This window comes from Lycium barbarum, chromosome 2 (assembly GCF_019175385.1).
Source record: "Lycium barbarum isolate Lr01 chromosome 2, ASM1917538v2, whole genome shotgun sequence".
Lineage (NCBI taxonomy): Eukaryota > Viridiplantae > Streptophyta > Magnoliopsida > Solanales > Solanaceae > Lycium > Lycium barbarum.
In genome coordinates, this window is record NC_083338.1 from 141,452,449 (window position 1) to 141,572,921 (window position 120,473).

Consider the following 120,473-nt stretch of genomic DNA (forward strand, 5'->3'; position numbering starts at 1 on the left):
TAAGAATTTGAAGCTTGTGGGTGTGGAATTTTAGTCCTTTTAAGTTATTGGGTTCTAAATTAATAAATTATGTATATTCTCTTAAGATAAATATAGGGTTTAGACCAAAGTTGTTAGGCTGAACAGTAAGCTATACTCTCCGTCCATGCTTATACACAACGTCGAGTAAAACTACGTCACATAAATTGAAACAGAATAAATATTACTAAATAAATATTACTCCTTTGGTTTCTAAATAGTGTTTTAGGCTTTTCATTTTGTTTCAAAATAAGTGGTGTTTTATCTTTTGTTTGGATGGTTGTTTCCCGTGGTTTATTAATGTACGATATGGTACAGTATGGTGTCGTATTGTATTGTACTGTATTAATGAACACAATGTTTGGATAGACTGTATCGTTTGTTGTGATTTAATAACATTTGTATTGTTTGGTTTGACTGTATGGTACTGTATAATAACTTGTAAGTTTACTAAAATACCCTTAACTCTTAATTAGAAATTAATTTATATATATTAATAAAACAAAAAAAATAAGTAGGTAGTGAGTGGGGGTGGGGGTGGTGGAGGGGTGGGTGGTAGGGTGGGGTTGGGCGATGGTGAGGGATAGTGGGTGGTGATTGGGGTGGTGGGGATAGGTGACAGAGGAGTGGGGTAGCTGGGGTGGGGGTGCGGTGGGGGTGAGTGGTAGGGTAGGGGTGGGTGGGGTGGATGGTGTAGGGTGGAGAGGGTTGGAGTGGGGTGGATAGTGAAGGGTGAGGCAGGGGTGGGTGGGGTGGATGGTGGAGGGTGGGGCAGGGGTGGGATGGATGGTAGAGGGTGGGGTATAATAGGGAAATAAAATATGTAACCACGGAAAAGCCACCAAATCCGTGGTTACAAAAATTGGGACTTTTCATGGTTATATAACCATGGGATGAACCACCAACACTATACCACATAATTTTAAGAACAATAGAAAAAAACATAGTTTCATACAAAATCATACATTAATGAACCACGGCAAAACCACCATCCAAACGGGGGGTTAGGATTTCAAGGAGAAATTGATCTTATTCTTTCAAAATTACCTTTATTTAATAATCAAGAATCATTAAGTAACTTTTTTTTAGGCATTTGATTAGGGATAAGTTAGTAAAACACTCCTAATTTTCTAGGAGTGAACAATTTCTTAAGGATGTGCATAAGCTAAAAGCACCACTTATTATGAAACAGAGGGAGTATTTATTTCTCCTATCTATTTTGCTCACTTTTTGTTTTGGTATAACTAGAACAAATGTTGTATAACTAATTAAGGTAACGGCTTTCTGGCTAACTTAGAGGACTCCAAGGCAAATCCAGAACCTTTTTTGGAAATATCAACTGATTGTAACTTCATTCCTATCTTTTAAGTAAGTCCAAGACATCAGGAACGTAACCTTAATATGAATCTATACAAGAAACTCTTTTTCCGCCACTTACATATTGATATACACTTAAATAGTACATAAGTTGACTGTGGTTAGCCACACTAAGGGGTCGTCTGGTTCAAAGGCAAGTTATACATGGATTAATAACGCAGGGATTAGTAATGTACGGATTAGTAATACAAGGATTGTTTTTATTGGGTTTTTGGTTCATTGCACTAAAATTGGACACAAAGATACCATTTGAATATTTATTTATTTTTAAAATTTAAGAAATAATTTGTTCCAATTTGTTACGTCTCGGAATTTCAAGTTGTTTGCATTATGAGTAGACTAACGTAAGCCTAAAGTGGACATGAAGTCCTTGTGAGGTTAAGGAGAGTAATTGATAACTTTAAGCGCATACCATAACATTTTGAAGTCATATGAGTCGGTGGAATCAAGTTCGTTGAAGGAAGTAGTATGTGAGTCATGTTTGGGGAGATTTCGCAACAATTGAGTTATACTTTGTTTAGTAATGACTTGAGGAGGAGCTATGGGGCCCCTTAGATGGTTAAGGAAGTGTTACATAAGTGCCAAGAAGGTTCCATAAGGATTGAAAGTCAAACGAATTGAAACGAGCAACTTATCGGATGGGGACACTTTGATGGACCATTTGACGGACCATAGAACATTTGACGGCCCATCAAATGGTGGTGCTCCACTGTGAAATAGTCACAGTGAGCCATGCTTGGTTGGGCAGTTTGATGGTGCATTTTGACGGACCGTAGGAATTTTGACGATTTGTCAAAGTGAGCGTGGAATTGCCCGACCGGATTTTAAGTTACGCTTTATATATTTCATTTCACCTCTTTTGGATTCATTATTTCCCCAAAAATAGATCCTAGGGCTCTCCAAAACCCTCTCTCCAAGTCCATAAACTAATCTAAGCCAAATCTAAGGGAATCAAGAGATTCAGGTGCCAAAAAGCTTGCTAGGGTTTGTGGAACTCAAGATTTCCTATGGTGTCGATGTTGGAGACTTCACTTCAGTGGAGAAAGTTGATCCAAGACTTGTTCTTTTCCCCAAGACTTGATCCAAGACTTGTTCTTCACCGCCCGTTATGAGGCCTTCCCCTCCTTTTCCCCAACGATTGGCAAAGAAGGCGGAAGATGGAAAATTCCTCAAGTTCATCGAACGATTAAAGGAGCTCTCAATAAATATCCCATTGGTTGAGGCACTTGAACAAATGCCCGGTTATACGAAGTTCATGAAAGATCTCATGACCAAAAGAAGGATTCTGGGCATTGAAACATTGGGGGGCACTCATCATTGTAGTGCAATCGTCACCAAAGCTTTGGTGCACAAAAAAAAAGACCCCGGAGCATTCACAATTCCATACACCATCGGTAAATACAAGTTTGCAAAGGCTTTATGTGATCTTGGAGCAAGCATCAATTTGATGCCGCTTTCTATATTCAACAAGTTGGGATTGGGCATCCCCCGTCCTACCACGATGAAATTGCTTATGGCGGATAGAACTGTAAAGAGGCCTATTGGTATTCTTTATGATGTGCTTGTGAGAGTGGATCAATTTATTTTTCCAGCCGATTTTGTGATCTTGGATTGTGAAGTTTACTTTGAAGTTCCCATAATCTTGGGAAGACCATTCTTAGCGACGGGGAGTGCCCTAGAGGATGTGGAGAGAGGTGATCTAAAATTTAGAATGAATGATGAAAAGCTCACTTTCCATATCTGTAAGTCAATGAAACAACCGGCGGATATGAGTGTTGTGTTGGTTATTGACACGATTGATGAAGCAATGGAGACAACCATAGAACATGTGCATTTAGGTGATATGTTGGCTGCGGTGATATTGAACTATGAAGGGGACGACGAAAAATAATTTGAGGAGATGGTCAATGCATTGATTGGAATGGGGTCCTACCACCTTAATCCAAAGAGACTCGATCTTGACCTGGAAAACCGAGCAACTCCTCCTGCAAAACCTTCAATTATTGAACCTCCTACTTTGGAACTCAAACCTCTTCCTTCATATTTGAGGTATAAGTTTCTCGGACCCAACAACACATTGCCCGTGATTATATCTGCCCGGTTGACGGATGAGCAAAGAGAGAGGTTGATGGTGATCTTGAGAAGATACAAAAAAGCTATTGGGTGGAGTATTGCGGATATTCAAGGGATTCCACCCGGTATTTGTACTCATAAAATTCATCTTGATGAAGACTGTGAGCCAAGCATTGAACATCAAAGGAGGTTAAATCCTCCTATGCAAGAGGTTGTAAAGGTTGAAATAATCAAGTGGTTAGATGCCGGAGTTGTGTACCCCATTTCGGATAGCTCATGGGTGAGTCCGGTTCAATGCGTACCTAAAAAGGGTGGAATCACCGTGGTTGCGAATGATAAAAATGAGTTGATTCCCACTTGCAAGGTTACCGGATGGCGTGTTTGCATGGATTATCGGAAGCTGAATAAGTGGACCAAAAAGGATCACTTCTCAATGCCATTCATGGATCAAATGCTTGATAGGCTTGCGGGCAGAGATTATTATTGCTTCCTTGATGGGTATTCCGGGTACAACCAAATCACCATTGCTCCCGAGGATCAAGAGAAAACCACCTTCACTTGTCCTTATGGGACCTTTGCTTTCAAGAGAATGCCTTTTGGGTTATGTAATGCACCTGCAACATTTCAACGTTGCATGATATCTATTTTCTCCGATATGGTTGAGGAGTCCATTGAAATCTTCATGGATGACTTTTCCGTGGTTGTGGATTCCTTTGATGAATGCTTGCAGCATCTTGCCCAAGTATTGAAATGATGTGAAGAGACAAATTTGGTTCTAAACTGGGAGGAGTGCCTCTTCATGGTTAGAGAAGGCATCGTCTTAGGACACAAGATTTCGGAAAAGGGGCTTGAGCTTGATCAGGTCAAAATTGAGGTTATTGTTAAGCTTCCCCCTCCAATTTCCGTTAAAGGTGTTCGTAGCTTCCTCGGGCATGCTGGGTTTTATAGAAGATTCGTTAAGGATTTCTCGAAAATAGCCAACCCTCTATGCAAATTGTTAGAGAAGGAGTCGAAGTTTGTATTTGATGAGGCTTGTTTGAAGGCATTTGAGGTTTTGAAAGAGAGACTCACATCGGCTCCTATCATCATTGCCCCGGATTGGTCTCAACCCTTTGAGTTGATGTGTGATGCAAGCGGATTTGCCATGGGGGCTATTCTTGGCCAAAAGCGTGATAAGATCTTCCACCCAATTTACTACACAAGCAAGACTCTGAACGGTGCCCAAATAAATTACACTGTCACCGAACAAGAGTTACTCGCTATTGTGTTTGCTTTCGAGAAGTTCCGGGCTTATTTGTTAGGCACCCATGTGATTGTTCACACCGATCATGCAGCCCTACGTTACCTTATGACAAAGAAAGATGCAAACCGAGGTTGATACGTTGGGTCCTTCTCTTGCAAGAGTTTGACTTTGAAGTTAAAGATAGAAAGGGGTGTGAAAATCAAGTGGCGGATCACTTGTCTCGTCTTGAAGAGGGTGGGCGTTCATTGGATGGCCTAGAAATCAATGAGTCATTTTCGGATGAGCAAGTAATGGCTGGGTCACATGACATAATCCCTTGGTATGCCGATTTTGCTAACTTCCATGCCAGTGATATCATGCCGGAGGATTTTAACTCCAACCAAAAGAAGAAGTTTTTGAGTGATGCCCGGAAATTCTATTGGGACGAGCTGTATCTATTCAGGTTTTGCGCCGACAACATCATAAGGAGGTGCATACCCGAAGCAGAAATGATGCCCATCATCGAAGCTTGTCACTCATCACCGGTTGGTGGACACCATAGTAGTGCAAGAACGGCGGCTAAGGTTCTGCAAAGTGGCTTTTATTGGCCTACAATCTATCAAGATGCACATGATTTTGTGAAAGCTTGTGATCAATGTCAAAGGCATGGAGGCATCTCGAGGAGGCATGAGCTACCGATGACCCCGATTCTTGAGGTCGAATTGTTTGATGTATGGGGCATTGATTTTATGGGTCCATTTGTAAGCTCCTACAGCAACAAGTACATTCTGGTGGCAGTAGACTACGTGTCCAAATGGGTGGAAGCCATCGCGCTCCCCAACAATGAAGGAAGAAGTGTCACTGCATTCTTGAAAAGGTATGTTTTCTCAAGGTTCGGAACTCCAAGGGCAATCATTAGTGACGGGGGCTCTCATTTCTGCAATCGATTATTCAAAACTCTTCTTGAGAAGTATGGGGTCAAGCATAAAGTTGCCACCCCGTATCATCCCCAAACAAGTGGCCAAGTTGAGGTTTCAAATAGAGAGATCAAGAGCATACTTTCCAAAATAGTGAATGCTAACCGGACTGATTGGTCAAAGAAATTGGATGATGCTCTATGGGCATACCGAACAGCCTACAAGACCCCAATTGGCATGTCTTCATATCAATTGGTATTTGGAAAAGCTTGTCATCTTCCGGTGGAACTCGAACATAAGGCATTGTGGGTCTTGAAAAAGTTGAATCTAGAATGGGGTGATGCCTCAAACTTGAGGTTGGAGCAGATTAACGAGCTCGATGAATTTCGACTTAAAGCATATGCGAGCTCTGCACTCTACAAGGCCCGCATTAAACACTTCCATGATAAAAAGATCTTGTCAAGAGAATTTAGCCCCGGGGATCGTGTATTGTTATTTAATTCAAGGCTCAGGTTGTTTCCTGGAAAATTGAAATCCAAATGGTCCGGGCCCTTTGAAGTGACACAAGTGTACCCGCATGGAGCGATCGAAATCGCTTGTCCGAATGGATATCGTATCAAGGTGAATGGACAGCGGGTTAAGCAGTATTTGGGCCTCCCGAATGAGTTGGAGACAAAGAGTATTGAGGAGATCTACTTCAATGAACCATGAAGGAAAAGTCACCACGTCGTGCCGCGACGTAAAAATCAAGCGCTTCTTGGGAGGCAACCCAAGCTGGTATTTTTATGTTTTTATTGTTTTTGTTTTGTGGTATACATGTACGTTGTTTTGTGTTTGTTTTGTTGTTTCAGTGATCGGGACGATATGGGATTTATACAAGGACTGATCAAGGGAGCATGCCCAAGTTTTAAAAAAAAAACACTTTGCGGCGTCACTGCATCTTCGCATGTTCAACATGCGACACCGCAGGTGAAGTCGCAACTGCTGCCACTAGAATTGTGGAATTAGTCACGCTCTGACACACAATGCGATTATACTGCAGTCCCGCAAGTTCAACATGCGGGACGCATAATTGGCCGCATAGTGTGCCAAAGGTAAGTGAGGCGCGGGTCAACCGACCCAACCCGACCCTTTTCATTTCTTTTAAAATTAATCGATTCCCACATTTTCCATCAGTTTCAATTCTCCCTCTCCACCGTTTCATCTCCTTCTTTCTCTCTTCCATCTGCTCTTATTGTAAATCAACAACTGAAATCCCCTTTGATTGTGTGCCTCTAAAGATCGACTGTGGAACAAAGCACTCTATATTTGACAACGATCGCTTACTCCTGATAAAAAGAGTGTAATTTGGGCGTATCAAAGGAATTCCTTAAAGTTTTAATCCTGAAGGAAGAAAGGTACATTCTATCCGTATTAAGCTCTCTTCTTACTTCCTTAGGGAGATGTTGTTTTTGCAAAATCCAAGTAACTTCACTGCAGTCAATCCCAATTGACTAGTTTGTCTATGACTTTAGTAGGCGTTTGGACATGCGATTTCCTCTCATGAGATGAAATCAGCGTTTGGACATGAGATTTCATCTCATGAGATGAAATTCCAAATCATCCAAAAAAGTATGATTTGGGATTTGAAATCATAATTTCAAAATATATAAATGTAAAATTTGACTCATACGTTTATATTTTGTAAAAAAAATCACCCATAAGTTGGTAGATATATTTACCAATCATGTTTACCAACTATAAGTTAGTAGATATATTGTTCGTACCATGTGGGAGGATTATATTAAAGAGTAGTTACATTACTATTCATGTTAAATTTTCCTTTTTATTGAACTAAAGTTTGATCAATTGATGTTGTATTTTTTAGAAAGGCCTTCTAGTAGCGTATTAATTTTATTATGAACTATGATTTACTCATTTAATAAGATTGTATAAGAATTGAGAAAATTATGATAGTTTTCACAACTTGTGGGGTTTTTATGTTTATAAAAAAAAAACTGCAACTTAAGAATTCTATATTGCATGTCCAAACTAGATTTCATCTCACGATTTCATCTCATGACATGAGATGAAATCATGTCCAAACGGCTTATTGTCTTCCCTAAAGCAATGTTGTATCTTCCATTCATCATGCTGGTCCAGCATTCTTCTTAATTTCTTGATTGTATCCCAAACATTTCACGGAGAATCTGAGGTGTTGAGTAGCCAATCTACTAATAGCTTAGAGTCTACCTCAATTTCAATTCTTCTAAGACTTTTTCTAAACACCATTCAATGTCAATCTCCAATGCCATAGAATGTCAATCTCCAATGCCATAGATGTTGGGAAATAATAATCACACCCAAGAATAATATCCACGTTAAGTAGCAAGAATAAGAGAATAACAAGGACAATAAATCTTTTAACGGGATAAAAAATACAATATACGAGAGGAGCAATATAATAACACTTATTACAACTTGGTAGGGTCAAGAGACTACTACACCTTCAAAAGAAGGACCCGGCACTTTTGTAACCCAAAAAAAAAAAAAAATGGAACCAAACTAGGCTTCACGCACAAATTCTGTGTGTGAAACCCCTACCAAAAACTCCCGACCCCAACCTTTATTCTTTGGGAATCAAACTCAAAATTAAGGTTTTTTTTGGTACTTTGACCGAAGATTAGTCACGTTTCAAAACACCGGAATATAAATATTTTATATATAGCTTAATTTTTTTAGGGGTTGTAAAGTGCTCCGAAATACGTTTGAAAACTTGTTATATTTAGGTTTAAGTGTCATATTTTATAGGGTTTTGATTAATCTCTTTTGTTTTACTCCCAAAGCTATGAAAGTACTCTTTTGGTTCAAGAAAGGTAGAAAAGAAAAAATTACTCTGCTTTTTATAAGGTTTTTCTTTCTTTTATGTCTTTTTTATTTTGTTATTGTATTGTGTAATCCGCACCTTTTGAATGTGCAAAAATAAATATAATAATTAAAAATAATTCATCCAATACGAGAGGTTCATAATAATTGAAAAATATTTCATTCCATTAGCAACGAAATACATCATTAAATTACAATAGACTTAAAAAAAAACAAGTTCTAGACACTCTTCTACTTCCAGATGTGCTGCCACCACGGGAGTTTTGCCCACATAAACATTTATCATGCCCAAATTGCTTACATGTCGAGCACTTGCGAGAGTAAGTCTTTTCGCTAACATCTATTTGATTGTGATAACGGGTTAGCTTATTTTTTTCCAATTTACGGATATGGTTCTTGTTCACAATCATAGAAAACAGCGCGGCTGGTCGATAAGCTTGATCACCAAGGGGACGGAAGTAGTCGGAATATGCTTTAAGGTATTTTACGACCTTATATTCCTCCGCCACATAAGCAGTTACATTTCTGGCCATTCTCTCAAAGCACTTGACTGCATGAGAACATGGCATGTGGTACGTTTGCCACTTACCACAAGTGCATGATTTTGTACGCTCAGTAACGATATATTTGTTTCCTCTTTTGCTGTCGCAATAACCCGTTCTAACTTCATACACTCGTTGAGCGATATCATACTCGGTCATTTGGTGACCCTCTACCTTTCTTCTATGGTGCTCTATCTTTCTGTAGGGCTTTGGCATTCATGTTCCTTCCTCGGCTAATATAGCTCTGACCTGCCTTGTCCTATCCACAAATCGCTCCACGACCTGCCTGAAAGTTAGTCTTACCATTGTGGTGACAGGTAGTTCTCAAGTAGATTTGAGGAGTCCATTGAAAGACTGTGAGCTGTTCATTGTGAGCATGCCCCATCTCCTTCCTCCATTAGCATAAAGCGTCCATTTTTCAACTTCTAATTTCATCAACCAAACATATGCCTCTTCACTCACTTCCCTTAGCAGCTTGATTTTTGCAGCCCATTTTCTTTGTTGATGCTGCATCACAGCCCCCCACATCAATTTGTTTACAGTGCCATTTCCAAACTTTATTTGCAAATTAGCCTTTAAGTGCCTTAAACAATATCGATGGTAAGCATGTGGAGGCTACCACCCTTCCAGAGTACGCATATTGTGCAATATGCCTTTATGACGATCCGATAGGACACATATGCCCTGACGACCCTTAATAACCTGAGTTTGATATGAGTCAAGAACATCCCCCATGTCTCGTTGCTCTCGTTGGCGGCAATTGCAAAAGCAAGAGGGAATATTGACCCATTGGCATCCATACCTACTGCAATTAGGAGCTTAATGTCATATTGGCCATATACATGCGTCCCATCTATCGATATCACATTCCTGCAGTGAGCAAAACCATCAATACTTGGTTTGAATGCCCAAAAGAGGAAATCGCAAATTCTACCCTCTAAAAGCCGCCATTGTACAACAGTGCCAGGATTAGCATGTTTTAGAGCCGCCATATACCCCGGCAACGCCTGAAAAAAGGATTCCCAAGTTCCAAATATCATCTCAAAAGCACGTTTACGCCCGAGAAATCCTTTTCTCTTGCTTATGATTTTACCATATTTTGAGTGGACCATGCTAATACAAGTTTTGATAGGCATCCTGCATAAGTTTAAACAAACAACATTTAGCAATGATATTTTAATTGCTATAAGATATATAATGTAAACTGTCAAATAAGTTACCTTGGAGTTTCCTCAGTGTATTTAAGTAACACATGAGTAATCATGTTTATATCTAAATTAAAATGATCTGCTCGACTTTTTCCAATATCACAAGTGTGCATCGGGTGAAATTTTGTGATTTCCTACTGACCATCAGGCTTAGCAATTCCCAAAAGCAACCACCGACAGCCTTGAGTATGTCGCTTACAAATCAGCCTCCATACCGATTTGTTTGAGTCATCAACCTTAAACACCATCATATCCTTTACACAATACATTCTGACAGCCCGTTGCAACATCTTTTTTGATGTGAACTGCACTCCCTTTACAAGGATGCATTCATCAGTCATGAGATTTTTTTGTTCAATCCACTTTTTTTGGCGACTTTGATCATCATCTCTTGTGAATACAAATGCATCCTCACGACCTTAGAGACTGTCAAGATATGGAATATAGTCAGAATGCCACTGCATTGGGCTATCAGGAATTGGGTTTTCCACCATTGGAGGTGGTACGTGGTGGTGAGTTGGTTCTGGTTGCTTCTGGGGACTAAAATGCATATCTTCTTCATCCCCTTCACTATCTTCATCATCAGTTACCTCTGCATTATTAGCTAGTTCATCGCTATCACTCTCTGATGTATCCACATAACTTGGACAATCAGCGCCATCTAAGAAAGGTCTCCTTCAACACAATAAAAAGCATATGTTAAATTACAAATTCAAATATATATATATATATATATATATATATATATATATATATATATATATATATATATATATATATATTAATTATTTAACGTCAAGGTGATGAACCTACACATATTGATAATGAGCATGGTGTGGAGAATGATCAACTCCACCAAACTGAGAGGACTGCCTTTCATCCACAGTTGGTACCACTGGCGAGTTTTGATAATAATCAGCTGCACCGAACTGAGAATTATTATAATAATCAGCTCCACTGAACTGAGAATTAATATAATAATCAGCTCCACTGAATTGAGAGTTCTGATAATAATGAGTTGCTCAACTAAATTGAGATGATTGCCCAATATTACTCGTATTCGTATCAAGTCTATAACCCCTATAAAGATTTAAAAATGGTTATTTACCAATACATATAATAAACACGTGCTACGACACAAAATAATAATATAAGAATTCATATTTACCAAGTTTGATTTAATTGTTGGGTAAGATTTTCCAGCGGCACCTGGCCACTCAAAATACCCCCGTAAGAACTAAAATTTTCATACGTGTTAGCTTGACTGGGCTATTCTTGCGGTACCTCTCGGGGTATCTGTTCAACATATATCTCAAGAACATTAAGGGCGACTAAATGTTTTAATTCTTCTGGCACATTCAAATAATCCCTCAAAGAATCATCATCATTGATATAATGCCTACCATAAAGCACTATACCATTGGAAACTGATTGTGGATATCTGCTTGTTATAGAGATTTCATACTTACCTGTACTAACCTTCATTTTTTCATATATGTAAGTGATTAGTGATTCATAAGATATTTCAAGTGGACATTTAACATGAACGTTTGGTCTTTTATTGTAATGAACTGTACTATTGTCATCAAGGATAATACCATCCCAATGTATTGAAACCTTAACTGGTGGAATATCTTGAGCCACTTTTTTGTAGGAACTTTGATTTTTATTTTTATTTTGAATGACTTAAGAGAGATTTTTTTGAATGACTTAAGAGACTTAAACTTATGAAATTGATGAGTTTTTAGCTCGTCCAACATTATTCTTAAAGAGATTTATATTGATCCCTATTACGCATTGAAACATTGTGTAATATGAATTAAATTCAAATAAACGGTCAAAAATGTAGCATTGTATTGTCAAATCGGTCCTTTACGTGTCATAAAAAAGCTCAAATTGGCATGCATGATGTGTTGTCAAATCATGTTCTATTGTGCATTGAAACATTGCGTAATATGAATTAATTTCAAATAAACGATCAAAAATGCAGCATTGTATTGTCAAATCGGTCCTTTACGTTTCATAAAAAAGCTGAAATTGGCATGCATGATGTGTTGTCAAATCATGTTCTATTGCGCATTGAAACATTGCGTAATATGAATTAAATTCAAATAAACGGTCAAAAAATGCAGCATTGTATTATCAAATCGGTCTTTTACGTGTCATAAAAAAACTGAAATTGGCATGCATGATGTGTTGTCAAATCATGTTCTATTGCGCATTGAAACATTGCGTAATATGAATTAAATTCAAATAAACGGTCAAAAAATGCAGCATTGTATTGTCAAATCGGTCCTTTACGTGTCATAAAAAAGCTGAAATTGGCATGCATGATGTGTTGTCAAATCATGTTCTATTGCGCATTGAAACATTGCGTAATATGAATTAATTTCAAATAAACGGTCAAAAAATGCAGCATTGTATTGTCAAATCGGTCCTTTACGTGTCACAAAAAAACTGAAATTGGCATGCATGATGTGTTGTCAAATCATGTTCTATTGCACATTGAAACATTGCGTAATATGAATTAAATTCAAATAAACGGTCAAAAAATGCAGTACTATATATAACATGATTGACAAACAACTAGTATTCACTTTAAAACGAGTTATCATGACATTCTACACCCAATTTGGTAATCTTGATTCTATTACATGTTTTACCCCCAGCAAACATATTTGAAGCAATGGGTAGGACATGAGAACTAGATGATGATGATTTTCATTACTCAAATAACCCTAACAAAAGATTCAGTCAAGAATACAATAAAACAATGAGAGAGGAGTGGAATTGGTGTGTTAGGGGGGCTGAAGCACTGGAGCAAAAGTTAGCTTCAGTAGGGCTTAAACGCCCAAAAAAACGTGCTATGTCAACGCCTCGCGGAACTCCACAAGAGTTTAATTTTGTTCTTAATCCTTTTCGCGAAGAGAACAATTGAATGCAAATACGTTACCATAGGGTAGAATATGGTATACATAGTAGCATAAGATTTAGATCCAAGTCGGATTCAGACTGTGAAATGTCTGATGAAGATTAATATTTTTCTTATAATAAGGTAATTAAGTAGGTGGGGGCATAAAGACCCCCCCCCCCCCCCCCGAGGGTATTTGGGGGTTTGCAACTATATAAGTAGCCTTTTCTTTTGTTATTAGACTACAATGTATTCAATGTCGAGTAGTAGAAAATTAGCTTGGTCTTTACTCCTTCCAAAAGAACCAAATAGGAGTGATGATGAGACTTCAAATCATAGCAGTTTTTCGAGTGATACCAGTGATTTCAAACTAGACGAGCTAAATCCCCACCTTCTTATAGAGCGTAATGATGATTTCTGTAGTGTGAAATATTCAGATCTGCAAGAATATTATTGCGGTTTACGCCAAGAATGGTCACATTGGATTGCCGAATCAGAACGTCTTGTTCGTGACTTGGAAAATATCAACGCTCCAATCCCAACAAGATACTCAATAACCATGCCTCGAGTGGGTCCAACAACTTGCGAGCTTGCCGTACAAAGGATTAGAAAAGAAAACAATAGAATGCTGGCAAGACGTTATAGATTTTACATGCTAAAGTTGGCCGAAAAACAAGCATCATCAACAGATAGAGAACTAACATCTCCTGAAAAAAGATGTGTGTTAAGAGACCACCAATATCGTTCTGATGACGATATTGAGGACTTCTGTTCTGATGACGATTAGGGTCTATTTAGGCTCACTATCTTAGATTATGGGTCATTTAAGTTTCGGACTAAGGCTGTTAATCTGTATTTTTATTTTATAATGAAGTCATAAATTTGAATTAGTTTGGCATGTTTTTAATTCTTCAAAGTTTATTGTTAATGTCTATTATTAATTGACAATTTAACAAAGAAACACAAATAAATTAGTACATAAAGGGTGCGGATTACATTATAGGGGAAAAGGTACAACTAGTAAAAAAACATAATTCATACAAATATTAAACTTAATAAACAAAATACATATAAATAATGAACAACAACAAGATGGCACAAATAATCTTCCACAATTTAAGTTTTTTCTTTCAAAGCAATTTTCTCGTGTTGAGACTCTCTAAGTTTAGCCTTCAGCAAAATTAATTTTTTTTCGGAATCGGTGAGCAAGACCTCCAAAAGTTCAATTTTTTCTTCAGCTTCCACAAGCTTAAATTGCGAGTCCAACTTAGCGGTATCTCTAGAGATATGTGAAGTCGCGGTATCTCTATCAAAAAGTGAATTTTTAAACTTCGCCGCCACCGTTTTATCCACGTGAACGCTATCTTCCCACTGAAAGTGTTTGCAACCGCCCATATCCTATAAACATTACAAGAAAATCAATTTTTTAAAGTAAAATGTATGGATAACGTGAAAAAAAAAACACTAAAAAAATGTAAAAACACTTACTTCGGGCACTTTACAACGCCGAAAATGGCGACCCGTATTATCTTGGGTCTTTGATGTTTTTAGTTTACAGTAATAACTGCATTCACAAATATCGGGTTGTATAACAAGCATTGAAGTTTCAAAACTTTGAGACATGTTTTTGAAAGTGCAAAAGTGTGTTGAAAGGGTGAAAATGGAGGAAATGAAAGAGAAAAGCATGCATGTGTTGGGGTCAGGGGTTTTTGGTAGGGGTTTCATGCAAAGATTCTGTGCGTGAAAGGGCGAAAGTGTAAATGTACACTTTGGCCCTTTCACCCACAGAATCTGTGCGTGAAGCCTAGTTTGGTTCTTTTTTTTTAATGGGTTAGTTTGGTTCCAATTTTTTTATTTTTTTTGGGTTACAAAAGTGTCGGGCTTTCAAAAGAAACAACATTCTTTATTTCACACAATTCACTATAATATTACTCCTACTCTCTATTTTCTCACAGACTATTTTCCTCAATCGTATGTGTTACTCTCTCTACACTCAATAACTCTCTCTGATTTTGGTGTACATAAAATGAGGGACCGACTCCTCCATTTATAGGAAAAACTTGCCTCAATCTCAGCCAATTAGAACAAAGTATGCATCGCAATTCGCAAATTGCAAATTGGTTGTTAGCAACTTGTTTCCATCGCAACTTGCCGCCCATAATTGCAATCAGCCAATCACCTTTCTTTTCTTTTTCCTTTTTTTTTTCTTATTTTATTTCAATGTATTTAATTATTTAGGCCCCACAGCCATGGCGTCCATTGGAAAACTTGTTGACAATTTATATGAACAAAAGTGTTTGGCTGGTAAGTTTAGGAAAGAAAAGAGAAAAAGAAATTGGATTTGGTTGGTGAGGTGCATGCGATATGATATTTATTTTATTAAAATATTAATGTCATGTGAAATTGGGTTTCACTTTGTCACTTTGTATATGTTTGTATATTTTGGGTTATTTTTTGTAATGTAAGTTTTGGGCTATTTTTTTACAATATAAGTGACCAACTTGTATATTTCTGAAATTTTCCCTAAAAATATTTGTTGCCATTTCTTTTTATATTTTATCTTTATTATATTACCCCTTAAGTATGGCAACAAAAATCTAATCTGTTTGGTAACAAAAAGAAAAAAAAAATTGTGGTTAAAAGTTTTATAATATAGCAACGATTGAATCAATTTGTTGCCATTTATTAAATTTACAAAAAGTTGTTGCGCTTTTATATATATTTAGTGTATTTAATTTATTATATTAACTATAAAATATGGCAACAAAATTAATATGTTTGCCACTAAGAAAACTTTTGTGGTGAAAAGTTCTACTAATAATATAGCAACAACTAAATAAAGTTGTTGCCATTTATTTATATTAGGAACAATATTATTGTTGTTAACGAATTGTTGCCGATCCTATATATATGATGTGGTTTATCCTATATTATTTCCTAATTATAAGAGAAGAGAATTTTTCACCTGAATATCGAATTACTCTACAAGAATTTTCACCACTGTTTCGAGGAGTCGAATAAGAATTTCTCTCTTTTATTATCCAGTTCATCGATTGTTGTCTGCTGCTTCATTTATTATTTTGATTATTACCTGTTTCTTCAATCGCTTAAATCAGAGGTTTTATATAATTTAGAATTTTAGATTATACATACGCTGCTAAAGACTTCTTTCAAATAATCCAATTGATGCTTTTCCAATAAACGGGTTTTAGGCTAAACAGTTTGGCGCCCATCATATTTATATGGATGCATGCATGCACGTATGACTGTATATATGCATGTCAGCTAGTCATGTGTGTGTATGTATGAAATGTTTTGGAAAAAAAAAATCTATTGCTATGTTTTGAAAACTTAATAATATCACCATAGTTTGTTATTAGAGGCATAAATAGTGCTATTTATGAAAATCCCTATAAGAATACCCATTTAACCCATCTATCAAAAGCTTACTTCGACAAAAATAACAAATCCCTTGCCTTTGCTTGTAGCCTTTAGCTACAAGTCTTGCCTTGTGTCTTTCCACCTCTCCATGGGCATTCTTCTTTGCCTTGTATGCCCATTTGACTCCAATTGCTTGATGACCCTTGGGAAGAGTTGTTAATTTCCAAGTGTTGTTCTTCTCTATTGCCTTGATCTCCTCCTCCACGGCTTGTCTCCACCTTTTGTCTGTAACAGCTTCATCAAAATTCATTGGTTCACTATCAGTAAAGAGACAATACAAAAAATCAAAATTAGTAACTTCTTATGTATCATCATAGATCCCTTGCATGCTCCTCATTCTCTGTGCCTTTTCACTTGAACCTTCTTGAGAAGAAGGATATGCAACATTTACTAGAGAAGGAGGTGAGGTTGCATCCTGTGCAGGTGACATCGTCTCCTGTTCTTCGTCATCTCCAAAGTATGGAAGAAAATCATGTCTTTTCTTCCTAAGCCTCCCAATTCCATGTCGCTTCTTCATCAAATTCAACATCACGACTCACAACCACTTTGTTGCTGCTTGGGTTGTATAACTTGTAGCTTTTGAATTTGTGTCATAGCCAACAAACAAATGCTTGACACTCCGATCGTCAAGTTTCGCTCTCCCTTGATGTGGCACATGAGCATAGGCTATGCTCCCAAATATTCTCACGTGTTTAATAGTTTGCTTTCTTCCGCTCCATGCTTCTTAAGGGGTTTGATCTATAACATTTCTTGTTGGAGATCTGTTGCTCAAATACACTGCACAAGAAACAGCCTCGGCCTAAAATTCTTTTGGCATATTTTTTAGCTTTCAACATACATCTTGCCATATTAAGAAATGTCCTGCTCTTCTTCTCCACAACTCCATCTTGTTGGGGTGAGTAAGGTACCGTTGGAGGGAGACGAATCCCATGAGACTGACAAAAGTCATTAAATTCTTTTGAAGTGAATTCGCCTCCTTTATCAAATGAAGAGATATGGTGAAGAGTTGAATGATGATAGGGTCGTTGCAAAAATACTATGATCCCTAGATTCAAAGTTTAATTATATTATTGTTGCCATTGAAGAGTCCAAGGACTTGGACACCCTGACCATAGAAGAACTCACGGATTCTTTATAAGCACATGAAGAAAAGTTGAAAAAACCGAAACAAGAGTTAGTTGAACAAGCTTTGCAAGCAAAACTTTCTTTGAAGGAGAAAGATGAAAGGCGTGGCTCACAACAAAGAGGCCGTGAGAGGGGAAGAGGCCGTGGTAGAGGAGGAAGAGGTGGTAGTCAACCTCCGATCAAAGAAAATAGAAGTCAAGACTACAATTAAGGAAGAGGCCGCGGAAGAGGTAGAGGATGGAGGTCAAATCAAGGAAGGTATGACAAATCAAATATTGAATGCTAAATAATTTGGAGGAGATAAATAATTTTGTGGAGAGCAAAAATGAAGATGAAGATGACACTTTACTCATGGCATGTAAAGAAGAAAGTATAGAAAGAAATAAATGGTACCTTGATTCCGGTGCAAGCAGCCATATTTGCGGGAAGAAGCATTTATTTGAGGAGTTTGAGGAATTTAATGGTGGCAACATCACTCTTGGAGATTCTTCAAAAGTTCAAATCAAAGGAAAAGGTACGATTTTAATTCATTTGAATGATGGAAGTCATCAATTTATCTCCAAGTTCAAATCAATTTATGACAATCATTTGAAAGATAAAAAGTTGACTATGAAAGATGAAAATGGGAGATTGTTACCCAAAGTTCCTATGGCTAAAAATAAAATGTTTATTTTGAATCTTCAAAGTGATGTACCGAGGTGCTTATTTTCATGTATCAAAGATTCATCTTGGCTTTGGCATATGAGATTTGGCCATTTGAATTTTGATAGTCTAAGATTGATGAAAAAGGAAAGTATGGTGAAAGGGCTACCAACAATTAACCATCCTAATTAACTTTGCGAAGGATGTCTTTTTGGAAAGCAATCAAGAAAAAGCTTTCCTAAAGAGTCATTGACAAGAGCACGATGCCCTTTGGAGTTGATTCATATGGATGTGTGCGGACCTATCAAGCCAGCCTCACTTGGTAAAAGTAATTATTTCCTTCTCTTTATTGATGATTATTTTTGGAAAAATTGGGTTTATTTTTTGAAGGAAAAATCTGAGATTTTTGAAAACTTCAAGAATATTAAGAGCATGGTGAAGAAACAAAGTGGCTACCAAATTGGCTACCAAATTAAGTCACTTCGGTCCGATAATGGTGGAGAATTCACTTCAAATGAATTCAAGGCTTTTTGTGTAAAAAATGGAATTCGTCATTTATTGACTGTTCCAAGATGGCCTCAACAAAATGGCGTGGTGGAGAGGAAGAATTGGACTATTCTCAACATGCAAGAAGTATGTTGAAGAGCAAAAATATGCCAAAGGAGTTTTGGGCTGAAGTAGTTGCTTGTGCGGTATATTTATCAAATCGTCGTCACACCAAAAGTGTTCGTGGCAAAACACCGCAAGAGGCTTGGAGTGGTTTCAAACCAAAAGTTGCTCACTTGCGAGTGTTTGGAAGTATTGCTTATGCACATGTGCCGGATGAAAAGAGATCTAAGCTTGATGACAAAAGTGAGAGGTATGTTTTCGTTGGTTATGCTCAAAGATCTAAAGGTTATAAGTTATATAACCCACGAAATGGCAAGGTTACCACAAGCAGAGATGTTGAAGTTGATGAAGATAGTGCTAGGGAATGGAAATCTAAAGAGCAAGATTACTCTTTTAGTCACATTCCTTGATGGTGAAGAAGCTATGGATCAAACTACTACACCACCTATAACACCTCCACCTCAAGTTCAAGAAGTTAGGGAATCAAATTCAAGCAGCGTACCTCAAAATTAAGACTAAAAGTCTTCGCGAATTGTATGATACAACAGAAGAGGTAACAACAAATTTAACTAATTTAACTCACTTTTGTTTATTGGTGGACAGTGAGTCTTTAAGTTATGAAGATGCTGCCCGTAATCCAAAATGGAGAGATGCGGTGGATGAAGAAATCAAGGAAATCAAGAAGAATAACACTTGGGAGTTGGTGAAACTTCCAAAAAGAAAAAGCTCCATTGGAGTCAAATTGTTACACCTCTCACTTTCATACGTTGAGTTTCACCAAATGCTAATTGTCCTAGCCTTGGGAAGTAGGATAAATTTTTTCGAGGTCATAGGGATAGATATGTCCATCTTGAGTATATAATGGAGTAAAATCATGTTTAGTAAGCCTCGGGAAGGTTTAAGACTCGTCGGATCATCGGAGTTAAGTTTCGGTGGAAGTTTGGTAAAATGTCACATTCTGGCGCACTTTGTGGCACAACATGCGAGCAGCAAAGCGCGCTTTATGGCCACGCAGTTGCGCAGCAAAGTGTGACAGTGAAATTTGGTAATGTTGCAAGGTCTACGACACAACATGCGGCTAGCAAAGCACGCTTTGCGTCTAGCAAAGCTTGCAGCATGTTGTGCCGGTCCAGAATTTTCGGGACCACTATAAACAGACCAAATTCGACCCCAACTCATTATTTTAGCATTTTGGACATAGAAACCTCTAGAAACTCTCTCAACAACTCTTCTTATGAGCTAAGACCAAAATCAAGAGCAAATCCAAGAGAGATCAAAGATCAAACACCAAGAATCAAGAGACTCAAGTGCAAAGAGGCTCACTAGGGTTAGTGGAAGTTAAGAAAATCCTTTGGTATTGGAGTTGGGGGTTTTTCTCAAGCAAAGTATCTTCATCCAAATATCATTCCTACACTATCTAAGGTAAGTTTATGGTATTTTTATGTTGTTTGAGGTATTGAGAAGTTGAAACATTTGGATTGTAGAAGAATATAGAAAATGGGTCATAAATGTGGGAATACTGTCATTGTTGAGTCATAACTTGGATTGAGTCATGACTATTGATATGTTGTGATTGTAAGTATGTTATGAATGACATTTAGAACATGGGATAAGTATTATGTGTGAGAAAACATAATAGTGAACTATGGCCATGATTGTGGAGAAATTGAAGTGAAATTGTGAAATGTGGATAATGTAGATGAATGATGATTGTTTCCTATAATATTGTGATTGTTGTTGTGAATGTTTGGGAGTTGATATGGAATACGGAGGAAGTTGTATAAACAAAGGAAATGCTGCCCAATTTTCTCTAGCATTAGTAAGCACGTTCGTATAATCGATTAGCTAATGTTAATGCGAATTCTTTTGAAGGTAGAAACGTGGGCAATGAAGGAAAATGAGCAAGCGATAGAATAGTTAAACGAAAAAGGTATGTGAGGCTAGTCCTTTCTTTCTAAGGCATGAATCTTATGGCATGAATTTCCTCCTTCTTCATGAATCTCCTATCTTCAAGAAAACTAAGAGTCTGTATTCAAAGATAGTCATATGAGATAAGAGATACACTATGAGTACGATAATGACGATGATAAGCTTAGGTCTAAAGATTCTAGAGTCCATGATATGATGTTCCTATAAAGCTAATGATGCTATCTATAATCCATTGATGTTATCTGTCATATACACTCACCTTATATGCTAAATTCCTTCAAGGTGAGGCAGAATGCTTATGAATACTCCATAATGTAATCGGGGGTTCACGACCTTATGTCACCCTGATAAAGTGTAGTTGTCCTTGAGTTTTCATGCATGCATTATGATGAGCACATGATGATGACATTACACCGCGCCTATATGGCCAGGCAGACACCGCTAAGGCGGGCAGCGTATACACCATGGCCAGATGGCATGGGCAGACACCACTAGTGGGCGGCATGATATGGTACCCCGGACGCGGGAGGCCTGGACGCAAGCTAATGCTAATGATTATCACACCGTACCTATATGATCGGGCAGCTTATACATATATGCATACGTGATATGATGATGATTATGAAAGTAAGCCAGCATGCATTATTTCTTTTATGATTCACAGTCAGTTACAGATTGCTCCTCATTTGATGCTTCCCTATTTCAGTGATGTATTATTATTGTTGATGCCTTACATACTCAGTACAATGTTCGTACTGACGTCCGTTTTCTTTGGACGCTGTGTTCATGCCCACAGGTAGACAGGGAGGCGATCCAGACTCGTAGGAGCTATTAGCTGATTTGAGAGCACTCTATTTTTCCGGAGGTGCCATTTATTATTATTTTGGTATATATGTATGTGTATGTTTTGGGCATGACGGAGTCCTGTCCCGTCCCTATGTCTAGAACTCCAGTAGAGACTCGTAGATGCGTAGTGTGGGTGTTATGGTCTCACAGTTTCTCATTGTGTATATATATATATATATATTATATTGATAGCCGAAGGGCTTATGCATATAAAGGTGAATATGTTTCAAATGAAAATAGTTTTCTATGATCATGAGCATAAGAAATATGACTGGACGCAGGATGAGTAGTAGAATGAGTGGTGCTAGGTGATTAGCCCCGGGTGCCCGTCATGGCCCTAGTCGGGTCGTGACACAAATGGATTTACAAGCTAAAGAAAAATTCCAAAGGAGATATGGAGAGGTACAAAGCAAGATTGGTAGCAAAGGGGTACAAGCAAAAGGCTGGTATTGATTATGATGAGGTGTTTGCACTAGTTGCTCATTTGGAGACAATCTTCTTGATTATTTCTTTGGCAACTCAAAACCAATGAAAAATCCATCAAATGGATATGAAGTCAGCTCTTGAATGGGGTTTTGGAGGAAGAAGTTTACATTGATCAACCTTTGGGCTATAAGGTTGAAGGACATGAAGATAAAGTGTTGAAATTGAAGAAGGCTCTCTATGGCTTGAAACAAGCTCCACGGGCTTGGAATTGTAGAATTGACAAATACTTCCAAGCAAATGGTTTTTCAAAGTGTCCACATGAGCATCCACTTTATGTAAATAGTAATGAAAATGGTGACATATTACTTGTTTGTTTGTAAGTGGATGATTTGATCTTGACATAATTTAAAGATGTTTGAAGAATTCAAGAAAGCAATGACGAGAATTTGAGATGACGGACATTGGCCTAATGTCATACTATCTTGGAATTAAAGTGGAGCAAAAGAAGGATGGCATTTTATATCTCAAGGAGAATATGCAAAGTAGATTCTCAAGAAATTTGAGATAGAGAATTGCAAGCTTGTTAGCACCCCCGTGGACTGTGGAGTTAAATTGCCAAGGCATGAAGATGGAGAAAATATCAATCCCACATATTTCAAGAGTCTTGTTGGAAGCTTAAGGCACTTAACTTGTACGAGACGAGATATCCTTTTTGGTGTTGGACTTGTCAGTCGCTTTATGTAAACTCCAGTAGCTTCTTATTTAAAAGCAGCCAAAAGAATACTCCGATACATCAAAAGTACACTGGATTATGGAATTTTTTATTCATCTTCCAATGATTTCAAGCTCGTTGGCTATTGTGATAGTGATTGGGCTGGTGATGTTAATGATCGGAAAATTACTACCAGGTTTGTTTTCTATATCGGTAATTCTGCATTTACATGGAATTCCAAGAAACAACCAATTGTGACTTTGCCAACTTGTGAAGCGGAGTATGTAGCAGTTTCTTCTTGTGTTTGTCATGCAATTTGGCTAAGGAATTTGTTGGAAGAACTTCACCAACCACAAGAAGATGCAACTAAGATTTGGCCAAGAACCCGCTGTTTCATGAAAGGAGCAAGCATATTGATACTGAGTATCATTTCATTAGAGATTGCATATCGAAGAAGGAGGTAGAGCTTGAGTTTGTGAAATCTCAAGACCAAGTTGCGGACATTTTCACCAAGCCGTTGAAGATTGATATTTTTCAGAAGTTGCGGATGGCTCTTGGAGTAGGGAATCAAGTTTAAGGGGGGATGTTGAAAATAAAAAATTTCACATTATTTTATTTGTTCACATTATATTTAATTTTGTTCATGAACTAGTAGATTAATGTATTAGAAGATACCCAAATTGGTGGAAAATTCTAGATTAGTCTAGTGAGTTCATTCACGTACTTTGGGAGATGAAGTCTATCATGCATGTACTTTGGGAAAAGGAGAAGTCTAGACTTAAATGAAAATGCATGTACACATTAGCTAGATACATGGTGTAGTTCACCAATAAATATCCATGTATGCTAGCCATTTTGTTGAAGTCAAGTTGAATAGTAATTTATCTTTCCTCCATTTCTCTTCTAGTGAGTTTTTGAGTGTTGTTTGTATTGTCTTGCTCTCCCAAATTTCCAACAAGGAGATCCACTAGGACTGCATTTAGGACATCGATTTTTTATTTTTATTTTTAAAAAAAAAAAAACTTAGTATATGTTAATTATAGTTTTACATTTTTCCAATGTTTCAATTTCTTTAATTAATTTATTTTGCAAACTTTTAGATGATATCTAGACATATTCCATGGCTTATAAATACAACTGTCTCAAAATGAGATGTTTGTTCTATTTTCACCAATTATTGATAAAACTCAAATTTCAAGTCTCCGTTTTTATGTATGAATATAATGGTTCTCTAGTAATAAAGTTAAATTGCAAAGAAGCATGCTAGCTTTATTCTTGCTTCTTGAGTTATTTTTCTAATAAATTTGCCTAACGTTTTCTACATATGACTTCTTTTTTCATATTGCTTCCTCTATGGTATATATGTGGATGTAGACGCGTGACCAATTAGAAAATTCACAATTTTGGTGAAATAACATCAAGTATTTCTTTTTCTTGGATAGGAAAACCACTATACTCCCATTAGCATTCTTCTATCAACTCAAATTTTTCTAAGTAGTAAGTGGTTTGAATTGTTAAATAATTTTCTCTTAAAAAGCTCGTTGAGTATCAAAATAAGAATGCTAGAGCCGATCTAGAAGACATGCGATATCTCAAATTGGACACATTTTCATATTTTATTTTTTATTTTTCTTAAAAAGGACTTAATTTTAAAAAATTATATATTTTTCTTTTATAACTCAAATATTTTTTAGTAGAATTATATGATAGTTTTCCAAGTAGTTAAACTAGACATGCTACCCACTTTGATCAATTAGTCGAAAATTGGCAGGATTTGAAATCATTATAATTTGCTAATTTATTGTTCCGCTTTCAATTATTTTAAGTTGATGAGCGCTTCTTTGATTAGGAAATATTTTTATTATGTAAAAGGCTTAATGTTCTTAAAAAGATACTACTATAAGGATAACATGAAATATTTGTGTAAGATTTTCAAGTGTAACTATTTGATTTTAAAATAAAATCAGGGAGTTTATCTAGAATTGAGATATTACAGGGATGCTTAAAGTAATTTACTCGGATATCTTTACACCGAATTTGTACAGGATTAGAATTAACAATCCCTTATTAGAAAGAGAAACAATTCAACAAGTCCCAAGTGGACTTATTATAGGACTCCTCATGCATGCAGAACTCTTATCTACCTGCATTAACTACTGCACTATAAATACACACCCTTTAAGCCTCTCCAAATTCAGTTGGTACGATCAAATTAAAGTGCAGCTCAAAAGTCAACCTAGAAACCAATTAATCCTTCTTTAGTTTTCGGCCTTTCTTCAATGGCCGTAAACATGCAAGAAAAAATCCAACAAAACGATCCAGAAAAAGTACTTGTTCCTCAAGAAGATGATGACGAAGAATCGCCAATTGAACAAGTTCGTTTAACAGTATCGAACGATGACGATCCATCTCTTCCAGTATGGACTTTTCGTATGTGGTTTTTAGGACTTTTGTCGTGTGCATTGCTTTCGTTTCTCAATACTTTTTTCAGTTACAGATCAGAGCCATTGGTGATTACTATGATTACTGTCCAGGTGGCGACATTGCCACTTGGTCGTATAATGGCTAGGGTTTTACCAACGAGGAAGTTTAAGATTATGTCATGGGAGTTTACGTTGAATCCAGGGCCGTTTAATATGAAAGAACATGTTTTGATTTCTATTTTTGCGAATGCTGGATCTGCTTTTGGGAATGGACCTGCTTATGCTGTTGGGATTGTTGATATTATTAAAGCTTTTTATTTTAGGAATATCTCCTTCTTGGCTGGTTGGATTCTTGTGATTGCCACTCAGGTATTGAACCTCTTCTAGTTAATAACTCTCTTTCTGAATGTCTCGACTTTCTTTCTCAAACCACGGGTGCGGAAATAGCTTCTTCCGTGATGACATGTTGGCACCAGTCCTACATTTTGCCTCTGTGGACCGAGGATAATTTTTAATTGCATAGACATACATGCAGGGGCGGATATGGACTTTTGATGCAAAAAATAAGTTTACGTGTAAAAATCTATTAACATTGAAACAAATAGTTGGTTTGAACCCAAAATTTTAAAATATAATGGATTTTATGCTTAAAATTTTAGAGGTTGAACCCATAAAGATTAAATCTTGAATTCGCCTTTGCATATATGCTAGTAGTCATAAGTCAAATCACTCATACTTGGATTTTGAGTTTCGACCATGATAATTCCATGAGAATGTCGCAAAATTATATGTACCTGATGTGGAAAACATTATTGTAATTGATAAAAATAGTAACAACATAATAAACATGGCTCTTCATGTTAATAAAGCGATGGGAGTATCTATTTAATTTGCTACGCCTGAACGGATTACATCTTGAAGATGTTGTGAGCCCCACTATGTATTTGTATTTCATTCTAGTTTATTCAGACCTATTAGTTTATGTTGTTATCTTTGAACTTCAATTTCATTTCTTTTTCAACTCTTTAGTACTCCTACTTGTTAGTTAGTCCTTCTCTAAATTTTTATAAGATCAAGCAAAGATTAAAGTAAAATTTCCAAGTGCACGCCTCATGCTTTAGAGGGTGGGGATTTTTATAATTCTAATATAACGTTTGGTACGTATCAGGTTCTGGGATATGGTTGGGCAGGAATTATGAGGAAGTATGTGGTAGACCCTGCAGAGATGTGGTGGCCAAGTAGTCTGGTTCAAGTTTCTCTATTCAGGTAATTTCCTCAAAATTTAACTTGCATATTAGCTTCTTTTTGAATTGGCTTGCTCATCGTGGGATGATAAATTTTTCTTTCTTCGTTTTCGTTTTCATTTTTTTCCCAGCATAATCAATATAGGATATTGTCTCAATTTGAGAATTTCCTAATATTTCTGATGGTTCTTTGATTAGGACTTGCAAGAAACAAGAATTGAACTAAATTGTCCTCACTATCTTGCTGCATAGTTATAATCTAAAGTAACAAGTATAGTTTCTCTTGAATTTGGCAGGGCTCTCCATGAAAAAGAAGGAGAAGGGAAAAGCTCAAGAGGGAAATTTTTCTTAGTTGTACTAGCTTGCAGCTTCATATGGTACATTGTCCCTGGTTTTCTCTTCCCAACATTGTCAAACTTATCTTTGCTCTGCTTGGCCTATCCCAAATCAGTGTTAGCCCAGCAACTTGGTTCAGGCATGCAAGGACTTGGAATTTTTTCCTTCACTTTTGATTGGGCAGTTATAGCATCATACCTTGGTAGCCCTCTAGTTTACCCCTTCTTTTCCATTGTCAATGTCATAGTGGGTTATATTGGAGTAGTGTATATACTAATTCCAATTTCCTATTGGGGGTTGAACATCTACAATGCCAAGAACTTCCCCCTATTCTCCTCACAGCTGTTTGATGCTCGGGGGCAGATATATAATGTTACATCCATTGTTAATGATAAGTTTGAGATAGACAAGGTATCATATGCACAACACGGACGCATACATCTCAGCATGTTCTTTGCTGTTACTTATGGCCTGAATTTCGCAGCTGTTGTGGCTACTATCACTCATGTTGCTCTATTCAATGGAAAGTAAGTGCTTGTTAATTATCTTTTTCCCTCCCCCACCCATTATCGACTCTTTAGTCACTTATTCGCCGTGATGGATCTAGACTAGAAAGCACTGCATCTAGCTTGGACTTTATGTGTATAAAATGTATGTGTGTGAGTGTGAGAAGAAAAAAATTGGCATATATATAAAGAAGAGAACCTGTACCTCTAAATAATGGAATGAGTAAGGGGTTTATACTGCTTGAACACTTAGCTATTTTCAGATAGTTTCCTGTGCTGATAAGGCTTTCATAATTAGTTAACCAACTAGAATAGAACCAATACATGAACTGAAAAAAGAAACTCTCTCACACACATGCAGAGAACCCCCTCCATCTCTTTACAAGGCCAAATATTAATCAACTTAGACATTGTTTCTATTGGTTTAACTAATGAAATAACTAGTGCTGCAAAGAAAACTATACTGATAAGTTCACTGAACAGGGAAATATGTCAGCGATTCCGAGCCTCATACAAAGGAAAGCCTGATATTCACACAAGACTTATGATGAAATATAAGGACATACCTAGCTGGTGGTTTCACCTCATGCTTGCACTTTCAATGGTTTTGTCTCTCGTCCTATGTATCTTCATGAACGATCAAGTTCAGCTTCCGTGGTGGGGGCTTCTCTCTGCAGCCTGTATGGCTTTGATATTTACCCTACCGATAAGCATAATAACAGCCACCACAAACATGGTTAGTCTTGCAAGTTGAAATTATGTTTATTACCTTTTGTGGATGCATTCATTCTCCCTTATTAAACAAATTTTTGCTTCTGATGACAGTCACCAGGACTAAACGTGATCACAGAATATTTTATTGGTCTGTTATACCCGGGGAGACCAATAGCCAATGTTTGCTTCAAGACTTTTGGTTACATGAGTATGAGCCAAGCTGTTTCCTTTCTCCAAGATTTTAAGCTCGGTCATTACATGAAGGTTCCTCCAAGATCAATGTTCATCGTTCAGGTATGACTTTCTTGTTTTCTTCCTCTTCATTTGTTTCCATTAATAGTATTATCTCTTATCCTATTAATTAGTATTGTAGTAGTTATTATTGGACGCATAAGGAGTCAAATCTATTGATTGTATGGAAAAAAAAAAACTATAGCAATTATACTGTTTCTTGGTTCTACGGAAGATGGACTAAAACTTCTATTATTCTGAACCAGCTAATTGGAACCATACTTGGTGGTACAATCAATATGTGTGTAGCATGGTGGCTACTTAACAGCATTGAACACATATGCCAACCTAACTTGCTTCCTCCCAACAGTCCATGGACCTGTCAGAGTGATCGAGTCTTTTTTGATGCATCAGTTATCTGGGGATTAGTAGGACCGTGGAGAATATTCGGACCCCTTGGAGAATATAGTGTCCTCAATTGGTTCTTTATTGGAGGTGCAGTGGCTCCATTTTTGGTGTGGGTGCTATACAAATCATTCCCAAGCCAAAGTTGGATTAAATTGATCAACCTTCCAGTACTTTTTGCAGCTACAGCCAGTATGCCTCCAGCAACATCATTGAATTTCAACAGCTGGATTCTCATTGGAACAGTGTTCAATTTCTTCATTTTCAGATACAGAAAGAAATGGTGGCAGAGGTACAATTATGTCCTATCAGCAGCACTAGATGCTGGAGTGGCTTTAATGGGAGTGGCTCTGTTTTTCTGCATTACTCTTTGGAATGTTAACTTCTCTTGGTGGGGAACTGGTGGAGAGTATTGTGATTTGGCTTCTTGTCCCACTGGCAAAGGCATTTCTGTTGATGGATGTCCCTTGACCTGATTCTATTAGGTTTTTATTTTTAGTAGTATTGTTAGGCTCCATACTTAATTGTCTTTTTTCTTTTGTGGTTATTTTTCGTTAGTAGTTAGCTCATAGTTTTTGTAAATATAAGCATTCTAAAGTAATACTAGTAGTGTGTGTTTTTGGTACATAATACAAGTAGTTTCTCACTAGCACAAAAAAATGATCTTGTGCAATCCAAATACTTTACTTTCCTTTTTCTTTATTAATTGAATTGATTTAATAAAAGTACTGCTAAATCAACTGAATAATTCAAATCAATAGGCCCTTACTAAGATATCGTTGCGAATTATGTTGTTTGAAATAATCAGTTATGAATTACGGTGTATGGTCGGGTTATTCCATTATCAATTCCATTGTTAGGCTCTTATCGCAATTAGAGCTGTTCTTTCTCTGTGTGCGCGCGTGTATCCTTTTTGGATCTTCAAAATATAATCAAATTACTTGGATGTGTTTGGAAAAGTTCCATATGTAAATCATACATGAAATCACCCAATAACCTTGAAAATGGGTGGTCTTGAATTTTAACCTTGCTTGTTAGTGGAAAATATTAGTATGCAAATACACCGTCACTCTGTAAATTAATAATCTACACAAGCTCTTGGGTTAAGAAGCCCTTTTCTCTTGTTGGTTTTGCTCTCTCAAGTCTGCAGTCTAAATAGTGATCACATAAGTAAAAATCTATATATATGTTGCCGCCTCTAGACTGGCGAAATGCTTTTCCCGTTTGATATACTGATAAGTCAAGTAATTAAACAGTATGAAAATGACAATTGGAATTAAGAGAACAAACTGAAAATCAGTGAGAACCTAATCAATCACTTTGGGGAAATGGAGAGGAAAGAACAGCACTAGTATAAATTGACAAGAGGCAGTGACCATTGAAAGTTTAAAATTCAGTTACACCCAGCCTCAATGTTCCATCAAAAAGGCATAAGAAACATGATTCATCCTAGTACTCCCTATATGTTGGCTTCATTAATCATAAGGTATTTGAATATAAGCTGCATCACACACAAATGGAATGTCAGCATACATCCCAGCAAGTGCGCATCTCATGGACTCTAAAACTGTGAACAGATAGGCAAATGCGACAGCGGTCCAAAAATGCATGCCCACCTTGCCCCAGTATACCGCAAGTGGCATCCAACGGCTTATAGTCCCAATAACCTGCAGGGCAATCTCAAGTAGCATCCCCATCACCACATGAAACCTAAAGAAATGAGGCCATTCCTTTCTCCTCACTACGCCAAGATAAGCAACAAAGAAGTATGCCATTAAAAACCAGCTCGGTAATCTCCCAATAGCTCCCAGGAAAGGGTATGTCAGAAACTCAAAATCTTCCAAGAAAGGGTGGAGATGATATGCTGTCTCAGCATACATCCAAGTCTCGTGAAGAGGCATCAAGTAAGGGAGGCATGCTAAAGATCTCCACCACCACCTTGGCTTTTTGGTCATCGGAGGGAATCTGTAACTATAGGGGACATCCTTCGATGCTCTAGGGGCAAAGGACAATTGGCTTCGCCTTGGTAACCAGGGCATAGCATTTGGAAGACCACCATATTCACCACGTAAAAGAAGTGATGATGCAGAAGAAAGATCAAGGAAGCTAAATCCTGCACTGACAACTCAACTTTAATAGGTTTGTTACCTTTCTCAAAAGAAGAACTCAACTTTAATAGGGACAATAGCTTTAAATCTTTCAACTAATAGAGCCAACAGAAACTATTATACCATATGCTTGTAGAGATAAGATATAGATGACTTTCTTCCCTCTATCATCCTTCTTATTTTTTTATTTTTTTGAGATTGCTCTATCATCCTTCTTATAACAAACACCGAATCCTCTAAAAGAGCTACATATGACATACTGTACTCCCTTAAACCTCTATTTTTAAAGTAGCCGCCTTTGCACATTTGTCTATTTGAAGTGTGTGAGAACAGTAGAAAAAGGGAATGGAAGGATATACATCTCTAATAAGCAACATCCACTAAACATGGGTGCATAAGAACTCGAGCCATTTCAGTTTTTTAGTTTAAGCCTTTGAGGAAAGAAGAGATATATTACTCCTTCAAGAAAAGGAAAAAACAGGGCTAATGAGAACTAACATAAGAATCAGATCTATGCTTCGGTAAAACACAGCTTTCTCAAGCTAAAGGCCAATAGCCTGCTGGCCCCATTAAGAAACCAAATATCAATCTAGTTAAGTTGCAGTCATGCGTATGATGCAACAACAAACACCATTTCAATAATGCGTTTATTTTTAACTCAGAAGTATAGATTGAAAATGACATGCAAAAGGATAACCATCAAGAATTCATACACACCATTAGAGCAGGATTTTGAATACCGATGAGGTGCCGGTGAACGTCTAGCACATGCGACTATAACCTTGGAAGGCAGCAGCGGGATGTGTGACGATGCAGATGCATAGGATTTCAAGCTACATGCTTTGTAAGGATTACAAATACCCCCAGAACTCAATAAGCATCCATTTAGGATCATATTCAATCCCTTCGAGAAGATCTACAAAGAACAAAAACACATAGCACCGGAATGCGGGTTAGAGACCAAGTGGAAGAAAATGGAAGTATCTCCATAAACTCTGCAAAGAACTATCTGAACCAAACATTTCAATGTAAATTTTAAACGAAGAAAATGCAGATAAACATGACTGACTATCAAATCCAAAAGCTGGAAGTTTTACCATCAATAATTACATAATATGGAGAGTCCCCAATACAATAGGAAGTTTGTCGTTATTCACAAGAAGAAATTTATGTATCCCTGTAGTACAACTTTATAAACTGATGAGCAACACAAACCTTTCGTAATGTTTTCACTAACAGAAAGCTCGAGGTTTTAAACTATATAAACTGCAGTTATTTGCAAGTTTGAGTAAAAATACTAATATCGTTCCAACTAATGATCTAATACTACTCATTGTCCACAAAAAGGGAGTGGTTTTACATTCAAACTTGTCCCTATGATCATAAAGAAAAAGGTGAAATTGTCCTAGGCCTTTCACCAATGTTCAGGGAAGAATTATTCTAAGAAATGCAGGATTAACACTATAATTCTAAAATCACTTTCTTCAACCAGCAAGTGAGAGACTTCCGGTCGTAGTCTAATTATTGTTCCATATCACTCACAATCTAAAAGGGAATAAATGGTTATGTTACTGTCAAGAAAAACTCAGTTTATTTGTCAGGTGAACGGTATTTCAAATGTCTAAAAAAAAGGGTACTTGCTATAGAAGAAAAACAAACAACAACAACATACCAAGTGTAACCCCACAAGCGCGGTTTGGAAGGAAAACATTACAATTTTTTATTTTTTTTGGTACAAAGAAAAGACATTATATTGTGATGCACAAAACCAACAAGAAGCAATACCAACAACCAGATCCAAGTTATAACCAACAGCAACGAGCCCTACGAATGTTATGTGAAAATAATTGAATTTTTCCAACGGAAGAAATCAAAATATGAACTTTTCTTATTCAAATTAAGAAGAAACTTAAATTTAACCCTATATATGTTCGATTCAACTAAACATTACTACTTTACAACTATCAATTTTTACATGACTGCCATCTCATCATTAAAACTCCTATATTCCAGAGTTACAAGATAATGGCGACAACCATAAAATCATCAAATAATATTGTAAAGACGATGTTATTGAGGAACAAAATTCAATAATAACCAAGCACTGATACTGTGCCCATTTATGCTTAAAAAAACCCTAGTAACACAAAGGACATTCTTCATTTAACAGAAAAAAGGATTAGGTACCTAATTGAAAGGCATAGAGAATGTAACAGCGTTAGGTAGAAGTGCAGAGTGTGAGTGAGTAGAGGAGTTCTTTCTTATCTGCTCGGCTAAGGTTTTGGCGAGGTGGAAATGGTGGAAAGACAAAGAGCGAGCTATCATGGGCCGTCTTGTGGTGTATGGGCTTGTGGGCTCATGTAAATTTGAGTCGCGGGTGTCTTTAATTTTTTCCGATTCGTTTAATACTCCGAGATTCTGAATTCGAATCCCAATTTAGTAAAAAAAAAATCACAAGGCAGAGTTTCGTAATAAAATTAAGTCTATTCGGGCAAAAATTAGGAGGCAAACCTTTTCCTTAAGGCCTAAATTTTGTCCAAATAGATCTAATTTTTGGGGAAATGTTAGGCCTTAAGGCAGAGGTTTCGTGAAAGTCTTGCCTTGTGAAATTCTTTTTTTTTTTTTTTAATTTAACGAGGATTCAAACCCAGAACCTCGGGGTATTTTCGGTCACTTTTTTAAGCGAAGAACAAAAATTAAAGACCAGCAATTTGAGGGGCAAAAATTAAAGATCTATGCGTTTGAAGGACAATCCACACAAAAAAAAAATGATTTATACCCAATGACGTTGTGTTGACAGGAAATTACACCCAATGACCTTGGAATGGAAATGAGTAGTCTTGAACTTACGTCCTAGGCTTGCCTTATAGATAAATCTTCCAGATCAAAAGTCAAAATTCGTTAAACGTGATGTTTTGTGCATGAGGAAAGCGAAGTTAAAAGTTCAAGATCATCCACCTCTAAAATCATTTTTGTAAGTCACTCATAATTGAAATGGTAAAAAGAGCATGGGTGACTACTTTTTGAACCTATAAGTGCAAAATAGTCGGTGTTCGTAAAGTAGTTGAAAATTGATTTTTAATGCAAATGTAATTTTAAAAAAAAAAAAAATACCTCTAGCTAAAGAGCCCGTTTGGATTGGCTTATAAGTTGCTTATAAGCTGTTTTCAGCTTTTTTGAGTGTTTGGCTGGCCAGCTTAAAGTCATTTTGTGCTTAAAATAAGCTCAAAAAAATAATTAAGCCCATTTGACTTAGCTTATCTAAAACAGTTTATAAGCCAAAAAAAAAAAGTTAGACTACCTCAACTTATTTTTTTTAGCTTATAAACTGTTTGCAGCTTATAAGTTGCTTATAAGCTGTTTTCAGCTTTTTTAAGTGTTTGGCTGGCCAGCTTAAAGTCATTTTGTGCTTAAAATAAGCTCAAAAAAATAATTGGGCCCATTTGACTTAGCTTATCTAAAGCAGCTTATAAGCTGAAAATAAGCTAAGAAAAATAAGTTAGACTACCTCAACTTATTTTTTTTAGCTTATAAGCTGCAAACAGCTTATAGGCATAAGCTCATCCAAACATGCTCAAAGTATGGAAAGAGTTCAACACATAAACTCTTGCATGTTAACTCTAGTGCAATGTACTGAAATTTGGAATATTTACAAGTGAGAGTTTTGGGATTCAAAATCATATTCACTTTTTTATCATGTGCTTTCTACAATTAATTAAATTTCAATACTAGTGAATATATTCGTGTGTCGCTAGGATAGCATCCAATAAGTTAAGGTGTGTGTGTGTGGGGATGTGGGGGGGTTCAACTAACACGAAAATATTTCTTATTAACTTATAAAAGTTAGGTCTTAAACACCCATAATTATAACCATAGCAAGAAAGTGAGGTAAACCATATAAAAAAGAATATTTCATTTCAGTAACAGTTGAATCTTACAAGAATATCGTACATTGGATCTTTTACAGAAAGTATAACAGAAAGATGAATTAATAAATGAGGTAAATAACCATAAAATCCTGTATTTTCTATATCTAGCCAAAAAAGAGAAAGAAAAAAAAAAAGGAAAAAGAGGTTGTAAGCTATGCTAATCTACTGCTCCTTTCAGCCATTTTTTAAAACTGCTCATTCCTTGGTTTAGTGACCAGGTCCTCTAGGGCTAGGTCCTGAAGGTAGTCTCTCAAGCAAAAATGACAAGTTGTTCTTCGCCTTCTCATATATCGATGGGAATGTTGCGAGATTAATTGTTTCACCAGAAAAATCTTGTGACAATAATCTAGCTGCCTCAACATGGTTTTGACTCGTTAGAGCAACAAAGATGGCGAAAATTATCAACAAAGTAAATATTCTTCGACAAGTCATCCTCGAACGCAACAAATCAGAGATTAGAGCAGAACTATCGGAGAACACTTTAACTGTGACGTAGGGTTACAACTCTAAATATTCCACCAATTTCTCTCTTCTTTCAAATATCTCTAAGTCAGTAATTCACAAAAAATTTGGTGCTCTTGAGAAAAAAAGAGAGGGTTGTAGTTGTACTCTACTTTTGGCTAATGAATGTGGATGAAGAAAGTCATTCACGGGCTTTGGTATTTATAGCAATTTGACTGAGGTGTCTTTTGTTTAACTTTGAATAGATAATAGTATTTGTTGAATTGAAATTCATGTAGTAAGGGGGACGTGTTGAACAAGTAAACAAGAAAAGGTCTTGCATGTAACAATGTCTCGAATTCCAAAAAAATGCCCTGTCGTGTGTGTTTTTGATGCTTCAGAAAGAGGGTAAGATTGGGATTTAATTTTGAAGGGTGGTATGGGAACAACGTAAGAAGTTCAAAATAGTCCACAGGTTTGAAAGTTTTGTAGTTTGACTTTGACCAACTGTCCTTTATTGACGGAGTAAAAGTAATGAATGAGCCTGAAATTCCGCTATTGCCCTTTTACGTAAGAACTTGTCTGCAACCTCATGGCTAGACTTCACAAAAGGGTGTTCATGCATTTGGGTTATCAAGAAAATTCAAGGAGCATTACAAAATATAAAAAGTGAGAAATAAACAACTGCATAAATCTTATTTCTTAACTACTAATTATCATACAAATATAAACACTGAAATGAAGTATAAACGTTTTGATTAGTAACAAAAAGTCGTTTCTTAGGCTTTACCGGTTCATCATTCTTCTTCATAGCTAATTGAGTAATATTGTAGATTCATCGGAATAATTTTGTTGGCAATTACAACTCTTATAATTGTTCATCATAAATTAAATTTATTAAACACATTGTAGAAATTATATTCATGCATATGTCAGAATTTGCAGATCACACCTATAAAGATGTTTAATACTCCCTCCAATTCATTCATAATAAGTGGTGTTATTAGCTTAGGCACGCCTCTTAAGAAAATTATTCACTTCTAGTAAGTAAGAAGTGTTTTTACTACTTTCCCCTTAATCAAATGTCTTGAAAAAGAAGTAGCTTTTTAATAATTTCTTGGTTATGTAAAACTCCATTCATTCAGATAAGGGTAAAATTGGAAGAACAAATTAATCTCTTCTTGATTTTGTGAAACACCACTTATTTTGAAACAAAATGAAAAGATAAAAACACCACTTATAATGAAATGAAGAGAGTACTGAGTTCAACGAAAGATGTCAATCAAAAAGGAAATTAATTTGAACTTATTTTAGGGGCGGCTCGACTATAAGGCCAATAAAGCAATCGATTGGGGTCCCAATTTTTTAAGAGCCCCATTTTTTCCTTAAAGATGTATTATATATATATAACTCTTGTCTCGATCGAACGAAGTTTTTCAAAATTAAAACAGATAAAATCTTATCTAAGATCAACAATATCTTAAGAGAGATTGAAAGGATTAGCTATATTATCAATTGAAAAGTAATTGTTAGAACAAATCGATTATAGAATAGTAATTAATGACTTTGCATCTAAAAAAGCTAGAAAAGTAAACTTTAAATAAAAATATATATGATGATCTTTCCTTTAAAAAAAAAAAATTGGGGCCTCTCTCTAAAGTGTGGCTTTAGGCCCCCAATGATGTTGAGACGGTCTTGACTTATTAGTCTGTCCGAATAGTTTATAATGAAGTCATGTCCAAACAATTCCTTTAAAATTTGAGTTTATCTCATAATAAAGGAAATTATTCAAGTCAAAAAGTGTTATCGAGATGCTGAAAAAGGACACTAGGCCTCGTACAACGACATAGGCCGCTGCCAATGACATAGGCCGATGTCCAGCAACATAGGCCATCAAAATAGACCGGCGTTCAACGACATAGGCCGACGTCCAGCATCGCTGGGGCAATGACATAGGCCGATGCTAGGCATACGCCCAACGACACTAACACGACGCATAGTGACCTGTCACACAATTAAAGATTTTTTGGGTTGTCAAGTGTGAGGCTGACAATTAGCAACATCCCAAGGGCAAGGTCGCGACACTAAGACGACACATAGTGACATGTCACAATTAAAGGTTTTTTTGGGTTGTCAAGTGCAAGACCGACACATAGTGACATGCCAAGGGCAAGGCCCATGCCGAACGACACTAAGACGAAGTCCAGCGACATAGCCCAACGCACGGTGGATTGCAAGTTGCCTCTGTTGGGGAGCACTTTACCCCAATGTGAGATTTTTCGGCACAAAGTCGAATTTAATTGGGGCCAAATGTGTGTTAAACCTCGAACAATTTCGCACTATTTGAGTCGTAAGTAAACTAACGTAAGCCTAGAGAGGTCATGTAACCCTTATAACGTTAAGGAATACTCTTAACAAGTGCTAAGCAAGTGTCTAAAGGTTCCAGGATCGAGCGAATCGAAGAAATTAAGTTTGTTAGCAATAATCTAGATGAAAGTGTAACTACTACGATAAGAACGAAACAAGTAATGCAAGAATGCAAATTAGCTATAAGGATAAAAGACAAAGAATTAAAAAAATAAAAATAAAAATAAAAAACCGGAGGTACCAGAAAAAGAAAAAAGGAATCTTCAACAGCTATAATTTAGGAATTATCCTACTTTGCATTGTTTTTCTTTATTTTGTCCAAAATTGTGTCAAAATAAAATTTTAAAAAGAAGGTATGGACAGATTTCACGTCGTAAATGTCATCAAAGGAAACAAACCGGTTCAAAGAAAGAAACAAATTTATTTGATCTGCATGAAGATATTACTTTATTTGCTTAAGCATCTATAGCTGGCAATGGGTGCAAAAAATAAATTAAATTGCATGTATCCATGACAATATATAGCAGGCAATTATGCATTTGAAACTTTGAATCCATCCCATTTTCACGTCAAGAAACAGAATCATAACCATTTTTGGGCAAACATTAATGAACTCCATAGAGATTTCTTAAATCCCTCTAATACAGTCTATATATAAAAAGTATATCTTCTCATAACACCATACAACCATTCAAATTTCCAAAGAAAAAAAAATACAAAATTTTCTCCATGGAAAATAATCATAAAGATTTAGCATACATTGAAAAAGGAGAAATATGGGAGAAATTTGATGGTGAAGTAGAGGAACAGTCCCCTGTTGAAGAAGTTCGTTTAACAGTACCAACAAATGATGATCCTAGTGTCCCAGTATGGACATTTCGAATGTGGTTTTTAGGGATTATTTCTTGTGCACTTTTATCATTTATCAACATTTTCTTCAGTTACAGGCAGAATCCACTTATTATCACCATGATAACTGCACAAGTCGCGTCGTTACCATTAGGTAGACTCATGGCAAAGGTACTTCCATCGAGGAAGTTCCGTTTGCCAGGATTTGGATTAAGCGAATTTTCGCTTAATCCAGGTCCTTTTAGCGTGAAAGAACATGTATTGATTTCAATTTTTGCTAATGCTGGTGCTGGATTTGGTGGTGGAACTGCTTATGCTATTGGTATTGTGGATATTATTAAGGTCTTTTATCACAGGAAAATCTCCTTCTTGGCTGGTTGGATCCTTGTCATCACTACTCAGGTTCATTTCTTCATCCGTTATGTGTCTTGATTTGTTTGGCACAATTAGACTTGACATGGAATTCACGAAAGTTAATTAAAAAGAATTTTGGACCAATAAGCTGACAATATTGTCGTATGTGACTCCTGGCATGTGTCGTGTGGCAAAATATGAATTTAGAAGTTCTTTAATTTTTTTATTTTTTTTTTAAAATATATGTAAAAGAGTGTTAGTACCAAACAAATTGGAATTAGCGATGGATAATTTCTACCACTAAATAGCAAATATCCATTGTTAATTCAATTTAGGGACGAATTAAAAAAAAAAAAAAAAAACTTGTTAGTTACGGGGATATTTACCGATAGAATTCGTAACTAATTCTTGTTTTTTATGTAGTGATTTTATTTGTATTGATGACATTTTACAATCGTTCAGGTTCTCGGATATGGTTGGGCTGGTATCATGAGGAAGTATGTGGTAGAGCCTGCCGAAATGTGGTGGCCATCTACCCTTGTTCAAGTCTCTATTTTCAGGTAATTAAGAACTAGTAAAAAAAAAAAATTGCACCCTCTAGTGAAAGAGTCCTTAAATTTTAATTTTAAGTGGGTCTAAGTATTTTTATCAACTCCAATATTCTTATTTCACTTTTCAAAAATGAAATAGTAGACACTGTCTTAGAATCTGTAAAACATGATAGGAAAAGTGTTTTACCTGCCCCTTTATTTAGACATGAGTTTGAATACTCATACCAGAGGCGGAGGTAGAGTATTACTTGTGAGTTCAGATAAATCCACTAGCTTTTGCATAGAAGCTTCCATTAAGTATGTACAAATACTTAATTGCGAACCCAATACCTAAACAATCAAGTTTTGAGCACATAAATTTCAAACTCTGTCCCCCGCCTTTGCTCGTTACTTTGCTTCTATTTTCTTTTTGTCATTCAATAATCTATACATATCAGAACAAATTATGGTTCTTGATGACATTTTGCAGGGCATTACATGAGAAAGACAACAGTGGCAATTACTCTAGAGGAAAGTTCTTTTTAATAGCAATGATTTGTAGTTTCACTTGGTACATCATTCCTGGATACCTCTTCAAAACTTTGTCAACAATCTCTGTGCTCTGTTTGGCATTTCCCAAATCAGTTTTAGCCCAACAACTCGGGTCAGGCCAATATGGGCTTGGCATTTTATCTTTCACTTTTGATTGGTCAGTCATTGTGTACTTAACCAGTCCACTCGTCACTCCATTTTTTGCCATTCTCAACATTTGGGCTGGCTATGTTATAATAGTCTACATGATGATTCCTGTAGCCTACTGGGGTTTTAACCTCTACAATGCCAAAAATTTCCCGCTTTTTTCGACTGATTTATTCGATGCCCATGGGCAGATATACAATGTATCAGCCATTGTCAATAACAAGTTTGAGTTAGACAGTGTTGCATATGAGAAGCAAGGACGAATAAATCTCAGCATCATGTTTGCTCTTTCATATGGGCTCAGTTTTGCAACAATCGTCGCTACCCTTACACATGTCATCTTGTTCAATGGGAAGTAAGTGAAAATTGTATTTGGTTGCACTTACCTGATTGTATCAAGTTACTATAAGATGTATGATCACAAGTTATGTTGCATGCATCGTTCAATGCCATTGCATAAGTGTCAAATTCTTTAGAAATGCATTATTTTTTCAAGGATCCGAGCAACATAGATAACAAGTATAAAAGATCACATTTACTAGACTAATGTTGAAATTTTTATAATTGAATAGGGAAATATATAGCCGATTTCGTGCTTCATACAAAGGGAAAATAGATATTCATACAAGGCTTATGAGGAAGTATGATGATATTCCTTCATGGTGGTTCCACACGATCCTTGCTCTTTCATTTGCTCTGTCCCTCCTACTCTGCACTGTCTTGAAATCAGAGGTTCAGCTACCATGGTGGGCACTCATTTTCGCTTGCGCGATTGCCCTTATTTTCACTCTACCAATAAGTATCATTCAAGCCACAACAAACAATGTAAATGAATTATTTGTTTAATTTGCCCCTTTTCCCACTCGCTTCACTAACCAAAATTTAATTTTCCCAATATCTCAACCGTAGTATGTCCATTTTATGACAGGCACCAGGACTAAATGTCATCACAGAGTATATTATGGGACTAATATACCCAGGGAAACCAATAGCCAATGTTTGCTTCAAAACATATGGTTATATTAGCATGTCTCAGGCTGTTTCTTTTCTCCAAGATTTTAAGCTTGGTCATTATATGAAGATTCCTCCGAGATCAATGTTTATGGTTCAGGTATTACTTTAGTAAAAATGAACAATTCTTGACTTCTTTTTTCTTTTAGAACCAATTTATAGCCTGTTGGGCAAAATTTCCAAAATCGGCTTCTTATGTAAAGTGGTTTTTGACAAAAATGCTTGAAAAAGTATTTTTAAAGAGTAACAATTTGTGTTTGACTTTTACCAATATTAGAACAACCATTTGTGCTTGAACAACATCTTCTACCTATTGTCTCCTTAAATCTTGGTCAAATACCTCAATTCTCTAAAATAAACATATTAAAAGAGAATAAGCACTTTTAGCTTACCAGAAGCTTGGTCAAACAGACTAGTGATCCTTTTTCTTTGATTTCATTTTTCAAATTTGCTCTCTGACATCTGATTTTACTATCCATTTTCAGCTAGTTGGAACCTTCATTGCTTCAACAATCAACATGGCAACGGCGTGGAATATGCTAACACAAGTCCCGTACATATGTCAATTGGATTCACTCCCTAAAGGCAGTCCATGGACTTGTAGAGGTGACCATGTTTTCTATGATGCATCAGTTATCTGGGGTTTAGTAGGACCAAAGCGATTTTTCGGCCCTCTAGGAAACTATGGTGCATTAAATTGGTTCTTCTTTGGAGGCGCAATAGCTCCAACATTAGTGTGGCTACTGCACAAATCATTCCCAAAACATAGTTGGATCAAACTTATAAATATCCCTGTATTACTTGGAGCAACAGCGGCAATGCCACCAGCTAACACTTTGAATTTCAATAGTTGGATTGTGGTTGGATTTGTGTTCAATTTCTTCATTTTTCGATACAGAAAGAAGTGGTGGCAGAGATACAATTATGTTCTTTCTGCAGCATTGGATGCTGGATTGGCTTTTATGGGAGTTTTCATATATCTGTTTTTTGGACTTACAAATCATGATAACATCAGTTGGTGGGGAAATGTTGGAGAATACTGTGATTTGGCTAATTGTCCAACTGCCAAAGGAATTCAAGTTGATGGTTGTCCATTGCTTTGATCATTAATCTCTACTTATAGTATTGTTAAAGTTAAATTTCGGCTAATGTTTTTAGAAGTATTATTTGGTCTTTGGCCATGTATATATGATGTGACAACAATGGGTTTGATATTTCAACTATTGTGTGTATTTTTAATTTTAATTATGCTGTTATATATATATTTTGTCTTCTGAAAACATATTACTCCTATTTGGGTACGAGAAGACAATCACATTGGAACAAACAACCTAAATTAAGTGATTCATTTCTCCCAATTTTCATAAAGAAATCAGACAATCAGTCCAGAAATCAAAGTGTAGTAGCACTTTACTTCCCAGTCTGCAAAACTTCAAATTGATACACCATACAAGAATGACAAGTTATATACAAGTTCATACGGGAGAATTCAACAATTAAGATAAGTGGCTTCGCCTTTCTTTATCGATTTCACAGGGCAATTTCCCTACATTTTGTAAACCAAAATAGGTAAAAGAAAAAAAAAAGAAAAAAAACAAGAAACTAAAAAGTTGGACAACCATCAATAGATATGCCCTTTGCTGTAGGGCAAGATGCTACATCACAATGCTCAGGGTCATTATTTCCCCACCAATTTATGCTTCTATTCTCCATCCCCACACTAAAATAGAGCATCACAGCCATAAATGCAACTCCGGCATCTAAGGCCGCTGAAAGTATATAATTATACCTCTGCCACCATTTCTTCCTGTACCTGAAAACAAAAAAGTTGAAAATCGTCCCGACTAAAATCCAAGAATTGTAGTTTAGTGCAGTTGCTGGTGGCATCAAAGCTGTTGCTCCAAGAAGCACAGGAAGGTTAATGAGGGGTATCCACATCTGTTTAGGGAACGATTTGTGTAGTAACCATACTATAACTGGCCCAAGCATTCCTCCAAGAAAGAACCAGTTTAGTGCTGAGTAATTGCCAAGATGGCCAAATATCCGCTTAGGACTCACGAGACCCCAAATGACTGATGCATCAAAGAAGACGTGATCACTGGGGCAAGTCCAAGGGCTGTTGGAAAATTTATCCTGGTGACATATGTTGTCAATAGATCCCAAGAGCCACCATGCGACGCCTAGGTTAACTGTTCCTGCAATTATGGTTCCAATAAACTGGAACAGAGAGAACGTCAAGTGGTGATTCTAAAAGTAAGGAACCACGCTAGTGAAAAGGTACGAGTTAAAATCCATCTTGATATCTGTTGGAAATAGCTATTGCGTCGGGTCCATCCATAAGGGGTGCTAATTAACCCGTTAGCCCATTCACTTGTCCTATAACATATAAATACACCATTATGGGTGTTGGAAAAGATGGTTTTTCACATTAATATGACGGTTGCGATTAGTTTTACAAAGAAAACGCTCTACATCTTTTGAGGGTTCTTAAACTGTGGAAGCAAGGGAACCCATCCGCTTCGTGAGGATGGACACGAGTCATGGTTGTTGCAGATTCGCTTCCACTAAGGAGAAACCCGTAGGTCTCCCAACTAGCATCTAATCGATTTACTACAATATCCAATTACACGTTCCGGTTCTGACAGTATTTTTGTGTCTTCCGAACTTTTGCATCATCTGATTTAATTTTCACATTTTTGAGCTTTTGCACTCTCTACCATAAATTAGTAACTTTAACACTTTAGAATTTGGAAGGTTGTGGCAGATTTACAAGCTAGGTTGAAGTATTTAGCATGTCTAGAACTATGCATAACTGATCATGGATAAAATTGTACCTGAACTAAAAACATTGACCGCGGAGGTATCTTCATATAATGACCAAGCTTGAAATCACTGAGAAAGGAGATTGCTTGTGTCATGCTCATATAGCCATAGGTCTTGAAGCACACATTCGCAATAGGTCTTCCAGGATATATCACCCCCATGATGTATTCAGAGATTATGTTTAGTCCTGGAGTCTAATGTAACGAATCAATACACAAAAACAATCAGTCGTTTGGAACTTTTCGGCCATATCAGATAATCAAAGAGAAGGCTATATCAGCATTTCGATCAATTACCTGATTAGTGGTTGCAGTAATGATGCTGATGGGAAGGGTGAATATGAAAGCAAGTGCAGCTGCGAGGAGGAGTCCCCAGAAAGGCATCTGAACTTCATTCTTCAGGAAGATGGTAAGGGCGAGCGATACCAGAATTGTCACGAGAAGAAGCAAGTAAAACCACCACTGGGGTATGTCTTTGTATCTTCTCATCAGCCTCGTGTGGACATCAACCTTTCCCTCTGAGGAAGCTCGATAGCGTTGGTAAATCTCTCTTCATGAGATACAGGTTCATACATACACAAATTCATCAGTCGACTTAAAATAGGAGGCAAAATACAATCTAATTCCAACAAAACTACCACGACAAGACTAATGTGCATACTAACAATAAATGTGAAATGTTGGGCTTGGACCATATAAAAAAGGGCTTTGTTTTTCATTTTTGGCCCGTCAGCTGAAATTAATTAGGGGCGCTAGCTGAAATATACAAAACATATACACTAATTATATATTTATATATAAATAATATATGTATATAAGATGTATATTATATAAATTTATCTTAAATATACAATGCATATACGTTTATCAGCTATTATTTTTTTGGAAGGTCCAAAAAGGTAATTATCCAAGGAAAGCTCACAAATTTAAACCAAGTAGAATTGCTTATGGAAAGGAAAATGAGGAGAATATTACCTTCCATAAAACAAGGCGACGTGAGTAAGAGTCGATGCAATGGTGGCAAATCCAAATCCATAAGTGAGAGTAAAGAAAAGGCTCAGGTTTATTCTCCCTTGCTTCTTGTACTCGGCTAGATCTATATTAAATTGGTTATTCACAATCCGTGTTATGTTATACTCCTGACCTTGTGCAGTGAACAAGTCAGAGGAATATAAAGGGAAGTTTTTGGCATTGTAGACATTGAACCCCCAGTAGGATATAGGAATCACTACATACATTATCAAGGCATAGCCAACAAAGACATTGGCTATTGCAAAGAATGGACAAATAAGAGGACTGAATAAGAATGAAGCTACAGTGGCCCAGTCTAACGTAAACGCCCCGACTCCTAGGCCATTTAGACCTGATCCGATTTGTTGAGCTGTGACGGAGTTTGGATATGCCCAACATACCCATGAAATACTTGATAGGGCTTGGAATATATAACCGGGGAATATGTACCATGAAAAACTGCATACTAATGCTATCACAAAGAACTTTGCACGGGACATAGGCCGCTTTTTTCCATTGCCATTCACAATTTCATTGTCATCTTCCTCTTTTTCATGTAGTGCCCTGTAAAATTAATCACTTTGTCAAGAGTGCTTGTTAGCTAAATAACTACTCAAAAATATTACTGTACTATATAAACACTGCATACCCTTTCATACATCATCGACTTGCTTATTATTTTCATTTTACAAATTTTTCCAAATTCAAAGCAGAGATTTTATCCATATGTTGATCGGTGATGCAAAATCAGCATGAGTTTCATTTATTTATGAATGACATGGTGGTAACATGAGTTAGTAAATACCATTTACTTTTCTAATCTGGTCCTTAATGATGTAAACTTGATAAATAAACTAAATCACCATCTAAACTCTTGTATATGAGTTATGACGCGTATTATATATGTGTATATAATAAATTTTTATATTTTATATGTGTCTTACAATTTTTTCTTGAATAAAACAACCAATACAAGGAACCTTAGAAGACAAAAAGAAAAATAATTTAAAATTAGATGACACTATATATGATTGTGTCCATAAGTCATGTATGGCAAGGAGAAAAGTTCATAGGCCTTATGGTATTTTCTTTTTGGTTTGTTTTTCGAATCGCATGCAAAAGTGTAGACAACTTATCAGTTATCATAATTCATGGCCCAGTTAGTGATTGTCAGCATCTTGTTTTTTTCTTTATTTTCAAGTGATTGTCAATATCTAATAATTGGAAAGAGATAGTTCACCATAAAGACACAGACAACATTGAAAACTAAGTTTTGTATTACTATATCACGCTTTTTCGCCCTTTTTCGCCCTTTTTTCACCACTCCATTTAAGAAAATACAATACAATTGGACTCAACAACAAGCTACATATCCTGATAAGCTATGAAATTAAATTAATCAGTAAGGTGCATTGGTTTAGGGTACAAACTTTTTAATTTCTTCTTTAATTTTCCCTCTAGCTTTTCTGTTTTTTTTTGTGGGAATTCTTTTCTCCGAAGATATTCGTGTTCGATTAAACCGAAGACAATTGGCTAACTATTCAAAATAATAATAATAATAATAATAATTTTAGAAAACAACGATTATATGAAAAAGGTTTCAGAATAAGATTCTCAATCCACAATAATTTTCAACTAAGAAGAAATAAAAGTGTGACATTATCATATTGCAATTTGCAGCTTGTAATTATTTTATTGGATAAGTATAAATTATTAAAAAAAAAAAAAAGTATGTAAAGAAAGAAAAACGCACCGAAAAAGTGAGATCTGAACAAGTGTACTGGGCCACCACATATGTGCCGGCTCAACTACGTATTTCCTTAAAAGCCCAGCCCAACCGTATCCCAAAACCTGCCAAAATCCACAATTACGTGCACATGAGTCATCAATATTTAGTACTCCATTTACCGAAGGAATACGAAAAGCCAAGTTATGTAAACACTTGTATAAATTGGACCGATACAACTATCAATATTTTGCTTTTAAAATGACAAATGAATAAAAAGATAAAGGGTAAATATATTTGGCACAATCACAAATGGCATAACTTGGCACAATTCCACTTTTTTAGGGGTATTAATGTAATTTCACATGGCATTTGAGAGTGTACCAGTAAATTTCTCTTTTTTCTATTCCATTGATACTCTTCCTAAAAAGTTAGAGGGAAAATTCAAAATAATTCAAATTTTACTCTCTCTTTCTTGAAGACCATAATTAATTACTTTTTCTTCCCAATAACATTTAACAAGAAAAATGTGGAATACACCTATTCCAAGTACATAATTATAGTAATAAAAAGTAAGAGGAATCAAAAAAAAAAAGTACATATTTACATGCCTATTTTTTTTTTTAAATACGACTCGAAAAATATCTTCATTGGATAAATCATATAATTATCATATGCAACATATTGTTGACATGTTGAAAAAATTCAAGCTCAATCCAATGGCTAAGGGATTTTTTCTTCCTTCTTATAATAATCGTGGCGGTAATCAGATTTTTCTCACTAACTTTGTACCGGCTAATAAGACTGATGGTTTTCAATATAATAGAAGGGTATCGATTTCGCTTTTTTTTTTATTCTGATTAAAATTGTTTGTTTTTTTTTTTGGGGGGGAAATTGATGTTTTTGCCTGTTTTGTTTTATGGGTCGATTCAAAATTGAATTAGTGCAAATTAACTAAGATTAGATTAGGATTGAGTAAAAAAAAATTGCTAAGAGTTGATTTAATTTCGTCAATTTAAAAAAAAAATGTATGTAACAAGTAGTCAACACTATGGTTGGGACGAAAAAATGAATCAACTAGAACATAATCTAATCTAAAACCTAACATTCTCTTCTCTCTCTACACGGAGGCTTGAGGCGTAGCCATTGCTGCCACAGCTAGTTGACTTTAACTAAAACATTAAATTATCGCAATTTAGCTAAAATTAGCTATAATTGAGTAATAATTAGGAAGTTTTGATTTAATTCAATAACTTTAAAAAAAATGTGGATGTAATAAGTGTTCAAACACTATGGTTGACTTTAATTGAAATATAGGATTGATTCAATTTAGCTAAGTATTATATAAGATTACGTAAAACAAGTTGATAACTATTGATTCAATTTCATCAAAAAAAAAAACAAAAAAAATGGATGTAAGAGTTTGTCAAAATTATGGTTGACTTTAATTGAAACATTAAATTATCTCAACTTACCTAAGTATTAGATATAATTAAGTAGCAATTAGTAAATTTAGATCTAATTTAATCAATAAAGCAATGGATGTAACAAGTACTCAACACTATGATTGACTTTGATTGGAATATTGAATTGCTTCAATTCACCTAAGTATTATATAAGATTGACTAACAATTAGCAGCTTTTGATTTAATTCTATCAATTTTAAAAGAAAAAAGAAAATGTAATTAGTAGTCAGTACTATGATTGACTTTAACTGAAACATTGAATTATCTCGATTAGTTATGTATTAAATGGAAAAAAGTAACAATGAGCAACTTTAGATCTAATTCAATCAATTTTTTTTTTCAAAGAGTGGATGTAAAAAGTAGTCAACACTACGGTTGACTTTAATTGAAACAATGAATTATCGTAATTTAGCTGAGTCTTATATAGAATTGACTAGCAATTAGTAAGTTTATATCTAATTCAATCAATAAAATAGTGGATGTAACAGGTAGTCAATATTATGATTAACTTTAATTGAAATATTGAATTGCTTCAATTTAGCTAAGTATTATATAAGATTGAATAACAATTAGCAACTTTTGATTTAATTCAATCATTTTTTAAAAGTAGATATAGCAAGTAGTCAATACTATGACTGACTTTAATTGAAACATAGAATTATCTCAATTAGTTAAGTATTAAATAGAACTGAGTAGAAATTAACAAGTTTAGATCTAAATCAATTAACTTAAACAAAAATAAAGGATGTAACAAGTAGTCAACACTATGGTCTACTTTCATTAAAACATTGAATTCCTTCAATTTAGCTAAGTATTATATAGGATTGAATAACAATTTGCAACTTCTAATTTAATTCAATCAATTTTTTTTCTTAAAAGTAGATGTAACAAATAGTCAATATTATAATTGACTTTAATTGGAACATTGAATTATCTCAATTAGATAAGTATAAAATAGAATTGAGTAACAGTGACCAAGTTTAGATCTAATTCAATCAATTTAAACAAAAAATGTAGTTGTAGCAAGTAGTCAACACTATGGTTGGTTTTAATTGAAATATTGGATTACTTCAATTTAGCTAAGCATTATATAGGATTGAGTAACAATTAGCAACTCTTAGTTTAATTCAATCAATTTTTTTAATAAAAAAGTAGACGCAACAAGTAGTCAATATATGGTTGACTTTAATTGAAAAATTGAGTTATCTCAATTAGTCAAGTATTAAATAAAATTGAGTAACAATTGACAAGTTTTGATCTAATTTAATCACTCTAAAAAATAATGAATGTAACAAGTCATCAACAATATGATTAACTTTAATTAAAACATAAAAATTATCTCAATTTAACTAAGTTCGATAGAATTGAGTAGCAATTAGTAAGTTTAGATCCAATTCAATCAATAAAATGGTGTATGTAACAAGTAGTCAACACTATGATTGATTTTAATTGAACAATTGAATTACTTCAATTTAGCTAAGTACAGGATTGAGTAACAATTAGCAACTTTTGATTTAATTCAATCAATTAAAAAAAAGTAGATGTAATAAGTAGTAAATACTATCGTTGACTTTAATTGAAATATGAATTATCTCAATTAGTTAATTATTAAATAGAATTGAGTGACAATTAGCAAGTTCATATCTAATTCATTCAATTTAAACAAAAATAGTGGATGTTACGAGAGTTAACACTATGATAATGGTTGACTTTGATTGGAATATTTAATTATCTCAATTTAGGAAAGTATTAGATATGATTGAGTAACAATTAACAAGTTTTGATTTAAGTCAATTATTTTTTAAAAATATGGATGTAACAAGTAGTCAACACTATGGTTGACTTTAATTGCAATATTAAATTATCTCAGTTTAGTTAAGCATTAGATAGGATTGACTAACAATTAGCAAGTTTTGATTTAATTCAATTTTTTTTAATAGACGATGTAACAAGTGGTGTCTCTTCGTAGACATTCGATAAAACTGAAACGATACAAAGAGACGTAACAAGTAGTCAACACTATGATTGACTTTAATTGAAGTTGAATTTTCTCAATTTAGCTAAGCATTAACCATTGTTAAGTAAAAGTTTTCCCAAATGTTGATTCAATTCAATCATTTTTTATTTTATATAAAATAAGTGGATATGACAAGTAGTCAAACACTATGATTGACTTTAACTGAAATGTTGAATTATCTTAGTTTTTCTAAGAGTTAGATAAATTTGAGTACCAATTAGCGAGTTTTGATTTAATTCCATCATTTTTTTAAAAAGGATGTAACAAGTAGTCAACACTATGGTTGACTCTAATTGAAATATTAAATTATCTCAAATTAGCTAAGTATTAGATATGATTAAGTAATAGTTATCGGCTTTTAATTTAATTCAATCAACTTTAAAAAAAAAAAATGAATGTAACAAGTAGTTGACATTGTGATTGGCTTTAATTAAAACATTGAATTATCTCAATTTGTTGAGCATTAGATAGGATTGGATCGAATAAATATTTTGTAAGTGCTGATTTAATTAAATTAATTTAAGAAAATAAAAAAAATAGTGAATGTAACAATTAGTCAACACCGAGTTGACGTTAATGGAAACATTGAATTATCTCAATTTAGCTAAGTATTAGATAGAATTGAATAACAATTAGCAAATTTCGATTTACTTCAATCATTTTTTTTTTAAATAGTGGGTTTAACAAGTAGTCACACTATTGTTGACTTTGGATTAAAGATTTATTCTAGCAAGAATTTAGATAAGTATTACATATAATTGAGGAACAATTAGCAAGTTTTAATTTAATTCAATCAATTTAAAAAAAAATGACAAAAATTGGATGAAACAAGCAATCAACACTATGATTGACTGTAATTGAAATGTTGAATTACTTCAATTTAGCTAAATATTATATAGGATTGAGTAAATATTTTTACTAAATTTTGATTCAATTCAATCATTTATTATATAAAATAAATGCAATTTCGTCAAAAAATTAGACAATTTTTGTATGTAATTTAGGACTTTTTTTTTAATATTGTTTAAACGATATTTATAGGGTACATTAACTTGTAGTTTGTATTGATAGACCGTATATATAAGTTGACCAAATAACTAAATTAGGTGTATGTATAATTTTTTTCTTTTTTTTAAACAAACCACTAAGTAGACTTAGTGGATATTTTATTAGAAATCAAACAAAAAGAAACGTAAAACAAAAGAGTCTTAAAACAACAAACAAAAACAAATGATAGCTAAGAAGCCTACCAAAAAAGCTTTCTAGGTCCATGCTATGTATGTATAAAATATATAAAAACACTAGAGGGAGATAAATTTATGGATTCTAGGTATTGGAAGAATGAAAAGCTTAAGCATGTTACGTGTAATAATTGTTTTGTCTTGAAGGGAAAAACTTTAGAGGGAAATAGCACTTATTGGAGCCAAATCTTCATTAAGAGTAACTAGGACTTTTTAATAGGGTTGTACCAAGTTATGCCATTTTGGGTTGTGCCAAATAGCAGCACCCAAAGATAAAACATCTCAATATATAAAGTGTTACCCCCTCTAGATCAAAAAAAAGTCCACTAAGCCATTTGTACACCACTTAAAAAATTACTAACTCCAAAAAATAAATATGTAAATTGACTAAACTACCCTTAATTAAATATGCATTGTGATTTGATCACATAACACTTAATATGGAAAAATATGAAAAGATAAGGTTAATTGTTTCTTAATTTAATAAGTGTACATTTTTTTTACCCAAGAAAAAAGGCTATGTGGACATTTTTTTTTATCAGGAGGAATTACTTATCATAGTCCTCTGAAAAGGAGGAGGTTTGACCTCTTTTAATAAAATGAAAAAAGTTCATAAGAATAATGATAGAAGAAATTAGGGAGAATTTGACAAAAGATTTTAATTAAAAATGAGTGAAGTTTGAAATTTATAAAGAAGGAAGAAAGGAATCTAGCATGTCAAAATTCACGCTATCGGTTATAGCTACAATAAAATAGTACTATATTCAATCATACTTGACAAGATACAATAAACCAAAACGTAATTAAATAGGCATTTGGACATAGATTTGGTCGAGATTTGAAAAAATTAAATTAAATTAAAGTTGAAAAATAATACATTATTTAAAAGTTAAAGTGGTGTTTGAACATATATATAACAACTTGAAAAACAGTTGTATGTGAGTGAAGTTTTACGAGGGAAAATCTTTTTTTTGCTGAAAAACTAGTTATGACTCGTCTTCAAAAATTAATCGAAAAATCAATAGACTGTATAATCAATAATATTTTTAATTTTATTTTAAAAAATCTATGGGCCTAACGGCTTCCAAGTTATGCTCAATAATGAGCCTGTTTGGATGGATTTATGCCTATAAACTGTTTGCAGCTTATAAGCTAAAAAAAAATAAGTTGGGTAGTCTAATTTATTTTTTTTGGCTTATAAGCTGTTTTCAGCTTATAAAATGCTTTAGATAAGCTAAGTCAAATGGGCCCAATTATTTTTTTGAGCTTATTTTAAGCACAAAATGACTTTAAGCTGGCCAATCAAACACTCAAAAAAACTGAAAACAACTTATAAGCCAATCCAAACGGGCTCAATATTCCCTCGTCTGTGGACCCACCCTCCAGCACCACTCTCTCTCTCTCCACGCCCCTATTCTCTTCTCTACTTTCTTTTCTTGTTTTACTTCTCTCTCTCTCCCTCTGTACTCTCCTTCCCCAAGTACTCTTATCATATCTCTTTCTTTTTTTTCCCTCCCTGAAAAGAAAATTGAATTTTTCTCCTCTTCAATTCTTTATTTCCCTTCTACTAAGAAAATGAAAACCTGTTAGATTTATAAGGGTGCTTGATTCAAATATATATATATATATATAAGGGTGTCTCCCAAACCTTCATGAGTCAGCATTAAGGGTGTTTACAATTTGGTTAAAATTAAATTGATCCAGATCGCAAATCAATTAAATAAATTGATAATTATTTAGAGTTGATTTATTGTGGTTTTAAATTCTTAAAAACCTGATATTATTTGGTTTAGGTGGTAATCTATTGATGTAGTAGACTTTTTTCATGGGTTGGTTTAAGTCGATTTTTGATTAAAACAAAAATCAAATTGATGTAGTCAAATTTTTAATTATTAAATCAAATTAAATCAAATATAATGCATATCCATCTGTATGGTTTTTATCGGTTTGGCTCAGTGTTTTAAGAAATCTAATGATATTTCTCTTTTTCATTTTTGTTTTCCTACTATTAGGGAAGACTTTTTCATTTCTTTGGTTAAGCACCTTATAAATTAACAGGTTCTCATTTTCTAAATTAGAAGGGAAATAAATAATTGAAGAGGAGAAAAATTCAATTTTCTTTTCACGGAGGAAAACAATGAAAGAGAAATGATAAGAGTATTTTGGGGAAGGAGATTAGAAAGAGAAAGAGAGAAAGAAGTAAATTAAAAAAAAAAAAAAAAAAAGTAGAGAAGAGAATAGGGGCGTGGAGAGAGAGTGTAGTGCGGGAGGGTGGGGTCCACAGCTCCATGTGTCAAACAACAGCTTGACGTGGTTTGCCTCTCCGGCAATAAAAAATTTCAGTGCCAGTGTCTCCTCAACAAGACAACAACGTTCATTTTTTGCTGTCATGACCCAAATTACCTAACTAAATTTTCATCTTTTACTACATTTCTTCTAATTATGTCGTTAGTTTTTCATTTACTTAGCAGAAAAACAGAGTACATAATATGAAATTAAAGTAGATAATACAGAAAGAAGAAAATTATTAAACCTGTGTAGTAATGATCAGAAGCCAACTAGCACCAAAAGAAATACTCCTTCCATAAAAAGCTTTAATAATATTAACAATTCCAACAGCATAAGCAGACCCATTTCCAAAAGCATACCCAGCATTTGCAAAAATAGTAATAAGTACATGTTCCTTCATGTTAAACGGACCCGGGTTAAGTGAAAACTCTCTTGACCCGAACCCAAGGATCCGAAACTTAGTAGTAGGTAATACAGCTGCCATGAACTGACCAATGGGTAGAGTAGCAACTTGAACGGTTATTTGTGTAATAATAAGCGGTTCTTTTCTGTAAGAGAAGAATTGGTTAAGAAATGAAAGGAGAATGCAAGAGAGTAAACCAAGGATCCACATTCGAAAAGTCCATACGGGTAGGGTCGGGTCATCTGTGTTGGGTACGGTTAAACGGACTTCTTCTATAGGTGAGAGTTCATCTTCGTTTATATCTTCTTGTTTTTGCTGTAATTTGGTTGTTGGGGATTCTATTTCCACTGTTCCCATTTTGGGAAAAATGGAGAAAAATAGAGAGGAAAAGAAAAGAGTGTAGGGAGGGAATTGTATGTGGATTGTGGATAGAAGTAGGCAAGAATGAGGGAAATGGGATGTTACTTTATAGAGGGTACATACAAAAATTTGGTATTGGTTATTTTTTGCAATTTGCAACTTGCAAGATTGGGTAATGATTAAATTGGTGCTAGTTGATTGATGACCTTCCATCGTTAGCTTTAACATACCGTATTATTTATCCGTCTTGATTATTATGTCATTTTTTATTTTTTGAGAGATTATTTGATTAATGTTTGAAGTTAAGTTGTATGATCAGCTTATTAATATTTTAAAATTAAATTTAAATATTTAAAATTTATATGAGAACTCCAAAAATGCTATATTTCATGCAATTTTTTTCATGGAGAATATCTTGTTGGGTGCATAATCCAAAGAACGAAACTTATACAACTTCTCCCAATATTATATATTTTGTACTATTCCTCTTTAGAGCAATCGAAAAAGTCAAAATATGGTTAAACTCTAGGGGTAACTTTATTGGTCAATGCTCCAAAAGAGTAACCAGCTTGGCAAATAAAAGATATTTTTAAAAAAAGAAAAGAACCTAAGATGATGTTCAACAGTTGACACCTTTTTTGGAATCTTTTTCACTAAAAGTGCCTTTAAACACTGGACTAAATTATTTTTTTGAAACAAAATAGTATCACTTCTTAATAATACAGTAGGAGTAATATTTATCGACACATTTATTGTTCTTGCAGAAAACTGATTCTGAGTTTTTGCATTGAATCCACTCGTTGAAAGCAGGGGCAAAACCTAGGCTTAATTTTGAATTTATGGGCTCTATTACTAAAAATAAATAAGTTATTAGCTAGGTTCTTGATAAATTATTTTGCACATATTGAGTTACTAATATTAATACAAGGTCTATATTTAAGCTACTGAGTTATGCTGAATTAATAATGTTGTATTGCCAATTTGGGTTTGGGGGTGGCACGGATGCTGAGTTTGTGCGCTTTTTTTTCACGACTACACATAAATAAAGAAAAGAATTCTTAATACTATGTTTTACGTAGTTGCATGAAACATGCATGTCACTAATTGTTATCGAACTTAGTGAACTCCGAGTAGCAGGCTCTTTGTGGAAGATGGTTGAGAATAAAAAAGAAACAGGGAAATGGAATGACAGAAAGGTTATTAACAACCTCTTGGCCAAAGGTAGGGAAGAAATGTGTCCAAAATAGGCGTTGATTTAGAGGGAAATTGTGACGTATTCGTTCAGCCTTAGCTCTTTTGTCAATCTTGTTCCTTTCAATTGTGTGGTATGATATTTTCTAGGCGATATATTAATTAAATTATGGAGATCAAATGACATGATCTTTCCTTAAGTGAAACGATCGACTAGGTATATATCACCTTATCAATTAAGAGAATGACATTTTTTAAGTTAATTTTTTTAAACACTAAAGATTTAGCTGATTAAAGAAAATAAATGTGGCCATGTAAAACTATACTACAAGAAAGAATAAAGTCCATACGATTCGTAATACCTTTAACTTTTTCCAAAACAGGTCAGAGTCAAATAATATTTGACTCAAGGACTCAATATTATGAATATGTAAAATACAAGATTTTCCAATTAGCCATGTATAAGAAGGAATAAAGTAATGAGGGATCGTTTGGTTAGTGAACAACGAGATTAAATGATGACACAATTATTTAGTAGATATACTTCCATTGGTAAATATTTTGGTTTATGTTAACATTAAAATTGCTATATGGGGTGTAATATCAATCATGTATTTGTTTTAAACTAGATTAGTTAGGATAAACTTTTATTTTCAAATTTAGTCTTGACCTTCTTAAAGGACATTGGAACTAGAAAATCTTTGTCGCTTCAAATAACTGTCTGACTTTGTGTAAGATGGCAAAGTTCCTCGTAAGAAACCAACAGATTTTGCGGTGCAATAATACTAAGCCCTTTGTTCATCAGCCAATTGCTTACATCCCGTACTGGTTTATATTTCAAAGTCAAATGAACAGTTGGTCCAACAAAGCATCTCTTATTTTCCGCGGTCATTATGAGGCATTAATTCAACTTTTCTTTATAACCCACTCTCGACTAAGACCTCATTTATTTTCATTAAGATTAAGACGTCTGAATCTGAATGCACATCTAAATGATTAAGGTGTTGTCTTTAAGTCTGAACATTGAATGATTAAGACTGTTTGTTTTTCAACATCTGAATGTGCATAATATATTTATTTACCCACAATAAATATATAATTCAAATAAAAAAGTAACTAATAATTTAATAAAATAAAATATTATTTGATAAAAAAAATGAAATAGTTATTTGTGCTAATAATGGTGGAGATGTGTTGTAGTGGGGATGGGTGAGTGGTTTTGGGGGGGGGGGGGGAGTAGAGGGTTGGAGGGTTAGGGAGTAGAGGTGGAAAGGGGGGGGGGGGGGTTGAAGGTAGGGGTGGTGATGGGGTAGTGGGTAGTGATGGAGGGTTGGGGTGTGGGGGTGGAGGTGGGGTGGGTGATGGGTAGTGAGGGGTGGGGTGGGGGTGGGGGTGGGTGGTTTGGGTAAAGGTGGGGCGGTGGGGTGGGTGGTGAGGAGTGGCGGTGAGTGGGATTGAGAGTGGGGTGGGGTTGGCGGTTAGGGTAGAGCTAGTGGTATAAATTATTCAAACAAAAATACCTCTTAATGAAATTAAGACTTAATTCAAAATCTTAATGATTAAGACATATTCAGAACTAATAAGTGCTTAGATCTTAATGTTAACAAATACACTCAATGGCCTAACGTCTGAACTATTCAGATTCAAACCTTTACTAAGTGCAAACAAATGAGGCCTAAATCTAACCTTATAGTGTCCTACAAATATCAAGACATCGACCTACGATATTTTTCAACTGAGGTTAGAATTTAGAAACAGTAAATATTAATTGTCGCATAAAATTTTACAGCATAGACATTTGACGGTATGACATAAGTCTTCCTCTCAAGTAGGCGTCGATCTGGCCGCTGTCGCATTGTTTTCGTTCTTTTGTTCTTCTTCTCCCCCCCCCCCCCCCCCCCCCCCCCCCACCCACAACCCCAATTAAAAATCAATCAGTTCGTGGTGGCTTTAACTTTTAGAGTTCTTTTTCTAGGTTTCCACCGTCAGGTACTTTTTTTTTTTTTTTTCAATTTTTCACTCAGGTTAAAGAAAGTTGAACATCCACAACCTTAAAAAATCCTAATTTCGCACTACTTGGACGGTTCAATATCAGTGAACTCTAACTTTGACTCGAATATGTGTGTATAATAAGTCGTATTCCTATCCACTTTAAACGGCCTAATAAACCAACATGGGTTGTGGTAGTTGGTTGGGTCGCTACACCCTTAACAAGAGGATTGGAGTTCAAGCCTAGGAATGAAAAAAACTTGGTGGGACCGCTGTCCTCAAAATGGGCCCTGCAATGCGCGGCGCAATCCAAATTTAGTAGGGCTCCGATCCAATACGAGTACCGTACACGAAAAACAAAAGGAAAAAAGGGCCTAATGATATCTACATTCTACAGATTCCAGGTTGGGGGAGCTTCAATTATTAATACAATGAATTTGACTTATGTAGTTGTGTTTGAGATAGTATTAGTAAATGCTTAAATAATACCAAGATAAATAAACAGTACCAAAATAATGATCGTCCCGAACTTGTCTTCTTAGTTCTTATGACAATTCCCAAAAACCGGCGACTGTCTTTTCTTTTGTTCTCTTTTGTGTTTCTTGATCAACGAACCCAATGTATCAATTCTGACAGAACACATATATAACCCCTTAAATTTCTCACTAAATTTTATTTTAACTTTCGAAATACGGTATGTTTCAATTGATGAGCACAAAAAAATTATTCATACACTGTAGACTCAAAATTTGGATTTTTTTCTCATGCTCTTAAGTATATATTACTTAGATAAGTTAATCACTAAATATGTCATCTGCTTTAGTTATATGCATAAATATCAATTAGAACAAGTTTGAGATTTTATGTTTTATTGAGACTAGTACGTATATAAATAAGGGGTGTGACATTTGGAGTGATTACTTACTATGTAATGACCACTTGAAAACATGCCTAAAAAAATTTCCAATGTTTTGAATTGATAGTGTCTGAAAAAGACACTTTATTATGTATTAAGGAGCTCAATCGAAACAAATTGTGATTTAAGTGTCTAAATAAAATTCGGTGATAAGTTCATGAGGCCCGATATATTTGGCCTGTATATTATATTCCTGTGGTACGTCATTGGAATTCTTAGCTTTGATATTACAAGGTTCAGAAATGTGGTCAATGAAACGTGAATCTGAATACAATTTGTTTGTGCGGAGACAAACGCCCCCACTCATTGGATAACTTGATCTGGTTTTCACAGGTATACATTTTGACATAGACAACTCATGCTACTTGTTCTAAATTCAGCTTAATCTTCTTTGATAGTCGTGTTTTTCTAGAGATGTGTGTTTTCAGAATCTATTTGTTTGACCCCTGAATCCTGCATTATTCTTCTAAACCTAACATGGGTTTTCCCTTAAAATTCGACCTCTCTCATCAAATCTTTATGTAAAAATTTAAGACCCAACGTCCAGATTCGAGAAGAACTAGTCTACTTTAAAAATAGTTTTAATTTTTACTCCTATATATTACCAGTTTCTTTTAACTATCAGATTAATTAACTTTATTATTTTAAAATAGTTATTACTACAACCAATTGTTATAGTAAATGTTGAGGGAGTAATATTATGGAGAATACTCATGCGGTAATAATGTATAGAGCTTGGAATGAGCAACAAGCTAGCATCGTCAAAAATTGCTCACACGCTCACATAGAAAGAGTTTGAGACTTTCATGATTTGCTTATTGCTCAAAAAATGTTACTCGCATGCGGTGTTTATATTAGACAATATCAATTTTATTATAATAAAGCGGTTAATTGAGGTGATAATATATACTCCGCATTACTCTGTCATGATTATTTATAAAAATACATATGAAAGATACATGCATGTCATGCCTTTATTAAAGATAGAGTGAATAAGTTTTGGTTGAATACATATGTAGCCCCGTAAACTTGATTGAATTTTCCACTTAAACATCTATATTAGACTTGTTCCTATTGAACACATGATATCTACTAATTAAAAGTGTCATTTGAACACAAATTTGACAATTCTAAACAAACTAGAGAGCGTGATATTTACTCGCCGGTGACATGATAGAGCAAATCAATTAGTAGCTAAGGTAGCAACAAAGAAAAGAAAAGGGCCAAAATCTAAAATTGAAAGAAAAAAAGATGTGTCTGTGTGTGTCTGGCCTAACAACCTCTTCTCCAGCCCATCGCAATTGTTAGTGTCGAAGACTTGGATTCTTCTCTCCGGTGAAACATAAAACCCAACATTCAAGTCAATAGCAAATCATTAGACTCGATTTTTGGACCAAATTCTAATTCTTCGAGTTGAAAACTCAGCAAAAATGGAAGCTTTGTGGTGAGATGTTGGAAATAATCCTTACGATTTGAACAGACAACTATGTGCTTTGACATTTTAAAATTAATATGAACCCATATTCCTTCTTTTTAGTTCTTCTTCTATCACTGATCAAAATCAAAACTGACAGAAATGGCTTTCTGATTCTATAATGAAAAGGATATAAACCAAGAAAAATCAAAGAAAGAAGGAGGAGAAAGCAGTTACGAAAACAAGATAGAATACTCCACAATTTCTTTTTTCCTCCTCCACAAAATATTCATTACCCAATATTTTAACATTTTATTTAGAGATTTATTTTTGTTTGAGAGGGTGAGTTTTATTCCATGTAAGAAACTTTGAACAAAGTTCACGCGCTCCTGGTATCTGATACTCACACTTAGTGCCGCGTTTGTGCTCCATGTTTTGATAGATACATTTGATACTAGTTAAAGGTGTTCAATAGGAACAAGCCTTAAAACGTGTTTAAGTGGAAAGTTTGGCCAAATTCAAGGGGCTGTGTATGTATTCAGCCATAAGTTTTTTTCCGGCATTACTCGCAATTGGCTTCTCATGTTTTTTACCCCACATAATTATAAGGAGAATAAGGTCTATGTGTACGTCAAAATCAATCACATTCAGAGCCGTTTGGACGCGATTTGAAACCATGGTTTGAAATCATGAGATGAAACCATGATTTGAAATCATATTTGGACACGCAATTTGGATTTCTTAAGTTGTATTTTTTCTTATATACATAAAAAAAAACCACAAGTTGTGAAAACTATCAAAATATTCTCAATTCTTATACAAATCTTGTGTGACGAAAAAAATTTCGTCAATCATTCATCCCTAAAAGCGGGTCGCTAAAAGTATACAAAGACAACTTAATGTTTCGTCGCCAAATAAAGTTTATTAACTACGAAATAGTATTTGTGACAAACATATTTGTCATGAAAAGGATAGATTTTCATAGTTGATAGTGTGTTTTTGTCACTAAAAAGGTTACTAATGGCGACAAACTTATCTTGTCACTAACTATTTAGATTAATCAGTGACAACAGACATAATTTTGTCATTAAAGACTGCCTTTTATACACAAAATAATCCGTCCCTAAATGTATAAATTAGTGATGAATTTGTAGGTAAAATTATCATGCCGTCACCAAAAACATTGCTTTTACTGACAAAATAAAATTATCACTGCAAATTGTCATAATTAATACAATGAGCAGGTGATTCTGGAAAATAGAATTATATAAGAACATCTGATTGTTAAAAAGTCAAACATAATATATACAAAGTACACATTATAATACATTTTCTTTGTATATATGCATAACCCAAAAAAATAACATAATATGTCTCCAAACTTTTACTATCTTCAAACTCTTAGTTGTCGCTGACTTTATTTCCCGTTGTTGAAGAACTTCATCCTTCCTATATAAAATCCGCAAACAGCAACATATAAAGATAGCAATAAATTAGTAAATTTTGATAGCAATACAATCAGAATTTATCAAAATCATCAAATTCAAAGGAGAAGGCAGTGCTGCATACAATGGAAACCAGATTTGATAAGAATTTCAATGAATGCCTTGAGACTTCCAGTAACCATCAATGATTAGAATTAGTCGAAGCTACTGCTAAAAAGGATGGTTTGGTAAGTATAGTCAATGCTAATAATATTGATACTATCAATTCTAAGCATGCTGACCACTAGAACATCCAATTATCTGAAAATAGAGATAAATATCTCTTTACATAAAAGAAACTCCATTTAGTAACAAATGAAATGTGCCAAAAAAAAATTAAAAAAAATCGCAACAATGCTTATACTTGAAAAAACATAACCAGAGGGTCAACATATATATAATCCAAACAACATCCTCTTTACCAGAATAGACACAAATGCTAAATGGTGTGACAAGCAGGCATCATTATCAAATAATATTTGCCCAATTTTAAAGTTAGGACATATTCAAACTAATTTATTACATTCTAAATAATATTGAATTAGGACATGGATACTAGAGAGGAAATTTACAAGAACTAATCAATTCCCGCAGCCGCTACCCTTGGGTGCACACAGAGTAAACTCAGCTCCTGTGCAATAACTCGCAAACCACACAGAAGAGATAACCCGCACTAGACAAACCCTGTGCAACTAGCTCAACCCAGAAGGCAAATTCCCTACTGTTGTGGGCAGCGGGTACCTTTGCTTGATTAGTTTCTTTCAATTTAATAATTTGTACCTGCCTTTCATGCAATTGGAGTTGGAAAAGCAGACTTTCGAATCAATTCTCACAATAAGAATGATAGGGACCTTTTTTTGTTCCTAGATATTGTTGTAAGTTTCTGTAAAAGGTAGTTCCAGGGACAAGGAAAATCCACATGCAATCAGTTTGTCAAGAAAACCATCATTTATTTATGTAAGTTGTGATTCCAGATATGTATTCCATCTACCTGTAGTCACATTGGAAGATGTCACTGAGCCAGCTATGTTCATTGTTCCCAATCAATAATTCAATCACCAGTAAGAAAAAGCACCTAATCCTATGACTTAGACTTACACAACATAGCTTACCCAAAGAGTTAACAAACTAAATTGCTGCCAAAATTCAAGTAATACAGCCAATCTGCTTCAAAAGAAAGAGAGAAATCGATACATTAACAAACTTGGCCTGCAAATCAATGCATATTTTTGTTGCCAAGCACCGGGCCCAACGCCAGTGATTTAGCTTTATGACACCATGCCTACCTGAGATATATAATTAAAATTTCTAAATAGCAATAAACATCTAATATAATAGTTCTGATTTCCCAAATAAATACAGTGAAGGTCATTTTATCGGCATATAACAAAAAAAGGTAACACAAGAAAATATATGAATTTACAGACATCAAAGAAGTGAAAGCTTGTAGTTTAGTTGGTAAAGAACAATGAAAAGGCAGTGGAAAACAATTGAAGAGAGCATTTCTTTGAGAAGGCAAATATTTACAACTGAAGAGATACGTCGATCAGTTAGTTCACAATATCATCACGAGACTTCAGTAATAGGAAAGTTAAATAGTTATCTAGGCTTGTCAATTAGAAGATAGATGAGCAGAAAATAAATTAAGCGGGTTGACATAACAAATAATGTACTAGATATCATAAACGAGCATGCGAAAATACAAAGAGATAGAAACAACCAAAAAGTGAAGGGAAAGGTAAGGATCAATTCACACTAGCATGAAAAACACAAACTAAAAAGAAATGAGTACAAGAACAATCTACTTCAAAATGATGACACCCATATTTGAGTTCTTATGAAATCTAGAATTATATCTTCCATTGTTTTCTTCGCCTTTCCGTATGGATAGTTGCAGTTTGAGAGGAGTCTCAATTGTTATGTAATAAGCTTCCAACTTACAAATGGTGAAGCTCTCCACATTGGAAGACTGGCCATTCAACACAATTGTTATCTTCTGGTCATTCAACTTAATTGATATTTTCCTTGCTTAACCAATACTGATAACTGATATATTGGACCCTAAAAAATATCATATCATAAATAGAAGTGTGTCAAATGAACATCAATTCAATGTCTCATGCTAAGCCTCTAAAAAACGACACCAGATGAGAAGTAGAAAGACACCAGTAAAACTGTAGTACAGTAACACTAGCAACATTAGCATACAAGTTGATTCCCAGTTAGCTTTCAATTAAAATGGCTAGACCAGTTTAAATATTTTTTATCCAACTTCAACTAGTTCACAAAGCACTCGTAAATTTAACTCAATTTTAGTCCACTTCCCAAATTAGTCATAGCACACAATAAGCCAGAAAAGTTGTTTGTATTAAATAAACAAGAGTTAAAATGTGTATGTAACTATCTCAGTCATAATGTACACCATCAAAAGGAAAGATTCTATTATAAATCACAAAATATGATGACATAGTTCTGCAGTTTAGCAAAAACAATGGACTAGGACACATAAGCGATGGTGCGAGACTATATGTGAAGCACTTCAAACAGAGCATCTGGATAAAGCTGATACGAGATTTATGAGTTCCCACTTTCTGCTAAGTTAAAATCCGTTGTTTTTTTTTTTCAAAATAAGTAGGGGTAAGTACAACGTAAATTGAAATTACCAAGTGATCTTTAGAAAAATTAGTAGATCTACTACTCAGTTGTGAAGACACTTATCTACAACTAATTGGTACATTAGAAGCTATCTGAGTCAATGAGAAATATATGTGCAATTGTCTTGATCTGTTGCATTTGGTATCGCAATCTCTTTACAGATAAAAGGTTTCATTTTTTATTGGTTGACTAATGAAATATTTCTTTCCATGATAACGTTTCTGCAATAAGAACTTCATTCACTTATCCATATCTCCTTAATGAGTTTTGAATGAGAAGTCTTATTTTTCAACTAGTTTGAACCTAAGGTTGAGCGAGGGAAATACATTGATGGCAAAAACACAGTACTAGAATCAAACACACAAATTCAACGATCATGAATAAAAATCTAAGTGCAATTTTCACATACCTGCTGAAGGAGATTTGAAAGAACTTTGGAAAGCTGAATGTCTGCCAGGAAGTCAGAATATTTTTAATAAATAAAATGGATTTTAAGAATTGTTCATTCTTACGCAAATAAGAGAAACTAATAAGTCAGGGTATTAAACTATATGACAAAGCATATGGTGACAATTTAAGGACCTCTGTTACTCTAATCACTCCCAATTTCTCAAAATTAAGCTGGTAGGGTTACATATATCTAATTATTTTGATTTCATTAGCAGAAATATAGAGATATAATCACCAAATTAAAACTGTAACAAAGACAAAAGAGAGGGAGAAAAAGAGAGAGAGAGAGATACTTACAATTTGCAAAATAGCAATTGCCTGCTGATTCTCGCATTTTGCAGTTGGATACTTCACAAGAGATTAAAACAATGTAAGTAATAGAGATACAAAGAAAGCGAAAGAACCAAACTAAACAGTTCACAAGAGAAACGAGAGGGAGACACGACTAGGTCTGAGAAGAAATGGGCATGAATGCGAGGGAATATGATTTAATGGAAAAATAGAATTTGGAGGGAACCATTATTCGGGAGAGAGCGGGAGGAGAATTTGGGAGGGAGCGGGAGGGGGAATTTGGTTGGGAAATTTTAATTTCTTTGTAATTTTCCTCTGTGTTCCCCTTTTTTCTCTTTTTAGGAACTATGTAAAATAAGAAATTTTTTGAATTAAAATTATAAATAGAATTAACTCATCAAAATCAAGTAAATATAGTGTGTATAAAATACATAATTTATTAAAAATAAAAGATAAAAACATGGTGTCGTGACTTGTTCTCTTTCAAAGTTTTGATATATGATATGTTATGAAAAAAGGCAAAGACAACATTTCAGTATTCAAATAATGTTTTAGGTCTTTAAACGTCACAATCTAATTACTTATGTCGTGATGGCACCAACGGTTCCAGCATGACCCCCAGCAGGCAACAACAATAGATGTTCTGATTTTTCTCTGTGTCACTATATGAGTCCTGCAATCCCAACCCATCCACTCAGCCTGTTTCTACCCCTGGTAGTGGCCTCAACATAGGCCACAATTTATCGATAATTTATGAATCTATTGGTAAATAAACAAGTATTAAACAATTACTTAAGGAATGTTGAAATTCATAGTGGATAATTGAGATTCCTCTATATTGATGTTGAAAGATCATAATCATGTAAGTAATTAGTGAGATTATTTTGAAATCATCATTAAGGGCCCACGATGGGCGTCAAAATTGTAAAGCGTAAGAATCACTTTGTGATTGATTACGGAATGAAGCTTATAATGATGTAAGAAACATAAAGAAAGACATTGAAATGGTGAAAATTAAAGTAAAGAGATAAGAAAGCATATCTATATTGTTGGTAACTAACTACATATGTATAGCCTTCCTAGTGATGTAGGACTAAGATAGGCAGGATCATGTATGAAGTGTAACACCCCGCATCTTTAACCTAATCTTTGACCATGATCCTAGACTTAGAAAACCAGATATTATGGGGGTCAAACGGACATCTGTGCAAAGAGTTATGGCTATTTTACTGAAGATTCGCAGTGCAGTCCACACAGAATACGGATCGTATTTCAAAATACGGCCCGTCTTTCAAAATACGGCCAGTATTTTTCTGGGCGTAAAATTTAATTTTCCAGAACAGTATATATTCGTCCATATCAGTTCAAATCATTATTTTTCATTCCTTCAAGCCCTAGAACGACCTCCTACCCTCTTCCATCATCAAAAAGACTAAGGTAAGCCTACTCTAATTATTCCAAGTCAATTCTAATACATATCTTTGTAATCTAAACAAGAAATCATCATTCCTAACCTAGGATTTTCAAGAAAACCCATCTCAAGGTTCAAGATTCAATATTTTGGAAATCTTCTTCAAAGCTCAAGTCTTTAATTCAAGTTTTGGAGTGATTAAGGTATGTAGAACTTCTATCCACGTGTGGGAATCTCTACATTCTTCCCCACGCTCCGTTTCTTGATATCCATAAAGTTCAAACCCTAGGGCATTAAACCCAACATATTGGTATCCCATACTTATGTATTTATGAACATAAATTCTGTATCTATATTCGTTATTGTATTCCTAATCTTGCATTACGGTTTTTAGGACCCTAGCTTAATCCATGAATTATGAATTCTTCCTCATGTGTTCTCATTATGTTTATATGAAACTTTATGATTTTTATCTAGCAAGTTACAAGCATGTTTTCAAGTTAATTATATATATAATTATGAACTATTGTTATTACTCATGAATCAAGAAGATGTTTGCAAGACTATGACAAGTTATCTCATGAAACCATGTTACAAGATATTTCATGAAACCATGTTACAAGTTATTTCACGAAAATCATGGGCTTCTTAGCCAACTATATCATGTTCATGTTTTTGGGATTTGCTTAGTTAACCGAGAAAGCTCAGTAAAGCCCGAAACTATGTAGCCACCATAGGGTAAGGGTTGTCAGCAAGGAGGCAACACCTTTATTATGTTGTTTGGATCCTTACATGCTTATTATTACTTAAACTTCAATCTTATATCCCTGGCAAGGTGTGAGTGTTCTGCTGGTAGGACGCAAGTACCAGATCATCTTGTCGGTTATACTATAGCACTCCCCACGTTACAAGCAGTTATATATACATGTATTTCCATTGGTTTACTGTTTTCAAACTTTACTCATGCTCATGTTCAGGTTATATTCAGTTTCAGTTCATGTCCTATACCTATATCGTGCCATGTTCTTCATTTCAGCAAGTTTTAATGTACTAACGTCCCTTTTTGCTCAGGGGCCTGCACTTCACGGTGCAGATACCGATTTTCAGGAACTATTGCGGAAGCAACTCGCGAAGAGACCGTTCTGACTCAGACAACAGCCCCAACCGCTCCTACAGTTACACCTCCTAGTGATTCGGATGAAGATGTTAGGAGTGCTATCAATATGCTCACACAACTGGTAGTAGCTCAGGCCCAACGTCAGGAATCTGGGTCAAGTTCAGGAGGTAATAGAGAGTCTTCTAAGACTAAGGACTTTCTCATGATGAATCCCCAGTCTTTACGGGGACAAGGAAAGATGAGGACCCTCAGGATTACATTGATGCTCTTCAGAAAATCTTCAGGATTATGACAGTTACATAGACCGAAGCAGCTACTTTTGGAGCTCACCAGCTGCAGAGCACTGCTAACACCTAGTATGAATCTTGGGAATTGTCCCGAGGTGATGATGCACCTGATGCTACATGGGATGAATTCACAGGTGCATTCCTGGACCACTTCATGCCAATAGAAGTCAGAAAAGCTAAGACTGAGCAATTCCGGAAGCTTAAACAGAATGGCAGGTCAGTTCAAGACTACTATTTAGAATTTATCAATCTGGCTAAGCATGCTCGAAATATGGTACCGGACATGAGGGCAAGAGTGAGGAGGTTTGTTGGGGGTCTTGATTCCCATTTGTATGATGGGGCCAATATTGCTGCACAGAATGGGGGGATGACTATCTCCAAGATGGTTGCTTTCACACAAGGGAACGAGACAAGGATGAAGGAGGAGGAAGCCTTGCAGAAAGAGAAAGACAATGAGTTCAACAAGAGGGTCAAGTCTACCGGACAATTCAGCAGTAATGGAAACAGAAAGTTCTTTAAGAACAAGTCAGCCGGACCTGCTCCGTCCACAGTAAGTACTCCAGTTTCCAAGTTCAGGAAAGATAACCGACAACCGAATTTCAGGTTGTCAGGCTCCCAGTCTCAGGCCAATGTGACTCAGAGTAACTTCACTAATCCGATTTGTGCTAAGTGTGGGAAGAGGCACCCTGGGGAGTGCCGCTCTGGATCGAATGTTTGCTATGGGTGCGGCCAGCCGGGCCATGTTCATCGAGATTGCCCTTCAGTTAGACAGGGCACAGGAGGTAACCGGATTCAGTCAGTAAATTCATCAGTTCCTCATAATAACCAAACTCAGGCAGGACGTGCACCAGCTAGATCTGGCAACACAAGCGATGGCCCAAACCGTTTGTATGCTTTGACCGAGCATCAGGATATCGGTGCCCTTACTGATGTTGTCACATGTATACTCACCGTTTTCAGTTTCAATGTTTATGCTCTCATGAACCCTGGATCCACCCTATCCTATGTCAGCCCTTATGTTACTAAGAAATTTGGTATTGAACCTGAAAAGCTAAAGGAGCCTTTTGAAGTGTATACTCTAGTTAGTGAGTCAGTTATAGCGCGACGTGTCTTTAGGGGATGTCCAGTCAGAGTCTATCGCCATATTGTTCCAACTGACCTATGTGAGTTAGAAATGGTAGATTTTGATGTAATCATGGGCATGGACTGGTTATATTCAAGTTATGCGTCGGTTGATTGTAGAACCAAAGCTGTAAATTTCAAGTTTCCTAATGAGTCAGTCTTAGAGTGGAAGGGTGATTCAGTAAGTCCTAAGGGTAGGTTTATTTCTTACCTCAAGGCAAGAAAAATGGTGTTAAGGGTTATATCTATCATCTCGTTCGGGTTAGGGATTCAGCTTCCCAGAACCCCACTTTTCAGTCAGTCTCTGTTGTTAATGAGTTTCTAAAAGTCTTTCCCGAGGATTTTCCCGGAATTCCTCCTGATAGGGAAATTGATTTCGCAATTGACCCTACTTCCAGGTACGGAACCTATATCTATTCCACCTTATAGGATGGCTCCAGCTGAATTACGAAAGCTTAAGGCTCAACACAAAGATCTTCTAGACAAGGGTTTTATCCGACCCAGTATCTCTCCATGGGGTGCCCCAGTCCTTTTCGTTCGCAAGAAAGATGGTTCTTTGCGTATGTGTATTGACTATCGCCAGCTCAATAAAGTCACGATCAAGAACAAATACCCCCTTCCACGAATAGATGACTTATTTGACCAGCTTCAGGGTGCCCAATGTTACTCCAAGATAGATCTCCGATCAGGTTACCATCAGCTTAAGGTTAGGGGAAAAGATATTCCTAAGACAGCCTTTAGAACTAGATATGGTTATTTCGAATTTTATGTCATGTCTTTCGGTTTGATCAATGCCTCAGCAACATTTATGGACCTCATGAATAGAGTCTTCAAGCCATATCTCGACCTCTTTGTCATTGTTTTCATAGATGATATCCTCATTTACTCCCATAGTGAGGCCGAGCACGTAGAACATTTTCGTATAGTTCTTCAGATTCTCAAAGACCGTAAGTTATATGCAAAATTCTCTAAGTGTGAGTTCTGGCTCAAGTCAGTAGCCTTCTTAGGTCATGTGATTTCTGGTGAGGGTGTTCAAGTTGACTCTCAGAAGATTGAGGCCATTAAGAATTGGCCCAGACCCACATCAGTTTTAGATATTCGTAGTTTCTTGGGTCTAACAGGCTATTATCGACGTTTTGTATAGGGGTTTTCGTCTATTTCAGCACTATTGACCAAGTTGATGAAAAAGGAAGTTAAATTTCAGTGGTCAGATGCTTGTGAGCGCAGTTTCGAGGAATTGAAAACGAGATTGACTTGTGCTCTAGTTTTGACGCTACCAGAGGGAACCGAAGGGTTCGTGGTTTATTGTGATGCTTTGGGAGTTGGTCTCAGATGTGTCTTAATGCAGCATGGTAAGGTTGTAGATTATGCATCTCGTCAGCTCAAGGTTTACAAAAAGAATTATCCGACTTATGACCTAGAGTTGGCAGCTGTAGTTTTTGCACTCAAGATATGGCGTCATTATTTGTATGGAGTTCATGTTGATATTTTCACAGATCATAAAATCCTGCAGTATATCTTGAAGCAAAGGGAGCTGAATCTTAGGCAAAGGAGATGGCTTGAATTGCTTAAGGATTATGATGTGGATAATCTTTATCATCCGGGGCAAGCGAATGTTGTAGCTGACACTCTTAGTCGATGTTTCATGGGAAGTTTAGCCCACATTGATGCAGATAAGAGAGTTATGACCAAGGAAGTTCACCGTTTGGCCAGTCTTGGAGTTTGACTTTTGGACTCAGAGGATGGTGGTGTGGTTGTTCAGAATAGAACTCTTTCCTCTTTAGTCGTTGAAGTCAAGGAGAAACAGTTTAATGATCCCTATCTGTTGCAGCTAAAAGAGGGGATTCATAGGCATAAGATGACGGCTTTCGAACAGGGGGGAGATGATGCTACCTTGAGATACCGAGGCAGATTGTGTGTTCCAGATGTAGATGGGCTCAATGAGCAAATCATGTTAGAAGCTCACAACTCCAGGTATTCCATTCACCCAGGTTCCACTAAGATGTATCATGATCTTAAGGAGATTTATTGGTGGAACGATATGAAGAAGAATGTGGCAGATTTTGTAACTAAGTGTCCGAATTGTCAGCAAGTGAAGGCCGAACACCAGAGGCTTGGTGGCTTGGCTCAGAATATTGATATTCCTGTCTGGAAATACGAAATGATCAATATGAATTTTGTATCAGGTCTACCTCGTTCATCTAGGAGATATGACTCTATTTGTGTGATCGTTGACAGGCTTACTAAGTCGACGAACTTTTTGCCAGTCAAGACCACATATTCAGTAGAAGATATGCCAAGCTGTATGTTAATGAAATTGTCAGATTGCATGGGACACCAGTGTTCATTATTTCAGATCGTGGTGCTCAGTTCACAGTGAACTTATGGAAATCCTTACAGAAAGGATTGGGTACCAAGGTGAACCTCAGCACAACTTTTCATCCGCAGACAGATGGCCAAGCAGAGCGTACTATTCAGACTCTGGAGGATATGTTGAGAGCATGCGACTTGGATTTCAAAGGTAATTGGGATGATCACTTGCCTCTCATTGAGTTTTCTTATAATAACAATTGTCATTCTAGTATTGGGATAACACCATTTGAAGCTCTATATAGGCGATGGTGTAGGTCACCAATTGATTGGTTCGAAGTTGGTGAAGCAAAGTTGTTAGAGCCAGATTTGGTCTATCAGGCGATGGAGAAAGTCAAGTTGATTCAAGAGCATTTGAAAACAGCTCAGAGTCGCCAGAAGTCTTACACAAATGTGAGGCGAAGGGACTTAGAATTTCAAGTGTCTCACCTATGAAGGGTGTTATGAGATTTGGGAAGAAAGGGAAGCTTAGTCCCAGATATATTGGACCTTACAGAATTTCACGAAAGGTCGGTCTAGTAGCTTATGAACTTGAGTTTCCCCAAGAGTTAGTTGTTGTACATCCAGTGTTTCATGTATCCATGTTGAGGAAGTGTGTAGGAGACCCATCGTTGGTTGTTCCTGCTGATACTATAACAGTTAAGGATGGTTTGACTTATAAGGAGATTCCCGTAGCCATTCTTGACCGTCAGGTTCGCAAGTTGAGAACTAAGGAAGTTGCCTCAGTGAAAGTCCCGTGCAGGAGCCAGAAAGTTGAAAAGGCTACATGGGAAGCAGAAGAGGATATGAAATCCAGATACCCTTATTTGTTCGAAGAGCGAGCAGAGGACGCTCAAGGTAAATTCCCATAGTCCATGTCATATCATGTCTCATGTTTCACGCTCATATCATGTATCCAGCGCTCATGTTTATGTCTCATGCTTCAGTATCCATGTTTTCATGTAATCACATCATTTCATGTCTCATGTTTCATGTCATGTTTTCTTCACATTCATGTATTCAAGCCATGCCCAGCCATATTCTTAACCATGACCCATCATTCGAGGACGAATGATTCTAAGGGGGAGATATTGTAACACCTCGCACCTTTAACCTAATCTTTGACCATGATACTAGACTTAGAAAACCAGATAAAGAATGTGGGAATTGGAATTTCCCTCTTCAGTTGTAAAATAGGGGTTTACGCCCATGAACAGTGATTGCATTTTAGTATACAAGCCGTATTTCAAGTCTTAAACTAGTACCAAAGATTTCTGAGCATTCTGGAATTTGGTATTTGGATGTTACATTGTTAAATACAGACCGTATTTCAAAATACGGCCCATATTTCAAAATGTATTTGGAATTTGGGAAAACTTCCTCAGTGAAAGTTGTAGAGCTTTGAAATACCTTTCCAACGGTATATTATGGGGGTCAAACGGACATTTTTCAAAGATTTATGGCCATTTTATTGAAGAGTCGCAGTGCAGTCCACACAGAATACGGCCCGTATTTCAAAATACGGCCAGTATTTTGCTTTGCATAAAATTCAATTTTCCAGAACAGTATATATTCGTCCATATAAGTTCAAATCATTGTTTTTCATTCCTTCAAGCCCTAGAACGACCTCCTACTGTCTTCCATCATCAAGAACCCCAAGGCATGCCTACTCTAATTATTCTAAGTCAATTCTAATACATATCCTTGTAATCTAAACAAGAAATCATCATTCCTAACCTAGGGTTTTCAAGAAAACCCATCTCGAGGTTCAAGATTCAAGATTTTGGAAATCTTCTTTAAAGCTCAAGTCTTTAATTCAATTTTTGGAGTGATTAAGGTATGTAGAACTTCTATCCACGTGTGGGAATCTCTATGTTCTTCCACACGCTCCGTTTCTTGATATCCATGAAGTTCAAACCCTAGAGAATTAAGCCCAACATATTGGTAGCCTGTACTTATGTATTTATGAACATAAATTTGGTATCTATATTCGTTATTGTATTCCTAATCTTCCATTACGGTTATTAGGAACCCTAGCTTAATCCATGAATCATGAATTCTTCCTCATGTGTTCTCATTATGTTTATATGAAACTTTATGATTTTTATCTAGCAAGTTACAAGCATATTTTCAAGTCAATTATGTATATAATTATGAACTATTGTTATTACTCATGAATCAAGAAGATGTTTGCAAGACTATGACAAGTTATCTCATGAAACCATGTTACAAGATATTTCATGAAACCATGTTACAAGTTATTTCATGAAAATCATGGGCTTCTTAGCCAACTATATCATGTTCATATTTTTGGGATTTGCTAAGTTAACCGAGAAGGATCAGTAAAGCCTAAAACTACATAGCCACCGAGGGTAAGGGTTGTCAGCAAGGAGGCAACACCTTCATTATGCAGTTTAGATCCTTACATGCTTATTATTACTTAAACTTCAATCTTATATCCCTGGCAAGGTGTGAGTGTTCTGCTGGTAGGACACAAGTACTAGATCATGTTGTCGGTTATAATATAACACTCCCCATGTTACAAGCAGTTATATATACATGTATTTCCATTGGTTTACTATTTTCAAACTTTACTCATGCTCATGTTCAAGTTATATTCAGTTTCAGTTCATGTCCTATACCTATATTGTGCCATGTTCTTCATTTCAGTAGGTTTTACATACTAGTACTATTCACCATGTACTAGCGTCCCTTTCTGCTCGGGGGCCTGCACTTCACGGTGCAGATATTGATTTTCAGGAGCATACACCTGCGCAGTAGGATCACCTCAGTTATCAGCTTATTGGTGAGCCCCACTTCTCTCGGGGTTGAACATGGAGTCTGCACCAGTATTCAGTTTATGGTAGCCCAGAGCCATGTCCTGGCAGTTAGTATTCAAACATGTTTTAGAGGTTTCATAGACAGATGTTAGTACACGGAGTCAACTGTGCTTTTATGTTTGCAGACTATTACGTTTTCATGATATGTCATGCTATGAGATTACTTCAAAACTTTATTCCGCAATTATGTTTTCATGATTCATTTAAATTGCTTCATATAGATTATGTTGTTTTGATGCTTATGTTGACAAGCAAGCCACGAGGTTCGCTCGGACACATGCAAGCAAGGCCTGAGTGCTGTGTTGCGCCCAGGCCATGGTTCGGGGCGTGACATGAAGTGTAGTCAATATGTTGACTAGCCTAGTCCTTCGGATGAAGTTAAAGGAAAATACACAGTGCTATTTTGTGAAATTACCAAGTGTAAGACAAGGAAAGAAAAATGTAGTCATGTAAGATAGTGTTCGATGCCTCACTAACTGGTCAGTTGTCTTGTATTAATAGTTGTCCAGGTGCTTGGAGTCCACGACTGACTTGTAGGTATTTGGTTAGTCCGTTAAACTAAATTACCTAATCCGTTAAACTAAATTACCTATTGGGGCTAACATATGCTCTTCTGATCTCACAAAGGCGGTTAATTGTGAAAATTGTTGGATGTGCGTCTTATCCCTTTAAACTTGATCAGTGGGAATTGACACAAGTTGAGGTGGACCTGACCATGGCTTGTACGGGGCTAGAAATGCGGGGTATTTACTTATATATCGCACAACCTTGGGCTAGAAGCCTAGATTCGAACGTATGCAAGTCGAACCACAGGCTGGTGTCATTCTGTGTGGGTCGCTTGTGTTCAGGCGTGATGGTTATCTTTGTATTAAGTATGGATATCATGTGTCCATACATGTTACGAGTATGTACAATTTTTGACAATTATAGTGTCTTATCATAATATATTTGAACTTCTGATTGGTTAATTTTTTCCTTTTTCCTTTAGTGCTTTCATTTTTTTTTGTTTATTTCAATTTTTAGATTGGTGGTAAATAGTTAATAGAAAATCCACAAAACATCTAGCACTTTTGCAAAGTCTAGTCAAGTTGATAATCTCCGTATAATTGCTATTTGTGAAATCACAGACCCAAAGCAAAATAGATTTTATGTTTGCATGGCACTTGCCTTTTCATAAAATATAGTTCGATGTTATCACATATCATTCTATGGTTTTTGTCTTGTTATTTTCTATAGAGAGCGCTTGAAAAAATATTTGCCGACGTCACTTATAATCGTAAACAAGCGTAGTCAAATATTATTTCATATTTAACTATGAATATTTTTGTAACAAATAGTTAAATTATTCAACTACTAAGTTCCAGTATTTTTTTTTTGTTGTGTGTGTGTGCGCGCGCGCTCGTATGTGTGTGTTGACATCCATTTTTGGCTCACCCCATTTTTAATTAGTTTGTTAAGCTTCTTGAATTTTGGACGGAGTAAAATAATTATTTATAAAAGTCAAAAATATTTTTTTATTACTTTTTGTGCTATTCTGTCATTTCATTTGGCAAAATATCGTAGATATATTGTATATATTTTTTAAATAATTAAGGTATTTATTTTGCTTATATAAATTAAATACATATTAATTTCTAAAATACAATAAATATTTAGTAATTTGAAAATAAAATTATTTCGAAATATATGTCTGATTATATATATGGATTAATTATTATATTTAGTCTATTTTTTGCAAATATGTTTTATTGTTCAAGTTCAAGAAGCATAATAATTTGATTAGATAATTAATTTATCTCAATTCTACTTCAATTTGGTTAAATTTTTAATAGTATTTGAATTTGATTTCAGCAGATCTGACTATAATTGCAATAAAGTGGCCAAATTTAAATATGATTATTACCATATTTTGAGCACCCAAATTTGGTTGAATTTCCTTCTTGGAACATTATCTCATGGATTTTCCGAAAAAGTTTGCTATCAGTAGACACTCGAACATCAATAACATATAACCATAAATAATTGTCGCCAAAGAACATTTATATTTAGCTACGAATTTTTATCGTTGCCAATAGTTAAATCATTTAACTACAAATTTCAAGTCGTCGCTATCTAAAACATTGCATATTTTGTGACAAAAATTTGCTGTCACTAAGTCGCATGCTGATTAGAGATAATAAATTGTTTGTCACTAATTGGTTATATTTTTAGTGACAAACACTAAGGTCATCAATTGTTCGTCACTAATTGTTTATATTTTTAGTGACAAAAACTAAGGTCACAATTAAACATAAAATTTTATAGCTAAAGCTTACAACATTTAAGTACGAACTCTAATTTATCGCTATTGTAAGAACATACTTTTTGTGACGAAACTTTTTGGCTGTCTAACACTTAACTAATTTTAAGACAAATAACGGTTTGTCACAAATTGGGTACATTATTAGTGACAAAATAACATGTCACTAAAAAAGATAAAATTTGTGGCTAATGTAACTCAATAAATGGCGCCAACTTATTTTTTGGTGGGAAACTTTAGTGGACAAAATTTTGCTACGAAATTTAATGTTTCGTCACTAAAAGTATGTGGCTTATGTATTTAACCACGAAATGTAATTTTTGTCACAAAAAATGAACAATTAGTGATGAATTTTATGTTGTAGTTAATAATTTTGTAGCTAAATATCACATTTGTTGTAATGCAGTCTGTATCACCTAAACTTCATGTTTTCGTATTCAATGAAATAAGTTGATGTTAAAAGTTGTAAGAGTGTGATACAGTTTGGCAGAAAATTTCATCCATCATTTAAAGAGATTCATTGAAGTTTATTTTTCTTGGACCCGTGACAGACAATTCGATGACGAATTTATGAGCTAAGTCTTTTGAGAAAGATTATTCTTAGGCAGGGGCGGATGTACCAAGAGCCCAGGGTGTTCACCCGAACATCCTGGACAAAAAATTACAGTATATATTTAGGATAAATTTTATGTGTTTATGTATATATATTAACTTTTGAACACCCTGAATATATAGTACAGTGTATATTTAGGTTCAATTATTTTTCCGAACACCCTGAGTGAAAATCCTGAATCCGCCACTGTTCTTAGGATGATTCAAATGCTTTTGGAAAAAAAAAAACATGATGAAATCTTAATCACTAGTAATATAGTCTATTAAAATGATAGTGATATTGCAGCAACTAATTGGAAAATAAATAATAATGGCTTTGTTTGCTCCTTCCTGCACCACATTATTGGTTCACATTGAACTGAAGTGTTTTTTACTGCACGATTTGGGAGATAACCACTTTCAATCTGCTTTCCATCTTGAAGACTAGATGAACGGCTTATTAAATTCCAATCAAATCATATTCTATAATTCAACTTAGCTTGGCATTTACTAAAATGATGTAAGTGATTGACAGAAAGAGACTGATGCAGTTGTGAGAAATATGTTATATTTAGACTATTTATAGAAGTATAATACCATTTTAATATAGAATAACAATGTATAAGTTTAACATACCACATATCTAATGAAACCGTAGAACCATTGAAAATTCTGAAATACGAGATATTGGTCCCAATTACTATAATTAAGTTCTAAATTATAAATATATCACAAATATATTATGTATATACACACACGCACACATGTTTTTTTCTTTAAGCTTTTTATAGTATGCTATATTTTCTAGTATAAATATTTTATATTTCAAACATATCATGAATATACTACTATAACTTTGTCAAATTTCGTATATTATCTAGTCATAATCATGCATATCCTCATACATATTTGTTATGTGGTATTTATACCATCAGAATATGCTTTTTATGATGTTTTAGCATTCTTCCCTAATTTAGTTTGGAGATAAAGAAAATAAAAAGGAAACAAAAGCCCAACGTTCAATTCCTAATTTAATGGGAGAAAGAGATAGATAGTATTAAGAATAAAAATTAATCCCACAGTTATGAATGGGAGAGAAAGGGGATGGAAGTAATAAGTAGGAATTAATCCCTCATTTCTTGGACATCATTTACGTTTAAATTATTGGGTATATCAGTTATATAATACTTCCTCCAGATAAAAAAGAGTATTCATTTAGCCTTTTTTCTTGGGTCAAAAAGAGTATCCACTTATCAAATTCAGAAAGAATTAACCTTATTTTTTCAGATTTACCCCTATGAAGTACTATGTGATCAAATCTCAATACCTATTTAATCAGGGGTAGTTTAGTCAAATTATTAAATTTTTTTTTTAGAAATTATTATTTTCTTAAGGGGTGTGCAAATGACTAATTGAACCCTCTTTTTGATCCGGAGGGAGTATGTTGTTTTGTAAATATTTAAGAAGTTCTTTTATTATTGGAAATACCTATCATAAAATGAGCTATAACGTAAAATTCTGCATTCTTTTTTTCTAGTGAGAGCCAAACAACATCTATTGGGCTACCGCGCAAACAAACCAAATCAAACTGTGGGCCTGGAATACGAGATATTGGTCCCAATTAAAGTCATTTGCACTTTTGGCCTATTTAGTGCTGCTCTTTAATTTTTAACCCTCAAGGCAAATAATTTTTTTGTGGCACATAAGATTATATTTTGCATCATAATACCACACAAGTTATGCCCCGCGCATTAAAGAACTACTGTCCAGTTTTACATAAATTTGATTTTGAAGGCCAAAAATTAAAGACCAACCCATTTGAAGCGCAGTGCAATTAAATGGATTTGAAGCTTACCATCCCAAGAATTTTAAGGGCCGAAATACACACATGTCCGATTTTGGGATCACCATTTAAGTCATACTTTTGTGTAAAAAATTCTAAATCAACCATTTTGGAACAACTTTAAACACACGATTGTTTAAAATTTCAGATAGTTGAAGTTCAGATTCATATGACTAAAGTTAAGTCATTTGCCTAAATTCAGGCACATATGTCATAACTTCAAGTAGAAATGCTTGAACTTCAACTACATGTAACTTCAGATGTCTGAAGTTGTTCCGAAGTGGTCAGATATGCAATTTTTTTTAAGTAAATAGATATGAAATAATGGTGACCAAATAAAATACATGTGAAATTTGTACTCCCTCCGTCCCAATTTAAGTGTCTTTGTTTGACTGGACAAGGAACTTAAGAAATAAAGAGAGACTTTTGAATCTTGTGATTTTATATTAAAGATGTGTGTAGTCCTTTAAATTTTGTGGTCTTAAATTTGCCAGGTAAGATGTTGGAATTGGAAAACTTACTAAATATAGAAATAATCATTCTATTCGGGACAAATAAAAAAGAAAAATAAGACACTTAAATTGAGACGGAGTGAATAACATTAAAAGGTTAAGGCTCTGTAGAAGGACTAATTATATGATTTAATCATTAAGCTTGGTTGAGAGTTGATGTCCGCAAAACTTAAAAACAACATTGAAAATGGACATTTAAATGGGACCATAGGCACTACTATCTGTCACCTTTATTTTTATTTTCTTTCAATTTTTAAAATATTTTGCAGTGGCGATCGGATCAGTTCACCAACTTCCATGCACCTTGGGAGATGATTAACTATTGATGTTGTCCGCACAACAACTCTGTTCCATTTTGGTCTTTTATAGAAAAGATTCCTCAATTTACAAAAATAATTTGCTAAATTTTAGTGCTCCCAAAAATTGAAGTGACAGTTTGGGTGTGCCACCTTTTGTTAAAAAAGCAAAGCACTCTCACCAAACCACTAAGCTCTGTCACAAATCACAATCCTCAACCACCCCCAGGCAGGGGCCTTATTACATCAACCCAAAAACCAAAAAACTCATCACTCATCAATTGCGCAAAGGGCCATATTACACATAGCCAAAAAAAAAATAAAAAATGGCAATGGCTATGGCTCTTCGTAGGCTGTCATATGCTTCCTCCATTAAGCGTTCTTCCCTCTATTACATGGTATTTTACATATTTTGTAACTGAAAAAGTTATTAATTTCCAGAAACTGGTTATATTCAATTTGTTAATTTTTTTTTTATTTGCAGTCGTCTTTGCCTAATGAAGCAATTCGTGAAAGGGAGGATCCACGCGTTACGGTTAGTAAATCGAATCACAATACATATGGGCTTTCTTATTTTCATTTTCAAATATCCTGTCTTTTTTTTATTGTGGATCTTTGATTTTATAGGTTTCCAATACTACTATATATGTTGGGTTTTCTAATGTTGTTGTTGGTGGTTAATTAGTGGATAAAGCAGTTGAATGCGCCACTTGAAGAAATTGATCCAGAGATTGCTGACATTATTGAGCTTGAAAAAGCTAGGCAATGGAAGGTCAGTAATTGTAAATAATATGACCTGCTGATACTCCAAAATACCTATTTTCTTAATAGTTAGTCCCTTGTTGTCATTTTTCATATCATGGTATTTGATTGGAAACAAAAGATATATGTTAAGTCGACTTATGTATTATCACTTATTGTATATAATGGAAGAAAATAATTAGCTAATTGTTAAAAAAGTTAAGTTTAGTAGAGAAAACATCAAATAAGTTTAGAAGTTGATTAGTTTTTTTTGGGAAATAAACGATTTTATTTCCAAAGGAATTAGTATTCTCTACAAAGTCAAGAACTGTGTTGGCATGAAAACCAAACAGTTAGGCAAATGCTAACAACCATCTTCATCAAAGCAACAGTAGGCAAAAAAAAAAAAAAAAAAAAACAACTAAGCAACACTAAGGGATCGTTTGGTTTGACAAGTAATGCTGAGATTAGTTATACTGGGATTAGTTATCGTGTGATTAGTTATATTGGGATTAGTTATCCTGGTATTATTTTCTATCCACTGTTTGGTATGTTGTATTAGAAATAACATGCATTGCCTAATTTTTAAGAAGTTGTTTGTTTACAAAAATACCCTCCACCCTATTTAGCCTAAAATGCCTAAAATTTCCCCTCAGGGCTATTTTAGTCAATTTCCCTATTTTATCCTAGGATAAGTTATCCTAGGATTATTATTCCTCCCTCTGATGGGTATAAGTTATCCCGGTACTATTTTTAATGTTGGGATAACTTATCCCAGGATTAACAACCAAACAAGTGCTAAGGTGGTACTAAATTTTTATCCCCGGACTATTTTTGCTTATAATTCATACCAAACGTTCCCTAAGGGTAGTAATTAAGGTCTGCTAGTTTGCTGGCAAGCTTTGGCTTCAAAGTTTCTCTGTGGAAGGTTTCCTGCACTATTCTCCTGATAGTCACATGATGATCAGTAGATTTAGCTTGGAAAATTCTGTGATTTCTCTCAATCCATATGTGATATATGGCAGCTGCTGTGCTCATTCTGAAAATTGTGGCTGCTGTTCCCTTCCCTCTGGCATTCATAATTGTCCAATCCAGTTCTTCTTGCAATGGCTTAGCTTGTCTTCTTATACCTTGCCAATGCAGTAGTCTTGTCCAGTTGAGACTAGAGTAGTCACATGAGAAATATAAATGATCACTGGTTCATTTCCCCCACTGCATAGAACACATTGCTGGTTATCTGTGACAACCCATTTCAATAACCTGTCTTTTGTATGGAGTCTTCTCAGGGCTGCTAGTCTTGTAATAAAAATCCACTTAGGTGATCCAGGGTTGTTACAAATGATCCTGCTCCAACGAAACCTTCTGATAATCACCCCTCATTGCAATGTACAACTTTTTGATGGAATATTGTTGCATATTTGTCAGTTCAGGTTCATGGATCCCTATATCTTGTAGGTGCTTCTTGGTCTTCAATATCTTTTGGACCAACCATTAGTTTAATGAATTTGAAATTTAAAAGTTGTATAGAAACAGAACTTTGTGTAAGATTTTGGTAACTCCTAAAACGGAAAAGGTGTCATTTTACAAGCATCTAGTACGTTCAAAAATTGTTTTTTTTTATATGTATGAACCATGAAGTTGACTTGTAGGGTCTTGAGCTTATCCCTTCAGAGAATTTTACATCACTGTCAGTGATGCAAGCAGTTGGATCAGTAATGACCAACAAATACAGTGAAGGGTATCCTGGTGCTAGATACTATGGAGGAAATGAGTACGTTCATTGCTTTCATTCTCTGATTGATTTGAAATAATCTATGCTGCTGTGACATTGATAAACTTGCATTTGTTGCTAACTGAATATCATTGGGAACACTTACCATGTCTGTTTTATTAATACAGATACATAGACATGGCAGAGAGATTGTGTCAAAAACGTGCATTGGAAGTTTTTAAATTGGATCCTGCCAAATGGGGAGGTAATTACATCTAGCAGAGAACTTCATTCTGAGAGATCTTTAGATGTGAACTGAACTTATTACGGCTCTGTTCTTGATGTCTCGGCTTTTGATAATAGTTTTTATGCCAAATATTCATTAAATTTTGTTGCAGTCAATGTTCAGTCGTTGTCTGGGTCCCCTTCAAACTTTCAAGTATACACTGCTTTATTAAAGCCTCATGAGAGAATAATGGCACTAGATCTTCCTCATGGTGGACATCTTTCACATGGTTATCAGGTTCGTTATCTTGAACTAATATATCTGAGGTGTATTTTGGTGTAATCTTTATTTCCCAGCAATGTCCTTATTTCTGTCTATGCTATGCAGACTGACACAAAGAAGATTTCTGCTGTTTCTATCTTTTTCGAGACCATGCCATACAGATTGGATGAGAGCACAGGTTATATTGACTATGAACAGGTAACCTAGTGCTCGTCGGTATAAATGGGAATGGTTTAGGTTACAAGCCATTTTGTATTTCTTGTGTCTTGCACCTTTTGGCCACTTCTAAATTACTAATGTCAGTAGTCATTGACTCAAATAATATAAAGAAAAAGCCAAAATTATCTTTCGTCATCCCCTTTTCAATAGGCTGCATGCACTGATTTATTGGTTGCAACATCAGATCCAGTAATCCCTCAACTGCACTTGTTGCTTGCTTCACTTTTGATTTAAATTTTTCCTAGTTCTTATGCTTTGACATGTTCGCAATGTCTCTGTCGACATGGAACACACTCTTTGAAGCTTCTAATCATGCTGAATAAACGATAATGAGGAAGTGAGGCACACGAGTCTTTGCTGCTTCCTCTTTTCAAGGCCCTCAGCTACTTCGGCACAAAAATTGTATGCTGTGGAGCTCGGGTGTTACTTTTGAAGCAAGTGTCTTTATACCACCACAATTTACAGATGTTTATGCTAGTCGTTTCTGGAGGGAAAAAGCATGCTTTATAGTTGACAAATCTAAGCTGCGACACGGATTCCTTTCCCTTTTTGTTGGCTTTCTCCGGTTCTTTTAGTCTAGTTAGTACGTGATTTCTTCAATTCATTCTTCAGTCGTTGAATTTCCATTTGCACAGCTGGAGAAAAGTGCATCGCTCTTCCGACCAAAGTTGATTGTTGCTGGTGCAAGTGCTTATGCTCGCCTATATGATTATGCACGTATCCGCAAGGTAAGCTAATAAATCTTTTTATTCCTGTTCCCACTGCTTTGTTTTCCAACTTCTTAAAGTAGTGCTGTTTTTGAGCAATTGACAGGTATGTGACAAGCAAAAAGCTGTTCTCTTGGCGGACATGGCACATATCAGTGGCTTGGTTGCTGCTGGAGTCATCCCTTCTCCTTTTGAGTATGCAGATGTTGTTACCACCACAACTCACAAGTCACTACGTGGGCCACGTGGGGCGATGATCTTCTTCAGAAAAGGGGTGAAGGAGATAAACAAAAAAGGAGAAGAAGTGAGTATAACCTGAAGTCAAATAACATATAGAATTTAGTATCGATACTCTTCGGAGCTGAAATCTAGGTAGGGGTTTTTTGTTTTTAGTCCTTCCTTGTAGCTTGTTCTAGTTTACTTCTCCTGTTACCATGTCCAGCACTGGGAATTTCGGCTTATGTTAGACAAGCCAATTTAGTCTTCCGCTCCAAGTCGACCAAATTGAATACTGTTATGGGTTCCACCAACTTCTGTTGGCCTTAACCAATTCTCTGCTTATTCCTTGCACAAACCCTCAGATCTTCCTTCGACCTTTTAAACTTGCCCCCTGGACACACCATAAAATCATGTACCTAAAGTAACACCACTACCACCTTCTTACCTACACTGGCAACATAACTTCCACAACCCTGCGGGGTCTGAAATATTGGTTAGATTTCTCTATATGATTGATTAGATTGGCCATTTCAAATGAATCAAAGGTTAAATGCCTTAATCTCTATAATTTAAGAACATAAAATCAAAATTAACATAAAAGACTGGATGAAAAGCACAAAAATCTCATTGTTGGAATATGAATGCCACTTATATCTCCTTTCTTTTTGAATGAATAAGAGAGAAACGGTAATGGGATAAGTAATAGTGTGAATATCTTCCTTCAGGTGATGTATGACTATGAAGATAAAATAAACCAAGCTGTTTTCCCTGGACTTCAAGGTGGCCCCCACAATCACACAATTTCTGGCTTAGCTGTTGCACTGAAACAAGTAAGTAGTTCATCATCTGCGTTTGTTTCCAATATGTAATTGGTGTAATTGTATAAAATGTCTCTTTTGTCTCTTATCTAGGTCATGACACCAGAATACAAGGCATACCAAGAGCAAGTCCTTAGCAATTGCTCCAAGTTTGCTGAGGTACTACTTGTAGTTTAACTTCTTCTCCTATAGCATAGTGTATGATCATTTCTCCCATAGAGGAAGGTCAGTTGATAGTTTTGTTGCATGTCTTAATTTCTGATCACAATGCAGAGTTTGCTGGCAGCAGGATATGATCTTGTGTCTGGTGGAACTGAGAATCATCTGGTGCTGGTAAATTTAAGAAATAAGGTACATACAGGTTCATTTTTTAGCTGATTATGGATCTTCTTATTTTCCTGTAATTCAAATTGCTGATCTTTTCTCCATCTGTCATCGAAAAGACCTTAGTATTTTTAATTTTGACAGCAGTGTCTATTTATACTTGCAAAATCTTCAGAAAAAAAAAATCATTATGTTTTTTGTATTGGATGTATCTAATCAATCAAATATGACGATTTGTGCATTACATGGAAGTGTGGACTCCGACTCTGATATTTAACATGGGAGCCACCTGTAATACAGTTAACCTGCCTCAACTACGCCAATCGAAAATTTCTCCTTAAATGTGCCTGATAATGACTTTATTTATAATTTGGCACCACCTGACGTGGTCCTTTTGGTAAATATTTTCTTCAGGGTATTGATGGCTCTAGGGTTGAGAAGGTTTTAGAGTCTGTGCATATTGCAGCCAATAAAAATACTGTGCCCGGTGATGTATCTGCCATGGTGCCTGGTGGCATTCGCATGGGTAAAGAGCTTCTTTTCCCGTATTTTATGATTGCTTAACATAACTGGAAATATCTTTGATGTATCCTATAGTGTACAGCATCTCATGAATTAACATCTAGAATGTCTAGGTTCTTCCCACTCTTCTTCTCTTTCCTCCCATTTCTTGCAAAAGGTATTTTTAGTATTAACCAGCAGAACCTTTTAATATTCTTGTGGCAATATCTTCGTATTGGCTACAAATTACTGTTAATCCGAAATTTAAATTAAAACGAGTAAATAAAACAGAGAAGAAAATTATTTCCATTAATGGTGACATACGTGTAGCTATAATGTTCTCAAGTCAATTTACCCCTTCTCATGCTGTGATCCAGGAACCCCAGCTCTCACTTCTAGGGGATTTACTGAGGAGGATTTTGTAAAAGTGGCTGAATTTTTTGATGCTGCTGTGAAGTTGGCCCTTAAGGTCAAGGCTGAGAGCAAAGGTTTGGTGATTTTCATGTTGTCAATTCTGGGATGGATCAGTTCCTCTGAACATACAATTTGTTAGTAAAACTTTCAGATTGTATACTTACAGTCATCGTTTTCTAATAATGTAGGAACAAAGTTGAAGGACTTTGTGGCAACTTTGAGTTCAGACTCCAAAATTCAATCTGACATTGCCAAGCTAAGGCAGGATGTTGAGGACTATGCCAAACAATTTCCTACTATTGGTTTCGAGAAAGAAACAATGAAATACAAGAATTGAGCTGGGATGTAGTGTTGAGGTACTTCTGTTGCCTTACTTTTCTCCCCCAATTTCTGTTGTCTTTTTCTGTTTATTATACCAGGATATAAAATCATGTATTTAAACATTGGGTCCATTTACTATCCATGTGAGGATTCCTTTTTCTCCACGTTCTGGAGTATTGCTTTCACTGGCTTCTAACTGTTAAATGTTTCATTTGCCTCGTGATTATCTAAAAGAATATATCATGTGCAATACTGCAATATGTTTGCCTTTTTAGTTCTAATTTCCAGCTTTTCCCTATACCCTTATTGGTCTTATTCTGCTCTCAGGATCGAGTCGGAAGGCATTGTTCTCTAATGAAGTTAAGACTTTGTTTTTTGAAGTCCTTTTGGATTCACCCGCAGTGCACGGAAAAGATACATGGATCACATTTCATTTACATTTGTATAATTTTCCAAATCAAAGTCAAAATCAAATGTAATTTTCAAGGTGTAAAAGTGTTCCAAAATTCAATTCTTCTCATTCTTGGTTTAGAGAATAATGAGAAAGCCAAGATGGTTTAGAGAAAGCCCCTTTGGAATACTTGCAGTGCAGATGCATGGAAGTATAATAATAAAAGGGATAAGATGGTGAAATATTTGTTATAGCTTTTATGCATACAAAGTGAACGCAACTTTAACATAAATCAAATTACTGGCATCCCCTATGAGAAATTGCAACTTCCGCGATAAGCCATTTATGAAAAATTCATTGTGCTTGACCTGTGTGAATGGATTTTATTATTGGTATACGCGAAGCCTTATTAGAGTCAGTCGCAATACCTTTAAAGCATTCATTCTAATCCGTTTTCTTGACATGACAATGAAGTGTTAGGTGAGATTTCATGGCTTGAATATATATCATGACGGAAGATATGCCCCTCATTACAAAAGTGGTGCATATATACCCCTGCCGTTACAAAAATGGTGCAAATATACTCTTTTCACTAACGGATTTTTTAAAAAAAATCATTTAATTTATTTTTTATTTAAAAAAAAAGTCTACCTATATTTTCTTTAGTAGACATAATTTTCTAAAGCCACATGGTAATTTTTTTTTCTGGTGTGTCGGGTCTGGTGAGTTTCAAAAAATATCTCCGTGACTTTAAAAAAATAAGTCTACCCATTTTTTTAAATATCTGAGAGAACCCACCCACCAGAAAAAAAAAATTACCATGTGACTTTAGAATATTATGTCTACTAAAGAAAATATAAGTAGATTTTTTTTTTATGGTAATGTACAAAAGAAAAGCTCAACAAATTACCAAAATCATTTTAATTTTGAATATGCACTCTCAATCTACAAGTCCATTCAATGCAAAAAATCATCTCCTAATTTGACTTCTACTACCAAATCCTAAAACCTTTAAACATACTAACAGAAACAATATAAAGGGCCAATCTTTTGATGTTTTTTTCCCATTAATAGAAAGATTCTAATTTCTCTCAGATATTTAAAAAAATGGGTAGACTTACTTTTTTAAAGTCACGGAGATATTTTTTGAAACTTACCAAACCTGACACACCAGAAAAAAAAAATTACCATGTGGCTTTAGAAAATTATGTCTACTAAAGAAAATATAGGTAGACTTTTTTTTTAATTAAAAAATAAATTAAATGATTTTTTAAAAAACTTTCGTTAGTGAAAAGGGTATATTTGCACCATTTTGTAACTGCAGGGGTATATTTGCACCATTTGTGTAACGGCAGGGGTATATATGCACCACTTTTGTAACGAGAGGCATATCTGCTCTAAATCGCAAAGTTGAGGGGTATATTTGCACCTTTTCCCAAATTTAAATTTGCAATTCTTTTTTACTTTTTAAATGTTTTTTCCTACTCTTGCTTTTTGTGTTGTTTTTGTATCATCATATCAATTGTAAAGGTAGTTTGACAATTTTTCAATGTTTCTAAGATATTTAATTATATAAAAGTTTTTGTAAGTTAAAAAATAACATTTTTTTAGAGTATAGACTTTCTTTTTATTTTCAAACAAATTAATGCATGCATCAAAGCTTTTCTTCCTTTTATTTTACTAATTTTTTTGAGATTAAATCTTTACTGATCCAAATTGAGTTTTACGTTACGTTAGATTTCAACTTAATTTTTTTCATTAAACTTATATTGGCTAACCCTTTTTTGGAAGAAAAATATAATTACGATATTCAAGTAATATAAAAAATATTTAATGCTACAAATTGTTGATAACGACATCAATGAAGTTAACTTATAAATAAAGATAGCATTAAATTAAAAGTCTTTATATAACGAAATACTTTAGACGTTTCTTCAAATTAAACCATACAAAAAGGAACTGGAAAGTTAAACTCACTTTAATCTTACCTTTTCTTTAAAAATAGTGTAGTTTGTTTTTCTTAATAAACTATTATAATTTCTTAAACGTGTATGTAGTTTTAGTATTTCATGTTTTTCTAACTATTTGTCCTTATTATATAAAACGTTGTTTATCTCATCTTTTGTAAAACATTTCAATATCAAAAAAATGTGAAAATGATTACTCTCGTTAAAATTATTATTATTTATTATTATTATTAGTATTTGGAGAGATACAATATTTCTTTAATTACTTTTTTCAAACAATTTTAGCTATATATGAAAAATAATTTTTAATTAATAATTAAGCATGTTTTAAGGTATATAACTTTTTTACTTGTCTATAATAATTTTTACAAAAAACAAATTATTTGAAATAAGTTTAATAATCATTTCCATATAAATGAAAGACAATAAACTTTTGGATCAATTTTAAATTTGGTTGAATTAATAATCTTTTGTAGTGTCACTATCACCTTTCCACATCATCCCTCCTTCTAGCATTTAATTAGCCCAAATAATTATTCAAATTTACCAAAATGGGTGAGAGCTTATAAGGTAATTAAACCTTCAATTAGGGATAAAATGGACAAAAAAATTCATGTGAGAACTACAAAATTTTGAGATCCTCCCTTACATACAGTAGTAATGTATGTAGTTTTAGTATTTCATGTTTATCTAACTATTTGTCCTTAATTATATAAAACGTTGATTATCTGATCTTTTGTAAAACATTTCAATATCCAAAAATGTGAAAAATGATTACTCTCGTTTTCAATTATTTATTATTATTATTTGGAGAGCTACAATATTTATTTAAATACTTTTTTCAACTTTTTTTAACTATATATGAAAAATATTTTTTAATTAATAATTAAGCATGTATTAAGGTATATAACTTTTTTACTTGATCATAATAGAAAAATAATAATTTGAAACAAGTTTAATAATCATTTCTGCATAAAAGAATGACAACAAACATTTGGATCAATTTTAAATTTGGTTGAATTAATAATCTTTTGTGGTGTCACTATCACCTTTCCACATCATCCCTCCTTCTAGAATTTAATTAGCCCACATAATTATTCAAATTTACCAAAATGGTTGAGAGCTTACAAGGAAATTAAAAATTAGGGGTAAAATGGACAAAAAATGTCATGTGAGGACTACAAAATTTTGAGATCCTCCCTTATATATTGTAGTAATATATATATATATATATATATATATATATATATATATATATATATATATATATATATATATATATATATATATATATATATATATATATATATATATTCAACACTTGGCTCACATTTTTCATCAAGTTGAATTTTATGAGTACACACACCGGGCGGAATCCCTTGGATATCCGCAATACACCACCCAATAGCTTTTTTTTATCTTCTCAAGATCACCATCAACCTCTCTCTTTGCTCATCCGTCAACCGGGCGGATATAATCACGGGCAATGTGTTGTTGGGTCCAAGAAACTCATACCTCAAATGTGAAGGAAGAGGTTTGAGTTCCAAAGTAGGAGGCTTAATAATTGAAGGCTTTGCAGGAGAGTTTCTCGGTTTTCCAAGTCAAGATCAAGTCTTTTTGGATTGTGGTAAGAGCCCATTCCAATCAATGCATTGACCGTCTCCTCAAATTCTTTTTCATTGTCCTCTTCATAGTTCATTATCACCGCCACCAACATATCACTTATATGCTCATGTTCTATGGTTGTCTCCATTGCTTCATCAATTGTATCAATAACCGACACAACACTCATATCCGCCGGTTATTTCATTGACTTGCAAGTATGGAAAGTGATCTCTTCATCATTCATCCTAAATTTTAGATCACCTCTCTTCACATCCACGAGGGCACGCCCCGTAGCTAAGATTGGTCTTCCCAAGATTATGGGAACTTCAAAGTCAATTTCACAATCCAAGATCACAAATCGGCCGGAAAAATAAATTGATCCACTCTCACAAGCACATCATAAAGAATACCAATAGGCCTCTTTAAGGTCCTATCCGCCATAAGTAATCTCATCGTGGTGGGACGGGAAGTGCCCAATCCCAACTTGTTGAATATAGATAGCGGCATCAAATTGATGCTTGCTCCAAGATCACATAGAGCTTTTGCAAACTTGTATTTACCGATGGTGCATGGAATTGTGAACGCTCCGGGGTCTTCTTTTTTGTGCACCAAAGCTTTGGTAACGATTGCACTACAATGATGAGTTCCCCCCAATGTTTCAATGCCAGGACTCCTTCTTTTGGTCACAAGATCTTTCATGAACTTCCCATAACTGGACATTGCTCAAGTGCCTTAACCAATGGAATATTTGTTGAGAGCCCCTTTAATTGTTCGATGAACTTGAAGAATTTTCCATCGTCCGCTTTCTTTGCCAATCGTTGGGGAAAAGGAGGGGGAGGCCTCATAACGGGCGGTGAAGCCCTTGGTACCTCCTCCGCCGCTTCCTTGCTTTTCGAAGCATCATTAATTTCCGAAAGGTCCTCAATAACAATGGGCTTTTCAATACTGGCCCGCATATTCTTTGGGTTCACTTCTTCTTCAACAACCATGGGTTCTTCAACCATTTTCTCATCGTCACCCAACACATCCTCTTTCACCAATGCCTCTTCCCCAATTGTTTTGCCACTCCTAGTAGTAATTGCATTGCATTTATGATCACCATCATTCCTTGGATTTGCAACTGTATCACTAAGGAGTGAGCCTTTTTGCCTTTGGTTTAGGATTGCCCAGATTTGGCCAAGTTGAGACTCCAATTGTTTAATGGAGGTGGAGTGTGAACTCACAACTTGACCATGGATTTAACCTCATCTCTAGTCTCCTTGCAAAAGGTGTCGGTGGATTCCACTTTCTTCAACACCCTTGACAACATATCTTCAATTTTAGAACTAGCGGGATCGCTAGTGGGCGGTTGACTAGAGCTTGGTTGATTTCCCTTTGGAGGGACATACGGATTTGCGCTCCGATGATTGTTGTAATTGTTGTTGTAACCCTCTTGATTGTTGTCACGATTATCTCTCCAATTAGAGTGACCTTGTTCTTTGTTCCAACCTTGATTCCCTTGACCTTGCCGCCACGATCCTTGACTCGGACCTTGGTAGTTCGGACGGGAACCCTCCCTTAGATTGTTGACATAACTTGCCTCATCATCATACATTTGGAAACATTGCTCATCCGGAGGACCCCCTTCACAGGATTCTACCGCATTCACCTTTTTGCTTCCGCCACCCATGACATGTTTTGTAAGAGGTGACAAGTTTGGTCATGGAATCATCTCTCTCTTCCTCCTTCTTAATCATCTCACAAGTGAGCACATTTTTGGAGGAACTTCCTCCACCTACTTCTGAATCCTTAGTGTGCCATGCTTCATTAGTCTCCGTCAATCTATCCAACAGTTCGCAAATGGTGGCATAAGAATTATCCATAATAGACCCCTCTGCAATGTTATTCGCCACTAATTTGTTGACCGAATTTAAAGACCTATAAAATGTTTATAAAAGCACACTATCGGGCAACCCATGCTTGGGACAACTTTTCACTTTCTTTTTAAAACGAATCCAAGTTTCATGGAGAACTTCATCAAGAAGTTGACGAAAGTTGTTGATTTCGTCACGGAGTTGTAACATCTGTGATAGAGGGAAGAACTTCTTGAGGAATACTTCGGTCAATTCCTCCCAAGTAGTGATGGATCCGGACAGGAGATCATCTAACCAAGCCGTGGCTTCCCCCGTTAGGGAGTACGGGAAAAGCCGTAGCTTGACTGCTTTAATTGAAACACCCGGATGCACATTGGTAGAACAGACCCTAAGAAAGTTCCTAAGGTGCCTATTCGGGTCATCTTTGGGTAGACCACCAAACAGTCCCTTAGTGTTGAGCAGGTGCAGCATTGTGTTGGTCACGTGGAAACTCGAGTTTCCAATTAGAGGAGGGGGCTGAATTGCTGCATAGCCTGCCCCCGCAGCTTCTTCACTGACCGCTACTGATGGATTTTGGTTGGGATCACCAGCCTCGTCCATATTGCTTGCACAACACACAACAACAAAATGGAAATAAGAAAAGAAATAAGACTAAAAGTAAAGTTTTACACTAGTTAGTAAATTTCTAGACCGTATTCCCCGGCAACGGCGCCAAAATTTGATACGCCCAAATTACACCTTTAATATCAGGAGTAAGCGGTCGTTGTCAAATATAGAACCCAACTAGGTTGGGGTCGAATCCCACAGAGAATACAATAAAGAAATATACTTGTCAAGTGTAACACCCGACTATTAGTCTATATTTCAAGGGAGAGGGGAGTATAATAGTAGTTTGGTTGTTGTTTGTTCATTAAAGACTAAGAGTGGTTATAAGATGTAAACTATTGGTAAATGGGACCAAGTTTGTGATTCCAATGGAAAGTAATGCGCTTGGGTATCAATTCAACTTATTTATATGCCTAGATGCATTAAATCAAGGGTCACGCGAATCTTGCTAAAAGTTTTCCAATCAAATTAGCAAATTTCATCCTAGGCTTTTCCAAGCCCTAGAATGTTTTATAAGAGAACACCCATGTAGCCTCAACTAGCTTTCCTATTCCTAGCTCAAGCTATTAGATGGATTTAATGACCCAAATTGTTGCTATTGACTCTTTTCCTAACCTCTACTTTATTTTCCAAGCAAAGTAATGGTATTAAGGCACAAGTAATGTTGTACACCATCACAAGACATTAATGCTTGAAGAGTAAATAGAAAACACCATTAGCATATAAATGACGTATGAGTATGAAACCCAATCACATAACTAACACATTTGGTCTCACAACCTTAACTAAAAGGATTAGCTACTAATATTCATTAAAGGTAAAGCAATAAAGTAAAGTGTATTCATAAAGCTTACAAAAGTATTGAATGGAGAAGATGACAAAAGCAAAAGGAATCTTTTAAAGACTTCACCAACCAATAATAAATGAGCTCCACAAAAATCTAGACTAAAAATCTATAGAATAATGAGTCCAAAACCCTAGAAAATTTATTTATAGAATGTCCAAAACGGGAACAATTTCCAGACAAAAATACCCCTGCGCATCTGGTGTGAATCGCACTTGGTGTTGCATGTGCAACCTGCGAGTCACAGGTACTGCATCTTCAATCAGCTGTGGTGCAGCATCTGCGGCATCAGATGCGACTCGCATGTGGTGCTCGCATGTGTTGCACCACTGTCTTGATTTCTTTTGCCATCTCTGTCAATAGATGTTGCAGCACCTGCGACTCGCATGCAGTACATGCGATTCGCAGGTGATGTTTTGGTTCATTTCAGCTGGTTTTTGCTTCATTTTGCCTCAAGTCGCTTCCAGCACATGTTATTCTACAATTTAATACAAAAACACGAGAAACGACATCAAAAGTACTTGGGGATTTACAAAAGACTAAGCAGTTGGCGTCGAATGTGCCGTAATTTCACGGCACATCAACACCCCCAAACTTATACTTTTGCTTGTTCTCAGGCAGTTAAAGCAAAACTACAATATATGCCAATTGCTAAGGTACTAAAGTGATGATCGTGATCAGTCAAAACATATTCATTTAAAATATGAGTTCCCCTCCCTCTTGTTGCGAAACATGGTGCCTTTCCTCAAAGGTCAAGCATTAATCAACCGTTGCACTTGGTGACACAATGTTACTCTATCTTTTAAGGAAACGGCTTCAAATGAAGCGTCAAGAAGTAATTCTTTCGTTGAGCTTAATAATCCACATGCTCTCACAAAAGATCAAAGAAAGTCCCACACACACATATTCCCAAATAGCAATTGGGACAAAAGACGAATAAGGGGAGAACAACTCACACTCAGAAAATTAAAGATCAGTCCATTTAAAGGGAAATTCGTGCAATTTCTTCAAGATACGTAGATTTCAATCACGTTTATTGATTCCACCTCGTTTATCTTTTGATATATATTAGAAAAGGCCACATTTGTCATAAATCATTAGGATTAAAGGAAAAGCATATCAGAAAATAGAAATTAGTCAATCAGTTGAAAAGGGGTAAATCATGTTAGCTTGTGAATGGTCTTTTTTCGATTAAAATCGCCTTGTGGGACAAGAGGTCTGGCATAGACGCATACCTCGTCGTTAATTAGAATCCAAAATGTAAATACATCTAGGATGGAGGATATAATTACCTTACCTTCTCAAAAAAAGATATAATTACTATTTTGTTCGTGAAATTTTAACTCAATTTTACGTAAAAAAATAGAAGTAAAATACAACTTCCCTCTAAGATTAACACCCCAATCCATTTTCACATCAGAATTTCAACTTGTTGGTGGGGTCCACGTAACACAACTGAAATCAACCTCTCCTTGTTCTCATATATAGGATTTTCAGTTAAATTTCATCCAAACACATCAAAAGAATAAAGATAACATTTTTTTTGTCCCTCTTTTTAATTTCAGATAAATAACCAAAAGAACAATGAAGTAACATTTCCCAAGTTTATGCCCACCAAAATTAATGGCTTCTCTGCCTTCAGTTGTTGTGGGCAATACCATTAAGCTTGAAAATGATTTCAAGAAAAATACAGTAACTTCTTTGCCTTTTGAAAAGGTTAGTTCTTTGCTTCTTAATTATAATTTATTTCATTGAATTTGACTATGCTCACTTGGTTTTACTCCTTCGGTCCTAATTTATGTGATACAGTTTGAATTTTCAAAAGTCAAACAAGAAAATCTTTGACTCGAAAAACTGAAAATTGTACGTTTGAATTCCCAGTCAAAATAAAAAAAAATTGACTCAGAAATACAAACTGTATCACGTGACAGAGGAAGTACTCCTATTTTTTCAAGTTATGTTGAATAATTCATGTTTTGTGGTTTAATTTTTGATAGAAAAACCATAGTCCAATAAATTCGGATAAAGCTATGGAGGCATTCAATGTTGAATTCAAAGAGGCACTTTCATTGATCAATGAAGGTAGTGAAAAAGTGGAATCGGCTTTTTATGTTCCATTATTGCAAGAATGTATTAAGAAGAATTCTTTTGCGGAAGCTGAAGCAATACATGGTCGTATAATCAAAATGGGTATCCATGAGGACTTGTTTCTCATGACATTTCTAGTTAATGTTTACGCGAAATGTGGGACGATGGGAAGTGCACGTAAGGTGTTCGATAATTTGCCTAAGAGAAATGTTGTTACTTGGACATCATTAATGTCTGGATATGTTCACAATGGGCAGCCTGAGTTTGCTATTAAGGTGTTCCAAAAAATGCTGGAAGCGGGTGGATTTCCTACGAATTATACGTTAGGTGTTGCGTTCAACGCGTGCTCTTTGTTGGGTCATTTTGAGTTAGGAAAGCAGATTCATGCGTACGTTGTGAAGTATGAAATCGAGGATGACACGAGCATTGGGAATGCTCTATGTAGCTTGTATTCCAAGAGTGGAAATTTGGATTCTTCAGTTAAAGCGTTTCGGATGATTTCTGATAAGAATGTTATTTCGTGGACGACAGCTATATCTGCCTGCGGAGATAACGGGGATTCAGCAATGGGATTAAGCCTGTTTGTTGATATGCTTTGTGCGAATGTGGAGCCTAATGAGTTCACGTTCACAAGCATAATAAGTTTGTGTTGCATAATGGAGGCTTTAAAGATAGGATCACAAATTCATTCTTTGAGCATTAAACTCGGGTACGGGTCTAATTTACGAGTAACGAATTCAATCATGTATTTATACTTGAAGAACGGATGGATTATAGAGGCAAAGAAGCTGTTTGATGGAATGGAGACGATTAGCTTGGTTACGTGGAACGCAATGATTGCAGGTAGGGGTGTCAAATGGGTGTGTTGGGCTTGGTGGGTCAAAAGTTACTTGGGCTGAAATGGGCTAAAAAGCGGGTCATAACCCAACCCTCCCTATTTTTACTAAGTTTTAGTTTCTCTGTTTGTTATTTATGATTTTTTTAGTACCTAACAAAACTATTCTTTTATTTATTATGACTATATATAACATGTCAAAGGAGTACAATAACATCTTTTTGAAAATATTTTGAAGAGATTTTTCATGGGTCAATTTGGGCTACATATCAGCCCAATTTTTGATGGGCTGGGCTAATAAATGTGTGGGTCAATGACCAGCCCAAACTTGGGCGGGTCAATGACCAGCCCAAACTTGGGCGGGTCAATGACCAGCCCAAACTTGGGCGGGTCATGTTTTCATGGGCTAATTTTGCCACCCCAAATTGCAGGTCTCGCTCAAATGATGGATCTTGGAGAGGATGGTATGGCTTCACATTCGAGCGGTTTTGAGGCACTAAACACTTATTTGAGACTGCATCGGTCGGGGTTGAAGCCTGATTTATTCACCTTCTCGAGTGTGTTAACTGTATGTAGTAGTTTGGTTGCTTTGGAACAAGGAGAGCAAATTCATGCTCAGGTTATTAAGTCCGGGTTTTTGTCTGACGTTGTAGTGGGCACCGCCCTCCTTAACATGTATAATAAATGTGGAAGCATTGATAGGGCAAGTAAAGCTTTCGTAGAGATGTCTACACGAACTTTGATATCTTGGACATCTATGATTACGGCCTTCGCGCAACATGGCTACTCTAAACAAGCGTTGCAGCTCTTTGAGGATATGAGGTTCGTCGGAGTTAGACCGAACAAGGTTACATTTGTGGCGGTGCTCTCTGCATGTAGCCATGCTGGACTGGTCGAAGAGGCATTGGCATACTTCGATATGATGAAAAAAGAGTATAAAATTAAGCCCGTGATGGACCATTATGCATGCTTGATTGATATGTTTGTGAGGTTAGGTAGGATAGATGAAGCTTTTGATTTCGTCAAGAAGATGGATTTTGAGCCTAACGAGTTTATATGGTCACTTCTAATAGCGGGTTGTAGAAGCCATGGGAAATTAGAACAAGGTTTCTATGCTGCTGAACAACTACTAAACCTGAATCCGAAAAATTCAGAAGCTTACTTCTTGTTGTTAAACATGTACATGTCGGCTGAGAGATGGAAAGATGTTTCAAGGGTGAGAAAGTTAATGAAAGATGAAAATATCGGAAAGCTAAAGGATTGGAGCTGGATCAGCATCAGGGAAAAAGTTCATTCGTTTAGAACAGGTGATCGGTTAAATCCTCCATACGGAAATATAGACGATTTCTTAAGTGATTTACATGACAAAGCAAGTACGATGGGATTTGAGTTACAGACAACTTTGGAGCTGAGAAATGAAGAAGACGATGAAGGAACTTTTCCTAGAGGTCGTCACAGTGAAAAGTTGGCTGTTGCGTATGGTTTGTTGAGCACGCCAAGTGCTGCACCTATTCGAGTTATTAAGAGTATTAGCATGTGTAGAGATTGTCACAGCTTTATGAAATTCATCTCACAGCTAACTTCAAGAAAAATCCTCATTAGAGATAGTAAAAGGCTGCACAAATTTGTGAATGGACATTGTTCTTGTGGAGATTTTGGTAGTCTTGTTTAATTCTTTCTCACAGCCTTGAGTTACCTTCCTTCATTGATTATCATAATTTCCTACGCGTTCTTCATCGACTGATCTACTGAATTTAGGTCATGTAGCTTGTCATATGAAAGGAAAATCAGAAAAATAAATAGTGGCTTATACTGAGTTCTGTACTTCTGTAGATTCCAATTGCTATATCAGTTATAATCATGGTTTCTCATACCATCTTTTTGGTTTATATGACATGTGAGACAAGGTTTGAGTTTTATTCTATTTCTTTTTGTCAAGTTAGTGATGTTCTTGAAAAGATAATCAATGCAATTGAGAAATGAGGAAAGACCTAAAAACTGTAGACAGACAGCTCAAGGTAAGAGCATCCATCAAAAGAACAAATTTAATTGAAATTTCAACACCTTGAGGACCCTCCCTTTTGTTCTGGGATCTTGGTTAATTTACTTTCCCTGGGAAATTTGATTGATTCATGCTAAATTTGTGGCGCCAAACCAGTACAACAATAACAGTTAACAACTAATATCTCAATCCCAAACATATTGGGGTTGGCCAATCCAGTAAATTGAAATACTAAACTTGATATTTTGACAGTGTAAGTTAATCGCGATTGTAAAAAGCGTGTGGATAATCGCGATTGTAAAAAGGGTGTTGACTGTTTTTAACCTTAATGATTGCAGATGCTAGATAATTAAAGAAGGTTTTCATAGAGTTAGGTGAGAAACTCCTTATGAATAGTTTCTTCTATCTACTAGTATATTTTTAATTAAGATAAAAACCGGTAAAAGTACATCTTGCTTGAAAAGACCATTGCACAACCTCTCAAGCACTAGATTCAAGCAACTTCATACCACTTCTACGCTTTCACTCTTCAACCTGATCTCTACATTTAAAGCTTAAAAAGCCAAAAGAGGGTCACTATCACTATTTCCTTTTCCCTTCATCCTATGCAGGGCCATATCTTTCCCTTCCTCCCTCCTTTGGAAAAGAAAGAGAAAAAACAAGTTTGTTTGGTATGGCAGAAAACATTTTTCGGAAAATGGCATAGCTGCTAAAGCTCAAGTGTTGGGCATAACATGGCTTTAACAACAATTGCCTTAGCTGTTCACATAAATTTCATGAAACGAGAAAATTCTATTGTTTGCTAAGACTACGGCACTGTTGGTTGCTGAAATTGGAATTGTTTCACAGAAGCTGGTAAAATATTACTATCAACTTGACAAACCCTTCTCTTACTCTCTGCTCTAAGATGATAAATTGTCACATAATAGATACAAAACCTGGGGAAAGCGTGGAAGCTTTAGCCCTCACTTGGCTCTGACTATAAAAGAGTACTGACAGCCTATTGGGTTCAAGAAACTGTAAAATTTATACAAGCACAAAGTACAGACAAATTCCTTAACGCTAAAATATCATCTCTTTCTACTCCTTGTTTTTGTAACCCTTGATTTGTTGCATGATTCATCTGGTGGCCTCCAGATTATATCCTCAAGATTGCCACAAAAGTTCTTGTAAAACTGTAAAACAGTATATGTAATATAAGCACTTGCATTTTTATAAGGGAAGAAGCAAAGAGAGTTTTGGATCATGTATATGTATGAGACAGAACTAACCTTGAGGAATTCACTAGCATCACCGGCTGCTTTCTGAACGTCTACCATGAAAAATGTAGGAGCAACCTCAAAAACCTGTTGAATAAGTAGTAAATATTTAGCTAGCACAAAAAGGGGGCCACACAAATTCAACAACTTCGGAAAGATGTAAACTTGCCTCCAGAATTACAGAGAAATGTGAAGTCTTGTTCGCGGAGAGACCTTCTACCCTCATCTGAGAACAAACAAGCAAAAAAAAAGACTAACATTACGAATTCTCAAAGAAAACTGCTCTAGATGCCACCCTTAATAATAACAAAAGGTATTGGTCTACCTTAAAATTGCGGATATGGGTCTTGAAACCCATGGACTGGGCCACAACTTCCATACTTGATAAAACAACTTTTGCTGGTTTCTGTGTAAGAAAGCGTGTTTGATGATGCCTCATTGAATCCTGTAAATCCAGCATCCACATTTCAATTATCTAAGTTGAAGACTAGCACCTTAATAATAACATGCAACTAACAAAGGATGCGGGGGAAATTGAACATCAGAAGCAAGATGTGCCTCTTGTTCTTTGCTCTAAGTCACAACTAGTTGATAAATATGTTGATGGATACTATTACTTCTGATTTAACTGAACGAGAGAAACAACCAGAGCCACGTTGCGAATGGTCAGAACTTTTACCTGCCCGCGGTCAAACAATACGGATAAGTTCAATCCTTGAGAGAGAATAATAAGGTCAAAGGCATTTAGAGCCAGCGGCCCACCATCCGCATTGTCACATTGCTCCTTGGTTGCTTCCTCCTATAAAACGTTATAACATGCCATATAAAGGGGGGAAAGAGAAAGTAAGGATGTGGTGGAGCAAATGAAAATAAATAAACAGTCAATAACAAGAACCTCCATGGAAATATTTTTCACCATACCAAACACTCCCTAAAATCCCTACCAAATTGAAATTTCTTTCATTTTTTGGGTCCATATCCTCTGTTTCTCCGAAGGAAAAGTCCAGAGAGATTCTGAGTAATGCAAGAAGTTATACTAAATGCGCCTTTACAAAACTATTTCCATCATCTAAATCCAAGTGATAGCCCCAATATGATTTTTCACTCAACATTACATTCTCAAGTTAATGCTAACAACACATTCAACTTGAGCAATAAACCAGTACAACCTGATGCTTCAGCAAGCTACTTACCAGCTTGCCACCAAGCAAGCCTGGCAAGAGTTCACTTAAAATCTCAATTCAACAGCAAAATGTTTTATATAGCAAAAGCAGCAATTCAAAGGCTTACAAACCTCAGTATCATCAAAAGCAGCATTAATATCATCTAGATTGACGTCTTCATACTCCATAGCTTTGACAGGAATATAATTTTTTCTAAACCACTCATCATTACGGATCTCTTCAATCCGAAAACGCTGCACAAAATAGTAGAATATCAAAATAGAGGACATTCAAAGTAATAAACCACCATAAAAGTATGTTAGTTTTTGTAAAAGACCAATTTATCTTCATGATCAATATTATTGTATAACGCTTTAAACCTCAACACAGCTACACACTGCAAAAGCAACCCAATAGTAGCATGAATTCATGTAACAGAGAGTATAACGATACTTTAAAAAATAAATAGCTCAAGAAGCCATAACAAAATTTAGCATCTTACCACAGAACTATCTAAAAGTTGCAACTTAGCATTTCCTTTTTAAATTTTTCCTTTCCGTTCAGCAATTGCCAGCTACTATCCTAACAGTTTTCCTCCATCTTCTCTTTCCCCTCTTGTCGTGCTGAGTTGTTCTATGTTTATTAATATTTTAGTACTAAGATGGGAAGGAAATGTAAGATCAAAACAAAAAAATTAGACAAAGGAAGAAAGTACGGAAAAAGGTTTAATGAACATAAGAATAGTTCAAACTCTTGGATACTGTCAGCAATAATGACAGTGCAAAGAAGAAGAATGAAAGGGAAAACCCAAAAGGAGAAAGTTTCTGGATTGCTGCTCCGGTCCACAACAATGGGGATCATCACGAAAAACTGAAATTTCAGCACAGGGAGTCGGTGACACAAGAAACGTAACAAATATGTAGAGCAACAAAGCAGCACAAATAGCAGCAAGTTTCTTCTTTGCCCTTTTTTTCTTTTTTCTTGCGTTCGTTCACTTTCTCTTCTACTTCCCTCCATAGAACCTGCATATTTGTTTTTATTATTCTTCTATTTTTCTGCTAAACTTCTTCCATTCATTTTCCCTCTACTTTCTGATTGGAAAGAGACAAAACAGTAGACCCGTAACATGAACCATAAAAAAAGAACAGTAAGGTTTAGTTAAATGAGAGGCCAAGGAGATGGAGGAGAACAAAAATAAAAAGAAGAAACATTAATGGAGAATAGTATAGACAAGTGGCAATTTTTATTATTTTCCAGTGCATGACTTGCTTTAAGCCACATAGACGTCTAATACATATTTTTGACACCAGCTAGCTCTATACTAATGAATTTTGACTTGTACCCAGAAAAAAAGTAGTGAGGAGAGTGCCAGAGGTAGCAAATATGGTTTAATTTGTGTGAGGGGGAAGAAGAGAGGAGAAAAGGAAAAGGACTTTTCTTGCTTCCGTATTTGACATGTTTGTTAATAAATACTATACAGAAAGGATAAGTAGCAACCTTTTACAAGTTTAATCGCTAAATTGCTTTGTGACGGATAAGTTTCCAAAATAAAAAATGTTCAAGGAGCGCAATTTGGTACGAGTACATTATCTGATCAAGTACTTACTGTTTGAGGATTCGGGTCTAAAATTCGATGTATCAGAGATTTTGCTCCGACAGGAAACCAAGACGGGCAGGAAAATTCGGCTCTCTCAATCTGCAGAAATAATAAACATACTTGTTGGTAATTACAACGTTACTACACACACATCTTCTTTACCGTGATGAAATGTGAATTGTCAGCATGAGTTGCTCTGAAATTAAGGAATTCTATTTAAGTTATTTACGCAACCATGAAAAGGCAAAGCTACCTTTGCGTACAGTGTAGTGAGATCAACCTCATCAAAGGGGAGATAACCTGCCATCAGAACATAAAGGATAACACCACAGGACCAGATATCTGCCACAGCACCGTCATAACCTTTGTGACTAAGAACCTATAAAAAGGTCCAATAGCAAGGACAAAAAGGGAAATCTCAATCCATTATAAAAATAAGATGAACCAAAGAACCAAGACTACTATAGTGAAAGCTGCCTAACCTCTGGTGCAACGTAATTGGGAGTTCCACATGTTGTCTTAAGAATATTGACTCCCTATTAGAACATCATCGACACAGTTAGCAGCATAAAGATTTATGCCAATACTATTGTTTTCTGTTAATAGAGAAAAAAAGTAGAGTAGAGTTTTCAGGGATCTTACTTCGCCAGGCGATGCACTAAGTCCAAAATCTGATATTTTCAGATTTCCTTGGGAATCTAGCAGAAGATTTTCGGGCTGAGCAATGTCGAAAACGGCAGTAAGATTTCCATTTAAATGCGTAGTAACTTATTGCTCTTTGATTTTACTTTTCTGTTAACAAGTACCTTTAGATCTCTATGATAAACTCCCTTGATGTGACAATAATCAACTCCATCAATCAATTGTTGAAAGTATCTACGAGACTCGGCTTCACTTAATCGTCCATGGTGGACCTACAAATGCACACCAGAGATCATTCAAAGGAAAGTATACGCTTAAGATAAAATCAAAATAATCTATGTTTGTCCTTAATCCATTTTAAGGGGTGACTTACAATTTTATCAAACAGTTCACCGCCTGTAATAAATTCCAAGATAATATAGATCTTTGTCCGAGTTGCTATAACCTGACAGAAAAATGTATTTGGTTTAGCAGCGCACATCAACGTAAAAAATCTCCCCGATATGAGTACTCTAAAAGTGAAACAGGCAACAAATTTCAGGAAACTGAAAGTCATCGGCACTTGTTTTGGCACATGCCTCGTGTAATCGAACTACATATGGATGTCTAACAAGCTTCATTATGGATATCTCCCGCTTTATCTGCAAGATGAAAATGCAGAAAGCTCCTATAAGAGAATTAAAAAAAATCAATTATAGTCTAACAGAAATACTGTTCATATAACTGTGTACCACAAACACAAGTTTACACGACTCGAATCTATATACAGAAAGACATACCTTAGAAATTAATTCTACTAAAGTAGGACTATTATCTAGCAGTAATTTGTACACATTGTCAAAAATGTTCTATAAACTTACTTGAATCTGTTGATCAGAGTTCAGATAGCATCATTAACCTACATTTCACAGATTGGCTACCATATAGAGAATTAGAGATCTTCATTAAGTTGCTAAAAGTATATTCCATTTTTCAATAGAATCCACTCTTATCTCTAACAGTATCCTCTCAATTAACTACAATTTCAAGTACCTTCACAAATTGAATTAAAAGGGAAAAAGAGTCAACTTATTCCATTTACTAATCTAAAACTTATTCCATAAATTCAATAACATCAAAACACCTACAAATAATCAAGAAAGCATTAACAAGATGATAAATTTACTTCATTATCAACCAAGGGAAAAAAGAAAAAAACAGACCTGGTCAACCATCTTGTGTTTAATGATAGTACTTCGATCAAGTACTTTCATAGCAACACTTTCACCTGTCTCAGTATTTTGAGCAAATTTAACCTTAGCAAATGTTCCTTCACCAATTGTCCTTCCAACTTCATATTTCCCTACTTTCCTTATCACCATCTTTACAACATCAACAACAACAAAAATCAATACTTTTCTTGTTCTTGTTCCCAATTTCTTCAACCTTTTTTTTTTTTTTTGCTTTTTTGTGTTCTGGTTTTTCAAGAAAGTATATTAGGCTTGATGAACAAGATTTTGGCTTTATTTAACTAAAGTCTAAAGTAAAGAATATAAAGCAAAATGGATGGGAATTCTTGGAATATCTAACTGTGAAGGAGTTGAATATGAAAAGGGAGTTATAGAATGGGGATTTTGAAAAGTTGAAATTTAATGCTTTTTGGTAAAGTAGGAATGACAGATTAGTAAGAGAAGGAAATTTGTTGAAAAGGAGAGATTTTTAGTGGTTTTTTTTTGTGGAGAATGGCAACATCTCTTTTCTTTTTTTCTAACTAGTTTTTGGGCAGTGAGTATAATATTTTGTCCTAAAATTAGTTAATAGTATTGTTAAGAAATGCATTTTCTGCTATAAAATAAAAATAAAAGGAAATAATTCAAGTAGCTAATTCAGCGCAACAACAATAACTTATCCAGTATAATCTCATCGGGTGGGGTTTGGAAAGGATAGAGTATATCTGACCTTATCCCTACTTTGGGAAATAGCTAATTCCGTAAAGATAGAAATTGTATTTGTACCCCCACATAAGTCCCTAGATGTCTTATTTAGTTATTTATATCCACATAGTATTAAATTTATTAGCTAAAAACAATATCCGTATATTCTTTAATTTCACTCAAGCATGATTATCACCTTTTTTTTATTAACTAGTCTCTATGAATGTGTCTCGCACATTATCACTTTGATCGTACACTTTCCATTTAAATATTGTTTTTGTGTATCCTTTATATTTTTACCTATGTGAAAAATGTCATTTGATATTTTTTACCATTAGAAAGTATATCTGTAAGTGTTAATTAATTTAAAATCAAAGAAATATATAACTAAACTTAATATCTTATCATATTCCTAACAATTACTAACATAAACATATATATAAATTGCCTACATGTCCTTGTTCTTTTACCATCATGTATAACTTGGTTAATTATTACAAAATTTGTAAAAAAGAATACTCCATTATTTTTTCCTTATCGTCGTAATTTTGGAATTCATTAGATAATTATTGAGATTTTAAAATATATTTTATTTTAATAAATATATACAGATTAAGTATATTCATAATTATTGATTTATCTCGATATTTGATATATAAATTCTTTATGGGAAGAATTCTATGGTGATTGTAGTGTCTTTGCTATTACAGTATATTTAGCTTGATAGTAGGTTGCAATGCTCGTGGAAGACACTTCAGAAGATGGTATTAAAATTCTTTAAACTAACAAAACATAGTGCAAGAAGTGTATTTTAATAGATGTAATTTTCTAACTTAAATAGAATAAGTTCCTAATCTAGTTATTGAAGAAAAGATCTACGTAATAAAATAATTAGTTCCTAGAAGTAATATAATTATGTCCAAAAGAGAGTATTATTAACGTGCATTTAGGTTTCGAGTTTTAGGTTTTTAGTTTTAAGAAGTATATCCAAAAGAAACAAGACTAAAACTTATTGAGGGTATAAAATTCGTTTAATATTTGAAGAATATTTTGATCAATCAACATTTATATAAATAACAAGCTTAGTTAACCAATTTTTCTTATCTTATTGCATTATGAATTTATTGCAGACTTGCCTTTAGGCTTATCTTCATTTTAATTTTAAATACCTCTGGCACAGGTTTTAGCAATATATATGTGATTTTAGAAAATGTCACATGATGCACATGTGATGCAAGGAATGCACATGTACCGCACGGAATGCACGTTTGGTGCACATGATGGGTGTGCGACGCACACAAAATCTAATTTTATTAAAGAGAAAAGACATCAGTTGACCCATGAACTTGGCACGAAAATTTAGTTTAGCAACTAACCTTAAGTTGTATTTATTTATCCCCCTTAACAACTTTCAAGTTAATTAAATACCCCCCTTAGCGAATGACGTGGCAAGAAGTGTATCCAATTTTTTAAAAGCGCGTGGGAGGAAACAAATAACACCAAAAGTGGTCCCAACTGTAGATATGTCATCTTCTAATTGGATGATATATTAAGATTTTCTTAATATTTTATTTTCCATTTTAAATTAACTTTTTCCTTTTCTTTCTTATTCTTTTCCCTTTCTCCTTTTTCCAAACCCCCCCCCCCCTCCCCCCAAAAGCCCGCCCTCCATCTCCTTCTTCCCCATCCTCTCGCTGTATCTGCTCTCTATCCTCATCTTCTTTTTTTAATTTCTTTTCCTTTCTTTTTCTAGATAAATTGAAGAGAGCAGATATAATAAGTTAACGTTAGCCATTGAAGAACAAAATAAGTTAACGTTAATGCCATTGAATAACAAATATAAGAGGGGAAACTAATGAACTCTGCCCTAATAACTGAAGAATCGAGTATTGATTTTAATGCCATTTGCAATTCCTTCACCTTTACTTTATTACCACTAAGAAAGAATACACTGCTGGGTATGTTGTTGTTGTTGTTCAAACCCAATTTCTGAAAATTCCCCAATTTAAACAATATCCACTTATCTAAATCACTTATGTCTCCACTTTTTGTTACAATTTCGTCCTTTGGAGCTTCATATCTTCAGTTACAAAGCACACAAAGTAAAAAACTCACTTGAATTGTTGTGGTATGCTTGAAACGATGGGGAATAAGGAGAGGGAGAGGAGGGGTGAGTGGGGGCGGAGGGATAGGGGCAGCAGCAACAGCACAAAACTGAAGAAATTGCACAATTTGTCCTTCAAATGGGATGGTCTTTAATGTTGAAGAAAGAAGAAGATAGCAGCAGCGATTTAGGGGAAGAAAGAGAGGGAGCGGGGGTTGGGGGTTAGAAGGAAAAGGGGGTTTAGGGGTCATGGGGTTCATTTTTAATAAAATAATAAAATAGGGAAAGAATGAAGAAGAAAGAGAAAAACTAAATAAATAAAAATAATTTAAAAAATATTTAATGACGGGGACCAATCACCAGGCGAGTGGTGAACAACACCTAGATCTCATCTGATCCAATCCGTTAAGAGGGGTATTTAATTAACTTAAAAGTTGTTAAGGGGGGTAAATAAATACAACTTAAATTTAGTTGCTAAACTAAGTTTTCGTGCCAAGTTCAGAGGTCAAATGATGTCTTTTCTCTTTATTAAATCTACTTTCAAAACTTTTCACGCTCAAAAAATAAATCTATTTTGGTGTACTAACACTGGCATGTTTTCCTCGGCTTCCTTTTTTTTTTCTTTTTTTTTTTTGGTAACTAGACGTGGACTTGTCTTTAAATTTTAAATAATTTATTATGTCTTGAGTTTATCCCCAATTTTGAAAGGGCAAAAAACATATATGTACATAGTAAGTGGGTATATTCACAGAACATAATGATACTTTTCAGTTTATAAAATATATCAATAGATTTGTTACAAAATTTATACGAATCAGGTAAATTAAAAAGAAGTAAATAAAACACATTAAATAAATTATTTTCCTTATTATCTACTTTTCTCTCTCCATTCAAAATTAAGAAATAATGTTCCCTGATTTTCTCCAACTTTTGCTCTTTTATTTCATCCACTTTTCTCTCTCCAATCAAAATTAAGAGATATTGTTCCCTAATTTTCTCCAACTACTCAAAAAGTCCATTCTAAACGGTAATTTTTATGTACAAAGTTTATAAACCAGAAAGCATATATGTATAATTTTTGTATGCAATATGTATAACTATATAAATTCGTTATAATTTTTATACATGAAACATGTATAAAAATCGTATGTATATTTTGATTATGATAAAGTACATTTAAATTGTATAAAATGTAATCAAAGTATGTATAAATTTTGAGAAAATGTGCATAATAAATTTGTAATTGATACAAACCAGATTCCATACAAAGTTCATACATCAGAAAATAAATATATATAATTTTTTGTATGCAATATGTATAACTGTATAAATTCGTTATAATTTTTATGTATGAAATATGTGTAAAAGTTGTATGTATAGATTATGAGAAAGTATATATGTATAATAAGTTTTCTGATTGATACAAAACAGATTCCATACACATTTCATACACTAATTCATATAGAATTTATTCGCATTTCATACATATTACACCGCATATAAATGATATATAGCAAGTTTCATACATATATTAGTTTTCAACATTTTTGAAAACTACAGTTTATATAATATATAAAGATTTAAAACACACAATGATCACACATATCTCAAAACGATACAAACCAATTGTTATATACAATTAATACACATGCTAGTAATAAAAAATACTTTGTAATATTGGTTTGAAAATTTATTCTAGGAGAGAAGATGAATTTTAGGTTTGGAAATGGTGCCTATCATAGAAGGAGAGAGAGAGAGAGAGAGAGAGAGAGAGAGAGAGAGAGAGAGAGAGAAATCTTTTAAAAAATTAGAAGAAGTTGATTGGTAACTATCATAAAATTAAGCCCACATTTAAAATCAAATTCTTTTCCTTAAAAAAAAGCTTAAAATCGTGGGATCCCATTAAACTGAAATCTGGTATATTTTGTAATTTTGTTGATATTTTGTAAATAAGAAAAAATATTATTATGTTTTGTAATATAGAGTCTTAAATAGTACTATTAGGTCATTTTCCCATTTTGAAATGAGTTTGCATTTTTTCTGAAATGACTTCAAAATGTAAGCAATTTGTTCTTTTGGCGTACAAACAGATATTGTTATTTTTGGCTTTCCCATAATGCAGTACAGCTTAAGTTCAAGCTACTGCAACTTGGTCGGCGCTAAAAAGTCCAACATGGCACGAAGTTGTTGGCCGTTTAGTACTATTATGTCTAGTACTTGTATTTATTATTCACACGTGTTTACTTGCTCGGCATCGCCGACCCGCAGAAATAGAAATGCTTAGGTTAAGGATATAAAAGTCGTTCAATATTTTAAGAATGTTTTGATCAACCAACATTTATATAAAATAACAAGCTTAGTCAACCACATTTTTCTTATCTTATTGCATTATGAATTTATTGCTGACGGGCCTTTAGGCTTATCTTCATTTTAATTTAAATGCCTTGTGCACAAGTCTTAGCAATATATACGTTATTTTTGGAAAGCTCTTACTAATTGTCACAGGATGCACATGTGACACATGAATCGCACGTGTAACACACATATTACACATTTGACGCACATGATGTGTCGCACACAAAATCTATTTTTATTAAATATACTTTAAAAACTTTCACACTTAAATAATCAATCTTGTAACACCCCGTAAACTTGAACTAAGTGTGAATTTGTAAAAATCTAGTGTTAAGATGATATTATATTTATATGAAATCATTCTTGATGAATTCAGGTGGAAGATGGTCGTTTTGAAGTCAAACCAACTAGTGAAGTTCTTAAGGGTTCTTAAATTTGCCTAAGTTTTGGTAGATCTGTCTTCTGAGCGATTTTCATAAAAATGTGTTGCGAATTTGAAAAAACTTCCTTGATGAAATTGTCGGTTGCCACGTTTATGACGGTTGTTGTGTCTCTTAGAAGCTCCATAGATAGTTGTCAGAATTGTGGGTAGATTGTCAAAGTTTCGTACGACTTAATGGGTGTTTGCCACGTTTATGACTATTACTTATATTGAAGACTTCCGCTGACTTAGTTCATATATGCATGATTTGGCTACCTTTATTTTATAAATTGTTGGAGGCGAATGTCGAACCTGGCGGGTTCAAGTGTTATTAATGCATTGTTTAGGTTCTTCCGATGTTGTTCATGATGTCGGATGCCGGTCACGTCCAGGATGGGTTTTGGGGCGTGACAAATCTATTTTGGGGTACTAACACTAGTACGTTTTCCTCGACTTCCTTTTTTTTTTTGGTAACTAGATATGGACTTGTCTTTAAAATTCAAATCATTTAGGGCTTGGCCTGTTTGTTTGACCAGGTAATTACACAGTTAGGTGAGAATTGGGTGTCATTGAGAGGGTGTAATTACACTCTCCAATTCTCAAGGGGGGGCTGAGAATTGGGAGTAATTACACTATGTAATTGCAGAATTACTTTTTAGTCTATTTCTTTTTAATTTTATTTTAATTTATTTTTTCTATTATTTAATTTCTTTTTATTTTTACTTTTTAATTATTTGTATTTTGAAAATATATTTTTATTTTTATAGAATTTATATTTCATTTCCTTTCTTCTCATTCCCAACCTTTACTTCTTGTGGCTCCATGTAATTGCTCATATTTTTTTTTTAGTTTTTATTTTATTCATTAACCATGTTAATAATCTAATATTTTAAACTACATATCTTAATATTAGAAAGAATGAGTCATTAACACATTTGGCACGTAATTAAAGTAGAATTTCGTTGTGAATGGGGTTATAGACATATATTTTCCCTTTCTTTTGAATTATAGGAGTATTTACTTATGTTACGTTGAAACCTACTTATGTAACGTTGCAATTTGGTATAAGAGTATTATATTAAAAAAAATTCTTTTGGATTTTGAATTTAGGTTATATTTTCAATTTTAACAATATTTGCTTTAGTACTATTGGCTTGTTATTTTCACATTGTATGTTGTATATTTTTCACTTACATTTGATAGAATTATTATCAAATATTTGAATTGTGTTATGGCATTATATTTATAAATATTCTTTTTTTTTGTCAAACATCCAATCCCATGATGTTCTTACAAAAAAGGTATGCTTTTAAGTTTTATAATCAATTAAAATTAAAATATTATTAATTTTGAAATTATATATCAATTAGTTTTTACAATATTAGTTACACATATATGATTATTACTTAACATCTTTTCAAGAAACAATGTATTATTAAATAACTCATTTAATATCATTTATAAAGGTATATGTTTTTTATGTATTAATTTTAATTTTTTTATAATTAAATTTTATTTTTAAATTAAACTAATTGTGTAGTTACACTTGTGCAAACAAACAACACGCTTGTAATTACATTGTAATTACATTATGACAAACAAACAGGTCATAGTAATTACAATACTGTGTAATTACTAGGGTAGTAATTACACCAATTCCAATTACCAGGTGGCTTTCGCTCTTAGTATGTCTTGAATTTATCCCCGATTTTGAAATGACTTGCATTTTTTCTGAAATGACTTCAAAATGTAACCAATTTGTTCTTTTGGCGTATAAACAGGTATTGCTACTTTTGGCTTTCCCATATTGCAGTACGGCTCAAGTTCAGGTTACTGCACGTTGGGTGGCGCTAAAAAGTCCAACATGGCACGAAGTTGATGGTGGTTTAGTACTACTATGTATCGTACTTGTTTTATTATCCGCATGTGTTGTCTTGCTCGGCATAACCGACCTGCAGAAATAGAAATGCGGAGGTTAAAAGTATAAAAGTCGTTCAATATTTGAAGAATATTTTGGTCAACCAACATTTATATTAAATTCAATCATAATAACTCTTGCTACATCAACATTGAAAACACAAAATAATGAATAACTTCATACCTAAGGAGACATATCTGCTTCTTAACTATAAACAGTTGACACTAAGGAAAATATACAATTGACAAAACCTTTAAATTAAATTATATGAAAATTCTAATAATTTATTCAGGTCAACAGTATTTGAGTGAAAATTGTTATCTCCCGTGTTCAAAACCAGTATAAAAAAAAAAACAGAAACTGGAAAAAACAGAAACTTCGAAAACAACAGAAACTGTTGGAAGAAAAAAAAAATAATAATGTAGAAACATCCGAGACCACAGAATACACTGTGTGTCCTTAAGGAATTTAACCCCCTCACTGTACCCGAGGTTGCGGATTATTTCCTCCCAGGATAAAACGGATGTACCTGTCGCAGGAGTAGCGGTACCTCAAACGCCTACGACTTCGGCGAACTCAAATATGACAACGAAAACACACGAAGACTCAATAGTTTATTTTTGTGAAAGAATGCAGATGCAGTGAAAAATTCAGTAGTCGAAAATCGAGGCATTGCCTCAGTTTATATAGCCTTGAACATGCCTCTTCAGATTAGGCTTGGTGGCTGTTCGGAAAGGCCATGCCTTTTCCGAAAAAATAAGAACGTTGGGAAATTTAATTTTTTCCTTAAATCCAAATCCAAATCCGAATCCGAATCCGAATCCGAATCCGAATCCGAAGCCGAAGCCGAAGCCGAAGCCGAAGCCGAGCCGAGCGACGACGACGGCGCGAGGGGAGTCCCTCTTCTTGACCCTTTAAGAGCTAGAGGAAGTGTTTTCTAATATAAGCACATAACTTTCCCTTTCTACCACCAATGTGGTACAAGGCTCCTTTTCAACAGAACTTTGCTTTGAATTTCATTTTCCTTCCATTATTTTTTTTTTCCCTCCATTTCTCATTCACACCAACTTAGCTAGCTTCAATCATTAACTAGCTTTAACAATCCCCCACATGAATGGGGAATGGCTATATGATGGAAAAACATGCATGACAAAAAATATTGTGTGATTCGTAAGCAAGAATTAATCGCATCTGGATAAGTAGATTTCTCTTTGAACTTTCCGTAGTGAACATATGTCGGATATACTCGGTCAATCGGTAGATTTGATATCTTTGAACCGTCGAGCTTTGGTGTATACCTAGACAACCACATGTCACACACTTAACCCTTTAACCATCTTTGGTTCTCATTGTTTTGTTCGTTTCAGCCATGAACACTCCTGGTTCATAAGTGCGTAGAGAATTGGCCTCACAGAATTCTCCTTGAAGCGGCTTACACTTCACACTTACATAGGTGATTCCCAAATGTGTCATCCCGTAGATACACTATTTGATATACCCCGTATCAAACTTGGAAACCATTAAAAAGCCGTAATGCTTTATCCTAGTACTGAACATTGTCTCATCACGAGAATGGACCACAAAAGTTATTGTGACAACGTTGAACCGTCATCAATGACTTTGTTTGATCTCTTTGAACCTAGATCTTGGGATCTCCAGTCTTCTAGGTAGAGTTACCGCCACGATGACTTGTCCTCAGCCAAAGTCCCATTCCCCTCGATGATCTTTCAACTACCTCTCTAGTTAGGCCTTTAGTTAGCGGATCCGACACATTATCTCTTGACTTAACATAGTCAATTGTGATAATTCCACTAGAGAGTAGTTGTCTAACGGTATTATGTCTTCGTCGTATGTGACGAGACTTTCCGTTGTACATCGCGCTCCCGGCTCTTCCTATTGCCGCTTGACTATCACAATGTATGCATATAGGAGCCAGCGGTTTGGGCCAAAATGGAATATCTTCTAAGAAATTCCGGAGCCATTCAGCTTCTTCACCGGCTTTGTCTAAAGCTATGAACTCAGATTCCATTGTAGAGCGGGCGATACATGTCTGTTTGGATGACTTCCAAGACACTGCTCCTCCACCTATGGTAAAAACATATCCACTTGTGGATTTAGTTTCAGTTGAACCGGTGATCCAATTTGCATCACTGTATCCTTCAATAACTGCAGGATACCTATTATAATGCAAAGCAAAGTTTTGAGTATGTTTCAAATACCCCAAAACTCGTTTCATTGCCAGCCAATGTGTTTGGTCGGGATTACTAGTGTAGCGACTTAGTTTACTTATAGCACACGCAATATCAGGTCGCGTACAGTTCATGATATACATCAAACATCCCAACACTCTGGCATAATCCAATTGAGAGTGACTTTCACCTTTATTCTTTGCAAGAGCAAGGTTCATATCAATTGGTGTTTTTGCAACTTTAAAGTCCAAGTACTTGAACTTTTCAAGTACCTTTTCAAGATAATGAGATTGAGACAGTGCTAGACCTTGAGGAGTCTTATGGATTTTAATTCCCAAAATTAAATCGGCAACTCCTAAGTCTTTCATATCAAACTTACTAGCAAGCATGCGCTTAGTAGCATTTATGTTAGCAATGTCGTTACTAATTATCAGCATATCATCCACGTACAAACAAACAATGACGACGTGGTTCGGAGTGTTTTTAATGTAAACACATTTATCACATTCATTTATCTTGAATCCATTTGACAGCATCGTATGGTCAAATTTTGCATGCCACTGTTTAGGTGCTTGTTTAAGTCCGTAAAGACACTTAACAAGTCGACACACCTTCTTCTCTTTCCCTGGAACTACAAACCCTTCAGGTTGTTCCATGTAAATTTCTTCCTCTAACTCTCCATTTAGGAAGGCTGTTTTCACATCCATTTGATGGATTTCAAGACCGTACACGGCGGCTAACGCTACTAACACCCGAATAGATGTAATCCTCGTTACCGGCGAGTATGTATCAAAGTAATCAAGACTTTCTCGTTGTCTAAAACCTTTAACAACTAGTCTTGCCTTATATTTATCAATACTACCATCAGCTCTCATTTTCCGCTTGAAAATCCATTTGGAACCTAAAGGTTTATTCCCTGGAGGAAGATCAACCAATTCCCAAGTATGATTGTCCAATATGGATTCTATCTCACTATTGATTGCCTCTTTCCAAAATTGAGCTTCCGATGAAGACATAGCTTCATTGAAAGTTCGAGGCTCATTTTCCAACAAAAATGTTAGAAACTCTGGTCCAAAGGAAGTAGACGTCCTTTGACGTTTGCTGCGTCTTGGATTTTCCTTATCAGGAATATTTTCCTTTGTTTCTTCCCGAGGTCGTTTAGATTCTTTGCTAGACGACTCACATTCCTTTTTATACGGATATATGGTTTCAAAGAAGTTAACATTATCTGATTCAATTACTGTATTCACCTGAATGTCGGGATTTTCAGATTTGTGAACCAGAAACCGATATGCCTTACTATTTGTGGCATATCCTATAAAAACACAATCAACGGTTTTAGGTCCTATTTTTACCCTTTTGGGTTTAGGAACTTGCACCTTGGCCAAACACCCCCACACTTTGAAGTATTCCAAATTGGGCTTCCTTCCTTTCCACTTTTCGTATGGAATTGATTTTGTTTTGCTATGGGGCACTCGATTGAGTATTCGGCTAGCTGTTAGAATAGCTTCCCCCCACAAGTTCTGGGGTAACCCAGAACTTATTAGCAAGGCATTCATCATTTCCTTTAGTGTTCTATTCTTTCTTTCTGCAATTCCGTTTGATTGTGGCGAATAAGGGGCAGTCGTTTGATGAATAATACCATATTCCAAACATATTTGTTCAAAAGGAGATTCATATTCACCGCCCCTATCACTCCTTATCATTTTAATCTTTTTGTTAAGTTGAGTCTCAACTTTAGTTTTGTACTGCCTGAATGCTTCAATTGCTTCATCTTTACTATTAAGTAAATAGACGTAGCAATACCGCGTACTATCGTCAATAAAAGTTATGAAGTACTTCTTTCCACCACGAGATGGGATTGACTTCATGTCACAAATATCTGTATGGATTAAGTCTAAAGAACTTGAATTCCTTTCAATTGACTTATAAGGATGTTTAACATACTTAGATTCAACACAGATTTGACATTTTGATTGATTGCATTCAAACTTAGGCAATACTTCCAAACTAATCATTTTTCGCAAGGTTTTATAATTGACATGTCCTAAACGTGAATGCCATAAATCATTTGACTCAATCAAGTAAGACGAAGCAGAAACTTTATTATTATTAGCAACAACCATTACATTCAGTTTGAAAAGGCCCTCTGTAAGGTAACCTTTTCCTATGTACATCTCGTTCTTACTTATTACAACCTTGTCAGAAACATAAACACACTTAAAACCATTCTTCACTAGAAGTCCGGTAGATACTAGATTTTTCCTAATTTCAGGAACATGACAGACGTTGTTGAGAGTCACCACCTTGCCAGAGGTCATCTTCAACAGGATCTTTCCATAACCTTCAATCTTGGCTGTTGCAGAATTTCCCATGTAAATGGTCTCGTCGGGCCCGGCGGGAGCATATGAAGCAAAGGCTTCTCTAACAGCACAAATGTGGCGAGTGGCGCCAGAGTCAATCCACCACTCATTCGGATTTCCCACTAGGTTGCACTCAGACAACATAGCGCACAAGTCATCAACTTCATTGTTTGTTTCAACCATATTAGCCTGACCCTTCTTCTTTTCCTTCTTTGGAGCACGACAATCTGCAGCTTTGTGTCCGATTTTTCCACAATTGTGGCAGTTTCCCTTGAATTTCTTCTTGTTGGGATAGTTCCTTGGTCCCGATGCCTTTTTCCTCTTTTTCAGATTAGTTGAGGCAGTTTCAACAATATGTGCTCCCCCTATGGTTGATCTCCCATTTGCCTTCTTCTCCGCTGCCTTGTTATCTTCCTCGATTCTCAACCGGACGATGAGATCTTCCAGTGTCATCTCCTTTCGCTTGTGTTTCAAGTAATTTTTGAAGTCCTTCCATGAAGGAGGCAACTTCTCTATCACTGCCGCAACTTGAAACGCCCCACTAATTACCAAACCTACACCAAACAATATGTAAGTAATAGTGTACTGAATACTTTCGATACAGGTATTAAGCAGATTTATACCTTCAGCGAGGAGATCGTGGATGATAACCTGCAACTCTTGAATTTGAGTAACAACAGACTTGCCATCTACCATTTTGTAATCCAGAAACTTGGCAGCGATAAACTTCTTTAGTCCTGCATCTTCTGTTTTATATTTCTTTTCCAACGCATCCCATAGCTCTTTTGATGTTGCCACATTGCTATAGACATTGTAAAGATCATCCTCCAGTCCACTAAGAATATAATTCTTACATAAAAAATCTGAGTGCTTCCATGCCTCAGTTACAACAAAACGTTCATTCTCAGGTGTTGATTCCGGCAGAACCGGAACGTCCTCCTTAATAAACTTTTGAAGGCTTAAAGTAGTTAAATAGAAAAACATCTTTTGTTGCCATCGTTTGAAATCAATCCCGGTGAATTTTCCGGGCTTCTCTGCCGGAGCCGGTGCTGGTGCAGTACAACTGGAGGACGCAACATTGCTCGTAGAACCAACCACGGGGGCTGGTGTGACAGTAGCAGTAGCAGTAGCATTCAAATTTGGAGTTTGTTCTCTCATTTCTGTCGCAGGAACAACAGAAGAATTTAATAAACACCAGTTTACTGTAAAAAACAAATACTTAAAACTGAATCTGTTTTGACAGCAACAAACATAATACACAACGGTGAAGATTTGATTTCTTCAAACCGAATCAAGTTTACACAAAACAGTTAATTTTTTTTTTTTTTTTTTTTAAAAAAAAAAGTTCAAACAGAATGTAGAAAACTGTATGTTGTACACTTGATGAAGTTTTTATATCTTCAAATCAAGTATCCAAATGAGTAGAAAGTTCTGAAACTTTAATCTCAAGCGGAGTAGAAATCCGAAGATTTTAGTCTCCAAACAACATACTAGTTCGTTGCATGCAAACAAGAAAGAAACAGGTTTATTTTATTTTGTGCACAACACTGTTTTATGTTAAAGAAACAATTTTTTTTTCCTTTCCCGTATAACGTTCTGTAATCGGTAAACAACAACTAATGAACACAGAAATAATGTAATAAATTCCTTAAGTTTGTTCTCTCCCGTGTTCAAAACCAGTATAAAAAAAAAACAGAAACTGGAAAAAACAGAAACTTCGAAAACAACAGAAACTGTTGGAAGAAAAAAAAAATAATAATGTAGAAACATCCGAGACCACAGAATACACTGTGTGTCCTTAAGGAATTTAACCCCCTCAAACGCCTACGACTTCGGCGAACTCAAATATGGCAACGAAAACACACGAAGACTCAATAGTTTATTTTTGTGAAAGAATGCAGATGCAGTGAAAAATTCAGTAGTCGAAAATCGAGGCATTGCCTCAGTTTATATAGCCTTGAACATGCCTCTTCAGATTAGGCTTGGTGGCTGTTCGGAAAGGCCATGCCTTTTCCGAAAAAATAAGAACGTTGGGAAATTTAATTTTTTCCTTAAATATTTTTTTTATTCCGCGAAAATTTAATCAGATCATTTGACCAAATCCAAATCCAAATCCAAACCCGAAGCCGAGCCGAGCGACGACGACGGCGCGAGGGGAGTCCCTCTTCTTGACCCTTTAAGAGCTAGAGGAAGTGCTTTCTAATATAAGCACATAACTTTCCCTTTCTACCACCAATGTGGTACAAGGCTCCTTTTCAACAGAACTTTGCTTTGAATTTCATTTTCCTTCCATTATTTTTTTTTTCCCCTCCATTTCTCATTCACACCAACTTAGCTAGCTTCAATCATTAACTAGTTTTAACAAAAATATTGTTGACCTCACATAAACTTTTCTTTTCCAATCTTTTTATGCATGTAATAGAAAACACATGCAGTTTTGAAAACTTCTTTGAAAAGGCCATCCAATCGGTCTATATAATTACAAAAAATTTAAAGAATTCAGTTTTAATTTTCTTTATTTCACTATTTGAGTGGATATGAAGGGAGTTAACAGAAAAGTGAAAAAAGATAAATGCAATGGTTAACAATAATAAAAATTTACTGGGAAGTATTTACACCAATTCAATCGATGCAAGACGTATATCACTATATATATATATATATATATATATATATATAACTGAATCATTATTATAATGTACTTTTACTTTAATGTTATAACTATTTTTGTTAAATTATTTGGTTGGGTGAATTTCGCCATTGAAAATCTAAACATAAAAAGATGCGGAAAAAAAGGGGGAAAAAATAGCTCAATAGGATATTGAACAATGTGTAATATTTTTCATGTGTGTCTAAGACATGTAACATTTACGATTAATAAATAAAATATTTACTTTAATAATATCTCTATTTATTTGGATTTATTTTGAATGTATTACTTATTAATTTTTTGTTTTTGTTTTTAGCCGATGTTCATACTTGTTTTTGGATTCAGCTAATCCAAATGGCATCGAGAAATAGACTCAACTAATTGAAATTGCGTCGAGAAATTGACTCAACTAATTTAAATTCGCGGCGAGAAATTAACTTAGCTAATTCAAATTCGCGTCGAGAAACTGACTTTCAAGGATAAATGAGTATTCATTACTACAACAGTTCCAAGTCCAATTTCTCACCTGCCATTCTCCTCCCCCTCCTCCTCCCCCTCCCCCTCCCCCTCCTCCTTCTTCTTCTTCTTCTTCTTCTTCTTCTTCTTCTTCTTCTCTCGAAGAATATTTAAAGACTTAATACATTATAGCCCCTTAAATTTGCCAACAAATTTCATTTAGACATCCGAACTACAACTTGTTTCAATCGAGCACCTGGAATGCACGTGTAACCACTAGTAAGTTTTCCTCGGCTTCCCTTTTTTTTTTCGGTAACTAGACATGGACTTGTCTTTAAAATTTAAATCATTTCGTATGTCTTGAGTTTATCCCCAATTTTGAAATGAGTTAGCATTTTTTCTGAAATGACTTCAAAATGTAACATATCTGTTCTTTTGGCTTACAAATAGGTATTGCTACTTTTGGCTTTCCCATATTGCAGTACGGCTCAAGTTCAGGTTACTGCAAGTTGGGCGGCGCTAAAAAGGCCAACATGGCACGAAATTGTTGGTGATTTAGTACTATTACGTATCGTACTTGTATTTATTATTCGCACATGTTGTCTTGCTCGGGATCGCCGACTTGTAGAAATAGAAATGCGGAGGTTAAGGGTATAAAAGTCGTTTAATATTTTAGTAATATATATGTGATTTTTAGAAAGTTTTTATTAATTGTCACGGGATGCACATGTGACACATGGAATACACGCATAACGCACAAAATGCACATTTGATGCACATGATGCGCGTGCAACGCACACAAAATCTAATTTTATTAAATATTAAAGACACGTAACATTTATGATTAATAAATAAAATATTTACTTTAATAATATCTCTATTTATTTGGATTTATGTTGAATGTATTACTTATTAATTTTTTATTTTTGTTTTTACCCGATGTTCATACCTGTTTTTGGATTCAACCAATCCAAATTGCGTCAAGAAATCGACTCAACTAATTCAAATTACATCGAGAAATTGACTCAAGTAATTCAAATTCGCGTCGAGAAACTGACTTTGAAGGATAAATGATTAATCATTACTACAACAGTTACAAGTCCAATTTCTCACCTGCCATTCTCATTTTTTTTTTTCTTTCCTTGAAGAATATTTAAAGGCTTAATACATTGATAGCCCCTTATACTTGCCAACAAATTTCATTTAGACATTCGAACTACGACTTGTTTCAATTGAGCACCTGAATACATGATAAAGTATTCCTATTAGACACTTTTCATTCAAATTTGAAAAATATTTTGCGCGTGAACTCAAATGCCATTACGTATATAAGTTAACCACATAAAATAGGTCATTGTTTTTAATTA

At 35.1% G+C, this 120,473-nt stretch overlaps 8 protein-coding genes and 1 long non-coding RNA gene across 10 annotated transcripts; 5 read left to right on the top strand and 4 right to left on the bottom strand.

Moving 5' to 3' along the window:
* The first annotated feature begins 24,919 nt into the window (after nt 1-24,919).
* On the top strand, nt 24,920-29,420 carry LOC132627666 (oligopeptide transporter 2-like). Its single transcript, XM_060343138.1, has 6 exons — nt 24,920-25,655; nt 26,455-26,552; nt 26,827-27,393; nt 27,856-28,108; nt 28,198-28,380; nt 28,584-29,420. Exons 1-6 carry the CDS (start codon nt 25,143-25,145, stop codon nt 29,196-29,198), a joined length of 2,229 nt encoding a protein of 742 aa, XP_060199121.1. The 5' UTR covers nt 24,920-25,142; the 3' UTR covers nt 29,199-29,420.
* A 637-nt stretch (nt 29,421-30,057) lies between these two features.
* LOC132627667 (protein TIC 20-I, chloroplastic-like) lies at nt 30,058-33,177 on the bottom strand. The gene is made up of 3 exons (XM_060343139.1): nt 33,018-33,177; nt 31,548-31,746; nt 30,058-30,835 (listed from the first exon to the last, which is right to left on the bottom strand). Exons 2-3 carry the CDS (start codon nt 31,723-31,725, stop codon nt 30,198-30,200), a joined length of 816 nt encoding a protein of 271 aa, XP_060199122.1. The 5' UTR covers nt 31,726-31,746; nt 33,018-33,177; the 3' UTR covers nt 30,058-30,197.
* Nucleotides 33,178-38,130: 4,953 nt separating this feature from the next.
* LOC132627665 (oligopeptide transporter 4-like) lies at nt 38,131-42,621 on the top strand. The gene is made up of 6 exons (XM_060343137.1): nt 38,131-38,818; nt 39,233-39,330; nt 39,791-40,354; nt 40,572-40,824; nt 40,928-41,110; nt 41,496-42,621. The coding sequence occupies exons 1-6, from the start codon at nt 38,297-38,299 to the stop codon at nt 42,111-42,113; spliced, it is 2,238 nt and encodes a 745-aa protein (XP_060199120.1). The 5' UTR covers nt 38,131-38,296; the 3' UTR covers nt 42,114-42,621.
* Nucleotides 42,507-54,427, bottom strand: LOC132627664 (oligopeptide transporter 4-like). The gene is made up of 6 exons (XM_060343136.1): nt 53,827-54,427; nt 46,597-46,694; nt 44,808-45,407; nt 44,130-44,382; nt 43,845-44,027; nt 42,507-43,227 (listed from the first exon to the last, which is right to left on the bottom strand). The coding sequence occupies exons 1-6, from the start codon at nt 54,340-54,342 to the stop codon at nt 42,613-42,615; spliced, it is 2,265 nt and encodes a 754-aa protein (XP_060199119.1). The 5' UTR covers nt 54,343-54,427; the 3' UTR covers nt 42,507-42,612.
* Nucleotides 54,428-61,703: 7,276 nt separating this feature from the next.
* On the bottom strand, nt 61,704-64,987 carry LOC132627668 (uncharacterized). The gene is made up of 4 exons (XR_009577943.1): nt 64,742-64,987; nt 64,404-64,444; nt 63,281-63,400; nt 61,704-62,625 (listed from the first exon to the last, which is right to left on the bottom strand). It is a non-coding gene; the product is annotated as an uncharacterized LOC132627668 (long non-coding RNA).
* Nucleotides 64,988-67,704: 2,717 nt separating this feature from the next.
* On the top strand, nt 67,705-69,869 carry LOC132629040 (uncharacterized). Its single transcript, XM_060344786.1, has 4 exons — nt 67,705-67,853; nt 68,043-68,713; nt 69,071-69,232; nt 69,817-69,869. The coding sequence occupies exons 1-4, from the start codon at nt 67,705-67,707 to the stop codon at nt 69,867-69,869; spliced, it is 1,035 nt and encodes a 344-aa protein (XP_060200769.1).
* A 9,497-nt stretch (nt 69,870-79,366) lies between these two features.
* LOC132627669 (serine hydroxymethyltransferase, mitochondrial-like) lies at nt 79,367-86,529 on the top strand. The gene is made up of 16 exons (XM_060343140.1): nt 79,367-79,800; nt 79,887-79,937; nt 80,088-80,174; nt 81,793-81,914; nt 82,043-82,119; nt 82,253-82,377; nt 82,468-82,560; nt 83,217-83,309; nt 83,395-83,592; nt 84,233-84,337; nt 84,419-84,484; nt 84,599-84,676; nt 85,064-85,175; nt 85,528-85,638; nt 85,753-85,920; nt 86,213-86,529. Exons 1-15 carry the CDS (start codon nt 79,729-79,731, stop codon nt 85,899-85,901), a joined length of 1,539 nt encoding a protein of 512 aa, XP_060199123.1. The 5' UTR covers nt 79,367-79,728; the 3' UTR covers nt 85,902-85,920; nt 86,213-86,529.
* Nucleotides 86,530-94,652: 8,123 nt separating this feature from the next.
* Nucleotides 94,653-97,890, top strand: LOC132627670 (pentatricopeptide repeat-containing protein At4g21065-like). The gene is made up of 3 exons (XM_060343142.1): nt 94,653-94,867; nt 95,149-96,082; nt 96,506-97,890. The coding sequence occupies exons 1-3, from the start codon at nt 94,775-94,777 to the stop codon at nt 97,744-97,746; spliced, it is 2,268 nt and encodes a 755-aa protein (XP_060199125.1). The 5' UTR covers nt 94,653-94,774; the 3' UTR covers nt 97,747-97,890.
* Nucleotides 97,891-98,762: 872 nt separating this feature from the next.
* Nucleotides 98,763-104,454, bottom strand: LOC132627671 (CBL-interacting serine/threonine-protein kinase 8-like). 2 transcript variants are annotated; one of them, XM_060343143.1, is made up of 14 exons: nt 103,940-104,454; nt 103,316-103,378; nt 103,111-103,182; nt 102,902-103,009; nt 102,738-102,812; nt 102,578-102,631; nt 102,349-102,474; nt 102,105-102,194; nt 100,630-100,752; nt 100,015-100,134; nt 99,661-99,780; nt 99,505-99,588; nt 99,348-99,422; nt 98,763-99,251 (listed from the first exon to the last, which is right to left on the bottom strand). In XM_060343143.1, the coding sequence occupies exons 1-14, from the start codon at nt 104,096-104,098 to the stop codon at nt 99,147-99,149; spliced, it is 1,374 nt and encodes a 457-aa protein (XP_060199126.1). In that variant the 5' UTR covers nt 104,099-104,454; the 3' UTR covers nt 98,763-99,146. The 2 variants fall into 2 exon arrangements, with proteins under 2 accessions (XP_060199126.1, XP_060199127.1); XM_060343144.1 differs by having other exon boundaries at nt 99,505-99,561; nt 103,940-104,450.
* Between the last annotated feature and the right edge of the window lie 16,019 nt (nt 104,455-120,473).

What these genes read in the sequence shown, in the direction of transcription:
- LOC132627666 (XM_060343138.1), top strand. Translation starts at nt 25,143, where the DNA reads ATGGCCGTAAACATGCAAGAAAAAATCCAACAAAACGATCCAGAAAAA. An exon ending in TTCTTGTGATTGCCACTCAG is followed by an intron (nt 25,656 to 26,454) that starts GTATTGAACCTC and finishes GGTACGTATCAG; the next exon opens with GTTCTGGGATATGGTTGGGC. An exon ending in GTTCAAGTTTCTCTATTCAG is followed by an intron (nt 26,553 to 26,826) that starts GTAATTTCCTCA and finishes TGAATTTGGCAG; the next exon opens with GGCTCTCCATGAAAAAGAAG.
- LOC132627667 (XM_060343139.1), bottom strand. Translation starts at nt 31,725, where the DNA reads ATGATCCTAAATGGATGCTTATTGAGTTCTGGGGGTATTTGTAATCCT. An exon ending in TTCAAAATCCTGCTCTAATG is followed by an intron (nt 30,836 to 31,547) that starts GTGTGTATGAAT and finishes TTGTCAGTGCAG; the next exon opens with GATTTAGCTTCCTTGATCTT.
- LOC132627665 (XM_060343137.1), top strand. Translation starts at nt 38,297, where the DNA reads ATGGAAAATAATCATAAAGATTTAGCATACATTGAAAAAGGAGAAATA. An exon ending in TCCTTGTCATCACTACTCAG is followed by an intron (nt 38,819 to 39,232) that starts GTTCATTTCTTC and finishes ACAATCGTTCAG; the next exon opens with GTTCTCGGATATGGTTGGGC. An exon ending in GATCAATGTTTATGGTTCAG is followed by an intron (nt 41,111 to 41,495) that starts GTATTACTTTAG and finishes ATCCATTTTCAG; the next exon opens with CTAGTTGGAACCTTCATTGC.
- LOC132627664 (XM_060343136.1), bottom strand. Translation starts at nt 54,342, where the DNA reads ATGGGAACAGTGGAAATAGAATCCCCAACAACCAAATTACAGCAAAAA. An exon ending in TTACTGCAACCACTAATCAG is followed by an intron (nt 44,028 to 44,129) that starts GTAATTGATCGA and finishes TCGTTACATTAG; the next exon opens with ACTCCAGGACTAAACATAAT. An exon ending in GGTCAATGTTTTTAGTTCAG is followed by an intron (nt 43,228 to 43,844) that starts GTACAATTTTAT and finishes TCTCTGTTCCAG; the next exon opens with TTTATTGGAACCATAATTGC.
- LOC132629040 (XM_060344786.1), top strand. Translation starts at nt 67,705, where the DNA reads ATGCCAATAGAAGTCAGAAAAGCTAAGACTGAGCAATTCCGGAAGCTT. An exon ending in ATGAGGGCAAGAGTGAGGAG is followed by an intron (nt 67,854 to 68,042) that starts GTTTGTTGGGGG and finishes CGGACAATTCAG; the next exon opens with CAGTAATGGAAACAGAAAGT. An exon ending in CAAGAAAGATGGTTCTTTGC is followed by an intron (nt 69,233 to 69,816) that starts GTATGTGTATTG and finishes CGTTTTGTATAG; the next exon opens with GGGTTTTCGTCTATTTCAGC.
- LOC132627669 (XM_060343140.1), top strand. Translation starts at nt 79,729, where the DNA reads ATGGCAATGGCTATGGCTCTTCGTAGGCTGTCATATGCTTCCTCCATT. An exon ending in TGGTAAATTTAAGAAATAAG is followed by an intron (nt 84,677 to 85,063) that starts GTACATACAGGT and finishes TATTTTCTTCAG; the next exon opens with GGTATTGATGGCTCTAGGGT. An exon ending in GGTCAAGGCTGAGAGCAAAG is followed by an intron (nt 85,639 to 85,752) that starts GTTTGGTGATTT and finishes CTAATAATGTAG; the next exon opens with GAACAAAGTTGAAGGACTTT.
- LOC132627670 (XM_060343142.1), top strand. Translation starts at nt 94,775, where the DNA reads ATGGCTTCTCTGCCTTCAGTTGTTGTGGGCAATACCATTAAGCTTGAA. An exon ending in CTTCTTTGCCTTTTGAAAAG is followed by an intron (nt 94,868 to 95,148) that starts GTTAGTTCTTTG and finishes AATTTTTGATAG; the next exon opens with AAAAACCATAGTCCAATAAA. An exon ending in GTGGAACGCAATGATTGCAG is followed by an intron (nt 96,083 to 96,505) that starts GTAGGGGTGTCA and finishes CCCAAATTGCAG; the next exon opens with GTCTCGCTCAAATGATGGAT.
- LOC132627671 (XM_060343143.1), bottom strand. Translation starts at nt 104,098, where the DNA reads ATGGTGATAAGGAAAGTAGGGAAATATGAAGTTGGAAGGACAATTGGT. An exon ending in TAGACCCGAATCCTCAAACA is followed by an intron (nt 100,753 to 102,104) that starts GTAAGTACTTGA and finishes TATTTTGTGCAG; the next exon opens with CGTTTTCGGATTGAAGAGAT. An exon ending in ATGCTAGTGAATTCCTCAAG is followed by an intron (nt 99,252 to 99,347) that starts GTTAGTTCTGTC and finishes ACTGTTTTACAG; the next exon opens with TTTTACAAGAACTTTTGTGG.